The sequence below is a fragment of the Thermobia domestica genome, chromosome 11 (assembly GCF_964235325.1).
Source record: "Thermobia domestica chromosome 11, izTheDome1.hap1.1, whole genome shotgun sequence".
NCBI lineage: Eukaryota > Metazoa > Arthropoda > Insecta > Zygentoma > Lepismatidae > Thermobia > Thermobia domestica.
The window spans coordinates 153,228,225-153,372,403 of record NC_137464.1 but is presented as its reverse complement, the minus strand read 5'-3'; the positions used below and the strand labels follow the sequence as shown (position 1 = coordinate 153,372,403).

Here is a 144,179-nt window from a genome sequence, read left to right as displayed (position 1 = left end):
CTCACTCACCACTATTGATGCTAATGATATTATGCTTTACGAGAGTATGATGTTATTTTTTTAAACTACGCCATTGCCGGTCCCAAGCCCTGGATGAGAAAGGAGGAGGGTTTGGGGTTCCTACCCCCGTAAAAGAAATTAATCTCTGCTATGTTCACTTAGGGGTGGAAAAAGTGGTCATCAATGAGAACGAGTACACCCCTGCTTATGTTAAATAGTTGTATGTTCACACCCCCTTTGCTATGTTACATAGGTATTCATTGTCTGGGTTGAAACGAATACACCCTTGCTCTGCTATGTGTTTGTAGTCTCTGGTATGGTAAAATGTTCAAATAGGGGTTGAAACGAATACACCCCTGCTATGTTAAATAGTTGTGTGTTCACACCCCCTTTGCTATGTTGCATAAGTATTCATTGTCTGCTATGGGGTTGAAAAAGTGATCATAAAAGAGAACGAATCCATCCCTGCTATGTTACATAGTCTTATGTATTATCTGCTATGTTCAAATAGGGGTTGAAAAATAAATCATACTCTTGTATTAGCTCTGCTATGTTACATAGTCTTATGTAATATGTGCTATGTTAAATAGGCCGTTGGAAGATGTGTTATCGATCTGCTATGTTAAAATAGGGGTTGAAAAAGGTGCTCATAAAAGAGAACGAATACACACCTAAAAAATGTTCATAAAAGGAAATGAATACATCCCTGCTATGTTACGTAGTCTTATGTGTTTGTATTCTCTGCTATGGTAAAATAAGGGGTTGAAAAAGAAAACGAACACATCCCTGCTATGTTACGTAGTCTTATGTTCTGCTATGTGTTCGGTATTCTCTGCTATGGTAAAATAAGGGGTGGAAAAATGTATTATCTGCTATGTTCAAATAGGGCTGGAAAAAGTGAACATAAAAGGGAACGAGTCCACCCTTAAAAGATTATCTGTTCTACTATGTTACGTAGTCTTATGTATTATCTGCTCTGCTGTCTGTTCGTAGTCTCCATGTATTCTATACTATGTTCAAATAGGGGTTGAAAATTGATCATAAAAGGGAACGAGTCCACCCCCTAAAAAGTGCTCATAAAAGAGAACGAGTACACCCCCTAAAAAGTGCTCATAAAAGGGAACAAATACACCCCTAAAATGGAAGTCGTAAAAGACCGTGTGTGGACGGTTCAGGGTACTCGATTTCCCAGGGGCTCCTGAGTTGTTCTATTATGTTCCAGGTCTGGCCCAGATCGATCCATTTTCTACTACTGACTTTGTTGCACATCACGGGCTTGGGGTTAGTTGGCGTATAGCATTTCGGGTTGCTTGGCAAGTGCGCCAAACAACCCCGTATGGAATTTTATTTCATTTTACTTTTATTGTCATTTTACTCCATTTGAATTTCAGATCCTTGTCGTTCCAGCAATACAGGTAAATGCAAATTGTAACTGAAATGAAATTAAACCTGCCATATTTTTGTCATGAGAATACGGGACACCTTCGATCGCCTCCCTAAACCCGAAAAAAAAAACTTCTCAACACATTTTTTGAAACATTTTCTCTGCATTATTTGCATTATTTGAAGTGAATACAAAGAAGTAACGATTAATCTGTAGTGGAATCTACACCGTATTGTCAAGAAATTTTATGCTTCTGGAGAACTCGAGTTTTTTTTTTTTTTTTTTTTGCATTTACATGAGATTTTTGTACCTGAAAATGCTACGAAAAGAATATACTTAAGAATCTGGCAAACAAAGGAAAGTCCTGAACCTACAATGTCCTACATAGACACAATAGTGCGCATTCTAAAATGACTCAAGAAAATAAATTATCATTATATTTATAATTGTTCTTGTAATAATAATAATAATAATAATAATAATAATAATAATAATAATAATAATAATAATAATAATAATAATAATAATAATAATAATGGGGTTATTCCCCCAAAAAAATAACACACGAAATTTTAGTCATATATTGTCCGAAATATAATTTTCTTTTCTTAAAATACTCAAATTTACTTCTTGCTGATTTTGATATCGATAAGCTGATATTGAGATGAAAAATGGAACGGGACTAAAATACGGGGCATTTGATTGTCCCGACTAAATTTACGGGGACGCGGGACACTCGGGTCCAAAATCAGGACTATCCTGTTTTTTACGGGATGTATGGAAGACTTAAATGAAATCAACTGATAACTTTTCAGTAACACTAGTTGTTCCCTTTCAGCCTTAGACCTGGAGTACACTTTAGACTAAAACCGTGCTTAATTAAAAGATTTAAATTACACCCTAATTACATTTCACCCTAATTACACCGACCTCCTCAAACTCGAATCATATCATATAGCTATGTGCAATTATTCAAGGACCTACACTTAGTAATACACTTTGTGTTGATTTTTGTTTTGTTTGGTTTTAGTTTTTCGTCCCACGATATGCTAGGGCGGCTAAACAAAACACTTAGCCACTGATTATAGTGGAATCCGAATCACTTCGGTCGTTCAATTGTATCCCCGCCGAGAATCGAACTCGGAACCACACGAACCGAAGTCAAGCGTGCTAGCCGCTAGACCAAATGGATGTGGTTCTCAGGTTGTGTTGCTTTAAATCATTGAGACAATATACTATAGCCAGATCCGAAGATCAAAATATGCATGTCTGTGCTCCATAAGTAGCGGATCTGAACTATTTGTGGCTCAAATATACCTAGCAAGGGATTAATTTTGCAATTAATGACTGGTATTAGTGAAGTAATTTTAACATGGGCTGGGAAATGTGCTGGAAATATTGCAAAAAGTAATTATGATTGATGGACAAAAAAAATCAAGACTGGATACCACGAGACAAAAACAACCTAGGTAAGGTCCACATACAAGGTGTGACGAAATCAAAAACCACTGAAAAGGAAACTGTAAAAGAATTGCTCAAAATAGCTAGTTGTGGAGAAGACTTGGAAAGACGTTCATCCAGAAGTGGATAGATAATGGTTGATTATGATGATGGTGATGATTTTATCATATCTTGACCTCAGAGGTATACTAAACTGTCATAATTTCGTAATTTTACAGAAGCGAAAATGTGGTTCCTTAAGTAAGACCTATAGTATCGTTTTTCAAAATATACTAAGTAGTTACAAAGTTGTAGGATGCTTTTAGATTTACGTTATTATACCACTAGAAAGAACATAGTCCATTAAAAAGTATTCTTAGCTCAATTTCGACCAAAAAGTGACAGCATAGTCTATATATATATAAAATTTAACGAAAGGCGTACAGAGAAAAAATGTGATTATTCAATCCTTCATGTTGCAGTAAAACTACGTAAGTAAACAAAACAAAACTAGAAAGTTAAGAATTACATGGTTTGGCCAAAGAGAGAGAAAATAGATACAGATAACTCGAATTACCTATATACTTATATAATATGTATGTTCATATTCCGCAAGTAATTTTCAATCAATATAAAATTTCAACGTAATGAACGCATAATTAGTTTTCTCGAATAAAGATCACATGCAACGCTGAGAGCTCAGGAGTAAGCTTAATCTATGTTACGGCACTGAATATATGCTCATGTAATGTATTACGACCTCATGAACTTGTATAAGAAACAGAATGTACTTAAGTGAGACGCGAACTATATGAAATATCGGACTTTGAATTTAATTTGTATTGTGCTCCAACCCGAGATCACTTATATCAGAGATGAGTGAAGTAGCTGCCACCACTAGGATCAGGAATTTCGTGTTATAAAGTGTCAATTAAACACGGAGATCTGAAACAGTAATAAGCATCTGATCAATTTGAAACAAAATATATTGTAGTAATAATTTACCCTATTTGTTAAGATAATGAAAGTTGTATTCTATTTTTAAAATGACAGTTAAAGCAGAATGAATTGGATAATAAATGAAAAAAAAAAATGTAAAATTTCAATTTCGGTACGATTAAATACATTCGTGCTGCTATGTGTTGTGTTGTCCGTTGGGAGGTATTAAACAATTATGATTCAAAGGAAGGAAATAAACTACTGTATAGTACTGGAGTTAATTTAATAGTTTAGTTTTATATGCAGTACTGAGGCTATATGAGACAAAGTCTACTGCTGAGGGATTTATGCCAAGTATGATATACCCACTCATTGAACCTGGAACACACACATGGAAAGAATTATCATTAGTAAATAAGCTATGAAGAGGTACACCATACATATAATTCTAAGTCAAGAATGAAGGCAAAAAATAAGCGGAAACGAAAGACTGCACTATAATAATACTTTCACAGTTTTAATTTCACACTATTTATTTCGAGACTTTCGAGACAAGACCGAGACGAGACCAAGACTTGGCCATCGAGACCGAGACGGAGATCGAGACAAGCATCTGTTGACCGAGACGATACGGAGATAAAGACCGCTATTTATCAACCAAGACGAGACCGAGACCGTACAAAGTCTCGTCTCGTCTCGATATCATCCTAGAGATAATGATCCTCACGCTTCGTTGTTGCACGTTGACGATCTCCATCATATTGCCTTTCAATGCTTCGCTAGCCAGGAAACGATTCCACAGCCCCGATACAACACTGCGAGAAACATTAAAGTCCCCAACCACACTCTGCTGACTTCGCCCATTTCTAAACTATATCGAAACCCAACAGCGCATTATACCATTCACATGTGTTCTCTAGGTCATCATGTGTTCCTGAGATAGGTCACCATGACCAATATACACCACACAGTACGAAAACCATAACTTAACGATTACGTGTTTGTTCTGCTAGGAACTTTCTACGGGTTCTCGCAGTCGTACAGGACACCTGTGTCGCCGAACGTAATATCACCTACATCATTTCAAGTCAAGCGTTCACATGGTCAACATGACATAAGGATTATTTTTCAAAATTAACATTCCGTTTTAAACATAAAAGTGTAGGGTATATAGTTGTTTCCAAAGCTAAACCAAGTTTTCTTATCAGCAGTAAAACTGCCAAATTGTTAAAACCAGCCACGCGCTGTTTGTCAAAGTAGTAGGGACCCCCGTATGGCTCGCTGAGTCAGCAAAATTTTTAGTGACGTCATAGGTCAAAAGTAAATGACCTTGGCCCGGGGTCAATGACCTATGGGTACATAGGACCACCCCCTATAAATTTTGGCAGGGGTACATAGGACCACCCCCCTTAAATTTTGGAAATTGCCAAATTTAAAAATTTGGTATGGTAGCCTAGGACCATAGTATGTACCTCTATTAGTATTGGGGGTCTATGTCGTTCCCTTTCATGGGTAAAAAATTGCCAAAAAGTCAAATTTCGGGGTTTTTGACCTAATTTATCGCCTTTGATGAGGTGTTATTACCCTATATGGTTATATGGGCGTATACAGGGGTCCATTACCTTTTATAAGACATGGGTATATTAATGCACCCCTTGAAAAATTTGGGAGGGGTACCTTGGCCCACCCCTTAAATTTTGGAAATTGCCCAATTTAAACATTTGGTATTATAGTATAGGACCCTAATATGTATTATGATAAATTTGGATGGTCCACCTCGTTCCCTTTTAGGGGTACCAAATTGCCAAAATATAAACGTAAGCAATACGTAGTACCACGTGTTTGGTTTTGACCTAAGTTATCCCCTTGGATGAGGTCCTATTACCTTATATCGTTATATGGTCACGTATGGGGATTCATAAGACATAGGTACATTTGTGCACCCGTTTAAACTTTTGGGAGGGGTACTTTGGCCCACCCCTTTAATTTTGGAAATTGCCCCTTTTACATGTTTGGTATTATAGTATAGGACCCTAATATAGATTAGTATAAATTTGGGTGGTTCACCTCGTTTTCTTTCATGGGTACGAAATTGCCAAATTTTAGTACAACCACGTGTTTGGTTTTGGCTCAATTTATCCCCTTGGATGAGGTCCTATTACTTTATACGGTTATATGCTCATGTATATATTGGTCCATTTCCTATTATAAGACATGGGTACATTGATGCACCCCGGGAGGGGATTCGGTATCATAGTACATGCCTCAACATGTATCATGATAAATGTGGGTGGTCCATCTTGTTCCCTTTCATGGGTAAATATTGCTAAAATATAAAAATAAGCAATATGTTGTACCATGTGTTTGGTTTTTGGCCCAATTTCTCCCCTTTGATGAGGTTCTATTACCTTATATGGTTATATGGTCATGTATATGGGTTCATTTCCTATCATAAGACATGGGTTCATTGACGCACCCTTTAAAAATTTGGGAGGGGTATCTTGGCTCATCCACTCGGTTTTAGAAATTGTTTAATATTTAACTTTTGGTATCTTCGTACAGGTCTTCAATATGTACCACTATAAATTTGGATGGTCCACATCGTTCCCTTTCATGGGTAAAGAACTACCAAAAATCAAATTTCGGAGGTTATTGACACCTATTTAGCACGTTATATGGGTATGTACAGAGATTTATTACCTTCATGTTCCCTTTTAAATTTGGGAATTATCAAATAACAAATTTCGGTAAACGTTTTCTAGGACCCATTGTAGATGTTGGTGTTCCTCTTATGACCAAATATTCATACTTTAAAGGTTATTGACCGGCTTTATTATTGAATAACTACAGGATTTATTACTTTTTCATAAGACACAGGTGTATTTGTGTACCAATCTTAAATTTTGGGAGGGGTACATTTCTTACTGTCATATCAATAATTGGTAATTGTTCTTAAAATTGGATAGTATCTCATTCATTGGGTAAATCATTATGATCACGTGATCAGTTATTGACCTATGATGGAATTAGGAGTCCAGGACATTGGTACATTGAAACTTTGTAGGATAATTTCAGAATGCGTCATTGGTTTTGATTATTCCCGCCAAATATAAACGTAAGCAAGACGTTGTACCACGTGATTGACCTTGATGAGGTAGTGTACAGGGATACATAGCTAACCTTATTGAATCTTATGACTCATAGTCTTAAGGGAATACATGCTACAACACTGGCAAAGTTATTGTTGATGTAATTTGATTGGTTGATCACTATCTTTCGTGCAATCTGATTGGCTGATCACTATCTTTCGTGCAATCTGATTGGTTGCTGATTTTCAAATCTTTGCTGCATTCAGTTTTGTTTTAACATTTGAAAAGTTTTTGAATTTTTTTGTTTGCAACTTTGGTTTGACATTTTTTCGTTTGATATTTTTAGTTTAAAAATTTTTGTTTCGAAATTTTTGTTTGAAAACTTTGTTTCAAAATTTTGTTTGAAACTTTTCGTTTGAAATTTTTGTTTGAAAAATTTTTGTTTGAAATTTTTGTTTCAAAATTTTTTGTTTGTAAATTTTTGTTTCAATTTTTTTGTTTAAAATTTTTTCGTTTGAAATTTTTCGTTTCCAAAATTTTTTTTTCTGTTTAAAAATTTTTGTTTGAACAGTTTTGTTTGGAAAATTTTGTTTCAAATTTTTTTGTTTGAAAGTTTTTGTTTGAAAATTTTTTGTTTGAAATTTTTGTTTGACATTTTTAAAAGTTTGTGCACTCATTAGTAAAGTACCGGAACTGTTTAGAACTAAAACCTCTGGCAACATTGTGGTGCAATAGTACACGTCAGAACATGATGCAACGTCATCAGTTTTGCATCATATATAAGTATCGTTCGAGTTAGTATTCATGATAACATCATCATGGCTACTTGTCTGCAGTTTCTAAACACACGTGATGTGATGAAATCATTTACCAAGATTACTGATTTACAACAGAATGTACCTTATAGAATCTTAGCTAGCCAAACGATCCCTACAGTTTGGATTAAGAATCGTAGTGAAGCTTGAAAATGATAAGAATATAATTTTACCAGCAAGATATTTTCCCATGGAAGCATCAAAACAAGAAGAACTGCTGCGTTTCTTAAATACTGGATCTGTATCTTTATGTTACAAAGGATTCTTGGGTCGAAGTCATCAATTTGAATTTAGTACACAGCCAGATTCGTCAGCAATTGTGATGAAATCATGAATTCAAACGTCAGCACATTCCTTTGACGTCAGACATAGTTGTATGAATTTGGTTGGTCAGCATGACGTCAGCAACTGTGATGAAACCATGAATTCAAACGTCAGCACATTCCTTTCCAATGACGTCAGCCGTAGTTCTATAAATCAACCAATACACTGTCATCCCACGAAATCATTTGAGCAAGTGCTTTTCAGGAGGAAAGATGTGTACTTCTAACGATAAAGAGTTCATCTTCGCAAGCTATTATCCAATAAATATATTTCAAACAAAACATGTGATGATTGGTATCAGTGCTAGAACATTTGAACCAGTAATTCGATTGGGCAAAGCAGAACAATTTGGTGTACAACTGACCTGTGAAGAATGGCAAATATTATGTTCACGAATCGACCAAATGAACGATTATTTTCATGATGAGCTAAATGTGACCATAGTCAAATCATTAGGCTCAAATCATGAAGTGGTGCTGCGTACAGTCCTCGAAGAGAAGATGGTGCTGTTACGTAAAAAGAGTACATTCCATGTCCCTCGCAACATGGTGTATCTAACACAAACGGAATGGACCAAATTCATCAGCGTATTTCAGTGTGTGAAACATGCAGTGGAAGTGTGCAACAAAACAAGTATATTCCTGAAAAAGTATTATTTTGAAAAATGTGTTATGCATATTGTACAACATGTATCTAGATATTGTGATGGTTGTCAACATCGTTCGTGGGTGCATACCTGTATTGATAAACAGTTTATTTGTGATCAAATGGACATTGAGTTTCCACCAATTGATATTGCAATAGACCTTAAAAGACTTCAATTGGAATTAAAATTATACGCTAAAGACAAACTAGTGCAAGAAGTTCAAAATACATTGTATCGACAATATCCAGATCATATATCTGGTATGGATGTATGTGGAGTGTAATAAAATGATCCATTTCAATGATTTGTGTTTTTTCATTTCAAGTACAACCCCATATTCTGATGTGTACTATTGCACCACAATGTTGCCAGAGGTTTTAGTTCTAAACAGTTCCGGTTCTTTACTAATGAGTGCACAAACTTTTAAAATGTCAAACCAAACTTTGAAACAAAAATTTCTAACAAAAATTTCGAAACAAATTTTAAAACGAAAAAAATTTTCAAACAAAATTTTGAAAAAACAAAATTCGAAACAAAAAAATTTGGAAACGAAAAATTTCAAACGAAAATTTTAAACAAAATTTTGCAACAAAAAATTAAAAATTTTCAAACAAAAAAATTTTCAAACAAAAAATTTTGAAACAAATTTCAAACAAAATTCTGAAACAAACATTTTTAACTAAAAATATCAAACGAAAAATGTCAAACCAAAGTTTCAAACTTTTAAATGTTAAACAAAACTTAAAACTGAATGCAGCAAAGATTTGAAAATCAGCAACCAATCAGATTGCACGAAAGATAGTGATCAGCCAATCAGATTGCACGAAAGATAGTGATCAACCAATCAAATTACATCAACAATAACTTTGCCAGTGTTGTAGCATGTATTCCCTTAAGACTATGAGTCATAAGATTCAATAAGGTTAGCTATGTATCCCTGTACACTACCTCATCAAGGTCAATCACGTGGTACATCGTATTGCTTACGTTTATATTTGGCTGTAATAATCAATACCAATGACGCATTCTGAAATTATCCTACAAAGTTTCAATGTACCAATGTCCTGGACTCCTAATCCCATCATAGGTCAATAACTGATCACGTGATCATAATGATTTACCCAATGAATGAGATACTATCCAATTTTAAGAACAATTACCAATTATTGATATGACAGTAAGAAATGTACCCCTCCCAAAATTAAAGATTGGTACACAAATACACCTGTGTCTTATGAAAAAGTAATAAATCCTGTACTTATTCAATAATAAAGCCGGTCAATAACATTTAAATTTTGAATATTTGGCCATAAGAGGAACACCAATGGGTCCTAGAAAACGTTTACCGAATTTTGTTATTTGATAATTCCCAAATTTAAAAGGGAACATAAACATATAAAGGTAATAAACCATATAACGTGCTAAATAGGTGTCAGTAACCTCCGATTTTGATTTTTGGTAGTTCTTTACCCATGAAAGGGAACGATGTGGACCATCCAAATTTATAGTGGTACATATTGAAGACCTGTGCCAAGATACCAAATGCTTATATTAAACAATTTCTAAAACTGAGTGGATGAGTCAAGATACCCCTCCCAAATTTTTAAAGGGTGCATCAATGTATTCATGTCTTATGATAGGGAATGAACCTATATACATGACCATATGACCATATACGGTAATAAGACCGCATCAAACGGGATAAATTGGGCCAAAAACCAAACACGTGATACAACATATTGCTTATGTTTATATTTTGGCATTTTTTTTACTCATGAAAGGGAACAAGGTGGACCACCCAAATTTATCATGATACATATTGAGGTCATGTACTATGATAGCGAATGCTTAAATTGAAAAATTTCCAAAATTTAAGGGATTGGCTATGGTACCCCTCCCGGGGTGCATCAATGTACCTATGTCTTATGATAGAAAATGGACCCCTATACCTGACCATATAATCATATTAGGTAATAGGACCTCATCCAAGTGAATAAATTAGGTGAAAAACGAAACACGTGGTTGTACTAAAATTTGGCAATTTCGTACCCATGAAAGGGAACGAGATGGACCACCCAAATTTATAGTAATATATATATATATTAGGGTCTTATACTATTATACCAAATGTTTAAATTGGGCAATTTCCAAAATAAAGAGGTGGGCCAAGGTACACCTCCCAAATTTTTAAAGGGTGCATCAATATACCCATGTCTTATAATAGGGAATGGACCAATATACATAACCATATAATCATATAAGGTAATAGGACCTCATCCAAGGGGATAAATTGAGCCAAAACTAACACGTGGTACAACGTATTGCTGACGTTTATATTTTGACAATTTTGTACCCCTAAAAGGGAACGAGGTGGACCACCCAAATTTATCATAATAGATGTTAGGGTCCAGTACTATAATACCAAATATATAAAATGAGCAATTTTTAAAATTTAAGGGGTGGGCCAAGGTACCCCTCACAAATTTTTAAAGGAGTGCACAATGTACCTATGTCTTATGATAGAGAATAGACCCCTATACATAACCATATAACCATATAAGGTAATAGGACCTCATCCAAGGGGATAACTTAGGTCAAAACCAAACACGTGGTACAACGTATTGCTTACGTTCATATTTTGGCAATTTTGTACGCCTAAAAGGGAACGAGGTGGACCACCCAAATTTATCATAATACATGTTAGGGTCCAGTACTATAATACCACATATATAAAATGAGCAATTTCTAAAATTTAAGGGGTGGGCCAAAGTACCCCTCCCAAATTTTTAAAGGAGTGCACAAATGTACCTATGTCTTATGATAGGGAATAGACCCCTATACATAACCATATAAGGTAATAGAACCTCATCCAAGAGGATAAATTGGGTCAAAAGAACAAACACGTGGTACAACGTATTGCTTACGTTTATATTTTGGTAATTTTGTACCCCTAAAAGGGAACGAGATTATAGTAATATATATTAGGGTCCTATACTATTATACCAAATGTTTAAATTGGGCAATTTCCAAAATTTAAGGGGTGGGCCAAGGTACCTCCTCCCAAATTTTTCAAGGGGTGTATTAATATACCCATGTTTTATGAAAGGTAATGAACCCCTGTATACGCCCATATAACCATATAGGATAATAACACCTCATCAAAGGCGATAAATTAGGTCAAAAGACCAAACACGTGGTTGTACTGAAATTTGGTAATTTTGTACCCATGAAAGGGAACGAGGTGGACCACCCAAATTTATAGTGATACATACTAGGGTTCTATACTATTATACGAAATGTTTAAATTGGGCAATTTCTAAAAATGAAGGGATGGGCCAAGGTACCCCTCCAAAATATTTAAAGGGGTGCACCAATATACCCATGTCTTATGAAAGGTAATAGACTCCTGTATACGCTCATATAAACATATAAGGTAATAGGACCTCATCCAAGGGGATAACTTAGGTCAAAACCAAACACGTGGTACTACGTATTGCTTACGTTTATATTTTGGCAATTTGGTACCCCTAAAAGAGAACGAGGTGGACCATCCAAATTTATCATAATACATATTAGGGTTCTATACTATAATACCAAATGTTTAAATTGGGCAATTTCCAAAATTTAAGGGGTGGGCCAAGGTAACCCTCCCAAATTTTTCAATGGGTGCATTAATATACCCATGTCTTATAAAAGGTAATGGACCCCTGTATACGCCCATATAACCATATAGGGTAATAACACCTCATCAAAGGCGATAAATTAGGTCAAAAACCCCGAAATTTGACTTTTTGGCAATTTTTTACCCATGAAAGGGAACGACATAGACCCCCAATACTAATAGAGGTACATACTATGGTCCTAGGCTACCATACCAAATTTTTAAATTTGGCAATTTCCAAAATTTAAGGGGGGTGGTCCTATGTACCCCTGCCAAAATTTAGAGGGTGGGCCATGGTACCCCTGCCAAAATTTATAGGGGGTGGTCCTATGTAACCATAGGTCATTGACCCCGGGCCAAGGTCATTTACTTTTGACCTATGACGTCACTAAAAATTTTGCTGACTCAGGGAGCCATACGGGGGTCCCTACTACTGTCAACCAGTTGGATGTTACGGTGTTACGAAAGCTTAGGCGCTCTTCCTGTCGCCAGGGTAAACAATGAAGGCTGAAACTATTTTCCGTGCTTACTGTTGCAAACCAATATGCAGATAATAAAACGAGAATAACTATTCAAAATAGGAATAAAATACGTGCAGGTCATTCAACGAAGTAATTTTCTCTCCTATTAATATAATAATAATAATAATAATAATAATAATAATAATAATAATAATAATAATAATAATAATAATAATAATATGTAAGATACCTTGTTTGTTACAGACAAGTTAATAGGCTCAATGTGAATATTGGATTATATTACTCATATTATTATCGTAATTTTATAATAGGGCAATTTAAAGTATTCTTATGTTTATTATTCTTTCGCAAACATTGCGTTGAAATGCAGATTTTGTTGTGTTTGGACGGTGGTTCTCGTAGTAAACTGCTCTTGAGTTATTTTGCCAATGTTCTTCTTCTTCTTTTGAGTCGCACAGAGTAGGAGAATATACAGGCATAGGAGCATTACGGAATGAGGCCAGTCTTTAATGTTGATTTATAGTTCGAATTAAGGTTGTAGTGTTCTTTCTTTTCTATATATTTTGTTCATTAATGTCTGTATTTTATGTAAATTATCTTTATTTCATTTAATAAAGCGTTGGTAAAAATGTCACCGAAATTTCCGAGAAGTGACGCGTTGAAACGACTGTTTTTATATATACTGTGTACTCTATCCCCGCCGGACAAAACTGGTGTTTTGTGCTTCCTTTCTTTGTTAAAAGAAATTTAATTTGTGACGCATTGAAAGTGATTTCGTCGTTCTATTCCATATAATAAGATTCTCAAAGGAGTAAAGCTACAGAAGGAAATATTATTCCTCCTGAGTTGTGGACGAAAGTGGATAATTTTGATATGAAGAGGGGAGGCTAGCTAAGCACATGGTGATTCCTTTGTAAGCGGAGTTATGCCGTGATAATAGTCATTTTTTTTCTTGTAGCAGCATTCCAGGTAATATGACTAACTTTAAGTCATACTACAATGAATGTCTGCATGGGAACATCGAAGTGAAGTGAACTTAACTTTCCTTTATTGGAAATTTTTTAATCTTAAAACTAGAACCGTGGGAAGTTAATGGATATATTTAGTTCAGTTGAATTATTCTGGAACAAGATCTTACTAAATGAAACTATTCTTTCTTCTTAAGAGCTATAGTTGTTTATCAGAGTGGAAATAAAGATCTATAGTTGTTTATTAGAGTTGAGATGACGAAATTAAAGCACTGGTGTTCTCCAGAAGTTCAAAATAATATTTGTGAGTATTAAAATGTATAGCTTACGAGTGTATCTTACACACGACACGATGTCCGAGTAAAGAGTTCCTATGGGGGAAACCTTCTCCCAAAGGGGCCCAGCCTGTGCGCGGCCTCGAATAGTCTTAGCCAGCCCTCTCATCATGTAAGTCATACGTAGTGTTAATCTCTCTCTCTCTCTCTCTCCCTCTCTCTGCTGCGACGTTTATTAAGTCTTGGGTTAACCGTATTATTAGTTTACTTGTTTATTATCTACAGTTAAAGCTCCAGTTTAAGTGAAGTTTCGTATATCATATATTGACGGTATTTACCAGTGCTCCTCACTATTTATTATAGGTTCAGATGATTACATTGGTAAGGTTGCCACGTTACAGAGGTTGTTTTAAATAGTGTCTACACGTTTCCAGAAGTTTTGACATTCCTAGCTATGTTATGTCCACTCGCTATCTGTCAGTTAACTGTCTGTCTATAGATTTTCTCGTCCATTTGTTCAAAGTTTATCTAGTTAATACATAAATATCTCGTCCAATCGCCGTCTACTAAGTGTGCTACATACCATATGGTTCATGGTTTGCTAAATTCAGATTGTCCATCTACTGTCTACTGTTTATACTGTCCGTCTAACTTGTCCGCCCGTAAGGGATTATTATTATTAAACGTCCAAGTCACTAGTTGCTGTGTCGGCCCAGGGAACATTCGGCTGTATACGTTATTATTTAAGCTGTTACGGCATATTGAGTCATGTGAAGTGTATGAACAGGAGTTTGTTCCTGCTGAAGCAGTGATTGAGATTTCAGGTGTATCACATTTGACTTAGTTAATGTTATGACATTATGATTGGTAGTAAAGTGCGCCCATGGTTGGAGCTGCCGAACGGGAATGTTCCGTAAATATTACCTCCGTTCCTTCGTTGATTGTTGACTTCGGCACCTGAACTGAACCGGAATCGGTAACACTTCTTTCAGCTGGCGTTCTCTCAGGCGAGAATCACTCTGTTCCTGTTATTGTGCCGTGCATATGATGAGTGATGTGAAATTTTTAAATGTTTATTCAGTTTCCTGTGACTACAATACAATTGTTTCTCTTAAATGGGTGTGACGAAGTTTCAGGTAACGGTTCCTACCACATACTGTATAATCTACTTCAACTATTGGTTTACTGACAGTTCCGTTATGGAAGATGAATAATAGAAATCTGATAATGGTTTGTATTGTGAACAAATTTGACATGAGATTGACAGACAGAATTCTAAATGTATTCTCTTTATTTTTTTCTCTGATGTTATGAGGTTATAGTACATGTCAAGGCACCTTACGCTAATTGTAATATTGTGGTTAACTACCACGACAGTCAGAACTGAAGTATTGTTAATAAATCATATCTGGAAATGAATTTTTTTCCAAAGCACTTAATATAACTAAGGTAAAATATTCGTATATATATATATTTAAGTTAAGCTTTATTAAAAAGGGAGTTGAATGGAGCTAATACTCTCTCCTCTGATCTGCATCCGCCGGAGGTAAGTTTCTGGTTCTTCATTTTCTTCCCGTTTTCTTCTTTGTTTTCCGTTGCACGAATAATCCCTTCTCGGTTCCTTTCGAGGTTGCTAGGACCTCGAATCAGGGATCAAGAAGGTGAGTGCAAGGGAGGCGGTCGTTACGTATTGGCAATAATCAGGCGTTCCCTTGAACTAGGCTTTAGATTGTAGTAGTGGTTACAATTTTTGGCGAACCAGCCAAGGATTTTTCCGACGGTAGGATTGTGGATGGAGAAAGAATAAAAAAAACACAGAGAGAGGAGAGAAAGAAAATGAGAGTGAGGCAGACTGTTCGGTGACGTGTACTAGTAGGGTTACTGGTGTTGGTTTCTCCCAAGGGAAGTATTGTATTGTATTGATATATTTCTATATATATAGTGTGATATATATTTTGTGATAGTGCTATTGTGTAACTAATAATATGTCAACGTCTGAGCGAACTTCAGTTGGGGGCAGTGTTGCCAGCTCCGACTCTGATAGAGAATACGCGTGCTGTAATCCAAAGTTTTAAGTCTGTAATATCAGAAACTGCGGAACGGGAAGATTCAGTAATGTGTGAAAAGTGTACCCGATGGTATCACTTCCGTTGTGTCGGGATAAAAGAATCCGATAGCATGTTTGAATTAATAAGTCGGGATTCGTACCAATGGATTTGTCAGGGTTGCCAATCCCCAAATGGAAATGGGAAAATCGAAAGATCTTTTGAAAATGGTGGCTTGGTCAAATCAAACCAAAATGGAAAACCAGAGGTTCTAAAATCCCCTGTAGTTCCTTCGTCCCCTATTGGTGGATCCGAGAGTTCAATGGAAACGCGTTTGTTTGCATTTTTGCAAGAAAGGTTTGATACGCAGAATGAGAAACTGGGCAACCAACGCGAAGAGTTGCAAAAACAAAACGAAAAGCTTGATAAAAAGCTTGATAGGCAGACTCGACTGCAAATTGTCGAGAGTGACCTCTTGAGAGTAAATCAAAAGGCAGAAGAATTGCAAGGTGAATTGCGAAATTTACCTGAATTAGTTGATACTAATAGCAAGGAGATAACTTCGATTAAAGAAGGTTATGAAACTACTGCTACTATTCTCGAATCGGTTTGTGATGAAGGAGAAGCTTAACTAAAAGAGTCTCTGTCTTGCAACAAAAACTCGAGCTTCGTTATGAGCAGCTTCAGAAGGAAATTAAAGAAGCTAGAGCGAAGTTTCCGGTTTCGAAAGAAATAAATGTTGAGACCGAAGGGGGAGACGACAGTGTTGCTCCTAAGAGAGTTTGTTTCACAGATGTCAGAAAAGATAGGACGTCTGCTGAAAAGAGTAAGTATGAGTATAGTGATCAGCCGACTTCAAATTCGGATGGAATGTTATTTAATGGCGCTACTACAGCAACTAATATTTCTTGGTTTTCTAAACCTATCCCTAGTGTTCCGTCGATGAAGTCCCCGTTTAATTTAGATACTTTTCCAAGTATTGGTAGAAATACCGTGCCTATCTTTGGTAATAGTAGTTCTTCGGTCTATACTATGTCTAATTGGAATTCGAGTCACTCGACTCCGAAATACTCATCATTCAGTCAACCCAGTTGGGGTAGTTCCATTAGTAATCCGATCAACCCTTTGAGTCAGTGTTCTACACCTTTCTATAACGTGTCTAACTTAAGTCCTTTTGACAATGGTCCTATATGGTCTAGGATCCCTGGTCAGCAATATAATTATGAATTTAAACAGATCTCATTAAAGGATCTTAGCTATTTTCCTACTTTTGGTGGAGAAATTCGTCCTGGTGCATCCAGAGCTTTCCTTAGAAATTTCAAACGTTGTATAGATAGATATTCCGTTTCGGATTTCGAAAAGATGAGAGCTTTTCAAGTTGCTTGCGAGATGGAGCTGAAGTCTGGATTCAGTCTGTCCTACATGAAATCCGTTCATTTGATGATTGTATCCGGTTATTCAAAAGTCAGTATTGTAATGAGAAAACCGAGCTAATGCAGAAAAGATATCTCCAATCTTTAAAGTATGATAAAAATAAATATTCCTCGTTACTGGAATTTTCGTGGTTCTTGGTCGAAATGTATTATAACGTTACCGAAAATCCTAACTTTCAGGAACTTTCCGGTCTAATTTTGGGAAGTTTACCTTACGATGACTTAAGATTATTATCTGTTAATCCAAGTCAGAACTTAGACGATCTGATGATTCAGATTGGGAACTTGTCTTCGATTACCGGTCCGCGTACCGAGTTTGAACCTCCTTCTCGGAAGAGATCATTTATTAAACAGGCGAAGGTTATTAAATCGAATCAAAACTTCAATCAAAATAAAACGGTTGATAGCAGTTGTCAGACTGAAAAGAGGAACTCGGAGTATTCTCAGAACTTTAATAATTATAATAATAATTACAATCAGAACTCATTTCGAGGCAATAATCGAAACCGACGATTTAGAGGAAGAGGAAATCGATATCGAAATAATGGAAATCGATACTATAACAACAATAATAGTTATAATAACGATCGAGTAGAAGAAAATGATGGACCTAGACAGATGTCTAGTGGTAACAGTGAAGGCTCTCCGAATTCGATAGAGCAGGTAACCAGTTCGGGAAACCTGACTCGCAGCTGCCAATGAGAAAGGGGCAGGCAAGCTGCGAAGGACAAGACCCCTTTCGAAGTATTTGTACAGTGACCTCGTCAAACTCTTCTAGTACTACAAATCCTTTTCTATAATTCCATGTTAATTTTGTAGTTGAAGACGATTGTCTGTTCTTCGTCCGAGTATTATTTTTCTCCTTCACCCATGATAAAAGGAAACATTGCTGGCATAGATCTGCAGTGTACGGTGGATAGCGGCGCTGAACTGAATTTGATGGATTGGGAAGTATGGAAACGTCTAAAATTAACCTTCCCAGCCGCCAAGCTACATCCATATACTAGACTCACTTTGGGAGCCTTTGCAGGAAAAGAAAAATTCCAAGTACAGAGATTACCAACTTTCAATTTAAGTTTTCAAGGTCACCTTTTTGAAACTCCTATATTTGTGATGAAATACTTACTAACTGATATCATCTTAGGATGTCCGTTCTTAGATAAATTTAATGGTATCATTGATCGAGGTAAAAATGAAGTTAGTACCCAAACTTCGTCTGGGACTCAGATTTCCTTACAGACCATAAGGCCTGAAGTCTTATTCGTTGGAATTTCTTCGAATCGTGTAGAAGTCTCTTCACCTACATGGCCAGTTCGAGCTATCGAACAGACGGATAAGAACACTTCTTTAGTGACTTCAACCATTGAGGAACCTCAACAGTCAGTGAAGCAGCCTACGAATTTTCCGATGAATCCTGTTGAACACTACTCGTCAGTGGATCCAGAGCCTAATGTCTCTGAGGTTGAGATTCAGGATTATGTTAAGTCGAGAATCGACTTAGATGAATATTCGAAACAACGTCTAGCCAGTATTCTTTTAAAGTACCGATATTTATTTTCGGAGTATCCTAGACGAGTGCGTGTACCGCTCTATAAAATTCAATTAATAGATGAAAACCCGATTGTAGGACCGTACTATCCTGTTCCCCAAGCACTTCAACCTGCTTTTGAGAAAGAACTCCAAACTTGGATCAAACTTGGGTTAGCTAGGGAACAACCCTCTCCGTATCGTAATCCGATACACTGCGTACGCAAAGCGTCCGGAGGAGTACGTCCAGTTTTAGACCTCCGAGCTCTAAATCAGAAAGTTTTGGCGCCGAAAATTCAGGTGAAACCTATAGACGAAATTTTGAACCGCATAACCAAGGCGAAATATTTTAGTTCTTTCGACTGTTCTTCTGGATACTATGGAATTGGGTTAGATCCCACATCATATCCATGTACTAGTTTTGTATATGCAGGTCATCAGTATGTAATGTGCGTATTACCGATGGGTATTAAGAGTGCGCCTTCAATTTTCCAGAATATCATGTACTCTTTCTTTGATCAGACTACGAAATCTTTTGCCACTGTCTATCTTGACGTCATTTTAATTTCTAATTTTTCTCTTGAGGACCACTTCCAACATTTAGAAAAGGCCTTTGAAATCTTTGCTCGTGCCAATTTTTCATTAAATTTTCGAAAGTGCCAGTTTATCTAAACCTGAAATACATTTTCTAGAACACATTATCAGTGGAAATAATATCAAGGTCGATCCTAGACATAATGAGCCCATTCGTTGTTTCCCGATTCCGAAAACCAAACGACAGTTAAGAGCATTTTTGGGTTTAGTAAATTGGAAAAGAAAATTCATAGCTAATTTCTCTGCTTTAACATCTCCTCTATACGACTTGTTGAAAAAGGATAGGAAGTTTGTGTTCACTCCTGATTTATTAAAGTCATTTTACAAACTAAGAGAACTCGTGGGTCAACCACCGGCTTTAAGCCAGCCTGATTTTTCACTTCCATTCCATATTTTCTCAGATGCCAGTAGAGAAACTTTGCACAATATCTTGAGGGTGAATCTTCCCCAGTAATTATTAGTTATACAAGTAGAAGAGTAAAGCCGCATGAGCTATCCTTGTCTATTTTTCAACTAGAAGTATTAGCTATTCTCTTTCTTTGCGACCATTTCTCGCAATATATTCTAGGTCGTCCGACGGTTGTACATTGCGATAACGCAGCAACTACGCATGCATTTACCATGAAAAGTTTAGATCCTAGGACTACTCGTATTCTTCTAAAACTCCAAAGATACGACCTACAATTCCAACATGTGTCATCAGAAGACAATTTCATTGCTGATATACTTAGCAGATATCCTCCGGAACTTCCTGGAGATAGTACCCATCTCTCGGTTAATCTGTTGTCTAATCTTGATTTTTCCTTTCTTAATCCTGAGGAATTTCTTCAAGGTCACTCCGAAGATCTATTTTGTCCAGGCAAATTCTACTGGCAGATCATGGATATAAATACATCCAAACCTTGGAATATCATACACAACTGGACAAGACATCAAGTTATCCTGTTTTATCGACTATTCTTTAATACAGCACTAACACCTCATAAATTATACAAAATAAATAAGCTTGAAACTAATCTATGTTGGTGCAAAAAAAGATATTGGATCTATTGACCATATAATTTTTCCTTGTGATAATAAGAAAAAAGGAAGGAAACTTACAATGGATACAATTTTTAGGAATCTTGGATATGGACCATACTGTTTACAAAATCTTCTGGCATCAAATAATTGGAAAATCATTTACACCATTATAGAATTTCTACAACTAAATAAAATTCAAATATAAAATAAATAAATAAATAAATAAGAATGGTCAAATCTGACAAAGCAATTTAGCGAAAATTCATAATTAGAAGATTATAATTAAAATTTATTTTTAAGACCAGTCCGTATAGTCAAATGGAAAAAAAATAATTTTTATATCCAAGTCTGATAAATTTTTAAAAATTTAATTTTATGTATATCAACAGAGATCAACAATTTCAGAGAAGACCTAATAATTTGGTTGCAAGGATTATACGGAACCGCACTGACAAGGAATTTTAACTTAAATTTTGGACTATTAAGACAGAATATATAACTTATACCAAGCTAACCAATAAAGTGTAATAGGGAATACAGTTTGAAGCTGCCTAAATAAAACATAAACCCTACTTCTGGGTTAAAGAAAGAAAGAAAAAAATTAGTTAAATAAAATCTTTTCAAATCTAAAACGCACGTAAATAAAAATCGGCCCGAGTGTTAAAACCATATTACCAAAACATCAGCAATTTAAGTTATATAAAAAAAACCTTTATTTTATTCACTAAAATTCATTTCCTTCAAAAACCATTCATTAAAAAGTCATTCTTAAAAATCAATCATTCATTAATATATTCATTCATTAAAACTACAAGCATTAATTTAATCATTCAATTATTCATCAAAATTAAATATCATTAAAATTATTATTCAAAAAATCATCAAAAAAATATCAACAACAGATTATCAAGCTTAGGCGTGTTGGCAGTAGAGACAGAACTTGTCAAGTGTACCAACCTGAATGCTATCATTGATGAATTCGCCCTGAAAAAGGCCAGAAACGGAATTTTGTTGTAACTATACGTAGAGGAGGTTACATTGTAACTGTAACAGTTGTCTAGTAGTAATACATATAACAAATTTCTCCTACAGACAATTATTATTAATATCACATTATTAATCACACTATAATTAATTTGAGCAATAGTTCATTGAAATAACTAAATTAGGCCTAATGTCTCATGTCTCTAGTTAAGGAATAACTGCATAGCTTATAGATAGATTATTTAGATTATTTATAGCAACAATTTGTGCAAAGATATTCATAGTACAGGATAGGTTGGATGGTTGAGAACATTTACTTTCTCAACTTTTATTAACTATTTAATACTTTCTTTTTGTATTTCCTTCACAAATTATTTTGTTTTGAGCATTTGATTGAGCATTGGGGGAGAACTTTTGCTATTACAAATAGATAAGTTACTGTTTTCTGTATTTTGATACAATTGTATTAAATATATTATTTTTTATTAAATTTAGTTTTGAAGCCTTCAAAAATCTTAGAACCGACAAGTATAGGGTCTAAACAAAATCATAAATGGTGAATTGAGTTTTTTTCGGGGAACAGTGAACATAGGCTAGGTTCAGAGTTCTTATTATTCACTTATTTGGAGATGTAGCAATACTGTTTAACATGTAAATTAAACGCATTAATGGTCTAATAAAGAGTTCAAAATAAGCCTTAATGTTCATTTTAGTTTACCTCCGTCCTAAGTGGTAAGTATTAGAAAGTCATAAGGGAACATGTAAGGGGCCCGGGATTGCTCAACCGGGGCCCGCAACCGCTCTCGCCAGCCCTGGTAGCCGCTCCAACTCTCATCCCACAAGAATGAGTGCCATTAAGTTTAGGAGTCCTAAGAGCTGTTGCACCAGGAATTTAGTTCTTATTATTATTGCTAATAATAATATTAGTAATATGCTTAATAAAGATTCTGCCTGTTTGCTCTGCTCGTACCTAAGTACATTATTTCTAACTTTATGATATAGTTAGATATGTCAGTAATTGGTCAGCTTCTAATGATTCATCACGTGTACGAAAACTGGACAAACTACAAATTAGGATACTACATAGAAGAAATTAACAATGATAGCTTTCTTATTTAGATATTGACTTGCATATATTAATAAATATTAGGATCTAAATACTTAATAGAAAGCTTTTTAACCATTTCCTTTCTTAAAGAAAAAAGTTTTAAATTATCATTATACAGAGATGGCCTGTCGAATAATAATAATAATAATAATAATAATAATAATAATAATAATAATAATAATAATAATAATAATAATAACTTGCCCCAGAACATTGAACAAAGTTATCGTGTTTTGCAAAATGTTTTTGATGGAGACAAGGATCATGTTGTCATCGGGATAGATCAATCGCCCTCAGAAAATGAGGAAAACGAAAACTAGAACATGTTTTAAACTCTTGAAGTGGTAAATTCCAATTGTTTATTTTATCTATTTATGTGAGAATTTTCAAAATAATATTCAATCAGGTCTGATATAGAGTTTTATATGAGGTTGATTCTAAGTTGCATAAAGGGCATAAACAAGAAATAATAATAATAATAATAATAATAATAATGTTATTTATAAAAGACTAACATTATTGCATCACGATAACTCCTAACAGTAAATCACGTTCATGCTCATTGAAATAATATAATGCAATAATTTAAGTCTGAGCATTTATATTTATGTAACCGCATTCGTTGGTCGGCGAATTAAAAAAGAAAGTGTATGCAAACAATTAGAGCTCTTAATTAAGAATGATTTTAACCTATAATTAGTGCATGAACTTTTCGGTAAATAGGTACCCGTTCGATACCCGTTGCATTTGGTTTACTCGATCCTTATACCTGATAAACCCGTTTGGCCTGTTTGAACCGTTTGTCCCGATAGACTCGCTACGAGCTTGTACATGATAACTAGAACGATTTGTGTTACGATAATGTGAAACAACACACCATTTACAATAATGACAAACTAAGCTTGTTTTCATAAAAATCGGGTTATCAGCCCAACCCTATTCATACGGGTCAATCGGGCAAACTCGATTTATACGGGTAAAAATACAATATCGGTCCAATGGGCGGTCCAGGATCGATTCTATTTTCCGAGCATTACCGAAAATGCACAGTAGCCCGGCACAAAATATGAGCACATAATCATATTATTATTATTATTATTATTATTATTATTATTATTATTATTATATTAATAGGAGAGAAAATTACTTCGTTGAATGACCTGCACGTATTTTATTCCTATTTTGAATAGTTATTCTTGTTTTATTTATCTGCTTATTGGTTTGCAACACTCAGCACGGAAAATAGTTTCAGCCTTCATTGTTCACCCTGGCGACAGGAAGAGTGCCGAAGCTTTCGTAACACCGTAACATCCAACTTGTTGACAAACCGCACGTGGCTGGTAGCCTAATAACAATTTGACAGTTTTACTGCTGATAAGAAAACTTGGTTTAGCTTTGGAAACAACTATATACCGTACACTTATGTCTAAAACGGAATGTTAATTTTGAAAAATAATCCTTATAGTACAGGAAAAATTGTCTAAAAAAGTGTTATTCTAAAAAAAATTATTCCCAATATGAAATTTTGGTCAGGGGTCACATTTGGTATTGGATTTAAGAATCTAATGAGTCCATAAAAATTCAAGGGGGGGAAGTCGTTTTATTGGGGGGAGGGGAAAATCGTGAAAAAATGAAAAAAATTATTCCCAACATGGAAGTTTGGTCAAGGGTCACATTTGGTATTGGATTTAAGAATCTAATGAGTCCATAAAAATTCGAGGGGGGATTCGTTTTTTGGGGGGAAATTCGTTTTATGGGGGAGGGGGAACTCGAGGAATAGTAAAAACTTAAAAAGTATGTCATATAGGGTGTCTGCTAATAGGTTTTGAGGTACGCTGAATCGATTAAAGCTAGTATCAAATTGATAAAACAAGTAGTTTTTAATATAAAAATGTTTAGTATATAAATACGTGGAGTTGTTTTTTGTGATGGAGAATAGTTTAATATCAGCATAACGCTTTTTGGACAATCTTGCAATTCTAATGAAAACTGCGACCTGTTCTTTTAACATTTTGAGAAAATCATTCTTAGTTGCTGTCTGTAGATGAAACTGTAATGTAATTCAAGATATAGGTTTAGATCAGATTTAACTTTAAGTTGGTATGAAGATTACCAGAATGAGAGATCAAAAGATGTGAAACTGTTTTGTTTACATTGTTGGAGTCGATATCTGTTTAAGAAAAGTTAACGAATGTCGATCATTAAAGAAATTTAAGATTTCGTGTTTACGGAACGTTTGTTGTGAAGAAATTGTGTTTCATATTTTTTAAATGTGTAGTCTTGTAACTTCTGCTGGTACTCGTTTCATGCGTGAGTTTACGTTCCCTGATTTAGGTAGTTGGGTATTCTTTTAAGGGTAGTAGCACTTCTGTGAATAACTATTTTACTAATGATGTCATCAGCACGACTTGGTTCTTAATTTGAATCTCATTCTTAGATTATTAAAGAATAGTTTAATACAGCATTATTTACTTCATTTACTGAAGGCGTTGATACATTATATGTTATTTTGTTGTTTTGCAAGAGTTTTTGAAAATCACGAATCGATATTTAATGAAGTATGCAATATAAATAACCACTGCATTGACTAATAAATGCGTTGTTTTCTTTTTTACTTTCAGGGTATTTGTGAGCTGGATGATGAATCCACATCGTAAAGGAAGCTTTTGGATACCGTAGAAGCTGGGCAAAAATCTAATAACTTGCGAACTGAAAATGTGTGACACTGATTGCGAAGGTGATGACGGGGAAACCTACGACCTGTGTTTTATTTGTGATGAACTAGTGGAGAGTGAAAAAGTAGTTCCAAGTCCTGCAGCTATACAGACTATTATAAAGTGTAGCAAAGAAAGAGGAGATGGGAAGTACAAGTTGGTAAAGGAAGATAGCAGGATAGTAGTCCATCGATCCTGCAGGAAGAAGTATACAAAATCATTTTATGTCCATAAGGCTAAAAAGTCAGGAGAAACAGAAGATGCATTTGCCTACTCACCACAGAAACGGTTAAGATCAACAGGTAGTTTTGATTTTGTTGGTGTCTGTTTTTCCTGCTGTGAGAAAGTTGCTGCTGATCTAAGTAAGAAAAATGTGAACAGAAAAATTCGTGTTGCTAGGTCTGATAGTTTCAAGAAATCAGTGGAAACAATTGCCCTTAAACGGAGAGACAAATGGGGACGGGAAGTTTACGGAAGAATCTGGACAGTGAAGATTGAGGTCGTGCAACCGAAATATCACTATGCTTGTTGGAAAAACTTCCAAAATATAGGTGCTTCTACATCAACGCCAGGACGTCCTTAAAGTGATGAAATCACCCAAGGTACGCAGGTTATATACTCATTTCTTGAAGAAAGTGATGATTGCCAATTCTCAATGAATGAACTGAGCGAAGTAGCGTCAGATTACTCGATCAGCATACCAACAATAAAGATGAAGTTGCGTGAGCGCTATGGGGATGAAATAGTAATAACGAGCGATGAAAGAAATCGAACAGTTGTATGTTTCCGTAATACAGGTGAACAAAATCATAAGTGATCGCTGGCATGAAGAGAGAAAGAAAAACCAGGAGGATAAAGAAATGAGAATCATGATGAAGGCAGGGGAAATAGCTAGAAAATGTATTGAGAACACAATATATGAACAAAGATCATACAGTAACACACGTAATTACGTAAAAGATATATTTGAGAATGTTCCAAAACCTCTACAAGTTTTTTTGACACTGTTACCCACAAAAAAAGATCACATAAGTCAGAATCACTGAAAAAAAATGTGCTGTTTTAAGCCACTGCTTGATTTCGCTTGTGAAACCAAACTCGTTTTTGTCTCCTATTCTGCTTGGTATAGCATCTTTCATACATCAAAAAGTTGGATCAGGGTTACTCATTCAAGTGCTCTCAAACTTGGGTGTCTGTGCAAGTTACCATGATTTAAAGGTACAAGTTACCACGATTTAAAGGTATTGGAATCATCTATTATCCAAGCTCCATCCCTGACAGTTGATCCTGGCACATTCGCTCAATTTGTTTTCGATAACTGTGACGTAAATGTGAATACCATAGATGGTTCTAGGACATTTCACAATATGGCTGGTATTATGTGCGTCACCCCAGCCGAAGCTGTTTAGCACTCTGGCGATCAAATAACCAAGCAAACAAAATTAACACACTCTTGTATAGCTGCAAAGAAAGGGCTAGCTGCAGTCATGAAATGCCCAATCACAAATGGAGTTGGGCTGAGTAAATTCACTTTTGAAGATCTAGATAAATTAATGCCTGAGATTAATACGTATGATGATTTCCCAACACCTGTAGATGTTTTATGGATGTTTGGTAAAATGTGGAACAAACATGGGATACCTGGCTGGCAGGGCTTTTTGGAAAAAGTGAGATCAAGTGAATATAGTGATGTTTCCAAAATAATACAGTTGCCGTTCATCATGGCTCCACCATCTGATCCTGATACTGTTTATACGACTCTTATGATGGCGATCGAAGAGGGAAACAAAATAGATCTGAAAACCGTTTTTGTCACTTTTGATTTACCTCTGTTTATGAAGCAGTAGACATTGTGCTCTCAGCGCCTCCTGATTCTCCATTAAACAGAGTTGTAGTAAGATTGGGTGGATTTAATCTTCTTATGTCCTTTTTGGGCACGATTGGATTTATCATGGCAGATAGTGGGTTACAAGAGTTACTAAGTATTGTGTACGCTGAGAACACGGTTAAGCACATACTCAGTGGGCATGCTTACGCACGTGCTATCCGTGCTCACATGTTGCTGTGTACAGCTCTTGGAAAACACATACTACAAGACGTAACTGTTTCTCCTGAAGAAGAGATACAAATGAAGTATTTACTTAAGGATTTTGAAGACCTACCGACAACCAAAACCCACATTGAGGAGGACATATTAGTAAAAAGTGTATGTGAACAACTGAAAGAAACATATCACAGAAATAGAAGATCGAGGACCCACGGCAAAGCTTTGGTTGCAATACTTTAAAATGGATACTTTAGTAAAGCGGTTTATCGAAGCGGAAAGAACAGGAAACTAGGAACTCCACTTGTACACAGTAAAGTTGATGGTACCTTATTTCATCGCAAGGGGACATATACACTATGCAAAAGCATGCTGTATATACTTGCAGCTTATGTCCACGTTACCTACAAAAATGAATCCAGATGAATACCGTAAATTTGCTGCAGGTTATTCTACCATCAGACGCACAAACAAATACTGTTCAGGAACATCACCAGACATGGTGATAGAGCAAACTACCAATCGGGAGTTCAAAGTGATGGGAGGAGTAATTAGAATACGTTACACAGATAACGTGTTAAATGCATATGTTGTGACGAAACCAGCTTTTTCTGATATTGTTAATGCACTGGAAGATTTCTGTGGAATTAGCTTTTGTACGTCGGAGCAGCATGTTGATGCTCGAGAAAGTCGCGTACAAAGAGACGAATTAGATGTACACAAATTGTATTCATGGTTAGAGTTGCATGATCCTTTTTCAAATTCTTCTTCCGTTCTTGTATCCCTTGGGACTGGCGTGACAGGGAATGATTTGTTCAATTGCCATTTATCAAAAGAAGTTGTAACTCGAAGGATGAAGGAATTAGTAGGACAGCAACTCCAGGACGTAAAGTTAAGGAGATGTGATAATATCAGGCCCCTAACAGCAGTTCACTCGTCGCTAAAAGTGCATGACCGAGTCATCAATGTTGATCCATTAATTTTGTATCAACGAATGCTTCTCAAAAGAGACAAAGATCTGTCAACTTTCTTCAAGTATGAAATAGCTCCTTATCCCTTATCGCTATTTGTGAGCTCAGGCATGCGGAAAAATGTAAAATCTGCTTTGTACGATGAGTTTATAAGTTGTGAGCCAGACAGTGAGAATATTTTGTTGCAAAATGTGGCAAGGTACGTCATTGATGGCGGCCACTTGCTATATGCACTGAAGTGGGACACCAAAGAGAAAAATCAAACATACAAGGACTTGTGCAGCTCCTACGTTAATTATGTTCAAAAGAACTTCGTCACGGCATCAATCACAAATTCTCAACATATCAGTCAGGCCCTAAAACAGGTTGTAGTAGTGTTTGATGGATATGATGATCCAAACAGCACAAAATCAGATGAACATGCGCGCAGGTACAAATTGTCCTGTCCCCGTGTTAATGTCGAAGAGCACTTGCCTGTGTTTGGAAACCAGATAAGGTTCTTGTCTAATGAGGAAAACAAAAAGCAGTTGATAGTTTTACTGACAAAAGCTTTCCAAACCAGTGGGATTGAAGTTCGACAGTCGACTGGAGATGCTGACAGACTAATCGTGCAGACTGCCATTGTCAATTAAGATACAGACATTCTAGTCATAACAACAGCTCTTGCTCCAGTCGATCAGGAAACTTATGTGCTTAAGCCAAAGATTGGGCGACGCAAACGGAAATTATATTCTTCTCGAAGCCTCCAAGAGCAACATGTCGGTGTGAGAGACTATATTCTCCTGGCTCACGCGCTCAGCGCCTGTGATACCACCAGCGCTATTTATGGTAAAGGCAAGGCGCAGATCCTAAAGTTGCTTGAGACAGACAACCGTTTAAAAACCAGTATCCATATATTTAATAAAAGGGATTCAACGCACGAGGAGGTCATGAACGCTGGAGAAACTATTTTTCTGTGTTTGTATGGTTCTAATGATAGGACACACACACTGGATGCTTTTAGATATATTATGTTCCAGAAGTCTTTAAGGAAAATTACAGCAAAGCTAGAATCACTTCCACCAACGTCCGCAAGTGCAGCACAACATTCCTATCGTACGTACTATCAAGTACAACTTTGGATGGGAAATAAGTTGAGTCCGGAAAACTGGGGTTGGACTCGACAAAAAAATGGAATTTTGCAAGCCACCAGGACCACACTCGAGCCTGCTCCAGAAGCTGTACTCAACTTGGTATTTTGCTCTTGCAAAGGAACTTGCTCGACTTCGCAGTATACTTGCATGAAAAGTGGCGTCAAGTGTTCACCGCTATGTAAAGTCTGTGAAGGAGGAGAATGTCTCAACATGGAAACAGAAGAGGATACTGCAACTACCCATATCGAAGATGAGGTCGAACTTGTGTGTGGTGTTGATGAAGCTATTGTTGATGATGATGAGAATTATTTACTATGTTAATACGATTGTTACCTATGATATAATATGCTTCATACAAATTAATTCAACACAGTCTAATTGTAGCACATTTTTACTTTTTCTAATCACTTATTATATACATTCCCCTTACTTGTCTATTCACATTATTTCAGTAGAAAAATCATTTTTATATTAAAAACTACTTGTTTTATCAATTTTATACTAGTTTTAATCGATTCAATGTACCTCAAAACCTATTAGCAGATACCCTATATGACATACGATTTAAGCTTTTACTATTCCTCGAGTTCCCCCTCTCCCCCAAAAAACGAATTTCCCCCCAAAAAACGAATCCCCCCCTCGAATTTTTATGGACTCATTAGATTCTTAAATCCAAAGTAGTAGGGGTCCGCGTATATTGCGTCGAGTCAGCAAAAATTTTTGTGACGTCATAGGTCAAAGGTCAATGACCTTGGCCCCGGGGTCAATGACCTAGGGGTACCTAGGACCACCCCCTCTAAATTTTGGCAGGGGTACCTTGGCCCACCCCCTAAATTTTGGCAGGGGTACATAGGACCACCCCGCTTAAATTTTGGAAATTGTCAAATCTAAAAATTTGGTATGGTAGCCTAGGACCATAGTATGTACCTCTATCAGTATTGGGTGTCTATGTCGTTCCCTTTCATGGGTAAAAAATTGCCAAAAATTCAAATTTCGGGGTTTTTTGACCTAATTTATCCCCTTGGATGAGGTGTTATTACCCTATATAGTTATATGGGCGTATACAGGGGTCCATTACCTTTCATAAGACATGTGAATATTAATGCACCCCTTTAAAAATTTGGGAGGGGTACCTTGGCCCACCCCTTCATTTTTAGAAATTGCCCAATTTAAACATTTGGTATTATAGTATAGGACGCTAATATGGATCACTATAAATTTGGGTGGTCCACCTCGTTCCCTTTTAGGGGTACAAAATTGCCAAAATATAAACGTAAGCAATACGTTGTACCACGTGTTTGGTTTTCGACCTAATTTATCTCCTTGGATGAGGTCCTATTACCTTATATGATTATATGGTCATGTATAGGGGTCCATTCCTTTCATAAGACATAGGTACATTAATGCACCCCTTGAAAATTTTGGCAGGGGTACATAGGACCCCCCCCTTAAATTTTGGAAATTGCCAAATCTAAAAATTTGGTATGGTAGCCTAGGACCTTAGTATGTACCTCTATCAGTATTGGGTGTCTATGTCGTTCCCTTTCATGGGTAAAAAATTGCCAAAAATTCAAATTTCGGGGGTTTTTGACCTAATTTATCCCCTTGGATGAGGTGTTATTACCCTATATAGTTATATGGGCGTATACAGGGGTCCATTACCTTTCATAAGATATGGGTATATTAATGCAACTCTTGAAAATTTTGGGAGGGGTACCTTGGCCCACCCCTTAAATTTTGGAAATTGACCAATTTAAACATTGGGTATTATAGCACAGGACCCTAATATGTATCGTGATAAATTTGGGCGGTCCACCTCATTCCCTTCTAGGGGTACAAAATTGCCAAAATATAAACGTAAGCAATACGTTATACCACGTGTTTGGTTTTTGGTCGATTTTATCCCCTTTGATGAGGTGTTATTATCCTATATAGTTATATGGTCATGTATAGGGGTCCATTACCTTTCATAAGATATGGGTATATTTGTGCACTCCTTTAAAAATTTGGGAGGGGTACTTTGGCCCACCCCTTAAATTTTGGAAATTGACCAATTTAAACATTGGGTATTATAGCACAGGACCCTAATATGTATCTTGATAAATTTGGGCGGTCCACCTCATTCCCTTCTAGGGGTACAAAATTGCCAAAATATAAACGTAAGCAATACGTTATACCACGTGTTTGGTTTTTGGTCGATTTTATTCCCTTTGATGATGTGTTATTATCCTATATAGTTATATGGTCATGTATAGGGGTCCATTACCTTTCATAAGATATGGGTATATTCGTGCACTCCTTTAAAAATTTGGGAGGGGTACTTTGGCCCACCCCTTAAATTTTGGAAATTGCCCAATTTAAACATTTGGTATTATAGTACCGGATCCTAACATGTATTATGATAAATTTGGATGGTCCACCTCGTTTCCTTCTAGGGGTACAAAATTGTCAAAATATAAACGTAAGCAATACGTTGTACCACGTGTTTGGTCTTTTGGCCCAATTTATCCTCTTGGATGAGGTTCTATTACCTTATATGGTTATATGGTTATGTATAGGGGTCTATTCCCTATCATAAGACATAGGTACATTTGTGCACTCCTTTAAAAATTTGGGAGGGGTACTTTGGCCCACCCCTTAAATTTTAGAAATTGCTCATTTTATATATTTGGTATTATAGTACTGGACCCTAACATGTATTATGATAAATTTGGGTGGTCCACCTCGTTCCCTTTTAGGAGTACAAATTGCCAAATTTTAGTACAACCACGTGTTTGGTTTGACCTAAGTTATCCCCTTGGATGAGGTTCTATTACCTTATATGGTTATATGGTTATGTATAGGGGTCTATTCCCTATCATAAGACATAGGTACATTTGTGCACTCCTTTAAAAATTTGGGAGGGGTACTTTGGCCCACCCCTTTAATTTTGGAAATTGCCCCTTTTTACATGTTTGGTATTATAGTATAGAACCCTAATATATATTACTATAAATTTGGGTGGTTTACCACGTTTCCTTTGATGGGTACGAAATTGCCAAATTTTAGTACAACCACGTGTTTGGTTTTGGCTCAATTTATCCCCTTGGATGAGGTCCTATTACCTTATATGGTTATATGATCATGTATAGGGGTCCATTCCATATCCCCTTAAATTTTGGAAATTTTCCAATTTAAGCATTCGGTATCATAGTACATGACCTCAACATGTATCATGATAAATTTGGGTGGTCCATCTTGTTCCCTTTCATGGGTAAAAATTACTAAAATATAAACATAAGCAATATGTTGTACCATGCGTTTGGTTTTTGGCCCAATTTCTTCCCTTTGATGGGGTTCTATTACCTTATATGGTTATATGGTCATGTATATGGGTTCATTTCCTATCATAAGACATGGGTACATTGACGCACCCCTTGAAAAATTTGGGAGGGGTATCTTGGCTCATCCACTCGGTTTTAGAAATTGTTTTAATATAAGCATTTGGTATCATAGTACAGGACTTCAATATGTACCACTATAAATTTGGATGGTCCACATCGTTCCCTTTCATGGGTAAAGAACTACCAAAAATCGAATTTCGGAGGTTATTGACACCTATTTAGCACGTTATATGGTTTATTACCTTTATATGTTTATGTTCCCTTTTAAATTTGGGAATTATCAAATAACAAAATTCGGTAAACGTTTTCTAGGACCCATTGGTGTTCCTCTTATGGCCAAATATTCAAAATTTAAATGTTATTGACCGGCTTTATTATTGAATAAGTACAGGATTTATTACTTTTTCATAAGACACAGGTGTATTTGTGTACCAATCTTTAATTTTGGGAGGGGTACATTTCTTATTGTCATATCAATAATTGGTAATTGTTCTTTGGGTAAATCATTATGATCACGTGATCAGTTATTGACCTATGATGGGATTAGGAGTCCAGGACATTGGTACATTGAAACTTTGTAGGATAATTTGAGAATGCGTCATTGGTATTGATTATTACAGCCAAATATAAACGTAAGCAATACGATGTACCACGTGATTGACCTTGATGAGGTAGTGTACAGGGATACATAGCTAACCTTATTGAATCTTATGACTCATAGTCTTAAGGGAATACATGCTACAACACTGGCAAAGTTATTGTTGATGCAATTTGATTGGTTGATCACTATCTTTCGTTCTATCTGATTGGCTGATCACTATCTTTCGTGCAATCTGATTGGTTGCTGATTTTCAAATCTTTGCTGCATTCAGTTTTTAAGTTTTGTTTAACATTTAAAAATCTTGGTTTCGTTCAACATTTTGGACTCACTGATAAATATAATCAAAACCGTTTATTTGTTAATCGAATAGTTAAAAACCGGATAAAGTTTGACGGTTAACCGTGAAACGTAAAATTTTTTTAGTTTGAAATTTTTTGTTTTAATTTTTTTGTTTCAGAATTTTGTTTGAAATTTGTTTCAAAATTTTTTGTTTGAAAATTTTTGTTTGAAATTTTTTGTTGCAAAATTTTTTGAAATTTTTTTGTTTAAAATTTTTTGTTCGAAATTTTTGTTTTGAAATTTTTCGTTTCAGAATTTTGTTTGAAATTTTTTTTTGTAAATTTTTTGTTTAAAATTTTTTTGTTTGAAATTTTTTTCGTTTCAAATTTTTGTTTAAAATTTTTGTTTGAAATTTTTCGTTTCCAAATTTTGTTTGAAATTTTTTGTTTCAAAATTTTGTTTGAAATTTTTTTTTGTTTCAAAATTTTGTTTGAATTTCTTTCGTTTGAAATTTTTTTGTTTGAATGTTTTTCGTTTCAAAATTTTGTTTCAAAGATTTTTGTTTGAAATTTTTTGTTTCAAAGTTTGGTTTGACATTTTTAAAGTTTGTGCACTCATTAGTAAAGAACCGGAACTGTTTAGAACTAAAACCTCTGGCAACATTGTGGTGCAATAGTACACGTTAGAACATGATGCAATAGTACACGTCAGAATATGGGGTTGTACTTGAAATGAAAAAAACACAATTCATTGAAATGGATCATTTTATTACACTCCACATACATCCATACCAGATAGTGGTTCTGGATATTGTCGATACAATGTATTTTGAACTTCTTGCACTAGTTTGTCTTTAGCGTATAATTTTAATTCCAATTGAAGTCTTTTAAGGTCTATTGCAATATCAATTGGTGGAAACTCAATGTTCATTTGATCACAAATAAACTGTTTATCAATACAGGTATGCACCCACGAACGATGTTGACAACCATCACAATATCTAGATACATGTTGTACAATATGCATAAATAGTACTTTTTCAGGAATATACTTGTTTTGTTGCACACTTCTCTGCATGTTTCGCACACTGAAATACGCTGATGAATTTGTTCCATTCTGTTTGTGTTAGATACACCATGTTGCGAGGGACATGGAATGTACTCTTTTTACGTAACAGCACCATCTTCTCTTCGAGGACTGTACGCATCACCACTTCATGATTTGAGCCTAATGATTTGACTATGGTCACATTTAGCTCATCATGAAAATAATCGTTCATTTGGTCGATTCGTACCATTCTTCACAGGTCAGTTGTACACCAAATTGTTCTGCTTTGCCCAATCGAATCACTGGTTCAAATGTTCTAGCACTGATACCAATCATCACATGTTTTGTTTATTGGATAATAGCTTGCGAAGATGAATTCTTTATCGTTAGAAGTACACATCTTTCCTCCTGAAAAGCACTTGCTCAAATGATTTCACGGTATTGGTTGATTTATAGAACTACGGCTGACGTCATGTGCTGACGTTTGAATTCATGGTTTCATCACAGTTGCTGACGTCATGCTGACCAACCACATTCATACAACTATGTCTGATGTGCTGACGTTTGAATTCATGATTTTGCTGACGAATCTGGCTGTGTACTAAATTCAAACTGATGACTTCGACCCAAGAGTCTTTTATAGCATAAAGATACAGATCCAGTATTTAAGAAACGTAACAGTTCTTCTTGTTTTGATGCTTCCATGGGTAAATATCTTGCTGGTAAAATTATATTCTTATCATTTTCAAGCTTCATTACGATTCTTAATCCAAACTCTGTAGGGATCATTTGGCTAGCTAAGATTCTATAAGGTACATTCTGTTGTAAATCAGTAATCTTGGTAAATGATTTCATCACATCACGCGTGTTTAGAAACTGCAGACAAGTAGCCATGATGATGTTATCATGAATACTAACGCGAACGATACTTATATATGATGCAAAACTGATGACGTTTCATTATCATGTTCTGACGTGTACTATTGCATCATGTTCTAACGTGTACTATTGCACCACAATGTTGCCAGAGGTTTTAGTTCTAAACAGTTCCGGTTCTTTACTAATGAGTGCACAAACTTTAAAAATGTCAAACCAAACTTTGAAACAAAAAATTTCAAACAAAAATCTTTGAAACAAAATTTTGAAACGAAAAACATTCAAACAAAAAAATTTCAAACGAAAGAAATTCAAACAAAATTTTGAAACAAAAAAAATTTCAAACAAAATTTTGAAACAAAAAATTTCAAACAAAATTTGGAAACGAAAAATTTCAAACAAAAATTTTAAACAAAAATTTGAAACGAAAAAAATTTCAAACAAAAAAATTTTAAACAAAAAATTTACAAAAAAAAATTTCAAACAAAATTCTGAAACGAAAAATTTCAAAACAAAAATTTCGAACAAAAAATTTTAAACAAAAAAATTTCAAACAAAATTTTGCAACAAAAAATTTCAAACAAAAAAATTTTCAAACAAAAAATTTTGAAACAAATTTCAAACAAAATTCTGAAACAAAAAAATTAAAACAAAAAATTTCAAACTAAAAAAATTTTACGTTTCACGGTTAACCGTCAAACTTTATCCGGTTTTTAACTATTCGATTAACAAATAAACGGTTTTGATTATATTTATCAGTGAGTCCAAAATGTTGAACGAAACCAAGATTTTTAAATGTTAAACAAAACTTAAAAACTGAATGCAGCAAAGATTTGAAAATCAGCAACCAATCAGATTGCACGAAAGATAGTGATCAGCCAATCAGATAGAACGAAAGATAGTGATCAACCAATCAAATTGCATCAACAATAACTTTGCCAGTGTTGTAGCATGTATTCCCTTAAGACTATGAGTCATAAGATTCAATAAGGTTAGCTATGTATCCCTGTACACTACCTCATCAAGGTCAATCACGTGGTACATCGTATTGCTTACGTTTATATTTGGCTGTAATAATCAATACCAATGACGCATTCTCAAATTATCCTACAAAGTTTCAATGTACCAATGTCCTGGACTCCTAATCCCATCATAGGTCAATAACTGATCACGTGATCATAATGATTTACCCAAAGAACAATTACCAATTATTGATATGACAATAAGAAATGTACCCCTCCCAAAATTAAAGATTGGTACACAAATACACCTGTGTCTTATGAAAAAGTAATAAATCCTGTACTTATTCAATAATAAAGCCGGTCAATAACATTTAAATTTTGAATATTTGGCCATAAGAGGAACACCAATGGGTCCTAGAAAACGTTTACCGAATTTTGTTATTTGATAATTCCCAAATTTAAAAGGGAACATAAACATATAAAGGTAATAAACCATATAACGTGCTAAATAGGTGTCAATAACCTCCGAAATTCGATTTTTGGTAGTTCTTTACCCATGAAAGGGAACGATGTGGACCATCCAAATTTATAGTGGTACATATTGAAGTCCTGTACTATGATACCAAATGCTTATATTAAAACAATTTCTAAAACCGAGTGGATGAGCCAAGATACCCCTCCCAAATTTTTCAAGGGGTGCGTCAATGTACCCATGTCTTATGATAGGAAATGAACCCATATACATGACCATATAACCATATAAGGTAATAGAACCCCATCAAAGGGAAGAAATTGGGCCAAAATCCAAACGCATGGTACAACATATTGCTTATGTTTATATTTTAGTAATTTTTACCCATGAAAGGGAACAAGATGGACCACCCAAATTTATCATGATACATGTTGAGGTCATGTACTATGATACCGAATGCTTAAATTGGAAAATTTCCAAAATTTAAGGGGATATGGAATGGACCCCTATACATGATCATATAACCATATAAGGTAATAGGACCTCATCCAAGGGGATAAATTGAGCCAAAACCAAACACGTGGTTGTACTAAAATTTGGCAATTTCGTACCCATCAAAGGAAACGTGGTAAACCACCCAAATTTATAGTAATATATATTAGGGTTCTATACTATAATACCAAACATGTAAAAAGGGGCAATTTCCAAAATTAAAGGGGTGGGCCAAAGTACCCCTCCCAAATTTTTAAAGGAGTGCACAAATGTACCTATGTCTTATGATAGGGAATAGACCCCTATACATAACCATATAACCATATAAGGTAATAGAACCTCATCCAAGGGGATAACTTAGGTCAAACCAAACACGTGGTTGTACTAAAATTTGGCAATTTGTACTCCTAAAAGGGAACGAGGTGGACCACCCAAATTTATCATAATACATGTTAGGGTCCAGTACTATAATACCAAATATATAAAATGAGCAATTTCTAAAATTTAAGGGGTGGGCCAAAGTACCCCTCCCAAATTTTTAAAGGAGTGCACAAATGTACCTATGTCTTATGATAGGGAATAGACCCCTATACATAACCATATAACCATATAAGGTAATAGAACCTCATCCAAGAGGATAAATTGGGCCAAAAGACCAAACACGTGGTACAACGTATTGCTTACGTTTATATTTTGACAATTTTGTACCCCTAGAAGGAAACGAGGTGGACCATCCAAATTTATCATAATACATGTTAGGATCCGGTACTATAATACCAAATGTTTAAATTGGGCAATTTCCAAAATTTAAGGGGTGGGCCAAAGTACCCCTCCCAAATTTTTAAAGGAGTGCACGAATATACCCATATCTTATGAAAGGTAATGGACCCCTATACATGACCATATAACTATATAGGATAATAACACATCATCAAAGGGAATAAAATCGACCAAAAACCAAACACGTGGTATAACGTATTGCTTACGTTTATATTTTGGCAATTTTGTACCCCTAGAAGGGAATGAGGTGGACCGCCCAAATTTATCAAGATACATATTAGGGTCCTGTGCTATAATACCCAATGTTTAAATTGGTCAATTTCCAAAATTTAAGGGGTGGGCCAAAGTACCCCTCCCAAATTTTTAAAGGAGTGCACAAATATACCCATATCTTATGAAAGGTAATGGACCCCTATACATGACCATATAACTATATAGGATAATAACACCTCATCAAAGGGGATAAAATCGACCAAAAACCAAACACGTGGTATAACGTATTGCTTACGTTTATATTTTGGCAATTTTGTACCCCTAGAAGGGAATGAGGTGGACCGCCCAAATTTATCACGATACATATTAGGGTCCTGTGCTATAATACCCAATGTTTAAATTGGTCAATTTCCAAAATTTAAGGGGTGGGCCAAGGTACCCCTCCCAAAATTTTCAAGAGTTGCATTAATATACCCATATCTTATGAAAGGTAATGGACCCCTGTATACGCCCATATAACTATATAGGGTAATAACACCTCATCCAAGGGGATAAATTAGGTCAAAAACCCCCGAAATTTGAATTTTTGGCAATTTTTTACCCATGAAAGGGAACGACATAGACACCCAATACTGATAGAGGTACATACTAAGGTCCTAGGCTACCATACCAAATTTTTAGATTTGGCAATTTCCAAAATTTAAGGGGGGGTCCTATGTACCCCTGCCAAAATTTTCAAGGGGTGCATTAATGTACCTATGTCTTATGAAAGGAATGGACCCCTATACATGACCATATAATCATATAAGGTAATAGGACCTCATCCAAGGAGATAAATTAGGTCGAAAACCAAACACGTGGTACAACGTATTGCTTACGTTTATATTTTGGCAATTTTGTACCCCTAAAAGGGAACGAGGTGGTCCACCCAAATTTATAGTGATCCATATTAGCGTCCTATACTATAATACCAAATGTTTAAATTGGGCAATTTCTAAAAATGAAGGGGTGGGCCAAGGTACCCCTCCCAAATTTTTAAAGGGGTGCATTAATATTCACATGTCTTATGAAAGGTAATGGACCCCTGTATACGCCCATATAACTATATAGGGTAATAACACCTCATCCAAGGGGATAAATTAGGTCAAAAACCCCCGAAATTTGAATTTTTGGCAATTTTTTACCCATGAAAGGGAACGACATAGACACCCAATACTGATAGAGGTACATACTATGGTCCTAGGCTACCATACCAAATTTTTAGATTTGACAATTTCCAAAATTTAAGCGGGGTGGTCCTATGTACCCCTGCCAAAATTTAGGGGGTGGGCCAAGGTACCCCTGCCAAAATTTAGAGGGGGTGGTCCTAGGTACCCCTAGGTCATTGACCCCGGGGCCAAGGTCATTGACCTTTGACCTATGACGTCACAAAAATTTTTGCTGACTCGACGCAATATACGCGGACCCCTACTACTTCCAATACCAAATGTGACCCTTGACCAAACTTCCATGTTGGGAATAATTTTTTTTCATTTTTTCATGATTTCCCCCTCCCCCAATAAAACGACTTCCCCCCTCAAATTTTTATGGACTCGTTAGATTCTTAAATCCAATACCAAATGTGACCCCTGACCAAAATTTCATGTTGGGAATAATTTTTTTTCAGAACCAAACAATTTTTCTTGTACTATTATGTCATGTTGACCATGTGAACGCTTGACTTGAAATGATGTAGGTGACATTACGTTCGGCGACACAGGTGTCCTGTACGACAGCGATAACCCGAAGAAAGTTCGTAGCAGAACAAACACGTAATCACTAAGTTATGGATTTTGTACTGTGTGGTGTATATTGGTCATGGTGACCTATCTCAGGAACACATGATGACCTAGAGAACACATGTGAATGGTATAATGCGCTGTTGGGTTTCGATATAGTTTAGAAATGGGCGAAGTCAGCAGAGTGTGGTTGGGGACTTTAATGTTTCTCGCAGTGTTGTATCGGGACTGTGGAATCGTTTCCTGGCTAGCGAAGCATTGAAAGGCAATATGATGGAGATCGTCAACGTGCAACAACGAAGCGTGAGGATCATTATCTCTAGGATGATATCGAGACGAGACGAGACTTTGTACGGTCTCGGTCTCGTCTTGGTTGATAAATAGCGGTCTTTATCTCCGTATCGTCTCGGTCAACAGATGCTTGTCTCGATCTCCGTCTCGGTCTCGATGGCCAAGTCTTGGTCTCGTCTCGGTCTTGTCTCGAAAGTCTCGAAATAAATAGTGTGAAATTAAAACTGTGAAAGTATTATTATAGTGCAGTCTTTCGTTTCCGCTTATTTTTTGCCTTCATTCTTGACTTAGAATTATATGTATGGTGTACCTCTTCATAGCTTATTTACTAATGATAATTCTTTCCATGTGTGTGTTCCAGGTTCAATCAGTGGGTATATCATACTTGGCATAAATCCCTAGTAGTAACCCATATTTCACTTTCAGCAGTAGACTTTGTCTCATATAGCCTCAGTACTGCATATAAAACTAAACTATTGAATTAACTCCAGTACTATACAGTAGTTTATTTCCTTCCTTTGAATCATAATTGTTTATTACCTTCCGACGGACAACACAACACATAGCAGCACGAATGTATTTAATCGTACCGAAATTGAAATTTTACATTTTTTTTCATTTATTATCCAATTCATTCTGCTTTAACTGTCATTTTAAAAATAGAATACAACTTTCATTATCTTAACAAATAGGGTAAATTATTACTACAATATATTTTGTTTCAAATTGATCAGATGCTTATTACTGTTTCAGATCTCCGTGTTTAATTGACACTTTATAACACGAAATTCCTGATCCTAGTGGTGGCAGCTACTTCACTCATCTCTGATATAAGTGATCTCGGGTTGGAGCACGATACAAATTAAATTCAAAGTCCGATATTTCATATAGTTCGCGTCTCACTTAAGTACATTCTGTTTCTTATACAAGTTCATGAGGTCGTAATGCATTACATGAGCATATATTCAGTGCCGTAACATAGATTAAGCTTACTCCTGACCTCTCAGCGTTGCATGTGATCTTTATTCGAGAAAACTAATTATGCGTTCATTACGTTGAAATTTTATATTGATTGAAAATTACTTGCGGAATATGAACATACATATTATATAAGTATATAGGTAATTCGAGTTATCTGTATCTATTTTCTCTCTCTCTCTGGCCAACCCTGTAATTCTTAACTTTCTAGTATTCTTTTGTGTTTATTTCCGTAGTTTTACTGCAACATGAAGTATTGAATAATCATTTTTTTTCTCTGTACGCCTTTCGTTAAATTTTGTATAGAGGTAGACTATGCTAAGTCACTTTTTGGTCGAAATTGAGCTAAGAATACTTTTTTAATAAACTATGTTCTTTCTAGTGGTCACCTCCGGTGTTTGGGGTCCCTGGTTCGATCCCAGCTCGCGCCGTGTGGACTTTGTGGTGGACAAACACCGTGTTCATGGGTTTTCTCGGGGTTCTCCCGTTTCCTCCCACTTTCTTCATTCCACCATTTCACTCATCTCTCATCATCACCGTCTCCTTTAGCCTAACCGGCATAACCGTGGGACGTAAAACTTAAAGATTTCATTTCATTTTTTTTTCTTTCTAGTGGTGTAATAATGTAAATCTAAAAGCATCCTACAACTTTGTAACTACTTAGTATACTTTGAAAAACAATACTATAGGTCTTACTTAAGGAACCGGTTTTTCGCTTCTTCTGTGAAATTACGAATTTATGACAGTTTAATTTACCTCTGAGATCAAGATATGATAAAATCATCACCATCATCATAATCAACCATTATCTATCCACTTCTGGATGAACGTCTTTCCAAGTCTTCTCCACAACTAGCTATTTTGAGCAATTCTTTTACAGGTTAGTTTCCAGTGGTTCTTGATTTCGTCACACCTTCTTGTATGTGGACCTTTCCTAGGTTGTTTTTGTCTCGTGGTATCCAGTCTTGATTTTTTTCCCCATCAATCATAATTACTTTTTGCAATATGTCCAGCACATTTCCCAGCCCATGTTAAAAATTACTTCACTAATATCAGTCATTAATTGCCAAATAATTCGTTGCTATGTATATTTGGGCTACAAATAGTTCAAATCCGCTACTTATGGAGCACAGACATGCATATTTTGATCTTCGGATCTGGCAATAGTATATTGTCTCAATGATTTAAAGTAACACAACGTGAGAACCACATCCATTTAGTCTAGCGGCTAGCACGCTTGATTTCGGTTCGTGTGGTCCCGAGTTCGATTCCCGGTGGGGATACAATTGAACGACCGAAGTGATTCGGATTCCACTATAATCAGTAGCTAAGTGTTTTGTTTAGCTGCCCTAGCATATTCGTGGGACGTAAAACTAAAACAAAACAAAACAAAAATCAACACAAAGTGTATTACTTGTCCTTGAATAATTGCACATAGCTATATGATATGGATCGAGTTTGAGGTGGTCGGTGTCAAACTAAAACATGTGAAATGTAATTAGGGTATAATTTAAATCTTTTAATTAAGCACGGTTTTAGTCTAAAGTGTACTCCAGGTCTAAGTGTTTAAATAATGAGGTAGTTAGGGGATTTCTTTCCTGTCAGATTTCAATTAACAGATTAATAATTACCTTTTTCAACAAGCAAGACTTTATTTTACATGAATTAAAGATTAAAAATACAAATTTAGATTATGCTCTTTCGCAGGAGACCATTCGTCCAGCTTGGAACCTTATATAAATGACAGCGAGTTTATACAAATGAAAAATACAACTTACGTTATGAATGCTGATATTCCACCCATGTTATGCAGATTGTGGTTGGTTGCTGAGAGATCCTTGGACCTCTCCCTTACCTTTTTATATTGTATAAATTTCGTCAGCCAGACCCTGAGGTTCTCCATAACAGCCTTGTTTGTTCTCTTAATTACTTCTTGCGCTACGTGACTGCCGGAGAACCTCATTAGTCCACGATAAGTGTAACTGTTTATTCAAAATTCTTTTGGAATTTTAACTTAAATACACATACATTTTTTTAATCACTAGAACACAATGTTAAAAAAATCTTTTTTTGATATATTTCTTTTTGAAACCTGTTGAACTAACTTCTTTTTTTCTTTCACTCATGTCATAGTTTCATTACATAAGGCTGAGAGGAAACAACTAGTGTTACTGAAAAGTCATCAGTTGATTTCATTTAAGCCTGCCATACATCCCGTAAAAAGCGGGACAGTCCCGATTTTTGACCCGAGTGTCCCGCGTCCCCGTAAATTTAGTCGGGACAGTCAAATGCCCCGTATTTTAGTCCCGTTCCATTTTTCATCTCAATATCAGCTTATCGATATCAAAATCAGCAAGAAGTAAATTTGAGTATTTTAAGAAAAGAAAATTATATTTCGGACAATATATGTCTAAAATTTCGTGTGTTATTTTTTTGGGGGGAAAACCTCAATTATTATTATTATTATTATTATTATTATTATTATTATTATTATTATTATTATTATTATTATTATTATTATTACTATTATTATTATTATTATTATTATTATTATTATTATTATTATTATTACAAGAACAATTATAAATATAATGATGATTTATTTTCTTGAGTAATTTTAGAATGCGCACTATTGTGTCTATGTAGGACATTGTAGGTTCAGGATTTTCCTTTGTTTGCCAGATTCTTAAGTATATTCTTTTCGTAGCATTTTTCAGGTAAAAAAATCTCATGTAAATGAAAAAAAAAAAACTCGAGTTCTCCAGAAGCATAAAGTTTCTTGACAATAGATTCCACTACAGATTAATCGTTACTTCTTTGTATTCACTTCAAATAATGCAAATAATGCAGAGAAAATGTTTAAAAAAATGTGTTGAGAAGTTTTTTTTTCGGGTTTAGGGGGGCGATAGAAGGTGTCCCGTATTCTCATGACAAAAATATGGCAGGTTTAATTGCATTTCAGTTACAATTTGCATTTACATGTATTGCTTGTTCGACAACTTTGACATTAACATTATGGCTAGCCCAAGGACTATGAAAAACGTCGTCTTTTGAAAACATTCTTGCATCAGAAAACAAATTACGAGTAATTTAAAAATATTTTGCAGTTTAGCTACCTTATTTGCACTATATTTAGAATAATATTTAGCAATTTATTTAAGTTGGCAACACTGCTTGGAAGAATGTAACTCCTAAAATCACCATTGTTGTAATGTTATAGAAGCAAAGGAAAGTAACAATCATTATAAAAAATTAGCATAAATAGGGGAAGTGCGCACAGTACCGGACACCTATAGTCCAGTTGCTGGCAATGAAGCTGTATGCATTTCGATGTGTACGGCAACCTCACTGTAAAACGATTCTAGTAGGTCCCCTGATGGTAAAAAAAAATCAGTGTTCAGTTGGCACCATGGCAGTTTTTTTCTAATAGGCCTCATTTCAAAATGGCGGCCAATATAGCGTTCAGGTAATTGTTTTGACTTATTCACGTCTATTTATAGCCCTTCAGGCACCCCAAGATTTTAGGACATAGTTCTAAAACGTCCAAATATTGTCAACAATTGTTAATACAGTATATGTACTTGTCTAAGCCTGCCATATATTTTTCATGAGAATACGGAACACTTTCGATCCCCTCCCTGCCAAAAAAAGATCCCATTTGAATACATTTTGGAAACATTTTTACTGCATTATTTGAATTATATAGAAAGAAATAACGAACAATCTGTAGTACAATCTGTTTTCAGGAGATTTTATGCTTGTGGAGTACTCCTATGAGTGTTTTGCATTTGCATGATTTTTTTTTTTTTTTTTTTTTTTTTACATGTGAATATTTTACCCAAATAATATGTTATTTAAGAATCAAGCAGACGATAGAAAATTATGTACCTACCATGTCCTACATAGACACAATAGTACGCATTCTAAAATGACTCAAAATTAAGTTTCGTTATTAATAGTAATAATAATAATAATAATAATAATAAAATAAAAATAGGGTTTCACATAAAGAAAATTTGTACATGAAATTTTGCTCATATATTGTACGAAATATAATTTGCTTCTTTAAACACTGAACGTTACATCTAGTACCAAAGCATTACCATTTTATCTAAGGATAAATATTGCGTTGAGCATTACCATTTTATCTAAGTGTTACCATTTTAGTTGAGCACCTATCAAGTGTCTTATTTTAATTGAGCATTCAATAGTTTTATTCAACATTGAATATTTGCATTGAGCATACAATATTTTCTTTAAATACATAATATTTTTATTGTGTAGGCTTATGCAAGATTTAAAAATGTTTACTGAGTAAATCATAAGTAAGATTTTTAATACAAATATCATTTGTAATTTGTTTATAAATGCCATGTTTGTTTCAAACATTTTATTCTGTATTAACAATAAGTGAAGCTATTCGTGAATTGAATTAAAAGAAGTGTACTCATTTTTATTAGTTGTAGCACAACTGAAATTTACATTGAAGTAATTCACAATTGATTTAATAATATTTTATAAAAGTTGTGGAAATTTAAAGTCAAAAGATTATTCGAATGGACAAAAAAAAAAAAAAAAAAAAAAAAAGGACTTTCGCGTCATTCGACATGGCCCCTCGTGTCCATTATTGTACCGAATTTCGTGATTTCGTGTTTTCAAGTGAATTCACGAATTGCAATACTTCAGTATAAATAACTTAAAACAACTTTAACCCTTTGTGAACCACTAGCATATGCAACCCAATAGTACTATGAATGCGTTGTCATAAAAATAAAGTGTAAATCGTAAATAAATAAAGTGCTAGGATTCTTGTCCACTTTTTGGGCACCATCAGTGGACATTTCCGCCCAGCGCCAGATATAACGCTTTCGTTATATATCTTTTAATCAACCCTCGTATACGGAACAGGAGATCTTGGAATTATCGTGCACCGAGACAAAATTCTTGGAATTGGAATACTGCGAACGTTTTCGCTTAAAAGTTTCTATGTTTGTGTGTGGTTGCTTACCCATTTCTCTCTTCATACGGCCAAATATGGTAAAATAATTTGGTTCAGCTTAGTTTCTACGGAAGCTGAATTGCAGGGCTAAAGGCAGCAGCGGACTATATGCAATAATGTGCATATTTTGTATTAATTAAGGATTATTAATATTATCATATGTTTAAATTGGTTAATGTGCTTTCAATGGAAACTATCTTTTATTCCAATAATGTATTCATACGCATCCATTGTGCGAGAAAAAAAATTGCAATGACTGGGCGCGAAGAGTGAAACATCAACCACGAAAGTGAATAAAGTAATTACTCTCCACTCCAGATTTATTCATTTAAAAAATCTTCTAAAATAAAAATTCTCAATGCAACTCTTTGTTACTAATCCTGTAACTAAGATAATAGTTTAAGAAGAAGTTTTTAACATTAAAGTGCTTCAAAGTTATAATTATCTATAAAATCTAAAAAAAAATGAAATAATAAAGTAGCCTGTGTCAGCTAGGATGAAACCAGCATGGGAAAGAAGCGAACATTCCAGTTAATAGTGCATAAAATCTTCATCTCCAGTAAACAGAATAAATCGTGGAACCAGCATGCGGGAGGAGTGAAAATACTTTAACAAACAGTGCTTGAATTCTTCTTTTCCAGTGAACAGTGTTTATGCCAACTTCTTCGATGATTCGACTTTCGTTACCGTAAATACGTGCGCGGAGATATCAGTATTCGGTTGTCAGCGCTATTCGGAGCCACATTACTACAATCTGAAAAGTATTTTATTGTTTATAAAATGTGAAGTGTCACAAGAAAAGCTTGAAATATACGTATTTAATATATATTTTGTGTGTATTAATTGATACACAAGTGACGTAAAAGTGTGCATGCTGCATGATAATATTTTGTGTTAGAGGATAAGTACTGTGCATGTATTTGTTTCATTAAGTTTACAGTTTCAGCAGTACAACATGTTGGTATTATCTCTCACGGGATATATGGAGTAAGGATATGTATTTCGCACCCAACGTTCCCCAAACTTCTAACCGTGAACTGGGTAACCACAAATAAAACAATCAGCTGATTCAGCTGAGGTAAAACCAGGAAATAATCACAAACACGGTATATACCAAAAGTCCATGGTTCGAATCCCGAGTTTAACCAGTTTTGTTCTCCGTTGGTTGTTTACTTGTGGGTTGGTATTATTTAGTCCAAGAGTCTGTTTTCTTTCATAAAGCAGCACAAGGACGTTCAGGAATCAAACCCAGTACCATTAAATCTGTTTACACAAACAGTAACCCACAGGGAACGAACCTATACCCTCATAAATTGGCTTTTCCCAAACAGGGAGACACGGTAATCGAACGTAATCCTCTCATAAGAAAAATAATTCGATAACGAATTCGCCCGCTATTTCTTATAATGTTAGTATGTGTATAATCGCCAGACATGTATGTGGCAAATTTCATGTCATAAAAGCAGTAAATAAGAACAATAAAACGAAAATAAAACTTTCTAGTCCATTTTGCAACATTTTGTTTTACTCTTTCTAATTTTCGTATTTATAATTATTTTCCTATGGGATTTACAACTAATATAAATTTCCCGATTAGCCATATAGTATCAGCATTAAAATTACCCTGCAAAATTATTATCAAATTATATTCTTACAAGAAGACAGTTATAGATATGCGACGATCATTTTGATACCTCTTCTCATCAGTTTCAAGAGACTAGATTTTGATATGTCCGATCTTTCTTGAACAAACATCTACCTCACCACTGGATTGGTGGTGCTACTAACAATGATATGGGGGGGGGGCGGTGGCTCAGTGGTAGAGCGTTCACCTCCGGTGCTTGGGGTCCCTGGTTCGATCCCAGCTCGCGCCGTGTGGACCTTGTGGTGGACAAACACCGTGCTCGTGGGTCTTCTCGGGGTTCTCCCGTTTCCTCCCACTTTCTTCATTTCACCATTTCATTTATTTCTCATTATCACCGTCTCCTTTAGCCTAACCGGCATAACCGTGGGACGTTAAACTTAAAGATCTCATTTCATTTTTATAACAATGATACGTAAACCATTATCCCAAATCGCACCTAAAGTCACTAACCTTTATCTCATGTATCTTTTCTCTTTTTATGAAGGTATTTGCAGAGCGGTTGCCGAGGGTATATGGCGGAATAAGTCGCACAACCTGAGTATACCTTCTGCTTCATGTCGTACAATACCAAAGGCGCCCATGTTGTGGTTTCCAAGGGAGGGGCAAGTATAAGCGACATTTCAAATGCAGTCTCAAATTTTGCGGTAACTATTCTAAAATATGTATTGGGTTTTCGATCTTCCGAATTTCCTCTGAAGGGGGAACGGGCGAGCGCCCCCTTGCCCCCCTTTCCCCCTATGATGGGCGCCCTTGTACAGTACTTTTGCTGCATTTATATTTGTTCACATGTTTATTTAATCGGGTCATTACTCCAGCGACAAAATGACTAATAAGTAAGTCATTTTCTTCTCTATCCTATTTTTAGCCGCTGTTCAAGTATATCGATCATCAGGGGATTCTTTTTTTCACTACTCGGAGACCAAACAACGTCATATAGCTACTGGCATAAGCTAGTCCGCGTATGACAAGAATTTGACTATCGTCTTGTTTTACATCATGTAATACGAGGATTCTACAGTAATTATTGTGATTTCTCGTAGTGCATATAAGCCTTTCAGAGTTTTCTACGCACGCGCGTCTCGTGAATGTGTTTGTGTAGTAAAGCATTTTCCACTTCTCGGGCCGTTCGTTTGAAACCTTTCTTTACTTTTCTATTTAATTTATGTGTTAATTGCTTTTTCTATTGTCATTTAATTCACCTATTCCAGACGAATTAAATGACTGGCTGAGGCTGTAGCTTGATGTGAGATCTAAAAGTGAACTGCTACTAGACGGGGTAACACAGTGGTAAAGTACTCACTTATAGTGCATCGAGTGCCTGGTCGGATCCGAGCTCGCGTCGATGAGCTTTGTAGTAGACAAATATCGTGTGCTTGGATTTTCTCGGGGATTTTTCCGTTTCCTCCCACTTTATTCATTCCACGATTTCGTTTATCATCATCATCATCGTCTCCTTAGCCTCGGAGCATAAATGTCGGATGTTGACCTACAAGACAGAGCTATGGTAGTGGGAATGGAACCCGCGTCTTCTGCACCATAGGTGTAAATGCAGATCACTTAGCCACTAAAAGATCTTGTATAAAATGCCTTCAATCTTTCAATACGCCCCTATTTATAATTTGGGTGGCTTACCTATTTCCCTATTTTCTGTCTTTATTAAATAAACTATTAAGAACTGATCCATTTACAAGTTTCGCGTTGCAAGTTACAGATTCCCTTCCTACGTAGGATGAAAGTCGATCAATACATAAATCACGATGCTATAAGGCTCTACCTCTTCTTGGAAATATTACACACGCATAAGGTGAATGAACAGACAATTGTTCTAATTCTAAGTACGGAGATCAATACGTAAACATTAACTAGCTGATGCGGAAGAAGCAAATGTTAGTAAATATAAAAGAAAAATTCTAGATTCTGCTTTGAATTCGGCAGTTGCAAAATAATATTTGTTTTATTTAGCTATTAATGGGCAAGGACCACTATATTAATAAAACAACATAAATATGAACAAATGTTAAACCCTCAAAAATAGTAATTAAAAATAAAATGAAAACTCGTTAGGCCTATGTATTAAATGGTAATTTTCACATGTGTTGGTTTATTTTTATAGTTGGCTAATCTTTGCGAAATGAAATAGAACTGTAGCTAATATACATGTAATTGGATATTAATAATTTTGTTTCTGTATTTGAAGGAATGTTGGCATGAACAGATATTGTTTACTCTTCACTTTTATGATAATTTTTATGTTAGTGTAGTCAGCTGTTTCACAGCTGATACGTTTCCTGACGTGATCAACAGATGTCTCCAATGATACCCAGCATGCAATGCAAAGTTAGTGTTGAAAAGTGGTCTTTCCTTCTCGATGGATTGTGTAAAGTTGTAGAGTTGGAATTACGTGTAAGGCAGAAAAAAAACTATAGTTAATTATTACAGTGGTGCTTGTAGTGTAGTGCAGAATTGTACTAAAAACATTTCTTTATAAAATGAATGAAGACAGGGACCGAGATGACGACCCTTTAGTTGATTTTTGGATAACGAACTGGGAACAACAATGTATTCAACATCTTGAAAGTGAACCTGACTATGAAGGGCAACTTCAAAGTGAACGAGACTTAGCAAATCAAAAAGTGTGGTTTCTATTTCAGAATACTGCTACAGCAATCGCGCAATTATACAAAGGTAAATTTAAAGAAGAAAAAGTATTTGTAAATGGATATATTTTAAAACGTGAAAAAATGATACTATTAATAAGTTAGTGTGGGTTATATTGATCTCGTATTAAAGTCTTGTGTTTTGAAAATTTCCAGATCGCCAACAAGGAGTGTCACTCTGGGTTCCATTCCAAACAGCAGCAGGCACTGTGACTTCTTTGTACAAAGGTAAGAAATAAATGTTAGGTAAAGATAGATGTAAGACTTGACGTGAGGCGTGGTCTCTAATTATAGCTCTACTAAATCCTGGAGTAGGTATTAATTGTAGGTCCAGGATGCAAAGTGTTCTTGAATTTCAAACACGGGTCATTCGTTGGTAAAATATTTTTAAGATTACTTTTATAGCAAGTTTCCTGTGGTCAATTCAGTCAATGATTCGATTCCTGAGGAACACCTTCCGTATTAGAATATAAGCAAACTTAATGAAGACTAACATTAATCTCCAGATTCTTAAATTTATTCCTCCAGTATGACGATTAATGATTAAAAGCTGTAATTAACGAATAAATTGAGTAAAGTGGTGGGATATGTGCAATGTATGTTACAAGCGTTAGGTTGACAATGACTTACAGGATTACTAATAGAGAAAGATAGTTGGACAAGTCTTTACTTTAGGCAAGGCAGTGACAATAACTGATTCATCTGGATCGGTTCCCACAGTTACAGTTCCCAAGAACGAAAGACAGAAATCAACGTGCCCTGCGGGGCTCTATCCCCCGCCTTCACTCACTAACGCTCGCTCGGCAACACTATGTGTATCGGGAACGGTAATGGCATTAACGACGAATATCTATGTGAATAAGGAACAGCAATGAATCAGTGACAACCTGTGAATAATACTAACAGTGATAGCATATCACTGCCTTGCCCAAAGTAAAGAGTTACCGATAATTTTTTCCGAATGCGTATTATTACGTATTAGAATTTACTGTTGAGAAGTTTAAATAAGACATTATACGTGTTAATTGGCAAGTTTTGTTTTAGCCAACACTCTGTAAGTGGCGACGAGTGATCTGAAACTCATGGATAGGTATATTAAGTTACAAGAGTTACAGCTTGTATATTGACAGCACTGTTAACAAGAAATCAGTGGCTAATATCAGAGTTGCAAAAAGACATGTACTCATCAGTATTTTAGTGAAGGATGTATGTAATTTAAAGACGGTAAGACCATTGTGCTGCAGATTAAGTTTACTATTTTCACGGTTAAATACATTAAATTTTTGTCATTTATCATTGTTCATTCACTGTTATTACTTTAGAAAGTATTTCTTACGAATTCTTCGGTACACATTCACTTTAAGACGACTTTACCGTTTTGCGTGTAGATATTGCGTTCGGAGATATGCGATAATAAAAATAAATAAAAAAAAAAAAAAAAAGAAAAAAAGTGTAAAACCACAAACGGAGCTGTGATAGGTGACCACTAAAACCTATATGACCGAGTCGGAGCAGAGGCTCAGCACAAGGGGTTGGGGACAAGCAATAGCGGGGAATGCGTCCGAAAGCAACAGGCGCGTCTGTGATGGTGAATACATGCGTAAACTAGTATATTGCGTTCAACAGTAAGTGCCCTCGTAACACATTCATTGCAATTGCTTACTCTTCACGGTTTGTGTAATTCGGACAGTCCTTATTTTCAATGCCTCCCTACATTTGCCTCACTTTCTGCTCAATTTCAATAATCCGTGCCGCTCCATTAACACTTTTTCTTCAATATACCTTCTTAAACAATGAAAATCGAAATGTTGCATCCGTCACCTAGAACTTCTATCTTTCAATGCGGGGGAGCTAATGTCCTCATTCAGGGTGGATTGATTTAGATCATATTCCGAAATAATTTAGTGAAAATAAGTAGAATTCCGTTTCTGTTCTATTATTTCGATTATGGAAGATAATAATCATTATACAATGAAACTGAAATGTAAGTACAGTACAGTATGAAAAGAGTGTCATGCAAAGGATGATTAGGGAAAATCCCGTTTTGAAAAGGTAACGGGGGAATCCTGCTTTCCTCTCTTCGTAAGTAAGGTTTTTAAATTAACTATTCGACGGGGAAATCGCCATGGACATTTAGGAAATTCTGTGCGTGCGTCTGTTTGTTCTGAGATAATAGGGCGTATTTAGAGGGGTCCGATCCCCTCCTACTTTTTTTTTTCTTTTTTTAGATTTTATAACTTTCGGCGAAGTTTAGGTACTTGATATGTATTTCGTGCCGCAAACTAGTTCCGATTTTTTAAAAAATACGCTCCTGCCAAATACGAATAACTTTCGTTTAAAAAAAAAAAAAAAAAAAAAGAGTTGATAAACGTTGCTGTCAGAGGCGGCCCGCCATAAGGAGCCCAATGGGCCCGGCCTTTCATCGTTTTTGTATTGATATAGAAAAATGTATGTATCTTAAGTTATCCTGCTAGTATCGTTGCTATAATCTTCTTCTGAACCAAAAACGGTAGTTCTGACTTCTTCAAATAGTTTTTTTTTTTCATGTATTGCTTACGCTTATGGGCACGCTATTCACGTGGTCAGTATAAAATAAAGGGAAAAAAGGGCCTAGTAGTCTCAGTATGGACTTAGTATCGTCTTACATTGAGACTCGTGTGGCGAACAACGTGAAAACCCGGCTTGAATGTAGGTAACGTGGGCCAAGGATGGTAGTCCCTCATCCACACGATTGCACCCGACCCTTTCCGACGAAAAGGTTTAAAGCTTGCCTGTTGCCAAAATTCGCCTTGTCTGTAGAGGAGAGGTTATTCCGCACTTTCACTTATTTGTCCCTTGACCTTGCTCTCTTGTCTTACTTCTGCTGAAAGGATCCAAAATCAACCGCGTGTCCATTCCTCAGTTGAGATGTGTATCTTCTTAGTATCTTTTGTGTTATCCCCCTCCTGTGTTTTCGTGTGGTTGTGGAAAATAAAGTAAGCGTGTTGTTAGAAAGTATTACGCGCGTTTTCAATAGTGAATCCTCAGAACTTTTCCAAAACAGTCCTTGCAGGAAAATGACTTAACAGTTGTATCCTGTTCCTATCCGATGCTGAACAAAGAAAAGCTCAAATCCGAGCTATCGGCCGCTTACAACAATGATGTTCTTTGCGAAATTAATAACATAAGAGATTTATTACTATATCTGCGTGACAATGATTTAATTGAGATACATTTTCTGAGGTGTCAAAACTAGTGAGCATAGTGTTGACAGCGCCTGTTGTACAGCAGAATCATAACGTTTCAGTACATTAAAAAAGGGTGTAGACTTCTCTAAGGAATTCGATGAGCCAAGACAGACTCAATGCACTAACAATGTTGTCTACACACCAAGACTATACTACCACAATAAAGAAATTCAACACAAAAATGGTACAGAAATTCTCCAGCCTTAAGCATGGAAGAGCAGAGTGTATATATATATATATATAAGGCCCACCCTACCTTTTATTCCACGAGTCGCCACTGGTTGCTGTACTTGTTCCTTAATGCTTAAGAAACATTGTTTGGGATTGCAATAGGTTAACGAACAAAAAGATCGATTTAAATCAAAGAATCAACAAAAATGATTTTTTTAACTCTTTCCTCATTACACTCTAATGTCTTGGCATCAGCACGCCTTCACTCAAAATAGTACCAAGAGCACGCTGCTTTTCACATCTAAAAATGCAACTTTAAACTTGTTTAGTTAGCACGAAAAATGATCAATTCACAAATTTCTTTTTTGTAAATATTACGTACTTTCGATATTTCTGGACCTATTCTCCAACACTTAAGTCGAAGATGTTCTGGAATATAAACTGCAGCTTTACGAATGTTATCATTGCTACAGAAGATGTGTTTACTGAGAGATATTGATGCAACTTGTCCTGTAAGAAATTTAAAAAAAAAAAAAAAAGTTTTTAAGTGCAAATTTTCATAAGGAGATTTTGCATATGTATACCCATCAATTGGCCATGTATGACCATCGCCAAATAATTCAGCTAAGGTATTTCAAGGTAATCAGCCAAGGTAATGTCAGCGGGCAGATATATTAGGAAAACCAAGGATACAGAGCTATTTAAGTTCCAATAATGGTGTACAACCTGTGGAATGTAATATAACAAATCAGTTCGATCCAAACCATACTGGCAAGAGAATAGCCAGAATACCTGCAAGTAAGTTATATTACAGGGAACATGGTGGCTCAGTGGTAGAGCGTTTACCAGTGGTGTCCCTGGTTTGATCCCGGTCAACTGAGTTTGTGATTGACAACATTTCGTCGATGGGTTTTCTCTAGATATTACCGTTTCCTTTCACATTCTCATTTTACCTATTCTTCCGTCATCATTCACTTGCCCCAATCATCCATTCTCTTATCCTAAAGAGCATAATCCTGTGACGTTAAACTAATTTAATTTTTTACAAGTAAATTCTACTGCAGAAACCATTGAAAATAAATATGTTCCAATTCGGAAAATTCCACCGGTGATCTCAGAGAAGATACGAAGTGCATATTAAGAAATCATATCAGAAAGATAAATTTGAAACATCCTGGGAAAACTTTCAGGGTTCTGATTTTAGGCATTACTGCAATGGATGTAGGAAAACAACAAACTGCGGACACAAATGTTGCGATATAGTTATGCGAATCAATATCTTTACATTAGTAATTAGTCAGGTTTGGAATGGAATAAGGAAGTGGATAAAACAAAGTTTTAACCAATGCTAGGAATATATCGATATTCTCACCATATCGGATGTAGGAAAACAGGATTAAAAAAGAAGGGAAGGAAGAAATGTGGGGGAATGTTGTTAGATATTTGGAGTATATGTTACAAGCGTTGTGTTGGCAATACGTCTTGTAGTTCTGTTCCAGTTAGAATTATTAATTGAAGATGAAATGATGTGTATTCATGAAATGCGTGTTGATTACTTGGTGTATTTGAAAATAAACATAGAGTTGCGATTTTATTGATCGCTTCCATTAATATTGCAAATAAATAAGATAAGATTAGAAAGAAAACGGTTTGTGAATTCGTACTACTAGCTAATAGAGTATGCTAAAGACAAGTTTAGGTAAGAAGTTATACGTGCTGATTGGCAACAACTTTGTTTCATACTCTTCCTGAAATCTTTATACTTCTGTTCAGGGTGGATTGATTTAAATCAGTCTGATTTAAATCACGATTTTAATCAAGATTTAAATCACTTGATTTTTTTAATAAAAATCGTTGATTTAAATCAAATTCCGAAATGAATTAATTTAAAGTGAAAGTAAGTAAAATCCCGTTTCTCTTCAGTTATTTCGATTATGGAAGATAATAATCATAATACAATGAGACTCAAATGTATGTAAGCACAGTATGAAAACGAGTAACATGTAGGGAACGATCAGGGAAAATCCGTTTGAACGGGTTACGGGTGAACCCTGCTTTCTTTTCTTTGTAACACAGGGTTTTAAAATTTCTATTCCAACGGGGAAATCACCATGGACATTTAAGATGAAAACTCTTGCGTCCACGTCTATTTGTTTGTTTCCAGATAATAGGGGCGTATTTAGAGGGGCCCGATCCCCTCTCCGAACCCCCCAAAAAAATTGAAATTTTAAAATTTTGGGCGAAATGTATGTACTAAATACATAGATTTTCCTCGGAATCGAAATACGACAAATTTTGGATGCGTTAAAATATCGAATAATACTTTTGATAAAGTGGATACTTGACCCCATTGCAGAACATGCCGCGATCTGCGATGTGATCGCAGAAAATTTGCCGCGCCTGTGCAGGAAAAATTGTCAGAGGAAATAAAAATAGCAAACAGAAAAGTATAAAAACGTGCCTGCTATGTATAGATGTCTTAAATGCACGGACGACTCGCATTTGAACTGTTTTTCACGTCACTTAAAGCATATTTTTAACAATCACAAGTGTTTCTTCTGCTGGAACTGATCATCTTGATTTTTATATTTTGGAATTCCTGCAGAAAAGTTTTGACTTACAAAAGCTCATCGCATAAAGACAAAGAAAGTTCTGCCATCGGGTAATATATAGGATGAGAAAACTATATTCACGAAGAAATTAAATATTGACTAAAAGCAGGGAATTCCTGTTATTATTCAGTTCAAAATATCTTATCGTCGTGAATCCTGTCGAGGAATTTGAAGTTTTAAAATATATAAAACGATAATTATGCCTGTTGTGTTGTATGGTTGTGAAACATGGTCGCTTACGCTGAGGGAAGAACGCAGACTGAAAGTATTTGAGAATAAAATCCTGAAACGAATATTCGGAACCAAAAGGAACGGAAATGAGGAATGGCGAAAACTTCATGATGAGGAACTGCATAATTTATACCGTTCACCAAACACTTTTAGGGTCATCAAATCTTGGAGGCTCAGGTGGGCAGGACATGTAGCGAGAATGGAAGAAAGTAGGAACGCTTTCAAAGTTTTAACTGGAAGTCCAATCGGAAAACGACCATTAGAAAGACCTAGGCGCAGATGGGAGGACAATATTAAGATGGATCTCGCAGAAATAAGAATATAAAATAGAAACTGGATTCAGTTGACTAAGGATAGAAGTCAGGAGAGCTTTTGTGAACATGGCATTGAACCTTCGGGTTCCACAGGTCATAAAGTGAGTTAGTTAATTTTAGGCGAAATTTATGTACTTTATATGTATTTCGTGCCGCTAGCTAGTTCCAATTGTTTAAAAATATGGCCCTGCCAAATATCAGTAACTTTCGTGAAAAGAAAAGTGTCATGTTGATATACATTGCTGTACTTTTTCCTTAATGCTTAAGAAACATTGTTTGGGATTTTAATAGGTTATCGATTGGGAATTAATTCAAAATTAAGACCCAATACTTTCACTTAAATGGCATAATTAACATTTAATGCTAATTCCTAATGTTTTTTCTTCAGTTCGCGACTTGTATTATACGAAGAAAAAGATTTGATTTAAATCAAAAAAATCGATTTAAATCAAAAAAATCAACAAAAATGATTTTTTTGAAAAAAATCATGATTTTTTTCCACCCTGCTTCTGTTACTCGAAAAGTGTAGTACTTTAGTGATTCAGTGATGTAGGGCTAAGATAGATGTACATCCTTAATATGTGATCATGATGTCATTATCTTCAAAATTTGGGATATTGACAAAAATTATCGAGAGCTCTGTTAGATATCGTCTACAAAGTTCGGGGTTTACACCATGCGTTAAAACATACACCCAATGTTTTCTCGAGTTGGAACAAAAGTAATAAGCTTATATTTTTCCAACAAAATTCTTTCTTTTGATCCTAATGCATTATGATATGCGGCAGTACAAGATCGAATTGTCACTCAAAATTTGAGATACGCTTAAGATTGAAATTATAGCTCTGATCTTGGTAGTGTTTTAGAAGTAATACTTCGCCTATTCTGTAAAATTGCGTAGGGAAGTCTTAGATCACAGGACATTTCATATTCGTATTATTTGAATGAATATTAAGTAGTTTCGTATTATTTGTTAAAATGCTGTTCAAAACAATTTTACCCTGTTCGAATGTCTGTTGGATTTAACCATAGCGGAATAGAAGCCACGAAGTTTCTTAATAATCCTACCATTGGCTAGAAAATCGAACCAAGGGATATGTCAGAACTACAGGCTATTGCCTCATACTACATACAGTATAAATTATGATTGAAATGCGTAACAGAAAATTGTATGAAACGACAGATAAGGGAGTCTGGGAGCGAAAAGGGGCACAAGAGATGCTGTTACGTTACTAATGCAAAATCGATTAGTGAACTGTTTAGAGCAGGGTTTCTCAAACTATAGTACGCAAGCCGCTGTTGGTAGTGCATACAATTTGTGATATTGATAGTTGATATGCTTCTTGTTATATCACTGGAAAGGTTAAGAACTTCTGATCTATGCCCTTTTGAAGTGAGAAAGTTTGGGTTGAAATAGAGGAATTGAATATATCATCAGAAATTGAGTCGGATAAATAATTATTTTTCCATATTTGGTAATTTTACGCTGCAAATTTTTATTACTTCAAATTGTGCAAAAGGAAATGATTTCTATCGTCATTATACCTTCTACATAGCTGTACTTCTTGCTTATAAGTTGAAGACTACCAATAGCGCCCCCCCCCCCTCCACACACAAAAAAACTACCTGGTCTAATGTTTTTTTTTTTCATGGGGTGGGTTAATAGTTTTTTTTTTCGGGTTTGATTTTTTCGGATTATGTAAGATTGTTTGGAGCAAAAATATTAAAATATCATCTCAATATGAAGATAGTATTACTGTCGTGATTTGCAATAATTTTCTGCTCATGATAGGTAGAAGACTTCAAGATTTTTTTTTTTTTTTTGTAATTTTTCTGTGCTGGTGGTTGAATACTGTGCTTCTCTGGTGTTCATTTGTTTGATTATTGAAATTTAGCGTTCTTTTGAGCATTCAGGCTATACGAGACGTAGACCTTCAGTTTAAGGTGGATTCGAACCACTCTAATGCGTTCTCCTCGTGAATCAAACCCGTAACCATGTGCATGGCACGCGCCCTAGCCACAAGCCCAGCGGGAAAGCTATTTAAGTTTGAATATATGTGGAAATGACTATATTAGTGTGTATATAGTGAGTAGTGATGTTGAATAGTTGAATCACATGTTGAATAGTAATACTCACGATGCTATTTAAGTCTAAATTCATCCCCCTCGTCATGGGGGAGGGTTGATAGGGTGGGAAGTGGTGACATGTAAAAATAAGACTAATATTAGTGTCGTCAATCCATAGTTTCCGGAGTCGCTGAGATGGATTATAACCTCTTCATGCCGTCTAAATTCAAGCCCCATCAGTGTAGGGAGTGAGAAGGGGTGACATGTAAAGATAACAGAGAACTACCGATATTAGTGTCCAGTCCATAATTTTGTTGAGCGCTGAAATACAGTTTGTAAAAAAATAACTGCATCGCTTAAATTTATAGCAATAAATTTTCTTATTTGGGTCATATAAATTGTATGATACAGCATAACATATTTAAAATTTAACCAGCATGTTACTGGATGTTTATTGTAACTGTTAAATTAGTTCAAACACATTTCGTCTACAATTATTCACAAACTTATGTAAAATGAAGTGCCCCTAGAACACACATAACTATGTTACAAAATTATTTTGCAACAAACTAATTGAAAAAATTATCTTATAAGGTAACATTTAGCAAGAAAAAATATTTTTTTCTTGATTTCCAAGCGACTGAATAACACAATATCATCCTTTTTAATACTGTCCTTCATTTAGTATTTTGTATGACCTCCTTTAGCCTTGCTGACAGCTTGAATTCTTCTGGGCATACTGTAAACAAGATTACGGCATGTTAACATGTCTAAATCATGGTACCAAGTATGTACAATTGCTGCCATTAGCTGCTTCCTGTTTTCCAAACACCTTTTCCGCAGTTTCTTGTTCATAATATGCCACAGGTTTTCGATAGGATTTAAATCTAGTGAATTAGGAGGCCACCAGATTCTCTCTATATCCATCTCCTTAAACCAATTATTGACTGAAAGAGATCGATAGCATGAGGCATTGTCATCCTGAAAATAGAATTTGTTCAGATTTACCCCTGTAAAATAAGTCTTAGTTGTTTGAATTAATTTATGATCAAGAATTTGTATGTACTTTTCGCTGTTAACTGAACCATTACAAATTTCAATTTTTCAAATTCCTCTCGATATTAAGCAACCCCACAACATAACACTTGCCGAGAACTTCTGTGTCTCAGATATACAATTATCATTTAATTCCTCCCCCCTACGTATCCAAAGCTTCACTCCGGCATCGTTTCCAACGATATTAAACTTCTTTTCGTCCGAAAAAATCACATGATCGCAGTTTTCCTCTGTCCATTGCCCGTACCTTTGCACAAAAATGTTCCTTGCATCCTTATGTTTCTTTGTCAGTTGCGGTTTTCTTCACAGCTTTTTCTTGTCAAATCCAAAAGATTTCAGTCTAGATACTATTGTTGAATGGCTCACTCTAATACCTAACTCCATTTCCATTTGTGCAGCCAGTTGACGTGAACTCATGCTTCTTTTCTGCAACACTAGTGACTTCAATTTTCGGCCAACCCTCGCAGATGTTTTCGTCTTCCTTAAACAGCTATTGCTAAGCGAACAGTGTCCAAATTCTAGTTGTTTCTTAACGATTCTTGACACTGTAGACTGATGAACGTTAACTTTTCTACCAATTTCTCTTGGACTTACTCCTTCCTTGTGTAGGGACAATATTTGTCCTTGCTTGAGAGGTGATGTGTCTTTCAAGCTCATGATTCGTCAAATCGATAACAATCGATTGCTTATATATTTATAAAATTCAGAACACTATAAAAGCAAACACTGCAACACCAATCAGGCAAACAATCATGCGATAAGAACAATGTGCATTATTTTATCAATCTCCACCTGAGCTGTATATGCAGTTTTTTAACGACATTAGCCAACAACAGACCCACCTGGTGAAAAAAGGGGAAACAAGTAACAACAAAACAAAAGATTGTGTAAGAGAACCACACAAGATTTGTTTTTACGAAAATCTATGAATGCATATCACTACTAAAAGTAACTACTGTTATTCTTTAGATGTCTTGCCATACTTTTAGCAAGTGATGCAGTTATTTTTTTACAAACTGTATAATGAAATTTCGACTGCTTTTATATCTAAATTCATCTCCACACATACACTAAGGCGGAAAGGGGTTCAAATACTTCCGTACACCTCATCTCTTGCGACGAATCGGCACTTCACTTTATATATGAGTATAATATATTTCGCACCTTGTCACCCTGAGCCAAACACAGTATACCAGTAAACTTAAACTTGCATGGCTGAAGACGACCCAACTGTTCAGAAACTATAAAATCAGTCAAGTTGTTTTCTTTTGGTAACGTAATAACACATATCTATTCCAGCTAGCTTTGCAGAAACTAAGTATTTTGAAGCAATAACTATTGTAGATCATATACGTATTTATAATGCAATAACTACTTATTACTCGGGTACATCTTGTATCTTATAAATACTATATACCAGAATTAACACACTGAAAATTTTTTCTGCAATATGAAAACATTACATGTATTTTATTAACTATCTATGCTGCCATTCGCTCTTTGATTCAAATGTTCAATATGCTAATTATAGGTGTTCTCATTATCTACGGTTTCACTTCACACGTTTTGCTAGAATGCAGTTTAGGCAAGGAAAAGTGACTAAATTGAACAATACTTCTGCAGTCAGCCTGAAGGTTCAGGTTTCGTGTTACGCGATAACTTCTGGTATGAATTTATCGTGTAATACAAATGATAGATGTTCCTACTATACAAATGCTACAAATTCTTCATTCTTTACCCCTTCTATCTATGACAGAAACGCATATAATCTTTACAGTTCCTACTGGCACCAAGGAATAGGTATGTGTTTTTTTATTCTTTTTCTTCGATCGTCATTTCTGGCACGTTTTCCAGGGGGAAAGGACTTCGAAAACGTAACGAAAACATTTCAGTCGAGCCAGTTTTGTGTGACAGTGCTGCATTTGAATTTTATATCCCTTTGTTCTGTATTTACCCATTTGACTCCCGCCTTAACATGAATATATACAGTGTTTTACCCAGTCTTCTGAAGTTTGGAAGAAGGAACTATAGCTCTAGGGGGAGACCATGTTGGTCACCTACATTATACACATATAGTCAAAGTTTTGGTCGGGGGAAATTCTAGAACTTTGGAGGATTTTCTCCCTCTAACACCTCTGGATAAAATATTATATACTCGATGAACTTTCGCAAGCCGACAGTCTGTTCTTGCAACAAGAATGTTCAAAATCAATCGAACAATTTTTTGCATTATATTGTTGAATTTGGATTTTAAGCCTGCTCAGTGGCGTTTCTCGCGCCGAAATAGATACTCATGAATATCATATCGTATCAGAATTTTGTCACATAACATACATGTATTTATCACCCGCCCCCCAAAAATTGAGATTTAGAAGAAAATGTTAGAATGTGTTTCGTTTTAAGTTCGAATTTTGGGCGCCCTCTGTTTCGTATTCGACTGTGTTCATCGCATCAAAATAAAGAAATATTCCTAGGCCTAGCCGTATGCAAGAATGGTCTGATCGACATTTCCTACGTTTTAGACTGCATGTTCTCAAAATTTTAATATTGCCGTTTGCTTTACATTTTATGTAAAATTGCAAACATACTCCATATATTAACATTTCTCTAATTATCTGAAAGTACGGTGAAAGTTTTCATTCAGTTTCCTGATGGTCTTTGAATAGACTTAGCTTTTCTTAAATGTTGTACGAAGTATGTCTTAATATGTGAAAGTATCTAATAAAAGTCACCCAACAGATGTCCAAAATCTCTTTAAAAGATTATAAAGCCAACTAATATAAATCTCAAAGACCCAGGTGATTTTGCTAGATCCACTTGGGCAAATCTTGCTACAAAGTCATAATGGTAAGTGATAAAGAGTTAAGATTGTTTACATAAAGGTTGCGAGTTTGTTAGAAGTGAATTTATAATTACGATGTACGGTAGAATACGTAAATCATTAATATTACTGGAAAGCATTGTGTAATGTCATTCAAGTAAAATTGAATTTCCAGTGAATGGAACTTTCGCAGTATACTGTATGCATAATGTGCATAGTTGTTACCGTTTTTATCTATTATTTTGATGAATGACATTTCTAAAGTGAGCGAAGCCCGTATTTATAGTGTGAGAGGAGTCAAATGTATACAGGTTGGACCATTTTATATTTTGAAACACCCGTATAACTTTTAAACGAATAGGTAAAAAACTCTGAAATATTGTACCATACAAATATCAGTAGCGGGACGTTATTTGACACTCGATACTCCCAGATTAAAAGTTATCAACCAAACACAAAAATTCGAAGATTTAGTTTCTCAAATACCACTATGGTAGGCTATTACAGACTTCAGATCTACATATTAAACGAGATTATATATTACTAAAACTATTGTTCAGTGCTGCAAACTAAGCATGCTACAGTATCAAGCAGGGTTTGCAAAAACCCGGGCTTTTTTTTGAAAAAGCCCAACCCATATGGGTTTTTTCGGGTTTAATCGGCTTTTTTCTAAATATTTCAATGTGTTTGGGGTAAAAGTGTTAAAATATGATTTATATTTCAAGATTGTCGTTGTCACAACTTGCAATAATTTTCTACTTACTGCTGTTCTGAAAAAGATGGCCACCATTTTGAAATTTTACATTCGATCGCCAAGAAAATCTATACAGCAAATTTAGCATATCTCGTGCTCCCACCGTCAAAATTTCAACTTTAAAGACTGAAAATTGCGCTTCGTAGCGTGGATGCTCGCTGTTTTGAAAGAATGGCCGCCATTTTGATATTTTACGTTGGTATGCCGCCAAAATCTATACAGGAAATTTAGAGTGTCTCGTGCTTGTATTCGGAAAATTTTAACTTAAAAGGCCGAAAGTTGTACCCTGTAGTGTGTGTGGTAGAGGCAGACAAACGAGTTGAGTTGATTTTGTGTTTAACGTCCCTTTCAGCAGCGAGGCTATATGAGATGGGATCTACTGATTAACATGAAATCCGAACCACATGAGCTCCCTGGTGGAAGCAAACCCGGGTCCCACGCCGAAGACGCGTACACTAACCGCATAGCCATGAAGGAGCTCGGCAGACGAACGAACAAACGTAGATCAAGTCATCCAGAAGCATGACTGACGTTCGCCAAATATGAATACCAAAAGGGGTCTGTTAATTTAAAACAAAGATACAGTTCATGTTGTATGAGATAAATAAATGTTTTAAAATCTCTTATACGAAATTAACATCTTTCAGCGTAAATAAACCTGCCATATTTTCTCCATGAGAATACGGGGCACCTCAGACCCCCCCCCCCTTCCTCAACTTTCCAACACAATGCAATGAACTGCAGTCTGGTTATGAACAAAAGTATAATAGACCGCGGTGGCTCACTGGTAGAGCGTTTACCTCTAGTGCATGCGGTTCCTAGTTCAATCCCAGCTCGCGCCAAGTGAGTTTTGTGGTGGACAAACACCTTGTGCGTGGGTTTTCTCGGGATTCTCAAGTTTCCTCCCACTTTCTTCATTCCGTCATTACATTCATTTCTCATCATCACCGTCATCTTGAGCACAGCAAGCATAACCGTGAGACTAAATCTAAAAGATTTCATTTTATTTATTTTTTTTTTCAATAATATAATAGGCGAAAGTTCACTAAGCAGCAGCTGCTTTTCTCTCTTCGTACACTGCAATTAGTTGTACAGACTGAAGATGTCTAAAAACTTAAGATGTGCTATAAAAATGCTTTACAGGAAAACGATATGCAAATTATTTAAATCAGTGGTACAATCTGCTTTCAATATTTTTCGCGCGTTTAGCAATATTTATTTACATGGCTGTATCTGCCAAAATTACGTTCGTCAGTTTAATCTGATGAAAAGCTGATTTTTCTCCTTGTGTCGTGTGTAATTGTCAGGGCCAGATTTACATTTTTCTAAGATCTGGACCAAAGCATAATTCTGTGCCCCTAGCCTCTGAAAAAGATTATAATTCTTGTTAACTTATCTAATGTGTTGCTGAAGAAAAGTTTAATCATCTTCCCTGTGTTTGTAAATGTAGAAACACTAAAAGCCATCTTTTATATATATGTATGTTCCGGAGAATATCCGAGTTTCCATCAAGTGCAATGGAAAAATAGCATTGCAAATTTCGCTCGCTATCAAGTCGAACAAGGTGGTGTTATAACTTCCTAGAAACTGTTAATGCAACAGCGTATTGTTCATTCACTAATTACGGGATTCCCAGCCAATGTCAGACTTTTTTGTTTTTCACTCTTCGAATAAGCTGATATTGATAGCAGAAATGGAACCGAGTTAAAATACGGGACCCTCCCCTGTCCCGACTAAATTTACGGGGACTTGGGACACTCCCGTTTTTTACGGGACGTATGGCAGGCTTAAGCGTAAAATAAATAGTTTTATTGTTGAAGTATTCATTTCTGATCCTTCTGCGTTTAATTCGGGAATTTCCCGAGCACTTCTTTCACGGCGTGTAAATCAAAACTTCCACTAGTACGGAAATTTGAACTCAGCACTTGAAATAGTAAGCGTTACATAGTCTTCGGAACCCCGAGCATTAAGCTTCTTAAATTTGACAAGAATTTCTACGCTATTTTGCTGGTGCTGATTCTACAGAATGCTTATTTGAAGAGTAGCAACAAATGACTGAATTAAACTGTTATTGTTGGAAAACCAAATTTTAGTTGAAGAACCTTGTGTTTTACATAAAAGGTAAGAAATAATACTAATAGTTTTACTAATGTATTTACATATGTACTATTAGTACCGGCACTTATAACCTTAAACCCGTCAAACGTATGAGTGATAATGTCCCTCGGTGTCGCCAAGTCGACGAGCATACTATTCACGGAAAATATTTTCTAAAGTACAAAATTGTTTATTTTACTTCAAATAGGCTATAAGCATAATCCATACATTAATTTGCCGCTAAGGTAAGTTTTTTTTTTTTTTTTTTTAAATTCATTTAGTGCATTCAGAACTTTCTAAAGGTCTTACGTTGAACGTTGTTCTATACCTTGACGTGAAAGCCTCTAATTCGCCCAATTAAAGTCTAAAATCTTATAAAAATCACTTACAATGTGATCACCGTAGTTGTATCAATGATATACGAACAAATAGGTCAAAAACCCAGGTGGTTTTTTTCGGGCTGGGCCCGCTTGGGTAAACCCTGGTGTCATTAGACGTCCCAATTTTGGAGTCCCTACAACAGTAGCATAGCAAGTAAGATGGATGGTACAATATATGCCCACATTACTTTAGTGTCGAATACTACGATCATATGAGGTATTTTGAATTAGAAACAAAGATACAAGAGTTTAAAAATTGCTTCTTTTACATAAAGGTTTGTTTTCGAAAAAGTGCATAGATGAATACCACATCAAATCATGTGGATAGTTTTCAATGGACATAAATATCGTAATGTTTGCAGCAGTTTAATATTTTAAACCGTTCCATTTAAACATTGGTAAAGTTCCTAATACTGCTAAACATATGTAATTGGAAGGACTTGTAACTACAAGTATTAAAATCTTGCAGTAATATCCTCAAAGGAAAGCAAAAATCATTCTAATAGTTTCCTATAATTACGTCATTTTAAGCAATATAGCAGGTTTTTACTCATGTTTTTCATTTCTCCGGATGGTTTGAGATATCAAATTGCTGTAAACAGCATTATGATCTTTTGGGAACCACTATGTGAATAGATGTAATACGTACCTAAATACTTCTTCGAAATAAAGGTATTCAGAAACTTTGCAGTACTTTGAAATTGTCCATATGTAATTCTGTATAATGGTTTCACTTGTGCAACTGTTTATCTTTTTGTCCTTCTGAAATGACTCTTGACAGTTATGTTAACCTTTTGTCACTCGCACCAAATTTAATAACACAACTACTCGCGCGTTTGCTTTTTTCCAACATTGACATTTTGAGATACAATCAATATATTTAGTAACATTTATTTGAGGTAATACATGCAATTGTTGAATAAATTACTTAGAACATTTCGAATTGCTGCTATAGTGTTGTTAAAATGTCTTGATCCGTGGCAAATTGCGAACTAAAGCTCAAACCATAGACACACCCACGCGTTGAGCCAATAAGAGTTCAGCTGTTGCTAAACGACAGAGCATTGGCGAAAGGTAGTGGATTCCTTCTGCCGATAGCAGCGCCTGGAACAGAAGACTATGTGTCAAGTCAATGTGGTATATGTATAACTTGTCAATATCTCTTCTCTGAGGTCGGGTTTCGAAATCATCGAATCTAATGCCCTGAGTAGCAGTAAAAAGCTCGTGTAACTCATTGTTGCTCTTACGATTGGAATTCCTGTTCCGTCACATGCCCTCAGTGACCTTACATCATCACGTGCTCCCTTCTTTGTGGCAATCAAATAAAGACGTCGAAATAAAACCATTAATTCTGCTCTTGAAGTTGCTGTACAGTTGCAATGCGTTCTTCGTCGAAAATTGTTCGTTATTTGTCCAAATACTTGTTAATGCATTTTACAATTTCATCAATCACGGCTATATCGATAAATTAAAAAAAAAAGCATCAATTTTCTCAGTGATACCCTTAGCAGTAAGTTTCGGTCCTAGCATTTTTTCACAATGTTTTTACACTTTGTCTTTGCCGATGCTGCCAGTTACTTCTTCCATTTTGTTTTTCTATCTTTCACAATGAAACAATCTTCACTTTTTTCACTGCAACTGCAACTCACATCCATATCGTTTGCATCTTGAGTCTGCATCTATACTGTTCTTATCTGCTTCAATATCATGATCAATATCATCTTCATTCACTTTTTCATTACTTCAATCCGCATCACTTTCAGCAGCCACTAATTTTCGATAGTTAACATCAGACTCATCATTAATATTGTCAAGCCACTTCTGTATCTCACTTGTATTCAAGAAGCGAGACATTGCTTAGAAAAAACAAAACTTTACTCATAAACAGTGATTATCACATTAACGATCGCGCGTTGAAAATTTCAAACTCCATAATAATATATGTTTGCTACTTTCATTACGGAACTACTCGCGCGTTTGAAAATAGCAAACACAAACGAAACTATTTCCTCGACATGTGCTAGAAGCTACTACAATTGCAGCACGTCAGCGAGGTTTTAGGTGGAAGAGGAGAAGGAACCACTTGAGGAATAGCAGTGAGGGTGACCTGCGATAATGCGACCGTTCGTAAAAATCATTAGTTTTTATTCACCTGTTTGGTTTTTTCCAACAGCGCGAGTGACAAAAGGTTAAGAAGCATGTAAAGATCAGTACAACATATTTTTTATCAGGATTCCTTCGTGAGTGAGTCGGCAGACGTATCGCATTTGTGGCCAATTAGTCCTGGTTCCGAGTTCAAATGGAGGGCAATTTCTCTCGGATGTAACTCGAGAAGCAGCTTTTATTCCGCTTTAAGCTTATGTGACCCCTTCCAGCATAACCCGGTTGTTGCATAATAACATCACGGCGAAAGAAACTTATTTCTGCCCATATATGATATGAATATATGGAGCAAATTATTTAAACCAAATAAACCTGGTTTAAAAAAATAAATAAATAAAAAAAATGGTTTAAACCGAAAGAGCCTGGTTTAAACCAAAAAAACAGTTTTTTTTGTTTTTTTCAATAAAAACCATGGTTTTTGCCAACCCTGCTGTTGGTATTTGCTACTACATTGTACAGTTAAACCGCATTTACGTAATATAGACGGTTGACCGTTTATCTTGAAATAAAGTTCTAACTTTTAAACTAATACTTAGAAAACGCTAAAAATTTTGCAGCATGCTTATCCTACCGGAACATTGCTTATCATACTCTTCAATACAGTGTTTTAAGGTGTATTTTCTCAAATGGCAAATTCTCAAATGTATTTTCTCAAAGTTCTGTTATTACAAACATTTAAATCTACATACTGAATGAAAACATACAATATCACACTTATGGTGGTACCACATAGTATAATACCAGGCAGACGCTTTGGATTTGCCCCGTCCATCTTACACATGTTATTGCTGTTGTAGAGGTCTAAAAAATTTAGACATTTGTGGATGTTTGTGATACTTCAGCGTTTTTAGTTTGCATCACTGATCTATAGGCGTGATATTGGGTGATATCAATAAAACGGAGAAGTTACTCATTACGCCCAATTTTGAAGTAGTTACTCGCATTGGTATCAATAAAAAGAGAACTGAGCACTAGTCGTCTCGGCTGACCTCGGAGAAGCCCCGCCCTTTTGAAGTAACCACACCTCTATTCTCGAGCCGAGTAACTACTACGCGTTTGATATCAATAAAAATCAAAGACTCCTCTGTGATGCTAGTAACTTCTCCAAATTTGAGGAGCAAGCTAAATAGGTGACTCCGTGCGAAATATGGCATAGTATATGATTATTTTACTACGTAGAAAAATTTATAAACTGCATAGAAATGTTGGAAATGGAGATTACAAAAAGCATTATAAGTTTATGAAAGAAAATGTAGTGATTAGCACAACATTTTTTAAGGAGAATCAACCGAAATTCGGGGTGGTGGACTACGTAATGATGAAAAGATGCGGGTTTTCTTCAAGGGCGCCGATCCTGTGGGGGCCCGGGCCCCCCAAAGCTCATGTGGGCCCCCTATTGTATTTATGAATATACAATATTTGGCATAATTAGAGTGCAATTTGTCTTAAAATCCCGATATATATACCTTCTGCATCTGAATGCCCTCTCCCCCCAAATTTACAGAGAAATCGGTGCCCTTGGTTTTCTTGCGTTACGTGAGTGATCCGGGATTCCAGGTCGGAATGTCAGGGGATTCTGGTGTGGCTCAAAGTACTGTCTATGACTACCTGAAAATGGATTGTTTCCGGAAGTGTGCGTAATATGCAAACAGCAAAGGCAGAGTGGCAAGAACAATATACATTTCCGGGTGCTATCGGAGCACTTGACTACACACAAGTGGCATTAAAGAAACCTAGTATTTTGGAGAGTAATACGTTAATAGGAAGAGCTATTTCGTGGCTAAGCGGTTAGCGTACATGCCTTTGGCATAGGAGACCCGCGTTCGATTCCCGGCAGGAGCTCATGTGGTTCGGATTCCACGTTAATCAGTGGGTTCTGTCTCATATAGGCACACTACTGAAAAGGACGTTAAACTAATAATCAACTCAACTCAACGTTGATAGAAAAGGTGTATATATGAGAATGTATTTTGTTTATGTCAAGGCGAAAGGGGACACGTATGGTGTGGCAAACGCAATCAGATGGACGTGATTTATGACGTGGGTGGCTGGACTTTTTAAAAAAGAAAACAAAGGAGCCAAGTGTCTGATTTCGTTCTTAAAGCCAAACAATCTACAAAGACCTTGGACAACACGTGATATGCGCTTGTCGTGTTAATCTTGATATTGCTGGATTCCAATCAACATCCATCAGCTCAAATAGGTTCATTCCCATGGTTTCAGTATTACTTTCTTCTTTCCCGTTTTTTTTTTTTTTATTATTTTTTCTCCTTTTTATTTTTGTTTTATTCTCGCTCGAATATTAAAGATTCTCTTTTGAATTTGTGTCTCAGTCGTAGATGTATTTGATATTTCGTTCCATTTCACTGTAATTACTTTCAAAGTTTCGGCTTTCCTTCGTTTACTTTCTGGTAGCTGTGACTTTGAAAGTACCACTGGAAACTCTTTTACAATATCCATAAATGCACTTTGATTGAAGCTGTCGTTGCTACTTGCCAGTTTCATGGCTTTTAAGATACTACGCCATAGGTTAAAAACAACGAAATGACTGCGCGATGAATGGGAGAAAAGAGTATTCACTTCTTTTATTGATACGACTCAGTGCTACGTGCAGAGGAAGCGCGAGTAAGCGTTCATAAATCTGGAGCAGACTAGACCTGAGTAGTGGCTTGTTTTATTGATACGAAATTGAGGGAGGAGATTACTCCAGGTGTAGTTACTCCGATTCTCGAGCAGGACTTCTCAGGAGTAGTTACTTATTTTTATTGATATCACCCATTGTGTTTTCTTAGTATGTAAATTTGAAGTTTGTAATAACAGAAGTAGTGAAACTACAGCTTTATGTTGGGTTGTCAACACTGTTAATCTGGTGGTATTGAAGAGTATGATAAGCAATGTTCCACTGCCGATAATTGCATGCTGCAAAATTTCAGAATTTTCTATCTATCAGTTTAAAAATTAAAACAGTATTTCAGGATAAATGGGTCACTCTCCATATTATGCAAATATAGTCGAAGTGTACAATGTAGTTTGCAAATACCAAGAGTGAACATGAAGCTCACTCGAACACATTGAACATAATGGAGGAGCGTGAAAAAACACCACTAAACCGATGTAGATAAATGGATTTTATCAACTTTTAGATCCAGTAAATATTGAGGCAATAAGTTCTTACTCAGGGACAGGATATTGTGTTCCCCGACACACACACACACACACAAAAGACATAAAAGTAAGTGAAGAAAATCATGTGTAAGTGCAAGGTAAAATATTGTATATTGTATCAGTGATTCCAAATGCTCCGCTCTAATATTTCGGTTCACTGATTCTCAGTGCTGCTCATTTCTCTGTGCTTACTCAAGTTCTCTTATTCCCTGGTAGGTTACAAAACGAATCCCCTCGGGCAAATAAGTGAATAGTCGCTAATAGAATGAAAGAGTTTTTAAGACATTAACAGATCATCTTGTCTAAATGAGCTATATCAGGGTGTCTATCGGTCACGAATGTCACGAAATCAGAAAACGGTCATGAAAGTCACGAAAAAGTCACGAAATTTAGCTTTTGGGTCACGAATTTTTTTAATTGTGCAAATGTAAGTACAGATTGGAAAATTTTGTTCTATAAAACGTCAAAATTCACCATCAAAAATGTCTATGGCCGGCTTTAGACGCTACCAAATCCACGTTTCTATAGCATGGATGAAAATTCGGCCTAATTCGCACCCAAATTCGCTCTTGAAAATGTTAGGAAATCTTATGATTTGGTAAAGAAAAGGTCACGAAAAAGTTACGAAATTTCATTTTGGAATTTTAGTAGACACCCTGTATATTTATATATTATTGTGTGGCCCTGTAACATTTAATTTATAAATTTTTAAGTCGCAAGTGTGTAAAGACAAAAGGATTAAAGAGCAAAAAGTTATATAACAATGGATCGCTGTATTTGTTGAATATTTTCAACACCGTCACGGGGGTTACTAGCGCTTTATTTCTGGTTGCTAGTAAAGTGTTCGTGATCACGACCAGTGTGAGGATCGAGATATTGAACATTTTTTTTAACAAGTAAACAAGAAATACAGCACTACAAAGATATGAGTCAATTGTTCTATACAATGTACTCAATAGTGACTATTAGTAATTATATAGGAAAAACTGTAATTTTGTACCATTATCATCGTTCATCCTCTTTTCTAAATCGGTGCCCAAGTGGTTATCAAATGCAGAGTCGCTAATAGAATTAGCATTATATAAGTAGGAAATTATTTTCATCCAGAAGAAAAATGTTTATATCATATATATATTTTCTCAAACAGCTTGTTAATTTGCCACTAACTTGGGAACTTGAGTGAATTGACAAATGGGAATCGTAAAGCTTGTTACGTATGACCTACTGGTGTTTTAATCTTGTGTACATAGAAAGTTGACCTTAAAAATGTGTACAAACGTGTATATATATATATATATATATATATATATATATATATATATGGTCTAGGAATTAATTCGTGCGGGTGGACAAGAGATGGCGCAACGAACGGAGCGTCCCACAGTTCCGTGTATCCACACATGTGTTGCAAACCCCTGTCATCGCGTATCGTTCGTAGTATAGGGCAGTGGATTAAAGCGTCAACAACACCAGTTTGTAGTTAAGTGAACATGGCGCAATTTGTGCCTGATAAAGTGTTTTTGCGGGGTGTCCTGCTGCATTACTTTAACATGCAGAAAAGTGCGACTGAAAGTCATCGTATTTTGGTGGAAGTGTATGGTGACCATGCCCTAGCTGAGCGAACGTGTCAGAAGTGGTTTGCACGGTTTAGAAGTGGTGATTTCGGCTTGGCAGACCAAGAGCGAGCTGGACAGCCAAAAAAATTTCAAGACGAAGAATTGACAGCATTGCTCGAGCAGGATTCGTGTCAAACGCAGGAACAACTTGCAGCAGCATTAGGCGTTGATCAAACAACAGTCTCCAAACGCTTGAAAGCCATGAGAATGATTCAAAAGATGTCACATTGGGTTCCACATGAATTGAAAGACAGAGACGTTGAAAGACGAAAAACCATTTGCGAATTGCTGCTTCAACGACAGAGCAGAAAGGGGTTTCTGCATCGAATTATTACGGGTGATGAGAAGTGGATCCATTACGAGAACCCTAAACGAAAAAAGGCCTAAACGAGAAAAGGTGAACCAGGTCCATCACAACCAAAACGAGATATTCACTGTGCAAAGGTTATGCTGTGCATATGGTGGGATATGAAAGGTGTGGTGTACTATGAGCTGCTGTAACCGGGTGAAACTATGAATGGAGAACATTATCGACGACAATTAATGCGTTTGAAGCAAGCTCTGGCCAGAACACGACCAGAATGGGAGAACAGACATGATAAACTTATTGTTCAACATGATAACGCTCGCCCACATGTCGCAAAACCGGTCAAAACCTATTTAGAAAATGTCGGATGGGAAGTTTTACCCCACCCGCCGTATTCACCAGACGTTGCTCCTTCGGACTACTACTTGTTCGATTGCATGAACAACGATTTGATTGGACAGCGGTTTACTTCTTCAGAAGATATCGAAACATGGGTCTCTGACTGGATCGCTTCCAAGGATGAGGACTTCTTTCGCCACGGAATCCGTACATTGCCTGACAGATGGGCGAAAGTGGTGGCTAGCGATGGACAGTATTTTTCTTAAGGTATTTATGTATTTTGTGTTTGTACTACAGCTTCAATGTGTGCGTACCAACCGCACGAATTAATTCCTAGACCAAATATATATATATATATATATATATATATATATATATATATATATATATATATATATATACAAGCGATTTTGTATTGGTATTTACGACATTTTATTAAAATTGGAAATGTAGGTGTGTGTAGGGAATTGCTATGTATGCATTTATGAAATACAGTTTAATCATTCACGAATATTAACTCGTACAGGTGTAAAGATTGACCTTGACGGCCAAAATTTTGAAACAGCATGATGTCCTTTTTTTTTTTTCCTACTCCACTTCTTTCGATATGTCAGAAGACCAATCACTTCTGAAGGCTGTTTTCTAATTTTTTTTTTTTTCTGACTTCCTTTGGATGTTAAACTAAGCTTGAAGTTAGTGGGTGAGAACTTAAAACATTACTAAGGGGGATCGGTGAAAGCTGTATAGAGAAAGGGAAAGAGGTGTATATAGTGGGGTAGAACACAAATTATTTCACATTTGGCTACTAACATGCCATTTGGAATATGGTTAATGTATGAATACCTGAACATAAAAGCCCGAGATACGAATTTTTCTACTTCTCGTACCTGCTGTATGACGGCCTCAAAATGGCTGTCAAAAACAGTACAAAAAATTAATGAAGTGATTATTTTTAGAATATGAATTCCAGCGTATTTTCTTTTCATGTAACTCACAATGAGATGTTAACATAATTCCTTACGAAATGTGTGACAATGACACAGATTCTCACACAATCACCTATAAAATCCAGTATGGCGACCAATATAGCTACCTGATTATAAAAATATGAGCTCAAAACATAGCAAGCTCACGACCTAAGCAAATTACAATATGTGCTGCAGAACTAATTAGTTTTCTCAAATAGATCTAATAATTTTGTACGATTGTTACTTGAAGGACCAAATGTAAATAATGATGTATTACAAGAAGAAAAACCAGAAATTGCAGCACTTTCGACAGCTCAGCTTATTAGATTCAATAGTGTTAAGTGCATAACTCCTCTGCCATTATATCTTGGGCTTATGCTCCAGGAAAAAGAACACTGTTCAGATTTATGTAAACTAGGTTTGTCAGTATCATATGACACAATACATTGTTTCCGCAACTGTTACAAATAGTACATGTCAAAAATCTCTCGAAGCGCCCTTCTGTTTTCTGGAAAGGCGTTTTCGTCACTGCAGTAACAGTCCATCGTCAACAACTACATCGTCTTCTTTCCATGGATCCAGTATAACTATCATACAGCATCCAGTATTGAAAGATCAAGAGAACTGTTTCTTTCATGGTTGGGAGCTCTTGAATTATCACATAATAGAAATCAAGATACGATTGTAATGCTGTTTCATTTGCTTCGTTTCACGGGAAGAATAATTCCACTATCAAGAAAAGGTGTCACTCTACATTACTTCCACTTTTGAAAGAAAAAATAACATCTCCAGCAGTGATAAGTCACTTATTGGACATTGTTATTAAGGCAGCATATAAATTAAATGAAGATCAAACATTCGTTATCACTGCTGATCAACTTGTATATATGTAATAGGAAAACCACTGCAGTGGCGATATTCAGAAAAATAGGCGAACAGAAGGTTGTGATTATGATGGCATCTCTACACATTGAAATGATGGTACTCAAAAGTCTTCGAAAATTTTTGAGTAAAGTGGTTGGACTGAAGTACTGATAATGCAAGCTGTGGTGTTGCAAAGTCATCTGTCAGGAGGTCATGTTAAGAGACCAAGATATGCTCAAGAATTTACCCTTTGTGCCTTGTTTTGTTTTCAAAAGAAAGCATACCGGAATTATTGCGGTACAACTTCTGAAGATACAACAAAATACATTAAATCTTGGATCAAAGAAAGAGCTGCTGAGACGGAAATGTTTCGATATTAGAATATGGTTATGGAACTAGAATTACTTCTCTTACAACTCGTGTTCAGTATCCGTGAATCTAATTGTACAGTCAAACCTTTGAACAACTTGTCTCCGTGGATTTTTGCTCTAGGTGCAATTCATTATTCCAGATGGTTGCGTGTTTTCATGAATATATTACAAGAAATTCCAGTAAGACATGTAGATGTCCATAGTACGTTTCTACCTGGTCCCTTTACCAGTTCTAGGATGATTACCATTTTCAGCAATATCAGATTACCAATTTCATGAACAGTATAATAAGTTTGTAAAAGGATCTGGAGCTATTAATATTCTTGATGATGAAAGTACCTTACTGCAGTGAATGGTGGCAGGCCCTTACATAACTCAAATGATATTAGAATTTGAGGATATAGTTCGGTTGAGTACTTGAGTACACGCTTCACAGGATCAACATCATGAAGATACAATTTCATTCAACAAAAAATTCCATAATAATGTGAAGGAAGTGATATCAGTTTGAGACTAATGGGAATCCTTTTGATGAAGACGAACCAGTTACTGTAAGGGCTACAAAAGTGCTTAAGAGTGACGATGCAGTAAAACCTGTGAAGTTCATGAAGTAGGTATCAAACAGTATAATAATTATATTTTATACTGTCTTATACAATGTCAGGTTTCAATCCACGAAATTATACCTAGAAATAATATTTTCAGGTAATAATATGAAATAGAAAAAAACAATACATTTTTGGTATAGCATGGAAGGGAAAATCAAGAGGAAAGAGCAAAATCAAAAATTTACAGGCTGATTCAAGTTTATTTTGCAGAATGTATGTGGCTTGTCAAAACAGAAAAGGTGATGTAACTTCATTTTTCTCACACGAAAATCAAGCGTATCCACCATCCGTTTGAGAATGGAATACTTAGGAAGGCAAGAAACAAATCAGATATATTGAAATGTATCTTAGGTGAATGAGATTATTCCACGTCAATAGAAGGAACAGGCAATGACTTGGATACTACTGCATACATCATCGATGGGCCAGCTACGGTTCACACATTGAAACCAGATTTTACAGATTATGTTGAAAACGTTTTCAGGAAGCACTTCTATCATCTTTTTAGCAATGTTGATAGAGTTGATGTTGTGTTCGATCGGTATTTTAAGGTTAGTTTGAAAAATGATACACGAGAATTCCGTGGAAATGGAAATAATACTTACATTACGGTAACTATGTTCACAATCATTCCCAAAAAAGTTTCAACAAATTCCTGCTTCTTTTTCACCTGTTGGCAGAACTTGCGAAATGTGAATTTGAGGAAAAGCAGCTTCTGTGTAACCATGATGAATTTGTTAAAACAGGATCAAAAGACATTGATGTGATATAATTCACTGCTCTCATGAAGAAGCTGATACGCAACAACTTCACACAAAGCATGCTGCAAACAATGGGCATTCAAAAATAATTATAAGAACTATTTATACTCCGATGTAATTGCTTTATTCATTTCAGCTTTTGGAAAAAAATCAGAACATATCAGAACTCTAGACTGAGTATGGCATAGGAAAAAAAAAACAATTTCTTTCCATTCATGAGTTCTGTGACAAGTTGGCCACCGCTTTACAAATAATCCTGCCGGATTTCACTCATTTACAGGATGTGACACAGTACCAAGCTTTTGCGGCATTAGAAAACAAAAAGCCTGGGAGATGCATGGATGTGTTTTAGAGATGTTACCACTACATTTGATCAGTTGCGTATGAATGAAACATCCCTAGAGGATCGTATGTTACATTTGATAGTAAGGTTTGTTACTCTTACGTATGATCGCTGCTCTACTCTTACAAGTGTCAATGAGTGCAGATGAGTGTTATTCACTAAAAGGAATTGTGCAATTGAAAATATTCCTCCTACACAAGATGCTCTTAAACAACATTGTAAACGAGCAGCACTTCAATGTCAAATATGGAATAAATGTTTACTGTCACAACATCAGCTACAACAACCTGTAGAATGGAGGTGGAGAAGAAATTAAGACAATAGATACAAGCCAATATGTATATATCTCGTGATTCTTAAGAACTTGTTTCCTGCCACTGTCGTAAGCTATGTGTATCTTGTGAATGTAGTCAGAAACAATATTAAGTATACGTTTGAGGTATAAGAAATGACAGCTCCAACCTATACATAATATTGTTTCTGAGTGTAGAGGAACAATTTATCGTGCTCACTGCTGTGTTTCTCTGTAGGCCAGTGCTTAGATAATGACGTTTAATACCAAATGCTGATGTGGTAAATGTTTAGCCTCATGTTAGTATGATATCAAAGTTTCTTGGGGCCCCTGGTTCGATCCCAGCTCGCGCCGTGTGGAATTTGTGGTGGACAGACACCGTGCTCGTGGGTTTTCTCGGGGTTCTCCCGTTTCTTCCCACTTTCTTCATTCCACCATTTCACTCATCTCTCATCATCACCGTCTCCTTTAACCTAACCGGCATAACCGTGGGACGTAAAACTTAGATTTCATTTCATTTCATTTTCAGTATATATAAATATATACATGTTACATAATAGAATTGAGGATGATGCTTCATAAAATGAAAAGTAACTAATAGGATATTTCAAAGTATTTCAGAAGATTTTTTTTTAAAATTGTAGTATTAATATATTTCTATGTATACTTCTGTTGATTAGTCTCATATGCAGTAGTAGGAAATGTTTTGATGCAGCGTGGTCACCTCGTCATATTTTTCCAACCTCCATTGACTTCATAATATATCTATATGTACTAATGCATTGAATTTTGACATTAATGGGCCACATTGATGTGAAGGAAGGTTCTTGAGAAGGGCGGATTAGAGATTTTCTTGAGTTGGATGTAGGTCTGAAAAACAGATTACGGAACTTTTTTATATTTTCCCCCTAAACGTAGCCTACATTCTGAGAATCAATTTATCATATTTATCACACATTGCTAAATTTTATCAATGATTCATTAGATAATCATTCTAAAGATAAATAAATTTGTCCGGAAACAAGTCGAAGCTTCCTCTGAGATAAATAATATTGTAAAAAAAAGTATAAAATATTTTCCTTGGGAGTGCCTCACGAGCATAATTCCTGTATCCGCCACTGATTTAAATTAAACTTTATCTTTACACCGAATATATTTATACTTCATTATTTATTTGAAAACAAAAATGCTGATTTTCACGTCTTTAGTTATCGCTTTATTTATTATTAGAGATGCAAAAAAGCCGGCTTTTTTGAATCGATGCTTTTTTGCACATAAAAAGCCGGCTTTTTTGGGGGAAAACGAGAATTTTGGAAATTTTGGCTTTTTTCATTTTCATGATTTTTCTGTTTAAATAGCTTTCTTATGGTATACTCTAAAGTTAAATAAGATTCCATGACCTGAATGCCATATTTCGCTCTGGAATTCACTATCATGATGGATGGAGCACAGGGTTTATTAATTAAAGTAAACATAAAGTACGTAGTATTTGAGGGCAATTTTAGAAGATATTTAACTTTATTTTAACTTCTGAAATATCGACATTTTTCTTCTCCAGATCATTTCTTTTTAGTCATCCGTGTTTCACTTCTTAGAGCTTAGTACTCTAGCTTCTAGCACATAATTAAACTTATGTTTTTCAATATATCCATCAAAACGTACGTTTTTCAACATGTCTTGTCAGAGCGTACTTCCACATTTCCGTTATACTGTAGCTGTGCAATGATTTAACAATAATCTTCCGGACACAACCTTGAATACCATTTGATAGAAATAATCAGTATCGGATTTAGAAAAATATTTGGGAGGGGTTTTTCTGAATAATGTTTGTTTTTTCTAAAAAATCCCAACTTTTATTTAAGAGGAGCTTAAGTTTATCAGTACAGGCATAACAAATATTTCGTTTCGTTTGTATATTGAGCTATAATCTTCCAGATACAACCTTGAAGACCATTTTATACTGATAATCAGTGGCGGATGTAGAAAAGTATTTTGGAAGGGGCTTTTCTTATTAATGCTTAGTTTTTCTAAAAATTCCAATTTTTTGTTTTATTTGAGGACAGCATGAAGTTTATGATTAAAGGCAAAACTAATATTTAGTTTGTTGTAGAAATTCCCTAATTTCGGGGTAAAGGCTTCAATCCGAAAGACATCCCCACCCTAATCCTCTTCGCAAACCCATCACTGCTGGTAATTAATAACAAAGATTTAAAAACGATTAGAAAGTAAGTCGGCCAGGACTCACAGTACACGCACTATCTCTACATTCACAGATGGAATTAAGAAAAACTTTTGTCAAAATTGTCGAATGTGGGGTTGAATCCCGGACTTCACGATAGAAGCGCGAAAGCTACCCACTCATTCATGTTTGTTGTGCAGTTGTGCTTAACTTAAATGTATTCTCTCTCTCTCTTTCTCTGTGGCCACAAAAGCTCTCCATTGACTTCTGTCCTTATCCAATTCAATCCAGTTTCTACTCTGTATTCCTATTTCTGCTAGATCCATCTTAATATTCTCCTCCCATCTGGGCGTAGGTTTTTCTACTGGACGTTTCCCGATTGGATTTCCAGTTAAAACTTTAAAAGCGTTCCTACTTTCTTCCATCCTGGCTACATGACCTGCTTACCTGAGCCTCCTAGACTTGATGACTCTAACGATGTTTGGTAAACCGTATAAATTATGTAGTTCCTCCTTATAAAGTTTCCGCCATTCCCCATTCCCGTTCCTCTTGGGTCCAAATATTCGTCTCAGAATTTTATTCTCAAATAATTTCAGTCTGCATTCTTCCCTCAGCGTAAGCGACCATGTTTCACAACCATAAAGCATAACAGGTATGATTATCATTTCATATGTTTTAAGCTTTAAATTCCTTGACAGAATTCGCGACGACAAAATATTTTGAACCGAATAATAACAAGAATTTCCTTAAGTAGAAGCTTTGCTTTGTTATAATTAAATATAAACTAATTATTTGCTGAGCAAAACTATATATTTTCGTTAAAATTCAACACTTGTTACAGTTTCGCCAACTAACTCTTAGGCTTCATCAGACACTATCTTCCAAAGATCTTCCAAAGTCTGATGAAGCCAAAGAGTTAGTTGGCGAAACTGTAACAAGTGTTGAATTTTAACGAAAATATATAGTTTTGCTCAGCAAATAATTAGTTTATAATTAAGAATTTCCTGATTTTAGTCGACATTTAATTTCTTTGTGGGTATGATTTTGGTCTGGTAATACTGATCCAAGATATTTGAAAGTATCCACTGTGTCGAAAGTATTAATTGATATTTTAAAGCATTTATTATTTGCCGTAACTTCCTTGTAAACTTCCTTGTATTTAGATTTCTCTGCATTTACTCATGTCACTGCAAGCGTTTAATACGGCCTCTGCATTTCTTTCGATCGTTCTATCAGATTTACATCATCAGCATACACCATAACCTGGTGAATACCATTCAACTCTAGGCCCTGGTTCCTATCTTTGATTTTTCTTATAGCGTACTCCGGAACAAAGCTGAATAATAACGGCGATAACGCATATCCTTGTTTCAGGCCAATCTCGACATGGAAGCTCGCATTTTTCACCCGGACTTTACTCTGGACTTCATTTAAACACTTAATAAATCTAGCTTTTTCGGTATCCCAAATTCTGTAAGAATGTTGTACAATCCGCGGCAAAAAACCTGCAACATGCGCCTATAAGTTTATTGTGAAATGACCAAGTCTTTTGCTCGAAAATAAGTGTGTACGGGAGGAGGCCGAGGTTTATCCTGGCGTGATTCGTTCCACTTAGACGTTATGTTCATTCCCTGTGCTGTTAGGCGTAGTTTCACAATAAACTTACGTCCTCATGTTGCAGGTTTTTTGCCGCGGATTGTACAGTGTTTCCCTCCTTACCGAGTTGTAAGCCTTTCTAAAATCAATAAACAGTTGATGTACTGGATAATATATACCCATTTCTTTTCGAGTACTTGTCGAATGGTAAATATCTGGTCGATTTCGACTAAATTCACACTGATAATCTCCAATAATTTCATCTGCGTATGGGGTCAATCTTATTAATAGAATGTTAAGAGAAATGCCTCGATAATTATTACAATCAAATTTGTCGTCTTTCTTGTGAATTGGAATAGTGATTGATTCTTCCACTCTTTTTAAATGTATTCCATAGTTTTTTCTTTTTTATATAAAAAAGTGTCGTAACTATATGTTGAATTTTCTTGTTAAAAATTCAGAAACCTTCAGCATTGGGTAAACCGTGATGGTGGTTATATATTCTACAGCCTAGGAAACCATACGCTCAGATGAACCGTCTATTACGTATATGATCCATGAACAGAAAATTCGATACTTTCCCGATTCTGAACAAGCTTAAGGAGCAGTCAATGAATTACAGAATTTGGAGCTTTACCGATTTTTCAAATCCGAAGCACCTGATAGGTGGTAACATAATATTACGTATGTGACCAATCAGTGAAAAATTTGTTCGAAATATTCATACAATTTATATGAAAGTTAAAACTTAACTGAAAAATTTCAAGAATGTACAGAACCACCCGAAACGAAGCTCTTGATGTGCAGATTTCTCTCATGTTTTTCTTTATTTTGCTTCGAAAAGAGGGTGTGTGATATTTTGAAGTAAAAATACTACATACAATTTTGCTAGTTATTTGTGTATCATTTTTTAAAGTACTTATGGTATATAATAGGTTAAAATATTATTATATATATTGGTTAATCATTTGGAATTTATAATGTAAATATGTTAAGAATTTTAAAAAACTCTTTCTGAAATTCATGGTTTATTTTCGAGGTTTCATATTATGATCTGCATCAACCACTATTTAAATGTTTTTTATTTTGTTGTTGTTGTTGTAAAGCGAAACAAAGTCTGCTTTATCAGTTTAAAGCAAAATTTTCAAAAAAGCCCAAAATTTCCCAAGCAAAAAAGCGAAGCAGAAAAAACTGAGTTTTTTTCCAAAACAGCCGGTTTTTTTTCCAAGCCCTTGCATCTCTATTTATTATTTTACAGTTTTGTGATGTCATCACTTGATATATGGCCGGAAAAATTTGTGTACCGGATGTTTTAGGTTCCAAGATTCATATACTAACTGCATGTCAAATAGAATGTTGGCAGCCGCTCCTGAAATATTTTTTCATTTTCTTGACGGACGAATTCTACCCCACTAATATTGTATTTATTGATCTAGAAAAGGCTTTTGACCTTGTGAATTGAGAATTGCTGTTGGAAGTCCTAAAGAAGGGCTGGAATGGATAGATTGAAGACTCATAATAAACTTATATGAACCAACAAGTAAGTGTTAGAATAGGGGAGGAAATGATGAGGAGAGCGCAATAAAAAGGGGAGTTCGACAGAAATGCTGTCTCTCGCCAGCATTATTTAATATATACCTAGAAGAGATAGTGAAAAAGAGCCTACATAATCAAGACGACATTTCAGTAGGAGGTAGAATGCTTAAGTATATACAGTATAAAGATTTGGCATTTGTTGCGGAATCTGAAGAGAAAATCAATAGATGTTAGAAACCTTGGGGAAGGGCTGTGAAGAATATGGGATGTAAGTAATTGTTAGAAAACAAAGAAGTAGGAGGGGAGAAAGTAGAACAAGTGACTAGTTTTCGATACCTGGGTAGTATTATTAGTGATATGAAGGGCGAACGTGAAATTATAACAAGGATAGAAATGGCGAAAGAAGCGTGTAGGAGGAAGAAGAGTGTGTTGTGTGGAATCTTGAATAAAGAGCTGAGAAAAAGACTCATAAATTGCTGCATGGAGTACTGTAGTGAATGGGGGCGGGGGGATATCACGCAAAATAATTGAAAAACGAATTAAAAGATTTCGTTGGCTAGATCGAGCGGAAAACTAATGAGAGGGTGTTAGAAATGGCGGGTAAGAAAAGAATAATGTAATATATTATTGAGAAGAGGAATTTTTTGGGACATTACCTAAGAAGGAACTATATCATGAAGGATGAGCTAGAGGGTATGACGGAGGAAAGAAAGGGAGGGGCAAAGGAGGCTACAATTGAAATGAAAACACACAAATTGTACGTGAAGACGAAGAGGTTATCGGAAGACCATGGAGCATGGCAGCTTCTCGGTTGCGGCAAGTGACCTGCCAATAATAGCAGAATACCTATTATGATGATGACGAAAACCCGGGTGATTAAAAAAATCTGATAAATATTTTTTGTATCGCTTCATTGGTAGAGCCAAACCTGTAAATTTTATTTGAATTGCTTCACATGAATTTAAAAAGTGAATTTAGAAACTATGGAGAAACAGTTTTTTACTATCGATTTAGCGTCCCAAGAATAGGTTCCACATCCTCTGTTAACCGTTTATTCAAACCGAAAGTGGTAGAAATTAACCACTTCCGGTTTGTATATCGCCATCGAAAAAAAGCTGTAATAGGTATTATAGCTAGAAGCAGTTTTTTGCAGTCGGTTTCGACTTTGAGAGAACATGTCATTACCATAAGCCAGGATTGGCTGGTTTAGACCAGCTGGTTAAAAAAAAAAAAAAAAAAAAAAAAAGAACGTTTAAACCTGAAAAATGTTCATAAAAGTGTTACTATTCGTAAAATCTTGATGAACACACATTTGTGGGTTATCACGTTTCACTCCCGTATTTTATTCGTATTATATTTAGACCTAAATTCCCCATTCATTACTCAAAAAGATTATATTACAAAAGCAACATTTTTTTTTTTAAGTTTATGAATGTTTCTTTTGTGATTTTTTTAATAGTTTGTTGTTATTATTATGCAATTGCAAAGGAAAATTCTAAATATTTTTTCGTTTCAATAATGTTTACTATTGATAAAATACATTGAAATGTAATACTTTTTTGAGAGAGGGTTCATACAAACCCCAGGAGAGGCATTTATTGAAATCAGAAGTATCTTTGGTATCTATGTATAAATGGGTCAGAGCCAAAGTGGACGGAAATAATTTGTATCTTTATTCACTTTTCTTACTAATATGCAAAGTAAGTCGTTGTATTTCTTTAACTTGGACTAAATTAGTTCTTCTGTACTCTGCAGTACTTTGAAATGGTCCATATGTAATTCTATATCCTGACGCCCAGACGGAATCGCAACATGAAGCACGAGAAATCTTAAATGCTGTCCAATTGCATAACATAAGGCAATTCTGCTATTGTTCGTCTGATGGAAGCAAAATTTGAACTGTAGAAATTATCTTACAAAAGGTTTCAACTCAGCAAAGCTCGAGATGTCCGCAGGAACGAACGGGCAAATGTAATTTTTTGTAGAGCCGGCTCTACGCGGGGTGTCAGAAGGGTATAATGGTTTCACCTGTGCAATTGTTTTATCTTTTTATCCTTCTAAAATTATATTAACAAGTATGTAAAGATCTGTACAACGTATTTTTATCAGGAGTCCTTCGTGAGTGAGTCAGCAGACGTATCGCATTTGTGACAAATTAGTCCCGGTTTCGAGTTGAAATGATGGACAATTTCTCTTGGATGCAAGCCGAGAAGTGGTTTGGATTCCGCTTTAAGCTTATGTGACTCCTTCTAGCATAACCCGGTTGTTGCATAATAACACCAAGGCGAAACAAACTTATTTCTGTCCTATGTGATATAGATACATAGAGGAAATTATTTAAACAAACAAACAAAAAAGATTTAAACCAAAAACCGGGCTTTTTGGTTTTTTCAATAAAAACTATGGTTTTTGCCAACCCAGCCATAAGCAATACTTTATTATCAAAACCGGAAGTGATTGATTTAGTAGTACTTTGTTTCAATACTGATTTCCATTGTGCAAAAAGGGAAAAAGATATCCAGAAACGGTATTTTTGCAATCGATTCAGCATCCCAACAACAGGTTTCATATCCTCCGTTAACCTTCTGTTCAAACCAAAAATGGTAAAAATCAACCGTTTCTAGCTTCAGCGTTGGTCGCCATAGAACAAAAACGGTAATAACGAAAGCGGTTTTTTGCAATCGATTCAACGTCTCAAGAGATCATACCACGACCACTCGCAATATTCTAAAGAAATAGCCTCGACTTTTATCTATCTGTTAAAACCAGAAATAGTCAAAATTCACAATTTCCAGTTACAACACTGATCGCATAATGGATAAAACGGAAATAGATAGCAACTAAGTAATTGGCTTTTTGATATGGGTTCAATGTCCAAAGAACAGACTCTGTCTTTGATCTTATTCCTCTATTCAAGTAGTTATAGATGTACTACTTCAAGTTACAGTGCTAAATTCTCATAGTTTGGATGATCACCATAGTTTCACACTGTGGAACTAACCTCACTTGTTTATTCGTCATACTACGCATGGACAGATGCAAATAGTACAAAAGACAGTTCTTCACGAATTAAAGTACTAGAGCACAAGTTGCTTACATGTCACATGTAAGTAATCTCTTTGTTTCAAAATCGCTACACGTTACCACCTGAAAATGTTTTATTGCGCATACTTTTTGGGCATATGAAAATGTTTTCCAGATCTTATTTCGTCGCGGCTGCTGACAATGAATCATTTTAGTTCTTTTGCTAAAGGTCTACTGTTTCTGTTTACAATGTGTAAGTTTAGTGATATCCTTTTATATTTATATATATTGTAGCTTTATAAATATTTTTATTTTCGCGAAAGTCTAGCGGTACATATCAACTCATATTTAAAATGTGATACAAAAATTGGTATTAAATATCTGTTGTATTATAGTATCACCGTAGCCTTGACAGATTATTATTCTTTCCTTAAGGTTCATTCTAGGTCTGTGTTAGGTGTGTTATTTTTATTATGCACTGATACAGTCGCTCAGGTTGCTGAAATGTACATTTAGTTTTTCTTTAGAACTAATTTTTCACTAATGTGTATGTAGTTTCTGTACTCAGAAGCAAACTCTACATTTATTGTCATGGACGTTAAATGAGATGAGGTTCAGTGATCGTTCCTGTAATTTGATATCTTCCACATCATCACTAGTTTTATATATATATATATATATATATATATATATATATATATATATATATTGCGAAGTTTAGCCATATAGAAAGAAAAAAGTTACATTTAATTCTAAGCGTAAGTTTCTTTAATAATTATTTCGATACCTATACTTCGAATTTTGCTTTATTATAAAATTGCTCCTTGTACTTACAGTATGTTACGTTAGGTTTGGTAAGTGATAATCAATAAGACGTTCAAATACGGAACAGGACGTTTGGACGCAGAGGTTTAGGCGCGGCCCTGTAAGCGCGAGACACGGGTGCAAGGCCATATACCTGAATAGGTTAATCTACTTAAATGGGTTTTAATGTATTTCGTAACTAGAACCCGGACGTCTACACACTAAAAGCCTTGAATATAGGCATTAATATTGGAAACATAAACAAATAACTGCACAACCTAAATTTTTAAAAAAAGTCAAATTTGATCCCAATTTTCTTAAAAAAAAAAAAAAATCTTTAAAAACCAAATTTTCGTTGTTATGGTATGTCTTATGGTAAGCAGTCACAGAAAGTCTCAGGTACATTAAAGGCTTGGTTTAGTTCTAGTAATTTTTTTTATAACACAGACAGGAAAAAATATACGGGTCTATTTATTTTGTTTCTAGAATGATATATCCTAATTTCAGAAAAATCGAAGACCATGACTTGCAGTTTTTTTTTTTTTTTTTTTTTTTTTTTTTTAGCATGAATCTGTATTTGATTTAAATAAAATTTGTTGTAGCCATCCTGTGACACTCCAAAATAAAGTTCTGTGAGGTTACCTTTATATCATCTCTAACGTAAAGGAATAGGCATTTTGGATATTCATAACTTCATAGCTATTCCTAACATTGTATTACTGTTTATTACTATGTATTTGCAACAGAGACAATTGGAAAGGAAACAACAGTGAAATATAATATGATATTGAATAATTGGTTTTTGTCTTACGTTAAACTTACTATGACATTATCATTCCATGACGGAATTATGTAGCAAACTCCACAAGTATTCTACAGTGTCAACAGTTTCAAAAGTCTGTACAATACGGCGAATTGTTTCATCTGTTTGAATATATTTTCTTTTCTTGGAGACTCTTCTTCTCGGAAGCAGTGCCTCGTACACTGTCCCCCTTTCTTGTGTCATCCGTAGTGCATTATTAAAGCGTCAAATCGACGGATGGTGCATTTGAAGCTCCGATTGCATTCCGCGATGAGCTACTTCGGCGTGATGTTCATTCTTGACTATGGTCATTGAGAACTCTGCTATAGGGATTCCATATCCTTACCGGTATTGGAAATAATGCTGTTCTTCTTGTACCATGCGTTTTAATAATTTATTATAGAAGAAGAAAGTGCAAAAATGAAAATATGTATTGTACACATTTTAAGATAAATTCTATAATGTCTGACTTGAAAAATCAAGAAGGCTACACAGTGCAGTATGAATATATAGTCGCATCTTTAAAATAACTAAACATTAACGAAAAAGTACGTTTCTTTTACACAAATTACCTTTATTACGTATGTCTTATTTTATTGAAAAGAAATTTATTAAAAAGAAATTTATTAAAAAGGACTAAGCCACGTAGTGCGGAGTACGGATATCGCAACCCGGGTAGTCTAGAGTCTACTGCATTTCCTTCTTATTTGTTTTCAACTGATAGAGGCAAGTTGTGGGCGATGTCCAGAAACTTTGTTGTGGTCAAGATGTTATTTTTTAGTTTTTGCAAAATTATTTGTGAAAGTGTTTCGAAATTTCCAGTGTCTAAACGTCTGGACTCTAGTTATAAAATACACTATAACATATATAGGTAGGTAAACCTATTTGGATAAAAGGTTTTGCGCCCAAATGTCATGGAGCCGTCAAATATCTGGCAAACTTACCTGCTATTCAAAATTGAAAGTCAGATTAGTTTTTATAACGTAGTTACATTCAGTGTTGATCTTTTAGGGTGATACTGTTTATGTAATTTCTTGGATGATAACCTGAGGAACATATTGGATATTGCAAAAGGACGAATGTCGATTTAGAATTACAGACATGAAATTGCGAGGGTTGTTCACGCAATTTGCGACAAAACGAAATTACATATTTTCCTTTGCATTAGTGGGCAAGCTTTGTTCTCTGACGCTCGTACTTTGATAGCAAAGAAAGTGTGACAGCGGAGTTAGCGACTATTTTCGTCAGTAAAAGGATCTGAAGAGTTTTTTCTTAGGTTTTGAAGCAAATTGCATGTCGTGGGTATTATTGCTTTTGGATTGGACTGGAGACAGTTATCTCAAGTTTTTGGTTTATTCGTTAACAGTTTCTTCCTACTTCCCGTTGACATATTTTTAAAAATGTTATATCTATTGAATAATTGTGTTCAGCGTCATTGTTGTAACTCTTCCGTCTTTGAAGTGGTTTGCCCATTCGAAATAGCTTGTTTGGAGTTTCGGAAAATAACTGATAAGATAATGTAACAAAAATCGTGGTGACTGCATGTTGTTTACAGTTGGTAAACTTTCATAGCAGTGTATGGTTGAACCTAAATTTTTTAAATTCCTTTCTTACGAGTGCGTAGAAATGACAACGAACCAGTTTGATATGTAATGTTGGAATTACGTCCAACATTGTCTAGAGTTGGTATATAAGTTCTATGAATTAGTATCTTGTGTTTAAATTGTAATGTGGCGACCTTGCTCTTGGTGAAATTTTCCTTTACAAATAGAGAGTCGTTAAACGAGCATCGCTGCTTTTTAAATATTCATGGTATTTATGTATTCCGCAATTGAAATTTCTGCTCTTTTTATGTACCTGGCTTTTCTTTTTTCCTTTACATGTCATTGAAGTCCAGTTTTGTCACATTTTATTAAATAATAGTTTTTAAATTTTTAGGGAGATATTTTAATAAGCTTCATTGTTTTACTCAACAGTAAGTAATGAACAAGTAAATTAATTTACAAACGGCATTTTAAAAACAATTATTAATGATATCATAAAGTTAAGTTCATTAAATGTGTTGTTTACCAACAGCTTAGAGAAAGAAAAAATCTAGCAATGAAGGCAGTTCCGTTCTTCATTATAGAGTGGTGATAGTGTAACTACAGTAAATACTGGCGCGATCTGGAGATAATTATTAAAACTCCTGTTGTTTGGAGGTTCCTTTTAGTTTTGTAGATTATACTATTTAATTAGTATGGATCTCCAATTGAAAAGTTTATCGACTTGATCATAGATGTAATATAGAGAAGCTTCATAATACTACAGCAAAAGACAGCCAGCTCAATAGTAGGATAGCTGCTGGAAAGGGCATAGTTTGTTCGATAACGAGTCTTCTTTTCTCAGTTGGTATCTAATGAACTCGTGTCATTTCTGGTCCTCTTTGTAATCCTGGCTCCTAACAGCGGCAACGTAGACTTGTTTGAAATTAATATCCCAAAGGAAGTAAATTATAACTACATACACAAAAAAATATGTACCTGTATTATTCGTTTCAACTTCTAAATATTAAGGGGAAAATTGACATTCTGATAGAAATGGATCTGTTTAATTATGTATTGTGTGTGTCGTGAAAACATTACTAACACCAAAAAATAAAGTATAAATGAATTAAATAAAATTCTGAATTTAGATGTAACTGTCTTTCAATATACGAGGGTGGTAAATAAGGTACTGTGAGTACTGTAGACGAGAAGAGTCTAGAAATTTGTAGTTCGAAGTATTGTTGAGGTGTGAAGTACCAAAAGCAGCAGTTAAAGTAAAAGGTCTGTATGAGGTACCCCAAAGCATTTTTGTGAAATTCTTAACAGCGTTCCTGGATAAAAGTATCATAAAGATTACAGGAATCGTGTGGCAATGCCGTGCTTCCGTATTGGATGGCTGCACGATGAATCAAAGCGTTTCATTCAGGCTGGGAGGAGTGAGCATATGTCTCGAAATGGTTGTCCATCTTTTATTGGAGGTAATGCGAGAATTGTCACTGGACTGTAAGGAAAGTATTGGAAAAGGTTAAAGTTGTCTTTAGTCATCAAATTGTGTGCCACATCCTGAAGGAGAATGTACAACGCTCGTTACGTCCAGCTACGGTGGCCAAATTAAGATCCTAGGATATATACAATACTTGCCAGGCGTGAGCTCGTGTGATTTTGATTTGTTTTCCCTGGTTAAAGATATTCCACTCTTGTTACACGTTATAGGACAGTTCATCTCCGAAACGAGCAAAAACAATGTCATCAGTGTTATACGTCAGCTACCACGGATTTGGTAAACATTGTAGAACAACGCAAGAGATCATTTCGAAGACCTGTACACTCAATAACGTATCTATACTATGTTGCCAGTATTTTATTTACATTCAAAATTATTTCAGAAAATTTCAGTAAGAAACTTAATAGGATCTTTCTTTAATTTCTGATCATGATATTGCTGATACGAATAGTGACATTCTTGATGCCATTTAAATCTATGTTCAACTCCCATCTGCATGTCGGTGAGAAGGAGTGAAAAATAAAATATCTAAAATGATCGAAAATTGTGTCGAATCTACAGTTTTTAGGGCTGGCTTCTTAGAAATATAGTCGCAATCTCAAACTGGGTTTTTATCAGTCACATTGATTAAAGTTCGCATTCTATTGGGGTAGAGTGTTTCAAAATTTGTGCCAGAAGTAAAATATTTTAGGGATTATTATTATTACAGTTTCATTGAAATGCGTGTACTAAAGGGAAAGGGAATAAAAATATTTTCAATAAACCTAATCTCCCCATTACGAAAAACGGGCATTTTAGCTAGTAAATACATATAAAGAAATATTCTTAGGCCTAGCCTTGTGGCAGGAGTGGTCCAAATCGTTAATTACCCCACTAGCTAGGCCGCTATGTTCTCGAAATTTTATTCGGAGCCAAGGTAACTCAGTGATAAGGCGCTTACTTCAGGTGCGTGAGATTCCCGGTCAAGTAAGTTTGTAGTGGACAACCTCGTGTCCGTGAGTTTTCTTTGAGTACTTTCATTTCCTCCCACTTTCTCATTTCACCAGTTCTTCCATCATTCACTTGCCTTAATAATCTCTCGCTTAGCTTAAAGGGCATAGTCGTGGAACGTTAAACTGAAAGATTTCATTTCATTTTCAAAATTTTATTACTGCGTTTTGCTTTACATTTTTTATGTAAAATTGTGCATGCCAAATATAAACAGTTAATACATTAATTTGTTCTTTAATTATCTGAAACTAAAGTGAGATTTTTTTTAACTTAGTATATCCAAAATTTCTCGAGGATCGTAAAGTAGTTTTTGTTAAATGTTGTATGTAGTATATTTATAATGTGAAAGTATATAGTTCATACAACCCAAGTCCAAAATCTCATTTAGAAAAAAAAAGTAGTGTGATACAGCTTTATGGTACTAGTAATAGATTGTACTAATAAAAAAACTCAAAAATCTAGGTAGGTTTTCAGGTGAGGTTTTTCTTGTGGGGCCCATCCCGAAAAAAGGGGTTTTTCGGGCTAGATTTTCTTGGGCAAACCCTATTAATGTTTTCCTTGTGGACACTTGTGTAATGTAGAGTGTTAATTGTAATTTCTGTGCATGCTATATTTCGAGATTGTTTATTATTCTTTAGCGTTTTGGTTTAAAAAGTAAAGTGGGAAATATTTACTCAATTTTTCTTTGTTATAATTCATACATTCAATCGTATTGTAGAGTCGTCTGATTCTCTACGTCGTATGGGGGAAGCAGGTGTACAATGTGGTTACCAGAAAAGAACTCGTGAGATCCTTAACTGGGCTCAGAAGAAGAGGCGGCACATTCGGCGAGAAGATTTAATTTCATATTTGGCTGGAAAACCACCACCACCTCGACCTCACCATCATAGGTAAGATATATGTATTATATTGAGCACTAAGTTTATATAATGTGGCAATTTGCTCTTGTTACATAACGTTACTAGTTTCGTTGTACAAAGTGAAGTGGACCTACTTGAAAGAATTCTGCTGAAACTACGATTCATATAGTTAAGATAAAATTGATTTTTACGTAAGGTATACTAGTTTCAATTGATGGATAGATGAATTTGTACTTTAACATACCTTTTCACCATCGATATTAAATGAGACCTGGACCTTCAGCTTGATGTATGATCCGAGCCACTTGAGCTAAATGCACATAAGCTAACTGTATACTTACGAGAAAGATCTCATTTGATTTAATTTTCAGTACGTTATGTTAGCTTACCATTTCAAGTTTCTCTATGAAACACAGCGTTCCGAATCCATATGTGGTTCATCCTCAGGGTTAAAAGAAATGGCAAAAAGAGGGAGGAGCAACAACTATAGGAAGATTGAGGATTAATCGAGTCTTACCAGCATGGGCGGCGATTAGGGGGAGCAAAAGGGGCAGTTTGAAGTGATCCATTAATGTATATAGTTTAATTTGGAAATGTAAAGTTATTGTATGTATTACTGGTTCATAGAAAAAAATGATGCCATATAATTTGCCGTTGCGTGAGTACGTATTGGTTGTCTTCCTTTGGAGTTAAGAAAGCTGCAGGAATTGCATTTTAATTGCCATAGAAAATGGCCCAAAAATTAACCTATTGGAGTTCAACAATTTCAGCTTACTTTCATTTCTTCTTACAAGGGCTCGATGTGTTAGTTAGCAACTTTGAAACCAATTGAGAGAACATTTCGAAAAAAAAAGAAGTCTTTTACAAATTGTTCTTTAGTTGCAGAAAAATGACAGTTTCTAAAATGTCTTTTTTTCTTTCTAATAGTAAGGAATGTTGATTAAAAAGAGAGTAATAAAAAACAGTTTCTACGTGTTTCATTGTTTTGTAGTGTAATATACGAGTGAAGTGGTGTGTGTTTAAAAGTGCACGAGTGTATGTACAATTAAATTTAATAAATTCAAAAAAATTCTAGGTTGTAGGATTATTTTGTATAACTGCAGTGTGGAGTGATTCTAAGTATTGTTGAGTTTTGATGTATTCCAAGAAAGCGAAAACTGCACCTAATAGCAACGAACATGTATCAGTCGTAACATATGCTTGTATTATTTACTGTCTTTCTGAGCAATACCGTACATTTAAAAACATCTGTGGAATTAAAAATATAAGCTCTTCATTAATCCCTACTTTCAATGTAATTTTTGTAAACAAGCCTCATTATTCATTTCTGTGGTTAATATTATCATTTCTATTTATTTGTTGGGGGGCGCGGTGGCTCAGTGGTAGAGCGTTCACCTCTGGTGCTTGGGGTCCCGGGTTCGATCCCAGCCCCCGCCAAGTGAACTTTGTGGTGGACAAACACCGTGCTCGTGGGTTTTCTCGGGGTTCTCCCGTTTCCTCCCACTTTCTTCATTCCACCATTTCACTCATCTCTCATCATCACCGTCTCCTTTAGCCTAACCGGTATAACCGTGGGACGTAAAACTTAAAGATTTCATTTCATTTTTTCTATTTATTTGTTTTGCAAATTTGTTGTTAAATAATTTGATCACACAATATTTTCCAGACAGAATTTTAAAATATTCAGGAGCAAGGAATCAAATCTCTTACACCTTTTTTTTTTTTTTAAATTTTAAACTTATTTCGGAAAAAACAACACGCAAATGCCTAATTACAGTTTTCCATCATTTGTAATACACTTTAAAATACATATATAATAAAATAATAATATAAAAGCAAAATATACGTTAAAATACACATAGCACAGTATGTAGGATACAGCAAATTTATATAGAATGAAACTTTTGTTTATAACTAAAAATATCTATATCTGGATGTCCTTGTGACATCTTATTATACAATATACACATTATCCTGACAAGCGATACATTCAGTGCATTAGTCCTTTGCGCTGAGAGATGAAATATGACAGCTCGTCACGTCGCTCTATGTGAGACGTGAATTTTGATTTTTCATAACAAATATTGTGAATCTATTGCACAATGAATTATTTTATGTAAAAAAGATAAAATGAAATGAGTTCTGCTTTCAAGAGATTGTAATGAATATTTGTTTCGAAAACCTTCGTAGTTCTAAAATTTTAGATATATCCTTGTTTCTTTATATGCCAAAAAGCGCACAAATTTATTTTGAATATTTTCGATTTTGTTTATATATTTCTTACAATTAGAAGAACCTCATATTATCGATGCATATTCCACCTTAGACCGTACATAGGCAGTGTATGTTTTGAGGGCATTAGTGTTAGAAAAATCATTTCCTAATCTCATCACAAAGCCAAGGTTCCTAAAGGCCTCACCAACTACTCTGTTGACATGAATATCGAAAGATAGGTTTGACTGCAGAGTGACTTCAAGATCAATAACATTATCCACTCTCTCAATTGGCGTTTGATTAATAGTATACACATTGCGTACACAGTTCATTTTCCTGGTGCATGATACTACTTTGCATTTTCTAATATTTAGTAGCAATTTATTTGATTCACACCATTAGGAAATAGCATTAATGTCACTTTGCAAAGAAATAGCGTCGAATTCCGTGAAGATACTGCGATAGACTTTTAGACCGTCAGTAAACAATTGCCCTTCAGTTCTTGACTGTTTAAGAGTACAAAGGGCTAGTATCTACTTGTGTTGCTCTTGTCAGTTTACTTAATAATATATGAAATACGATATATGGTATTTTAACTCAAAAAAGGTAGTATCCTATTATACAACCTTTTATCAAACAAAGTGTTAGCATCAAGCAGGGAAACTAACATTAATATACAAATATTTAGATCATGTCTTTCCCTCCCCCCCATTTTTAACGTCCAAACGCCGCCACTGCATACCAGAATACTATTTTTAGGAGGAAGCCTGGTCAAAATTAACTAATATTATTCCATGGCGTTCGTGTTGTCTGGCATCTAACTTGCAAAGTTCTGAATCAGTAGCGTTCCTTCTCCATTTACTTTGTTTTTAATTGCGGGTTAGGTTTTGCCCAATTGACCTTTACAAATTGTGTGCCGGACTCTTAATTTTAGTAGGAATAGTTTCATCACTGACTTGTTTATGTTGCTTTTGTTTTGAATAAAACTGATTTCATTAATGTCAGGAGAGTTATTATACATAAATGTTAGAACAAGCCAAAGCTCGTATATTCGGTTTTTGTATCTCCAATATATATCTTCCTTAATATTTTGCTCTTGGTTATAAGTTTCTTCGCAGGTGCAGATGACTTGACAGAATCCATTATTCTGTAAGTTATTCGTAAAGTAACTTTTATAATCAAACAGGTATTTTTCTTCATTCTTATCTGGTTTAGCGACTAGATTTCAAACAAATCTTTACATTGTCTTTGTTATGTACAGGTTGAAAATCCGGTAAAATGTAGCAATTTGCAATTTGTGCCTGGGGGAGGGAAGGGGTAAAGATTTCCATTTCGTAAGGAAATGTATCGTGTAAATTCTTCCTGAGTTTTAATGTCCCCATTTTGTATTAATTTTTTCAGAGCACAAGTACAGAGTCCTTCCCAAAAAAGATCCAGATTTTTGACATTATTCCGTAAAAGGGAAAGGAAACACACGGAGAAATTTATTTTAAATACTGTCTCTTCCAACTGGGTGCTTTTTTTTTTTTTTAATTTTTCTCTTGTTTTTTCTACTCTCTCCGTATAGCGCTTTGTGAAAATACGTATAGTTTACTTTTTTAGTGTTTTTGTTTTAATTATTATAGTTAATTTGTTTTGTAGTTTCTTTCCTGTCCTTTACTTGTTACTGTTGTCAAATGTAAACACCTAAAAAAAAAAGTTTGATGTTTGTCAAGTAGAATCCCTCTCCCCTTTGGCGTGGGAATCAGGGTTCGGATCCCACGTTAACCTGTAGGTCCACTCTCATGTAGCGTCGCTGCTGAAAGGGACACTAAACTCAAAATCAGATCAAAGAATACTCCCGCCCCCGAATAATTCAGTACTTTCGTCAGGTAGTCGGGAAGCGTCTCCAGATATTCTTTGAATGGAAGAAGTTTGATGAATTTAGTATGTCCATTAAACTTCGAGTAGAGATGTTTTATTAATATTGGTTTCGAAATCTAGCTGGTGAAAGTATTTCTTGATTTATCTGTTCTAATGCATCATGTACATTCAATTCGTTTTTCAGATATTATAATGGTGTGTTTAATTTCGTTTCAGGGGTTCACCTCGACCGAGAATGATGGTAGAGCGTTCTCAATTTTGTCACACTGCTCCGAATCAAAGTCAAGATCTTAATCAGTCACATACATTAGATAGCAATCCTGATGACAATTTGCATACTTTCAGGGAAGCTCTTGCCTTGTCTAGTAAGTAGTTTCATCAATATATTTATGTTTGTACAAAATGAATGGAATTTCGTAAAATTTGAAGGAACTTTGCTTTCCCAAATAAAATTAGACCTAAGTATACTAGATTATTTTTAGTTTGTTAAAATTTCGTTCAACAGAAATTTAGACTCAGTGAAACATACGGAGATGCGCGTGAAATTTCACGAATCCGAGGAACTTCAATTTGATCTGATATAGACTTTCCAAGTTGAATGTAGCCAACGTTATTATTTCCACGTGCTCATTATTTTTTCATCTAGAAATTCGCAGTGTACTCAGATGTCGCGATTGCATTATTGCCGTTATACATGTGATTCTGGATTCTCCAGATTTTCCTGAGGCTTAAATCGGGATTTTGCCTGCCAAACCAAAAAGTTTTTTACCATATCATATAGTTCGTCCTGTGAACATACAAACTGTATTTTCATGTGTTCCTTTGCGAGGTGAAATACATGAAGACATTATCATTCAGCTCTTAATTCAGTTTTGATTCAAATACGGCATTCACCTTTATCAGACTACTAGGTATGTGCGCATTTTAACACCCCAAAACGATAAAAATCTTGATTATTTTAACAAGAACTTGCACACAAATCCTTCACTGGATTCTACAATCATCCGCATACAAACAGAAGCAAGGCTTGTCTTACCAGTTGTCAGCGATCCTCGTAAGTTACTCCACGCATGTAACCATGCAGCTTTATGAAGATGAGGGGTGTTCAGAAATGCCTTATCTGAGGGGAAGAAATTATACGAGACGCATGTCAAATAATAATAATAATAATAATAATAATAATAATAATAATAATAATAATAATTATAAAAATCTGCCGTCTGAGAGTGCAGCCAGTCTAGTACTGATACCTTAAATACTTCACTGTCGTTGAAACGCTTCGATGCAAGCCTTTTTTTAGAGAAAAAGAAAGAAATCTCTGGATGCAATGTCGGATGATTGTTGAATTGTCTCAACATCAAGTTGTTGGAATTTTTCTCAGCGCAATTTATTTATTTATTTATTTTTAAGCAACAATAAAACACAAAATAGGTTTCAAAACTTAAATTGAAATAATAAGCGTAATGTGATTGTAGTTACTTTCTTCAATTGTGTTTCTTAGTACACGCATAGATTCAGAAGTGGCTTGAAATTTGTATTTATCAAGAGATAATCGAATCACCAGCACAGAATGCCATTGAAAAAAAAATAATAATAATAAGTTTGCGGATCATGTATCTTGAATTTAGTTTGCTCTCGATCAAAATCGCTGCAACAGTGTTGAAATGTAATTTGTTGTATAAAAACGAAAAGGATTTTGCTTGTGATCGCATCACGGGGAAACGACTCGGCCATTTGAAATGAATTTTTGAAAGTACGTAGTTATCTGGTACCTCGAACTGGGTTTTTATCATGTTACATTGATTAAAATACATGTACATGGGGAAGTTTTATAACTTCTTTCTTCACATTGAAAGCATTGTTGCCTGTTTGTGATCGCATCGTGGGAAACAGTTGAACACTTTGAAATGGACTTTGATCATAGTTAGTATCTACCTTGAGCTGGGGTTTTATTATGTTACTTTGTTTAAAGGAGTTCTTAATGGAAGAAGAGGGATTTAAAAATTTATCCAAAAGTACATTATCTAATAAGCCCATCAAGTTATGAAGATGAAACTCGGTATATAAACTCTTTATTAAAAATAAGGGGACACGTCTCTCCCCGTTTTTCAAAATTATTCTTTTTAAGGGGAAGATAGCATTTTCTGTAATTTCGTTTTTTCGTATTTAAGTTGTTGCCTGTTCTTTCTTTTCACGTTATGGGAAACGGCTGAACAGTTTGAAATGATTTTTTGAACATGGTACCTACCTCAAGCTGGAATTTTATCATGTAACTTTGCTTATAGGGCGTGACCTAAGGGGAAGATTCAAAATTCATGCCAAAAGTAGAATATTTTAAATTACACTTTCATTGACATGCGTATCCTAAGTAAGAGAGGAGATGCAAATACTTTCCATGAATCTAATCCTCCTCGTGCAAAGAACGGGCATTTCAGCTAATCTGTAATAAAAAGTAATGCGACTAAGTTCCTTTTGTTTTTATAGCTGTACTCCATTAGTACAGATAAATAATAAAGTGTCTTTCTCACAAGTGGGGACACGGTAGCACAGTGGTAAAGGGCTTACCTGTGGGACGGGGTACTCCAGTTTCCTCTCACATTCTCATTTTACCAATTCTTCCATTATCATTCTCTTACCTTACTCTTTTTCCCGTAGCCTAAGGACATAATCGTTGAATGTTAAACTGAAAGATTTAATTTCATGTATTTTTAAAAAAAAACTAACGGCAATCAAATCGTGAAACCCTTCAATACTGAGGGGATTATATATATATATATATATAATCTTGCAATCACCTACAAGAAGTCCACTCTGGAAAACTCTGACATCATGATGATATTAATCCTTCTCTACGTAGTCACCGTGTTTAGCGACTCATTTTTGCCAGTGGTTCTTCACTTACCGTAAGCCCGTTTTGTAAAAGTCTGCAGTTTGGCTTTGAAAACACATTTCAGGCATAGAAATGACGTCATCCGTACTGTCAAAATGGCGTCCTCTGAGTGGACACTTCATTTCTGGGAAGAGAAATAAGCCACTTGGTGCTAGGTCCGGTGAGTGTGGGAGGTGGGTCAATATTTCATATCCTAAGGGTTGTATCGAAAAGTAACTGTGAACATGTATAATGAACATGAATAAAAAATGAAGATGCACGGGAAAAAATGTACAATTTGTTACACTACAATACTTGTTGGATACACAGAGAAGAAAAATATACATTTACAGTTCGTATCTGATGAATAAACGAAGCTTTCGTCGAACATCACATAAGCAACTACAGAGTATCGGCAGTGCATTTGTTCGATGCAACAGGCCAATACGTTTTGAATTCAGCCATGTTCCTGGCAGCTTTACTACCCTGTTTGACAGTTTTCTTCAAGTGGTCAATACCGTTCAATAGGTCGGAGCTGAGGACAGTTGGATAGGTTCAGATGTTTTGCAACAAAATCCACTTTGTGTTTAATGTACCAGTTTACCGTAGATTTAGCGTAGTGGGCCGTCGCCAAATCCGGCCAAAACAATGGGGGAACACTGTGCTTTTTATACACAGGGAGCAATCTTTTCATGTATTTCGGCATTAATAGTTCCCTGTGTATAGAAAATACAAGTTTGATCGAGTCATCCACATCTTCATCCTTGACTTTTGTATAATATTGAGGGCCACGAAGTGTTGTAAAGTCCTCCTCCACGTCAGTTTCATCGTCCATCAAAACACATTGTCCTTCCTTGCTCACAATTCGTTCATATAATTTGCGAGCTCGTGATTGTGCTCTTAGTTTGTGATTAGACGACTGTTAGCTATGTTTTTGCTTTCTGTAGGCTTTCAAATTATTTCTAGTTTTAATTCTTTGAACCATTGCGATCGTAGTACCTGCCAAATCTCGAACAGATAATGATGGATTTTGTTTAACCTCACCACCTTCTGGTCCAGTTTTGTGTTACAATGCACCCTTTTTCCGCCCCGATCTCGGCAAATCTGTAAAAGTATAATGTTCACCAAATTTTTCAATAATAGCTTTCACACTTGCTTGATGCACTTTCAGCTGTTTTGCTATCTGATTGTATGTTACTCCTTTTTTTGGAACACCATATGTGTACAATTTTACACTTTCTGTGGAATTCGCCCAATAGCCTCTGCAACTCCTCAGACTGCATTCAACACGCTGCAGCAGCTAAATACAACTTGCAACTGACCCGCAGACTGCGTGGACTCCGCTGCCTAGTTGATAATTAGCTTTTCATACAGTCCTTAATTCCACTGTCATCTGAACTTTTGGTACTATCCTAATATTTGGCTGGTGCTAGGAAAAAAAAATAAATAAAATAAACGGCTGGTTCACTGATTTGAATTCTGAGAGTAATTTAATTCCTATTCTTTATTATGTAGAAGTACCCAACTTTTTGTTATTCAACAAAATTATTTACTTCATTCTTTCTAGAAATGGAAATATAAACTAGTGTCAATTTTGCAATGTGTCAGAAAATGTGGATGGGGCTTTACGATTCCTTTGTGCGATTTTTAAATTTTTTTCTTTTTAAGTTCAATATCTTGCGATTATGCACCGAGGCTAAGAAAAATGGTGATAATGAGGTAGATGATGTGAGGACATCACGAAAGTGGGATCAAATGGGAGAACTCATTGGCGGCAGCTGGGATCGAACTGGGAACCCGCGCCAGTGTTGAGCCACCACGGCCCCACAAGGAAATTCCATAGTTTCCTGAGCTACAATAGAACATGAATACTTAAAATGGCTTTAAATATACGTATAAAATTTGGTGAAACCCACTGGGATTTTTTAAAAATATAATCCTGGGTTTTTAACAACCATGCTCAACAGTACGTGCAGCTGTGTGTAAGCAGGCGTTGTCATAGGTCAGAATTTCAGAGCGTAACATTCCTCTCCACCGATTTTGGATCGCACGTCGCAATTATTCAATATTTGGCAATACACATCTACTGTAATTATTCGTCCTTGTTCGTAGAATTCCAAAAGAATCACACCCTTTTGGTTCCAAAACATGGTTGCCACGATTTTGTGAACTGATGGTGTTTGAATTTCTTCGCTTTAGGAGAGCTAGAGTGCTCCGTTGCATTGACTGCTGCTTCCGACTCCTCAGTGGCGTACGATATCTAGATTTCATCTCTCGTCATTGTGTGAGAAAAGAGATCATCTCCGTCCTCCCCTCAGCGGACTAAAAAATAATGTGCTGCTTTAATTTTTTCCTCTTTGTAAGCGGCTTTCGTCATTTTTGGCATCCAGCCCATAAACATTCTGTGATACTCTAGTTTGTCAATCAGAATTCTCTGGTGATTGCATCATTCTTACTTTGTCGTTAAAGCGTTTCAGCAGATCATCCGTTTGAACACTAGGCCTTCCACTGCGCTCAACATGAACATTTGAACACCCTTCCCGAAATTCTCTGCCCTATTCCGTGACCTTCACTCATTGCTGTCGGTTCGTAAATAATTCCGGTCGATGGATGTCAGTTGCATTCTGTCCTTTGGCGTTCAGAAATCGAGTGACGGAACTGTTTACGTTTGACAGGATTTTGTATTATGGTAACCATTTCACCTTACTGCTATTCGCACGTAATGTAGTTCCATTCGGACGATTTTATCTCTGTTGGAAGCACAGATACTAGGACATGCTCAGCTTCATCGGTTTTGCCAACTTCGCTGTTGGCCTTTCTTTTTCTTTTGACATGCGCCTCGTAACACACTAGGAAAAAATAAAAAAAGGTAAACATCTTGAATTTCTTTGAAACGATGAATGTATACCAGTAAAACTTAGAGCATTTGAAAATGTCTTTAATATTGTTCATATTTTATCACTCTGCGTAACTGATTGTATACTATTGAGAAAGCGGATATCATTATAACGGATTATGACGAGAAAGGAAAATTTCAATGTAAGTATTTTGAGTATAATAGACTTGAAGTTTGCAGGATGCAGTTTCATGACAAAAATAACAGTAAAAGATAAACTTATTAGTTTCAATACGATATTGAGGAAAGATAAGAAAGCGCAATATTGTGGGCAGCGGAGCACAGAAAGAAAGTATAAAAATTGTAAATATATAGAAGCGTAAACCATGAGTGGGTCCAGATGTCAGGGTTAATGGATAAAGAAAGTGACGGGATTAGAATTAATTCACAATCCTACCACTAAAATATATATATATATATATATATATATATATATATATATATATATATATATATATATATATATATATATATATATATATATATATATATATTTAAAAAAAAAGTATGAGAGTAATAAACGCGAAGCTATCAGTAGATTTAGGCGCAAAACAGCAAAACATACTGGGAGGATATAGGAATATCAGTCCAGATTGAATTGGAACTGTTCAGCCAAAAAATATTTGATCTTGGGAGCGTGTTAGTTCATTTTTTTCTTTTTTTTTGAATATACGTGTAAAATGTACAAAAGCGTATTGTATTTTTATATGTATATTTTGAATATGCACCTTATCAAACTGCTGGAAGATCTTGTCTTAACATTTTTCTGACTCGATTTATTCCATATGTAGATGACGTAATCGAAGTTGATCACTATGGCTTCAGACGTAAAAGATTTATGTCAAACGATATTAGAGAGATATGACTGTGTAGTTCAGCAGAAATCCTTAGATTTTTTTTATGATAGGAGAGAGAGAGAGAGAATGAGTGAGCGAGTGAGTTTCAAACAAAGTAGGATGAACCAATGTCTCGGAGGAATTCGAAATCTTCGGAAGATCGTAAGTTGCGAGTTGTATAATTAGTAAGATATTTTGTCACCATTACTTTGTAATTTACTTTAGAACATGATACTCGTATTGTGAATATTACGCACTGAACCAGCTACTGTGTATAGAAAGGATAAGGATGTAGACCTCATTGACGATCTAAGATCAGCGTAAGGAAACGATGATGTTCTTGTGTTAAAGTATAAACTAATCCTTTTGTAATGTGCATACGACGAGGAACATTACTACAAACTAGTGTTGTAAAAGAACGTTTTTTTTTTTCTGTGAAGTTTTTTTCAATAAAAAACATTGTTCTTTTTCATGTTTTTTTCAAATGTCTGTTTTTTTTTGTGACAACTATTATTTATTGATTTATGTTGCAGATTATTGAAATAATCAACAGAACTTGAGTCGAAGCCCTCGTAACTTACAAATCGTTTGTTTCTTTGTACCTATACGAGCAAAATTGTGTGATTATTCCTTTCGGACCCAGGTCATTTTGGCGTTTTCCTACATTTTCAGTTAGTGACTTATTGCTCAAAAACCATTCATTCGATTGATATGGTTAAAACCTTGTCTTTTAGAAAATGGATGTGGCTATTGTTTGGTGTAAATTTTATTGCACTGATGCCAAAGGTGGGAAATTGTTGAGGTAAATGTAGGGGTGAAAATTTACCAAAAAAAAAAAAAAAAAAAAAATCCCTAACCGAATTTCATTTTTTTGGTATCTAGTACCACTGGTGCTATATGAGTTCAAGACACCTAAAAAAAAAATTCTTTGGTGTGTTGACAAGGTACAGTGAAATCCTGAAGTCGCTGGCTTCCATTCAAACAGGGAAAGAAAAAGTTCTCTGTCATCATACACATGAAATTTTGACACTTTTTACGCCTCAGAAGCTAAAATCAACAGATATGTCGGGGCTATAGCTTCTCTAATTATCCTATTGAAACTTTTTGTGGTGCGTTGTGTAGGGCAAAGAGGAAGCTTTGAGGTAGTGGTACGTTTGTTTCAATGTAGCCAGCAAGAGGGTAATAATAGAGGGGAAAAGGGAAATTTTCCGAATTTATCACCTAAAATCGGGAATTAATTGTTTTGGCTGAAAACACTGCCATCAAACAAACGAAAACTATCTGAAAATAAACCTTAGTACTCCAAGAATATATCCTACAAGTATCATGGCGATATCTAACAAAGTAAGCACGAAATTTTTAAAAAATATCTCATTCTACCTCAGAAATTCACCATTTTCTTACCATTTCCAAAACATGGTTTATTATAAACCTCAGCTGTACTTTTCCTAATTATTCTAGTGAAACTTTTTATGGTGCGCTATGTAGGCTAAAGACGAAGCTTTTAGACACTGGTACGTTTGTTCGAGTGTAGCCAACAAGAGGGAAATAATATAAACCAAAAAGGGAATTTTTTCCAAAATTTGCCCCTAAAACTTGGAATTAAAATTTTCTGTAGCTGGCAACACTGCTATCAGACACACACACACACACACACAAACCATCTTAAAATAAGCTTTGGTATCCCTCTAATATATCCTACAAGTATTGTGACAATATCTAATAAAGTAAGCATGTCAATAAAAAATCTCATTCTACCTTAAAAAAAATCACAATAATCTTTCCAATTAGAGAACAAGGTCTACTGTAAACCTCAACTGTACTTCCCCTAATTATCCTATTGAAACTTTCTATAGTGCGTTGTGTAGGACAAAGACGAGACTTCCAGATACTGGTACGTTTGTTCCGATGTAACCAACAAGTAGGAAATAAGAGATAAAAAACAGATAATTTTCCCAAAATTTCCCCCTAAAATCTGGAATTAAAATTTTCTGTAGCTGGCAGCACTGCTACCAGACAGACACAAAATATCTTAAATTAAACATTGGTACACCACTAATATATCGTACAAGTATTATGGCGGTATTTAAGGAACAAAGCTTCTAATTACCAAAAATATATTACGGTAAACATAAAAGGAAAAAACTAGAAAAATCAAGGGTTAGAACCTAAATACGAATTTTTTGTGCGCCTCCTAATTACCCCATTGTAACGATCTGTACTTGCGTTTGTTAAGTAAGGACAAATGTTCGATTGGCGTAAGTTGACTTGCACTCGGACGTATAGATACGGATTTATAAACAAAAATCTTGAATTTTTTGCCCAAATGTAGGGAAGTTTTAATTTCCCTAATTGGCAACACTACGTGCAGGCCCGTCCAATTGATGTCAACAGTTAGGTATCTATCCGAGGTATCTATCTGGAAAGTCTTAAGGAGGTCTTTCTACAACGAAGGAAGCTACAGGGAAAAAAGAAGTAAAGGAAATTCGAAATTAGAAAATTCTCGAATTTTTGACGGGTGAACTTTGAGAAGGAAATTCGACACCAGAAGAAAAAGAAATTAATATGATAAACTATGGTCCAACCATATTTGGCAAGCATAATATCCAGATATCTTAATTAATGTCCACACAGGAGCGGAAGTGACACACCCGTGTGTGCCACTTTGGCCACCTAGTGTACATTTGATTACATTTTTTTTTTTTTTTTTTACTACTAACCCGTGTCGTTATTGTTCTTATAGTCTCGACTAATAATAATATCGTTGTTGTAAACAATAACTTTATAAGGAAAATTTTCTCTCCTTTTTACATCTTAGTTCCAACACTGTTGGTGAGAAATGCAGGGTGTTTCAAAATGAATATTGGAGTTTTAAGTCTTTGCACATGCGTGCGTACAAAACTGTTTGAGTTACTCTTTCATTTGATATAATATTTATAATTGTAAGCTAATTGTAATAGATACTACAAAGTTTCAAAACGCTAATATTAATTTTGAAACACCCTTCATTACTTCAAATTGAGTCATCCTATATTCATGTCTTGTATATACATATACAAGAATTGCCATTATTATCAACTACTAACTTTCATCTTCATACATACGGCAGGCCCTAGGCAATTTGTCGCCCCGTGCAATGGCCGCCTCCCCCCTTCTCCAGAAAGAACAAATCTTAAAAGTCATGATTTTAAGTATGCTACTCCAGCATGAACAACGAAGGGGAGGGTAAGTGTAGTCGCATTCAGAAAGGCTTAAATACTTACTAAAAATGCAATCCCGATGTGTCTCTTTTTCTTTCTTTAAATATTAATCTATTACGTTAGTGAAAGATAAAGCAAACACACCTGCAGAAGGAAGATGGTCTTTATTATTATTATTATTATTATTATTATTATTATTATTATTATTATTATTATTATTATTATTATTATTATTATTATTATTATTATTATTATAGAATTTAATTTCGAGCTTCAATCTCAATGTATCGGTTTGCAATTCCAGTGTAACTAGTTCTTTTATCTTTATTTCTTGATTTTTCTTCTACATCTGTTAATATATATATATATATATATATAACGTTTCTATCTTCAATGATAAGGAACTTGTTTCTGGCAAAACAAGACTAGTTGTCATATCAAAACTGTGATAACTTACTAAATGGAACAGATATTCACTACTATTCGAGAATTGAATTCTTGCATTTGAAAACAATCAAGCAATTTGTGCTCGGATTTATTTGACCATGTGCTTTAGCATTGTCCATGTAACCTTAAACTAATGCAACCTAAACAAATTATGAATGTAGTACTCAAATAGGTCAGCTTAGTAAATGTAACTACTATCATCTTGAAGGCTGTTTCCAACAACAAATACTGTATTTAATTTAAATAATATACTTATAACTAGAGACCGGATGTTAGGCAAAATACCTATTCTTTAATGCTAAAGATATGATCAAAAATAACAAAGTTTATATAGGGGGTTATAGTTTCGATTTAAGCCAACTTTATTTTGCCTATTTCGCCCCTCACTGCCTAAATAATTGCTTTAGTGCCTAATCTTGCGTATTCTATGCATTTTCTTTGAAATAAGATTTAATTGGGAAATATATATAATTTATATACTGTAAATAGCCAAGCACATGGTACATTACAATCTCTCTCTCTCTCTCTCTATATATATATATATATATATATATATCTATATATATAAAAGAGAACGTACAAATCCTTTGTTAGCTCATCACGCTAATACGGCTGAACCAATTTCTTTCATTTTTGGGGGGTTATTAAGATTTGGACCCTAGATGGTTTTTATCATATCACTTTAATTTTCAATTACCAGTGTCTTGAGATAATTGACCATTCAAGTGTCCATAACGTACAAATCCTTTGTTAGCTCATCATAGCTAAATCTAACCGTATTTATATGCAACCCACATGACCGTGTCACTCGGCGGGTTAACATAAATGACAGGCGATATAATGTTAACATTTACTTCAATCTTCTATGGTTTTTATCATATCACTTGAAAGCGAAAAAGTAAAAATTATCTAAGTAACAAAGTTTATTGCGTTCCGGGGTGACCCCAGCGAAGCGGGGTGAACGCTGCCAGTATATATATATATATAAATATCTATCATTTCCTCCTCCTTCTTCTTATTATTTACGTGTTTTTTCTAGTCAGGTTTCCCCATTTTGATCCTCTTTGTGGTTGATTATTTTTAAGATAACACATGTAACTCTGTAGTTGAGCTTTTGTTGAAGAAAAAAAAAAACTGTCAAAGGAAGTTATGTCTACTAATATATTCCATTAATTTTAGTACAGGAGGTTTCTCATGTATTGGACTTGTTTTGTCGGTTCCTTGCAGTCATTAACCAACCCTGAGGAAATTAAGAATAAAATTTTCCGGCTCTAGAGACTTCTTCGTGAGACTTTTCAGTTAACTGGAGAAGGCGGCTACATTGTTTAAAGAGCTGAGTAAAATTCGTAGTAGTACTAGGTTGTTCAGTACGTTTTGACGTTCGAACAAAACATACTAGTGTATGGGGGTGACATACCTGTGATTATTAGATGTACTCTCCCTGAACTGCAATACACTTGTTCTAGTGCTCTTCCAATTTATGGATGCCCTCCCTGAAATGCGACTCCGGAAGACTGTCGAAATACGCGTCCACGGCTGCTATGACCAGCATTCGATGCAAATCGTTTCCCACGCAGGAATTTTTTGAAACGTGAGAACAGCCAGAAATTTGAGGGAGCTAAATCCGGCGAATAGGATAGGTGTTACATCAATTCGTACTTTAATCCACTGATTTTGGCGATGGGTTTTCTGAGCTGTGTAATAGGGTACGTTGTCGGGATGGTAAAGGATTTTCTTCTGTAAACCAGGACTTCTCACGACGTTTGACATCCAGCTGGTTCTAAAGGTTAAAGTTATAATAGGTTAATAATATGAGTTAATTGTTTTACCTGTTTGCAGATAATCCACGAACAAAACCCCTTTTGCATCCCAAAACAATGATGACAAGACCCTTTTGGCCCATTTCTGGACCCTCACTCGCTTCGGAGTCGAAGTACCGGGCTCACACCACTCCTTAGCCTCTGATTTTGATGAGCGATCATGGTAATAGACCTATGTCTGATCCATTGTGATGAAACGACGTACAAAATATTTTATCCTTTCGAAAACGCTTTAAATATTGCTGGGAAAGGCGCATTCGCATGTGCTTTTGTTCCATTGTTAGCGAATGCGGCATACATTTGCACAGTTTTTTAAAACCCAAAACCTCAGCCAAAATATGGCTCACACTGCCTAATGAGATGTCTAGGGCTTCTATATATCTCGGTAACTCGACGATCTTTCAAAACCATATCCTGTATTTTTGCTACCATCTCTGGTGTTGATACACTTTTTAGACGTCGGGCACATACATCGTCTTCAAGACTTGTCCGACCACATTTAAATTAAGCAATCCATCTTTCTACTGTTCTCAGTTACGGTGAAGAGTCTTTATACACGTTTACTAATCGTTTATGGACTTGTTTTGGAGCTACACCTTCCAAAATTAGGAATTTTATCATTGCAGGATGTTCAATTTTGTTCATTGTATATATATATATATATATATATATATATATTTGGTCTAGGAATTAATTCGTGCGGTTGGTACGCACACATTGAAACTGTAGTACAAACACAAAATACATAAATACCTTAAGAAAAATATTGTCCATCGCTAGCCACCACTTTCGCCCATCTGTCAGGCAATGTACGGATTCTGTGGCGAAAGAAGTCCTCATCCTTGGAAGCGATCCAGTCAGAGACCCATGTTTCGATATCTTCTGAAGAAGTAAACCGCTGTCCAATCAAATCGTTGTTCATGCAATCGAACAAGTAGTAGTCCGAAGGAGCAACGTCTGGTGAATACGGCGGGTGGGGTAAAACTTCCCATCCGACATTTTCTAAACAGGTTTTGACCGGTTTTGCGACATGTGGGCGAGCGTTATCATGTTGAACAATAAGTTTATCATGTCTGTTCTCCCATTCTGGTCGTGTTCTGGCCAGAGCTTGCTTCAAACGCATTAATTGTCGTCGATAACGTTCTCCATTCATAGTTTCACCCGGTTGCAGCAGCTCATAGTACACCACACCTTTCATATCCCACCATATATACAGCATAACCTTTGCACAGTGAATATCTCGTTTTGGTTGTGATGGACCTGGTTCACCTGGTTTCACCCAGGCCTTTTTTCGTTTAGGGTTCTCGTAATGGATCCACTTCTCATCACCCGTAATAATTCGATGCAGAAACCCCTTTCTGCTCTGTCGTTGAAGCAGCAGTTCGCAAATGGTTTTTCGTCTTTCAACGTCTCTGTCTTTCAATTCATGTGGAACCCAATGTGACATCTTTTGAATCATTCCCATGGCTTTCAAGCGTTTGGAGACTGTTGTTTGATCAACGCCTAATGCTGCTGCAAGTTGTTCCTGCGTTTGACACGAATCCTGCTCGAGCAATGCTGTCAATTCTTCGTCTTGAAATTTTTTTGGCTGTCCAGCTCGCTCTTGGTCTGCCAAGCCGAAATCACCACTTCTAAACCGTGCAAACCACTTCTGACACGTTCGCTCAGCTAGAGCATGGTCACCATTCACTTCCACCAAAATACGATGACTTTCAGTCGCACTTTTCTGCATGTTAAAGTAATGCAGCAGGACACCCCGCAAAAACACTTTATCAGGCACAAATTGCGCCATGTTCACTTAACTACAAACTGGTGGTGTTGACGCTTTAATCCACTGCCCTATACTACGAACTATACGCGATGACAGGGGTTTGCAACACGTGTGGATACACGGAACTGTGGGACGCTCCGTTCGTTGCGCCATCTCTTGTCCACCCGCACGAATTAATTCCTAGACCAAATATATATATATATATATAATATATTACTGTTACACACCCACTTTGCCAGCTGTTACGATACGAATGAGCTGGCGGATCTGTATGAAACTTCACGCAAGTTTATCGCAAAGTCGTGCCATCTGCAGGAACATACAACGACGAACCTACTAGCACCATCTCGTATCGCACGCCAAAATTTATTGAACAACCTGATATAACACAACTCCGGAACTTAATAGGTTGAAAATATTATGCCATTGGTAAGCGCATCATATTATAGATGGAAGAAATTTCGCCATAGAAAAGCGCACACTCTGAGCAAAGCACAGCTGTTATGCATCAGTATTTTTATTCCCCCCCCCAAAAAAAATAATTGTGCTTTGCTCAAAGATTTCTTTAATATATTGAATTACCAAAGCAAACATGAAGGTAGTTACAGGATTGACTCTGGTGCTGAAAACAAATTTCGGTTCGAGGTATATACCTCTCCATCTGTCAGTCTAAAAGTCCATAGATTTCTTTAGAAGGTATATAGAGTATCGTATAGTAAGTATGGTCAGCATCAATGATTTGCTATGCACAGTTCAGTGTGTTTTTAGAACAGTCTTAAATAATACCTTGAATCTCTGTTTCCGTGGTGTACTTCCACGTTTTTATGCTTTCCGTTAAGTGAAGTGCTACTCAATTAACTTCTTAGTATCAAAAACTAAATAATAATAATAATAATAATAATAATATAAAGCTCTTATCACAGTATGTTTTACGACAAATGTAGAGATATAATAAGTGAGCTCCGTTTCAGTGTGTGAAACTATGATAGATTTCCATTACTCAAATTTGAAGTAGTACAGAGGTAGAGCGTTCACCACTGGTGCTTGGGGTCCCGGATTCGATCCCAGCTCCCGCCAAGTGAACTTTGTGGTTGAGAAACACCGTGCGCGTGGGTTTCCTCGGGGTTCTCCCGTTTCCTCCCACTTTCTTCATTTTACCATTTCATTCATTACTCATCATCACCGTCTCCTTTAGCCTAGCCGGCATAACCGTGGGATGTAAAACTCAAATATTTCATACCGTTTTTGCTCTACGGAAATCATTATTGAAACTGAGACTAGTAGTACATTACAACCACTGTCGGTTTTTGTAATGTTGCAAGTTGTCTATTCTCTTGACACCTTGTAACGATTGCAGAAAAGCGCTTATCGCTATATATTACCATTTTTGTTCTACGGCGACAAATGTTGAAACAGGAAATCGTTAATTTGAACCATGTCCAGCTTGAATATAGGGTTAATGGAAAAGACAGAACCTATTTTTGGGAAGCTGAATCAATTATAAAAAACCGCGTCTTGATATGTCTTCCCGTTTTTGCTCTGTGGAAATCAGTATTGAAACCGGAAGAAATATCAGATTTGAACCACTTCCTGTTTTAGAGTGAACGGAGGAGATGAAACCTATCGTTAGAACTGAATCGATTGCAAAAAATCGAATCTCAATATCTCTTACCGTTTTTGCTCTGATACCTGTCGACAGACGGACGGACGAATAAAACCGTTCTGCAAGACTTCCGATAGTTACGCATAGCATTGTTTGGAAGTCTGAAAAGGTTGAGCCAGTTGTTTGTTGATTCATTGATATTTCTAAATTGTATTATCTATTCGTATGTTATTACTTTAGACCTACCCTGTTGTAGGATGATATTCAGCAACCGTCCAGATTATTTTAACCTTTTCCATAAACTTAACATTATTATGAGCAACAATTGTCTTTGTTATATATACAATATTATAGAGGTATGTTACTATTTCGTTATTTTATTTTTTTCAGATCCATCAGTGGGCATTGCTCGTCGCAGGTCAAGCCCCCACCATGTGTCGGAATTAAGTGCTTTCATTAGTAATGAGATTGCCCGTCATTGTAAGCGCCCAGCTTCTTCAAGCCCGACTCACGATGTGAACATGGACTCCCCAACGCATAAACGTAGTCGCCTTATGTGAAGCAATCCAGGGGCCAGGGAGGGAGGGCTCACAGTGCAGTGACATCTAATAAAGCAAAAATAAATTGTTCTGTTGGGATGGTTAATTTAAAACAAGGGTGCAATGGGGGAAGTGAAAAATTACTATTGCACCAATGTTGCCTTGTGTCGCCAATCATAGCCTTCAGTCCTTATATACCTTTGTCTTCTCACAAATGTTCGTTCCGTCTGATCCTGTGGAATGAATCTACATAACATCAGTGAAAGCAATGAAAATGTCCTTGGATGTACGAGCCTGTAAATTAAACTGATAATTTTTTAAAGTATAAAAATGCAAAGAACCTTCTTCTTCCCTTGGGTGTATGTGCATACATGTGTGAGTATGTGTGTGTGCGAATGAATGTATATTTGACCATCGTAATAGAAGAACCAGTTTTGGAAGTTTTATGGAGTGGAATGCAGTGTTAACTACGCTGTATTTTTTTGGAGGAAGAGTGATCTTGTTGGATTAAGTTTTCAAAAAGAAAGAAGAAAAATGTGCCAGTTTTCTAATTTTTTTAAACCTCTCAGGATTATATAAACGTGGCAGTTTGTGTAGTAAACTGAAATAAGAAAACAGTCATGCTGTTGATTTTTCCAGTGGTAAAAATAAAAACAAACAAATTGTGATATAAATTATTCGTAATTTTTTCCTGTATAGGAATTATTGAGTTAATGATTTGTCTATGTTGTGAACATGGACGCCGACGCTCAAGACTATACATGTATTAGTTTTTTCTTTTCTTTTCAAAATAATTTGTACATATAGTTTTGTTTGTGCATATTATGTACGACAATCTAGATTCCTGTATATTTATAAGAAATACAATAGTAATAATTTAAGGAACAAAGCAACAATTGGGTATGTTGCATTTGACAGAATGTATTTCAGTTCTGCTTATCATGTAAACCAAGTTTTGTTGCATATTGTAGCGAAATTAAACTTATTGGAAATGGTTAGAAAAATTTTTGAATTGGAGTAGCAAAAAATGAACAGGAAGTGTTTGTATTATAAATAAACTTTCAATAAATAATGAAACAGTATTAGTTTCTCTCAGCTATTTTTATGCTTTTCCCGTCTACTTTATAAAAGTAATGAAAATTCTGAACGAGTTTGAATAGTGTCTGAGTCTGATATGTAGAGTTCATGTTGTAGGCAACGAGTATCTCTAAATTAAGGTGTCATTTTAACAGGAAAACTTTCATTCGCGCATTTTCATTCTTGTAGCGTTGGCGTTAAGAACCCTGGATTGTTACACGAACATATCGCGTTATTAGTAGGAAAACTTATTACGAATTTGAGGAACGTTTTACGAAAATAATTGCTTATCTGCAAGAAATGTCTATCGAGAACATACGAGCTTTGACAGGGATTCTGTAAACTGGAATGTCAGACAACATAATTATGGTAAGAGAAACAGTGATTCAGTGGTAGCTAACTTCTGGTACCAAAGCTCCTCAATTTGATTCGGAGGCTATGTGAGTTTATATGGATAGCATCGTGTCCATGTGTTTTCTCGAAGTTCTTTTGTCTCCCATGTTTCATTCATAATCATTCACTTTTGCACTAATCATAGTCGTCTTAAACTAAAGAACATAATTATAGGATGGTGTACTAAATGATTCATTTCCAACATGTGAAACAAGTTGTCAAGGAAGATCGTTAAAAAACGCACAGATTTCAAAGCCAAAGTCTAGAAACTCTGAGGATGTCAGTAAGTTTTCCTTTATGTAGTGCAAACTGGCTTTCTGCAAGATAACTTTTGAATAATAACCTTTCTTCCAAATTCTAAATTTCAAGATCACCAGCCCCTTATTTATTTGATGCTGTAGGAAAATTACTACGAGACCTCATGATTTAATGTCTGTGAAACCAAATCTGCGAGAGAATACAGATCTAAGTATCGATGTACAAAACCGGAAGTGCTCATTGCTAACAAGTGTCTTGGCATTGGGTTTGTAGGCAGACGTGATCTGGGACAACCAAAAATGCAGGTCAACAGACAACGAAAACGTGAGTGTGATTACATTGTAACTCACATTACTTTGTTAGATTCTCATGTGATTCATCACTCGTCAGATAAATAAATCTCCATTGTAGACCTTCCAAAACTTAAAGAAGTCTTCCATAGTTGTGATTAAAAAAGACTTGATTAGCCGACATTCATGGTCAAGCAGTCTAAATCGTATGCTGTGAATGCGAGCACTCTTATCACGGGATGAGCCTGTTCCATCGGTTCAGTGGCTAGCACGTGGTCCCAGGTTCGGTTCCCGGTGGTACCGAACATTTGAACGCATTACGATAGTTCGAATTCCACCTTAAACTGTAGGTCCACGTCTCATATAGCCTCGATACTGAAAAGTGTAATTCGCAGAGTGAACACTTCATTTCATTTGCCTATTTACGTTTTAATTAACGTGTGTTTACGTATCAATATGTAAATTAAGCTGTATTTACCTATCAAAATGCTAACGCATTTTGGTTGTACGTTTATCATCATTGGAGTTACTTTCGTATTGTAATTTTGAATTGCTGTGTCACATATGATTGATATCTGAATGTATTCAAATTGTGTTGAATTTATATTATGTAACTTATTCGCGTACCAGGAAGTAGTAGAGCTAGTATACATAAATAAATCTTTGACAGTGGTAAAATACATATGAATTTATTTAATGTAAGATTTCAGTTAATATTGGTATTTCTTCAGCTGAAGAAATTGTCTCGAGAGAAGTACTGCGGAACAGTTCTTTGTTTTACTTTGTTTTGGAGAAGCACTGCAAAGTTTGCACACGGGCTGTTTTCGTGAATCATTTCTATAATTAAGATTTTTTTTTGGAAGGAAAGAAGAAATAAGTTTGATCACGTTTTAGTAGATAGAAGAAGGCAATCTAGCATAATTGATGTCCGGTCGTTTAGAAGGGCTGATTGTGACAGCAGCGATAATACGAGAGGGATTATCGTTGGATAAAGGTAATATTCAATGTCCGAAAACGGAGATATTTAATTTAAAGAAATTAAAAGCGAGCCAGGTAAGAGAGGAATACCAGATTGAAGTTTCGAATAGATTCTCGGTTTTAGAAGATACGGAGTGCACTAGTATTGAGGATACTTGGATTGAAATTAGAGATAGCATTAAAAGTTCAGCAAAAGAAAAATTGGGACACGCGGAAATACGTAGGAACAAACCATGGTTCGACCAGGAATACATTAAACTAGCAGAGAAAAGAAAACAGGCAAAATTAGGCTGGCTACAAAATCCGAATGAAATAACTACACAGAATTTCGCAGATATCAGGCGGGAAACTTGCAAAACTTTTAGAACAAAGAAACGCGATTTTCTGAAAACTAAAATTAAGGAAATTGAAGATGATAGTAAAAATAAAAATACTCGGGACATGTATAAGGGGATCAGCGAATTTAAGAAAGGCTATCAACCTCGTGCTTATATGTTAAAGAAAGCTGACGGAACAGTTCTCACTGATGCGAATAGAATCTTAAATAGATGGAAAGATTTCTTTGACGATTTGCTTAACACGCAGCCAAAAACTAATGTGTGTGTGGAGAAAAGGAGATACACACAGCAGAACCGTATATTCCAGAACCCAACCGAATAGAAGTAGAAACCGCTATAAAGAAATTAAAGAAACCCAAATCTCCGGGTGTAGATGAAATTCCGGCTGAGTTAATTTTAGCTGGAGGCGAAAAATTGTGGAACAAAATATACAAACTCATTCTCCTTATGTGGAACAAGGAAGAATTGCCACAAGAGTGGAAAGAATCAATCATTGTTCCAATTCACAAGAAAGTCGACAAAACTGACTATAATAATTATCGAGGCATTTCTCTTCTGTCAACATCCTGTAAAATGCTTTCAAATATTCTATTAGCAAGATTGACCCCATACGCAGATGAAATTATTGGAGATTATTAGTGCGGATTTAGACGAAATCGATCAAGTATCGACCAAATATTTACCATTCGCCAAATACTCGAAAAAAAAAAAAAAAAAAGTGGGAATACAATACCCCGATACATTAACTATTTATTGATTTTAGAAAGGCTTATGACTCGGTTAGGAGAGAAACATTATACAACGTTCTTACAAAACATGGAATACCGAGAAAGCTAATTAGATTAATTAAGATGTTTAAATGAATCCCAAAGTTAAGTCCGGGTAGGAAAATTTTTGTCCACGGGCTTTTACGTCGAAACTGGCCTGAAACAAGGAGATGCATTGTCGCCATTATTATTTAACTTTGTGCTGGAATACGCTATAAGGAAAATCAAAGATAGCAACCAGGGCCTAGAGTTGAACGGTATTCACCAGGTTATGGCATATGCTGATAATGTAAATTTAATGGGGGATGATAGAAGAACAATAGAAATAAATGCAGACGTCTTATTAAACGCTTGCAGGGACACGGGTTTAGAAGTAAATGCAGAGAAAACTAAATACATGGAAGTGCGTCGGGACCGTAATAGAGCAAATTATGGATGCGTTAAAATATTAAATAATACTTTTGATAAAGTGGATACTTTCAAATATTTAGCATCGATATTAACAGACGAAAATCATATTCACGAAGAAATTAAATGTCGACTAAAAGCAGGGAATTCGTGTTACTATTCGGTTCAAAATCTTGTTGTCGCGAATTCTGTCGAGGAATTTGAAGCTTAAAATATATAAAACGATAATTATGTCTGTTGTTCTGTATGGTTTCGAAACATGGTTGCTTACTCTGAGGGAAGAACATAGACTGAAAGTATTTGAGAACAAGATCCTGAGACGAATATTCGGACCCAAGAGGAACGGGAATGGGGAATGGCGGAAACTTCATAACGAGGAACTACATAATTTATTAGGTTTACCCAACATTGTTAGGGTCGTCACGTCTAGGAGGCTTTGGTGGGCAGGTCATGTAGCTAGAATGGAAGAAAGTAGAAATGCTTTCAATGTCTTCTGGAAAGCCAATCGGAAAACGACCATTAGGAAGACCTAGGTGCAGATGGGAGGACAATATTAAGATGGATCTCGCAGAAATAGGAATACAAAGTAGAAACTGGATCCAATTGGCTGAGGATAGAGGTCAGTGGAGAGCTTTTGTGAACGCGGCAGTGAACCTCCGGGTTCCATAGACCATAGAGTGAGTGAGTTAGTTATTTAGTAATATTTGGTTTATACATACAGAAGGAGAGAACACTTTGAGGGTTATACAGCTGTGTGTTAGAGACAGCAAGTCGCGAGGATCTATTGTTCAAAATGCTGCGTCTTTATATCTCACATTAGCTCTAAAAGCCTAAGAAGGGAAAAATGCATTTGCAACTTTTGAAACAATTTCTCACCTTTTTCTGGCTTGGCTTGTAACCGTTGTTGGAAGCTAGTGCAGCTAGCATTTTTCCTGTCTCTTTTACCAGTTTCAAATTATTCTTTTGTTTTAGTGACAGCCAACAACAAAATTATTAGTCATATGTAACATAATTATACGTGGAAAACCACCGATAACTTTATTCTAACAATTAACGCGTTTCTCATCGTCCAAATCTCCTCATTTAGTTTTAAATAGAGGTACATCATCATACATTGTGTATGAGAGGGGAAGGTTCCCGGCACGAATGGTCGATCAGTTGTTTCTGCTTGCCTGACAGGGAACAGGAGATTGTTTTGTAAATATTTGTTTTTTGTGAGTTGTCATTTTTTTTTTTGTCATCCACATATATTTTCCTTGACATCTTAACTAAGCATTAAAAAGTAGTTTCCTATGTTATTATAATTTGTAAACTTTTATTTTATAAATTATTATGTATACTGCTGGTTGTATTCGGGGGAAGATACGGGAATGTCAAATGTCCGGCTTCGTCTCTTGCTTGGCTGATGGCAGCAACAGTTTCGGGCTTTTGTCATATCCTTTCTGAGGATTGATGAAAGGAATTCCTTTCTTTTCATTTAATTTAATAGGTTTTCCATTTGATATCATTTGTTATACACGTGTATGCAAAGCCTGGAGTATACATATTACTTTGCCATACCTCAGTACTGTCCTTCGTCCTCGCCAAGAGAGTAATTTGCAATTTTTCCGAATGTAATCGGTGTATCAACAAAGGTTAGTAGTTCTTCAGACCTACCACATCAAGTGGGAAATATAGAACGAGGCATTCGGAAAACCGACATACTCAGGGCGAACCTAGACTTTTGTGGTTTGGAGGGCTGCAAGAAAATCATCCGTGGTGAGTTTTTTCTGGACATTTTGGTTTTGCAGTGTGCTGCTGATTGATGTAAAGCACCATGGGCAGTAGTCAATGGTGCGCAATATTCCGCGCGGTGTTGCCGGATTGCGGAACCCCCTTTCCCTTCTCGCTCTCCCTCTAGTTGAGATTATGACACATACATTGGCAACATTGTTCACAATGTAAATGTACTATTCCAGCAAACTCAAGAATTTTGACTGTGCATCCTAGAAGTGTATATATAGTAACTAAATTACTTACCTGTTAACTTTTCCAGTGGAAATGCCAAACACCCATCTTCAACACTACTTTCACTATCATCTATGTGAATTAATATTTCGTCATTATCTGAATCTGTGTCTTGTAAATTTATTATTATGGGTTCCCAAAACTGTAAACACAAAAAATAATTCTTCGAGCTTGACTTCGTATCGCTTTATAATAATAATAATAATTGCTGTTTCATGGCAAATATTACTATGTCGGAAACTAATTTACAGTTATCGGGAAACACTGTGCATACCTGTCCTTCATGTTTAAAAACGTTTCCAACAAGAAAAGGATTAAATATTCACAACACGCGTAAACATGCTGAACTAGAAATTCGTAGTGTTTGTGAAGCAGAGGAATTTGCGGCAGAAGTGGGAAAGTTAAAATCTAATCTTTTCATTTTGAAAAGAATTCCCCGAGGAGCTCGATATGCTGTTGCGAAGAAGTTAGCTTCTATCATCGCAGATTGTGTAAACCAAAATGACACCTCTGCCTGGAAAAAAATATTAAGTTTCCCTTATTATGGACTCCATATACCAACTGAAAGAAAGAACAAATCTCTCACAAACCTCGTGAAAGAAAACCTAAATTTGTCTTCTCCACCAACAAATCGCTTCAAAAAGAAGAAAAAATCAGAGCTTGACACAAAAGGTGCAATTCGATTGTTAAGTTCAGAAGACACATTGGCCCCAGTGAACGAGGAGACATAAGCTTCTCACCAATAAACATCCCATGCCATCTAGGGAACTCTCGTTTCCAGATCCTCCTTCGGAAAGTGACCCTGTATTAACGGTGGATGCTAAGATGGTTTCGAGAGCTATCTACAGTTTTCCCAGTGGTTCAGCTCCAGGCATTGATGGCTTATCTCCACAACATTTAAAGGATCTGTTATCCAAATCGGCAGGGGAAGCAGCTGAAATATTATTGGATAACCTAACGAGGTTAATTAATCTTATTTTGTGTGGAAGAGTGCCTCAAGATATAAGAAAATATTTCTTTGGAGCCACACTTTGTGCACTCCGTAAGAAAGAAGGCGGAATTCGTCCCATAGCTGTAGGTTGCACCTTAAGAAGATTGGCTTCTAAGCTCGCATGCTCCAGTGTTTACCAGCAATGCTCTTCCTATTTTCAGCCCACCCAGTTAGGGTTCGCAACGAAAAGAGGATGTGAAGCAATTATTCATTCAAATCGAACTTTTATCAAGAACCATGACAATTTACAGCACGTCATTCTCAAAATAGATTATAAAAATGCCTTTAATACGGTGGAACGTGATATCATGTTAAGTGAAATAAAGCAACAGCTCCCTGCCACCTACCCCTTTTTCTGGCAAAGCTATGCTTGTCCATCAATGCTGTTTTTTGGAGAGAAAACAATACTGTCCCAGGTCGGTTGCCAACAAGGAGATCCCGCTGGCCCAATGCTTTTCAGCTTATCAATCCATCCTATAGTTCGCAAATTATCATCTGAACTAAACTTATTTTATCTGGATGATTCTACTTTGGGAGGTTCCCCACAATCCGTCTTTCAGGATGTGAATATTTTATTAGCAGAGTCTAAACGCATTGGTTTAGAAGTTAATCCTTCTAAATGTGAACTGTTTTTCACATCTGGAGAAGTGGACACCACTATTGTATCAAAATTTCAACAGCTTCTTCCTGGACTTCGAACAGTTAATGCGAACCAGTTATTTCTTCTAGGTGCTCCACTGCATGAAACAGGTTACGAAATAGCTTTTAATGAGCACCTAAATCAGCTTAAAACTGTAATTGAAAGGTTAAAAATTTTACCATCTCACTTGGCATATTTCCTTCTAAAAAATTGCATGGATATACCAAAGTTACAATATTTTCTTCGAACTACTCCAACATGGTATATGCCATCTCTACTTCTCCAAATGGATGCCTGCCTGAAAAGAGCATTAGAATCTATCGTAAATATATCTATGAATCAGATACAATGGACACAAGCTAGTCTTCCAATTCGTTTCGGAGGTTTGAATATCCGCAGTCTCCGATCTCAGCCTTCCAGCTTTTATTTCGTCGTGTTATGGGGTGAGACCTCTCATCTCCAACATTCTTAACATTTCCGTTGATGATGTGGTCATTCATCACTTGATAGAGGCAATGATGTATGGAAGTTCTTATTTGGACAAGATATACCATCCACATTGGAAGTACAGAAAAGCTGGGACAAAATAATCTTAAAATCAATTATTGAACAAGAGCTATTCTTGGATAATGTATTTGATATAGCTCGCTTTAAGGCCTTACAAGAAAAAGAATCTGGCGCATGGTTGCAATCAATTCCATCGAGGAATATTGAAACTTTCATAGATAACAATTCTTTTCGTCTTTGTGTTGCTCTACGCCTTGGCATGAACATGTGTAAAAAAATTTACATGCATTTGTCGGGAGCAAGTCAATGAAAAGTGTTTGCATCCATTGAGCTGTCCCAAAAGCGCAGGCAGAGTGTCCCGTCACGCTGAATTAAATGATATCCTAAAGCGTGCTTTGGCCAGCATAGACGTGCCTTCAATTTTAGAACCATCAGGTTTATCAAGGGATGATGGGAAAAGACCAGATGGAATCCCGTTAATCCCCTGGGAAAATGGGCAATGTCTAGTATGGGATGTCACTTGTGTTGATACTTTTGCAGCTTCTCATATCGTATCAACATCTAAGGAAGCTGGAAGTGCGGCAGAAACAGCGTGCAGACGAAAACATTTAAAATATAAATGCTTAAAAGAAGACCATTTTTTCATTCCCTTTGCTGTTGAAACAATGGGTGTTTTCAGCAAAGAGGCAAAGAACCTAGTGAAACAAATAGGTTCACAGCTGGTTGTGAAAACAGGAGATCCGCGGAGCAAAGAATTTTTAATACAGAGACTCAGTTTAGAAATTCAGCGGGGAAACGCAGCTTGCATTTTTAAATCATTCCCCTCTGCTCCTATTATGGAAGAAGTTTTTTATCTTAAATAGTTAATCCGTTCCACGCTAGCCACATCTACCATCAAGTACTGTTATATGAAGGTTCAATTATATCACATTGCACACCACAGTGTTGCCTGGAATTTCGTATATTATGTAATGCATTGATTCTTTGTACATCATTTTGTATATTTCGGTTAACTTTTTATCTATGACAGGTTGAGGACATTTCTTTTAACGTTTTGCATGTCTAATTTATTTTATGTTCTTTGGTTTGTCATTTAATTTACAATTTTATATTATGTATGTCCGTTTTTAACTTAATGCACCAAATAGTTGTTGATATAGGTTGATATTCATGAAATTGTAGTGGTTATAACTAGAAAAAACAATGCAATTGGGTACTAGAAATTAGCGATGTTCGATCGTCATTTGTCTACTTCCGTCTTCTCTTCAGTAATCAGTACGTATTACGAAGTTTCGCTGTGTCGTATTCATTTGTTTATGTTGACATTTTTTCTGAATATAATGTAAAATATTTTAAAAATAAATTTGTTTCGATAAAAAAAAAAAACTCCGCACGTCTACTTGGTTTACTTAAAGACATTATTAACTATAATTTTGGAGAACAAACGAACTACTGTAGTACCTCGAAAGAAAGCAGGGACATTCCATGTGAAATCAACCAATGAATAGGAATGCGCACGAGACGAGTCGAGACAGGATTTTCCTGACAAAATTCGAGTCGAGACACGGCTCTTCCAATAGAAAAATATACATTTTTCGAGTCGAGACATCACTTTTACAGCACCCACAAATCTTGTCTCGTGCGCATCCCTACCAATGAAATGGCAAAATCTGAGCTGACGATCTTAGATTTTTGTAAAAATTGATGCTCAGCTTTATTACAGTGGGAGATGAAAAACTCCCAAATATTACCTCTCTCCTCCTGAAAGTGTCCCCATACGGGGTGTTCAAAAATGTCAAAAAACGGCACTTTTTTCAGTTACAGTGATTATTAAAACTTGTCATAAAATGGTTAATATGTGCACTAGAGACGTGGAACAAACACCATTGGAAAGCTTAAAGATTGCTCTACAAGTTGTACTATATTGAAAAACCTTGTAAAATAATAATAAAAAAAAACACTTCAAAAATTCAAATTAAGATTTGAATTTTGAATTTGGCATAGAAATGTCCCTCTGAATTAATTCAAAATTGTTCAGATTGTAGTCTCATATGTGTACTAAAACACCACAAAGTTGCATTTTGGGCACTCAATGGGATCCGATTCAAAATTCAACATAAACCAAGCATTGCACGATATTGAGCATGTGAATATCTGGGTTCAGATCGATAACCATTTGCCTGGAGTTATTTACTTGCAGCATCAAAGAAATTTATATTCAATTTCATGTGTTTCTTGATGTATTCATTTGAATTTACACAATTATCCACCTTTCGAGTTATTTAGAGAGGTACGGTATTACGTTTCCGAACAGTACTCAATACAAGTCATTATTCTTGTTAGCCAGTATGGATGTTTCTAAATTTATACTGGCTACATTGATACATGTTATTTTCATTCCTTTGTTTCAGGATTGCTATTATATTTTATAGGCCTATATATAATAGGTATAATTTTCCTCCCGTTTACAATATATCAAATGTGTTATGAAACACAGTGATACTGCCCACAATCACTTCACACACTTTCAGCACAAACGATTAGTCAATAATTTTTTTTCCTATTTCAATTATCCACTTCCTAGGGTGTAGTGCCCTTAGTAATTGTTATTTTATAATGGTAATATTTTTAAGTAGTATTGTTAACTCTCTTTTGTAAGATCTGGCAACATTGATACTTCCGCTTCTGTGGAGGGAAGACGAGCGGGTGATTTCCGCAGGACTACGAAGAAAGAGATTGTGTACCGCATGGCTTCTCGATATCTGTAAAAATGAAGCCCAAAATTATAGTTAATCTAGGTCTCTAGTAGCCATCCTCCTTTTATTAGTAATCAACAGTTTTGACAGAGCAACATTGAGTGTAAGTGAAGCTTTACGGTTGCTTTTTCATCATAATTTTGGTGTGCAATTTCCAAGAGGAATTTACAAAGAAGAGCAAGTGGTCTCCCACGTGTTTTGTTACAGCTACAAGTTTTTGTCTGTCAGTGTGTGCCTCTCCATTAATTATATTTTAAGTTTCTGTGTTCGTCCTAGTGACATTCTCCATTTAATACGATAATGGCAATTTTCGTGAAGTTTTTCTTAGTTGTGATAATGTATGAAATCATAATAAAGCACTAAAAACTTCTGTGGGAACCCGCCCCATGCACGCTCTGTCCGGTATCATATCAGTGAAGGAAGCAATGTATTCAACCTCTAGCACAGAATCATCAAGAGTCCAGATCTTTACAAGGATTGTAACGAATCAGCAATGTACCTTCCCAGGAAGTAACTTGTTTTTCACGTACAAACGACTTAAATGCTGATACCCATTCATATATTTGTTACACCACTACTTCCTTGAACTTAAACATGTACTTCAACAAAATGTGGCTTCTTTACATTCTAGTGTATTTGTTACTGTACCAAGTATTGGTTTCTATAGCTACTTATGGCATTTTAGTAGCAAGTAGCATGTTAATTCCAAACTATTCCTTTCATATGTGTTGTTGTGAACTAGTGCAGTTTCTTAAGTGAGCAGTATTAGTCTATTAACAAGCAGCTTGTAGAGTGGTGCAGGATTTATGCCAAACGCATATTCAGTTGGAATAATTTAGAGGCCTTTTAGTGGCCCATAGCCCAGGTGAATGAGCAGCATGAAGAATCCACCCGTTATTTTCGCCGCCGCTCGCTCAGTGTTTAGTCGAGCGACAATGCAGTTCTGGGGCATGTTATTTTACACCACAATACATTTCTCTGGAGTTTTTCATACTTTTTTCATTATTAAGGAGTCACCTTGGAGCCCCCTTTGGTTTAGCTCCGCCCAGCCTTGGCTCAGGATCAACTGGTAGTGAGATGAGATGCTGTTGTGTTAGTGTTTCTTATATGAAGATGGGCAGTTTAAAGGTGTTTTCCCGATAAAGGTTGCCTTCGTAGCAACCACATTCGTCATTTTTGATGAGTATGTTGTTTTTAGTTATGTTCAATTATGTTTGAGCATGTTTGTGCGTATTAAAGCTCATCTTGATATAGCCTGTTAATTTATCAGGCCCAGTTAAGCTCTTTGAAAGCTTACTTTTTCTAAGCCCTCTTTAGTGTTTATAATGTTCAGTGCTCTCTGAGTTGAGTGAAAGTGGCATATTAGCCAGTGCTTTCTCATAATAATAGTGAATCCTCCAGCTATCTCTCCAAGCTCATTTCAATGGTGTTCTTTGAAGAACTGTGTTTACAAGTGTGGTGCACTACTTAATGATCCTGTTTTTATGTTGCTTCATAGCTGCAGTAAGCTGTATCCTCTACTATTTGTCAGTGCTACTTCACGAATAGCTGTTTTGTGTTCTCACTGGTGCTAGGTGTCCCTAATAATCTCCATATAATGTTGGCCACTCGCATTTTAGTGCAGCTGTGTTGTTTACACAAAAGTGTCTTTATCTTATCTTATTGAGCATCAATCCTGAATACATGCATCATTCATTAGTAAGTATGCTTTGTGCATATTCTCAGGTAAGAATCACAATGTTGAATAAACAAGTTTAACGTTGCATGTGTTCATGGCAGCTTCACTCTCACCGGGGTGGAGCATAATGTTGCCAGTTCAATCAAGAAAAGGGCACAGAATGCCCATATGTGGAATGTAAAACTCATAGTAACAGGTAATCAGTCTCAATGGGTTATTAGATGAATGTGTATAATTTTATTGCATACCTTTTCTTAGTGGTAACAATTTTAATACTGAGTTTTGCACTTATGTTTGGGTAGTGCACATGTAGGCGCGCACCCGATGGTGGGTATACGCTGGCTAGTACCTTATAGCTATATTATTATCCTTGAAGTCTAGTTGCAGTGTACAACAATTAGCAATTATGATACGATATTATCTTTTGCATAATAAATTTAAACTATTTCTTTCATCATCTTCGGAAGTGACAATTCTTCTGGAATTTGGTAAGAATCTAACTTGCATATTATTATGAAGTGTGTTAATGTTTCAATCATTATACAAGGGAGGTGAAGATGGTTGTCCCTCCTCAATTGTTTATAGCTGCAAGAATTTTGATGTAATCATGCATCAGTAACTGAATATTTTCACGCATGACTTTTTTTTTATTGTTTTTATAAATATACGAATATATGTTCTTGTGCATGATAGTTTATGTACCTGTTATAAAGTACATAAACTATCAAGCTTCCATGCCCTAATACCAACTTTTGATCAAATAATAAATAATCTTTTCCATTTTAAGTGTGGTTGTTCAAGTGCAAGTCCCCAGTAGCTAGACAAGTTTAATTTAAGGTTAGCTATTTCTAAATTATGGTATACGCAGGAGCAAGAAGAGGAAGGGGGGTTTGTTCATGCCTTCTCGTAGAGCTGGTGTGTGCAAGCCTCGTGTTGTCGGACGTTGTCTGTGCGCCCTATACTTCATTGCCATTTCATCTTTCACAGACTGGCGACCCCTTGATACTCAGTTTTCTGGATTTTCTTTAGTCTGCGTTCTAAGTACGTTGGACGCCTTCCGTTCTGTAGCACTCAGAAGTTCCGGGCCATCCTCTGGGGCGCTACAGGGTGTGTAGGTTTTTGGCGACCTTCACCCAGGATTTCAGCTGAAATCTTCTGATCCCTTTCTCATACCATTGCTCTGGTTCCCCTTAGCTAGGTTCTTTGCTGGATCGTTCTTTTTCATTGGTATTGACTATTTCGGTTCTTGTTAGTCATAGCTTACGTTAAGGTGCCTGGAAGTCTTGATTCTTTTCTTGTGTTTATGAGTCAATCATCACGTGTTATTAGTTGGTTTATTTAGTTGTGTTGGCCATGGAAAGCAGGTAAGTCAGCGCGTCATACTTTATAGTTAATTATTCTTTGAGATTCTTTTGAATATCACTTCTGGTTTGATGTAGTAATGTGATTCCTAAAAAAAAAAAAGCAAGGCTGCTAAATCGCTGTTGAGACGGAACAGGAGTGCAAGGGTTACGGGTTCCCCATTTTCATGAATTGGTGTTCATATATATATATATATATATATATATATATATATATATATATATATAACAGTATTGTGTAGTGCTAATATAGTGAACTTTATTTCTTTCTTTTATTGTGTTGAACTATTAGTGTCACAATGAACAAGAATAAAAAGAAACGCGACAATGTGGCCATGCCGGCACATTGTTAGAGTGTACCTCCTGTAACACTTGGTACTGTAGACATTGCACCGAGTTAACAGAAGAGGAATTTAGTGAGAGAAGTAAACCTGAAGTCCTCTGGGATTGTAATAAATGTGTAGCACAACCCAGTAGGTCAATAAATGATTCCACTGAGAATGGAGATTCAAATGTTATAGTCGTAGTTACTAGGAATCAGGATGATACCATTAGTGAAAAAGGTAGTGATACCTCCAACTTTGCTGAATTGATGTCTCAGCTTTCCAGTCAAATAGACTCAATAAAGGTGGCCGTAACTGAAGAAGTCTCAGTGATGAAAGCCACCGTGACTGAAGAAGTCTCGCAGGTAAAAACAGTGGTCATTGGTGAAATGTCTGAGGTGGTAAATAAAGAGGTTTCCCAAGTAAAGGTAGCTATAAATAAAGAAGTGTCTAGTTTAAAAGAAACTGTTGATCGTCATCTCAAGGAACAGGATGACAGAATTACTTCTCTAAGTAATCGTTTGGAGAATAATACTGTAGAACTTACCCATCAAATTGAAGTTGTTAATGAAAATCTAGCCTCTCAAGAAGAAGCATTACTAAATGTCTTGAAGGACAACAGTGTTAGTAAGCGTCAATTAGATAGTTTGGCTAATCAGATGCAGGAAATCCAGCGTAATACTAATTCATGTCTTAATATGAGGGAAGACCTTGAGGTGTTGAAACAGAGATTGGATAGTTTATTTGAACAAGGTGAAGATGAAGAAGAAGAAAGTGGTGAACAGACTGGTTCAGTTATAAATGTGGAACCTAGGCATTTTGAAGATGTGGACCGTTTTTTGGGAATTTCTCATACTAGAAGTAACTCCTATGACACCATTCCGAAGGTCCCGGTGGTTGTTTCCACTCCATTAATGGGAACCACTTCATTTGTTACTACATCTTGTTTTCCATCCTCTTGTTTAGATGTCGTTACTGATACGTACAGGATTAATAGTGGTAATAATACTCACACTTCATTCTCTCATGCTCCAAGCCACGCTTGTTGTACTCATTCATGCTTTTCGAAGAATAGAGGTCAGTTAGACAGTAGGGATAGGAACTTCTCTGGAGTTAGCAGTCGCATTTCTATAAATCCTGTAGTCTCCTCGTGCACAGTAGGTGTGAATAAGGTTCCTGGTGTGTCACTTGCTAATGCGAATAATGTTAATCCTGGTTGTTGTGGAATGTTGAGAGAGAACATGCCCAGTTCCTCTCTAGGGGCTGATAATTGTCCCATACTGGCTGTTTCCGATTCGTCCAATAAATGTCAAAAGTCATTAAAATTATCCGATCTTAGTCACTTTCCCGAGTTTACAGGAAATGTGTTAGAAATTTCGCCTTTAGATTTCCTTCAGCAATTAGAGCAAAACTTTAAGTTAGCCAATTTGTCCCCTGAGTACCAGATTTTGGTTGCAGTTAGGTCTATGAAAGAGTCAGCTGCTTGCTGGATTTCTCAGGTTAAAGATCAAATCTTTTCATACGATGATTTCAAACGTTTGTTTCTTGCACAGTACCTTAATCCTAAGGTGTGTAGGGCCCAGTTGCGATATCTACTGTCTACAAAGTACAATCCTAATGTTCACGGTAAGGCTTGAGTTCGTGTGGAAGCTGTCCAAAGGTATTAGAATGCTTAAAGGGAATATTCCTCAAGAAGAGTTGGTAGACTACCTTATTGATACCTTACCTCAGGAATATCAGTTTACTCTGAGTCAAGTGGATATTTCCTCTGTGTCAGAACTAGCTGCACGGTTAATGAGACTTGAAATTCCTGACAAGTCCAAGTTATTGAATTGTCCATTGATTTCACTAGAATCTGTAGGTACCAAGCGTAAGGTTGGATTAGACTCAGATAATTATCCTAGCAAAAACAAGAAACGTAATGTTCATTTTGACGTAAACTTGGCTACAGTCGTAGACAAGGAACCGGTTGATGATCAGGTTAGTTCAGTTCAAGTTAATGATAAGCAAGGCAAGGCGCAAACCAAGGACAAATGGGTTCAAACTAGTTACCCTAGTGTTAAAGATTATATTGATAATAAGCAACCTAATGCCTATTACAATAGTAATAAGAAAAAGTTTTGGTTTAAAAAACGAAGCAATAATAGTAATTTTAGGCCAAATACCAATAATTTTGCTAATAATAATAACAATCGCCCTAGGGGTAGGCCGAATAATGGTAATGTAAGACGAGCAAATGTAAGAAATCAGAATCAGAACAATGTTCACTCTGACCATACTGATAGCTCTGTGGCTCAATGTTTAGTTAATTCATGTGATCAATTTGAATCCAGAGTAGCACCTTGTGCTTGCGCTCATTGTCCTAACCTTAGAAGCAGCTATACTGAGGTTGGTGCAACCACTTCCACCTCTTCCGAGCCTTATGCTCAATGCAGCACTGCGTTAAACCAGTGAGGCAGGCTCCCGAATGGTCGCCTGGAGTCCGCCAAACTGAAACTCAGCGGCCAGAAGGTAATTTTTCCAATAGATGTAATGGCACTTGGTATACCCAAAAGCCCATGAATGTGTTTTTTATTTTGAAAGAGAGTGAACCTTTAGATAATGATGATGTTGGTTCTTTTATCAAATCCCCATTCTTATCAGGTAAAATAGCCGGTATCTTTCTTTCATGTATAATAGATAGTGGTTGTGAAGCTAATTTATTAAACTTTGGTGTTTGGAAAAGAATTGTAGAAACGTTGCCTAATGCTAAGTTATCTCCGGCTAGAAATGTAACATTGCAATCTTTTGTAGGTGATGAAAAGTATAATGTCAAAGGACAGAAAATACTGTATTTAGAATTCTCAGATCATGTTTTAGAAATTCCTTTCTTTATTGTAGAAGGAATGAAGTCGGACGTCTTGTTAGGTACTCCTTTCCTAACCAAATATAATTGTGTAGTTGATTTTTCAAAGCAAATCTTAACGTTGGATGATTTGGATGGTAAACCTGTTAAATTAAATTTAAATTCTCTCTGGGTTAGTTCGGTAGAATCTGAACCTCTGATACAGGAAGTTAGTAAAGAGGAAGACTACTTAGTATCTGAAAGTGAAATTCGAAATACAATTTTCCAAAGAACAGATTTAACATCTGAAGTTAAGAGTAAATTAGTGGAACTACTTCTTCGCTATAGATCATTGTTTTCTGAACGCCCTAGGCCTGCTAAGGTTAAGCCTTTAAAGATAGAATTAACAGACAACGAACCTGTTGTATGTAAACCGTACCCCATACCATATGCTATGCGGGAATCTTTCAGAAAGCTCATTCAAAAATGGCTTGAGTGGGGAGTGATCGAAGAAAGGTTATCTCCTTATCTCAATCCAATTCATTGTGTTTATAAAGCTGACAATCAGTAAGACCCACCTTAGATTTAAGACATCTAAATACTAAAGTGGTATCTTTTAATGTTAAGGTAGAGCCAATTCAAGACATATTAGCACGTCTCAAAGGTTCAGTAGTTTTCTCTTCTTTTGATTGCCGAGACGGTTATTACTGTTTGCCTTTAGAGGAAGATTCATATGAAAAAACAGCATTTTTATTCGAAGGTAGGCAATATTGTTTCAAATATTTAGTCATGGGACTTAAATCTGCCACTAGTCTATTTCAATTTGTAATGAATAGCATTTTCGATTTAAGCACTAAGCATTTTGTTTCTTGTTATCTAGATGACTTACTTTGTTTTTCCGATTCTATCAGTAAGCATTTTGAGCATCTGGAATACATGTTGCATACCTTGAATAACTTAAACTTTTCCTTAAATTTTCAGAAATGTAAGTTCATGTTTTCCGAATTGTCGTTCTTAGGTCACATTATATCAGGTAAAGAAGTTAAAGTTAATCCTAAACTTAATGAAACCATACAGAGATTTCCAATTCCCAAGAATCGTAAGCAATTGAGACAATTTTTAGGTCTAGCAAATTGGAGAAGGAAATTTATTCACAATTACGCAGACCTCACCGAAAGTTTGGTATCTTTATTGCGTAAGGGCGTAAAGTTTCACTTTGGTCCTGAACAGATGCATTCATTTGAACTGTTAAAGAAAGCGTTGGTTTCTCCGCCAGCTTTAGTGCTCCCAGACATGAATAAGGCATTTCATTTGTTCTCAGATTCCTCCATAATTGCCATTGGAGGCTATATAGGGCAGTATGAAGGAGATGATTTTCAGGTTATCTCGTATGCCAGCAGGCGCATTAAACCTACGGAAAGATCTCTGTCCATCTTTCAAACTGAACTATTAGCAGTAGTGTTTTTATGCGAGCGTTTTGCTGATTACATTCTAGGAAAAGAGGTAATTGTGCACACAGATAACAAAGCTATTACTCATCTGAAAACTATTAGAAATTTGGATGTTAGAACAACCAGACTATTATTAAAGTTGCAAGATTTTAACCTTAAGTTTGAACATCTCTCCTCAGCAGAGAACCGTATTGCAGACATTATTTCACGCAATCCTCCTGACGAGGAGAATAAGATTAATTCTACTTTCATGGTAAACGCTGTATTTCGAAATTTAAGTCAATCTTCTTTTGTTAAGCTGTTATTGGAAGAACAAACCTCTGATGAGTTTGTAGCTAGATGTTCTGCTAAACTGGAAAAGGGTAATCCTAACTTTTGTAAGCATTTAGATTTAGTGTATATTAAGCAAGATGATACTTGGAAATTAATAATTCCTAAGAGTCTAGTAAACATTGTTATAGATGAAATTCACAAGGAAGCTCATTTCGGCTCACGCAAATGTTATCTACATTGTAAAAAGTTATTTCACTGGCCGAACATGAAACGAGATATAGCTAGGTTCATTAATGATTGTGAAACTTGTGCTAGAACTAAAAGTAAATCTCAAATCTTTGTACATCAAATTTGCCATGTGGATGCTGACAGCCCACATGCCAAGCTGAGTGTGGACCTCGTTGGCAGGTTACCAAAAAGTAATGGTTATTATTATATATTATCTATCTTAGATGTTTACAGTAAATTTCTTGTATTATACCCTGTTAGGAATGCTAGCACCAAGGAAATCACTTCTATAATCTCTAGGAGATACTTTTATCATTTTCCAATCCCTCAGGAAATCATAACTGACAGAGGCGCCCAGTTCCTCTCGTCCCTCTGGCGACGTTTTTGTCGCAGGAATGGTATACATCACTTACTTTTGAGTCCGTACAACCCCAAAGCTAATCCGGTGGAACGTTATCATTTAGAGATATCTAGGTTACTAAGGGTATTTATAAGTCATGATCACACTCAATGGAGTCAACACTTATCTGAGGTGCAAACGCTGTTGAACAACTCTGTGTCACTTACCACAGGGTACGCACCTTCAGAACTTTTTCTAAATCATTCAGCTTTGGAAAATTTTAAAAAGGAGCTAAATTGGCCTCCTGAATTTGGTAATGTAGACCATGCCTTTCGGCATCAACATGTGTTATTGAATACTAAGAAAAGTCATAAGAAGAATGAAACCAAGGTTAAACAAACAGGCACTGAGATTAAAATCGGTGACCTCGTATTTGTTAAAAATCGTAAACATAGCTCATTGTTAGATAAAACCATCAGTAAGTTTTTTGTTAAATATCTTGGACCTTTTTTGGTAATTGGTGTGGAAAGCAATACCGTAGATTTAGTAAATTTAAATAATGAATGGGTTGGTACTCAAAACTTAGATAATGTAAAATTATTTAACTGTTCTTTACAGAAAAGACAGGAATTGCTGGTAAACACTTACCTGTAAAAAAAAAAACTTTGACAGCAAAGTTTCTTTTTTTTATTCAACTAGGGCGAGGATGTAGTGCCCTTAGTAATTGTGTTATTTTATAATGGTAATATTTTTAAGTAGTATTGTTAACTCTCTTTTGTAAGATCTGGCAACATTGATACTTCCGCTTCTGTGGAGGGAAGACGAGCGGGTGATTTCCGCAGGACTACGAAGAAAGAGATTGTGTACCGCATGGCTTCTCGATATCTGTAAAAATGAAGCCCAAAATTATAGTTAATCTAGGTCTCTAGTAGCCATCCTCCTTTTATTAGTAATCAACAGTTTTGACAGAGCAACATTGAGTGTAAGTGAAGCTTTACGGTTGCTTTTTCATCATAATTTTGGTGTGCAATTTCCAAGAGGAATTTACAAAGAAGAGCAAGTGGTCTCCCACGTGTTTTGTTACAGCTACAAGTTTTTGTCTGTCAGTGTGTGCCTCTCCATTAATTATATTTTAAGTTTCTGTGTTCGTCCTAGTGACATTCTCCATTTAATACGATAATGGCAATTTTCGTGAAGTTTTTCTTAGTTGTGATAATGTATGAAATCATAATGAAGCACTAAAAACTTCTGTGGGAACCCGCCCCATGCACGCTCTGTCCGGTATCATATCAGTGAAGGAAGCAATGTATTCAACCTCTAGCACAGAATCATCAAGAGTCCAGATCTTTACAAGGATTGTAACAAATCAGCAATGTACCTTCCCAGGAAGTAACTTGTTTTTCACGTACAAACGACTTAAATGCTGATACCCATTCATATATTTGTTACACCACTACTTCCTTGAACTTAAACATGTACTTCAACAAAATGTGGCTTCTTTACATTCTAGTGTATTTGTTACTGTACCAAGTATTGGTTTTTATAGCTACTTATGGCATTTTAGTAGCAAGTAGCATGTTAATTCCAAACTATTCCTTTCATATGTGTTGTTGTGAACTAGTGCAGTTTCTTAAGTGAACAGTATTAGTCTATTAACAAGCAGCTTGTAGAGTGGTGCAGGATTTATGCCAAACGCATATTCAGTTGGAATAATTTAGAGGCCTTTTAGTGGCCCATAGCCCAGGTGAATGAGCAGCATGAAGAATCCACCCGTTATTTTAGCCGCCGCTCGCTCAGTGTTTAGTCGAGCGACAATGCAGTTCTGGGGCATGTTATTTTACACCACAATACATTTCTCTGGAGTTTTTCATACTTTTTTCATTATTAAGGAGTCACCTTGGAGCCCCCTTTGGTTTAGCTCCGCCCAGCCTTGGCTCAGGATCAACTGGTAGTGAGATGAGATGCTGTTGTGTTAGTGTTTCTTATATGAAGATGGGCAGTTTAAAGGTGTTTTCCCGATAAAGGTTGCCTTCGTAGCAACCACATTCGTCATTTTTGATGAGTATGTTGTTTTTAGTTATGTTCAATTATGTTTGAGCATGTTTGTGCGTATTAAAGCTCATCTTGATATAGCGTGTTAATTTATCAGGCCCAGTTAAGCTCTTTGAAAGCTTACTTTTTCTAAGCCCTCTTTAGTGTTTATAATGTTCAGTGCTCTCTGAGTTGAGTGAAAGTGGCATATTAGCCAGTGGTTTCTCATAATAATAGTGAATCCTCCAGCTATCTCTCCAAGCTCATTTCAATGGTGTTCTTTGAAGAACTGTGTTTACAAGTGTGGTGCACTACTTAATGATCCTGTTTTTATGTTGCTTCATAGCTGCAGTAAGCTGTATCCTCTACTATTTGTCAGTGCTACTTCACGAATAGCTGTTTTGTGTTCTCACTGGTGCTAGGTGTCCCTAATAATCTCCATATAATGTTGGCCACTCGCATTTTAGTGCAGTTGTGTTGTTTACACAAAAGTGTCTTTATCTTATCTTATTGAGCATCAATCCTGAATACATGCATCATTCATTAGTAAGTATGCTTTGTGCATATTCTCAGGTAAGAATCACAATGTTGAATAAACAAGTTTAACGTTGCATGTGTTCATGGCAGCTTCACTCTCACCGGGGTGGAGCATAATGTTGCCAGTTCAATCAAGAAAAGGGCACAGAATGCCCATATGTGGAATGTAAAACTCATAGTAACAGGTAATCAGTCTCAATGGGTTATTAGATGAATGTGTATAATTTTATTGCATACCTTTTCTTAGTGGTAACAATTTTAATACTGAGTTTTGCACTTAAGCCTATTATACATCGTCAAACTTTTCCATCAAATATTGTATCAAACTTTTCTTTGACGGTAATCTGGCAAATAAATTGGGTAAAACTTTTGCACCCATTATAAACGATCAAATATAAAGGTGAATATCATTGCTCAATTGTTAATATTTCTTGATTCATTTGTTAGGTTACATGAACGTATATGTGAGATTTATGGTGGCACCTGCAGGTGTAACTATAATGAATAAGGTTGTAGAAATGAATGGAATGACTATTCACAGTTACTTCTGACTCATTTCCCTCCTTTATTGCTATTCCCAAATAAATCTTATTTTCACGGTTCCTTTCTTGTTTAGTAAATACGTATAAATCTATATTCTATTTATTGGTCCGATGCATAAATTTCGTCTAATTCTGTTAATTTTCGAGTAACTTTTGTAACTTTGGGGCACTGATTAAGAATAAATAGTCCGTCATAAAAATGTTAGGCTATTGTTTAGCTTTGGGGCCAGGTTTTTAATTGACTTTTTTGCGATTTTCTATTGACATTCGGTTAGATTAGGTTAATACCATTTAATTCACACAGTATTGCGGAGCGAGTGAAGGCGGGTTAGAGTCTCGCACGTTGTTTTCTGTCTTCGTTAGTGTTGGCCCCCCATTACTAAACAGTTACCAAATGGTAGGTTTTACAGTTAGAATGAGAGAGTACATATTAAAGAGGGTTTTGTAGGATATTAAATTCCGGAGGAATTTTTCAATGTAGAAAACTACTAATTTATATTTAGAAATGCGAAAATAATACGCCCTCTAACCTATTTTGATTTTATGCAACACCAAGTGTTTTTCGCACTATTCTCATTTTGGCTCTCACCTTCAGTCATTGATGCCTCTGCCTCTTGCGAACAAAACCCTGTGCTAACTTGTGGGTCCCTTGCTGTGCTCCTGCCCTGAATCGGTTAAACATCATCCTCGCTTTTAATGGCCACCTATCATAAGTTGCTTTTCCTGCAGTCTCTTTTTAAATGATATTCGGTCGATGCGTATTTATACCTTAAAGGTCTTCACTACTGCGTAAGTAAACTACCGCTAATTTTAGAGTTTTCCTGTAATATCCTCAAAACAAATAAAAATATCCAAAAAGCAGAAACGTAGTGAACTAAACAATACGATTTTGCGTGTTATACCGTTATCACAACTCATCTATCTGCTTTCGATTTGCAGCTGTAGATAGATTTAACAGATTTTGCTGGTTCTGTAAATAGCGGAATACCAAAAGCAGATAGGTGAATTGTAGTAAAAGTATCACATGCAGAATTGTATTGTCTAGTTCACTACGTTTCTGCTTTTTGAATATTTTTATTAGTTTTGAAGATATTACAGAAAAACTAAAATTAGCGGTAGTTTAATTTCGCTGAAGTGAAGACCCTTAAAGGAAGACCTCGTAAAGTGAATCTGAACTCATGAATGCTACTCGTACCCTGTGAAACAATTTTTAAGGCATTACAAATTAATTTCGTGAAGAAATAACTACATATAATAAGATAGCACATGATCATTCCAGACACATCATATAGAGGCACATTGTCAATCTGTACGCAATAATCTGAGCATGCGCCAAAGTAATAACATGCCAGAACGTCTTAAGAAATCATTTAGATCAAGGAAAGTGAAAGAAAATATTTGCTTTTTTTTTTAAAAAAAAATCACGGAATATTCTCAATCTACGCCAATTTTGGGAAGTCGCCTGTGGTACTTAGCCCTAATATTCTTTAATTTTATAGTTATACAAAACAGATTACTGCTAGTATGCACCAAAAGAATGTCAACTGCATTCCGTGTCCACATACTCGATTTTAGTACCACCGCATATCGATTTTCGTTTGTTTTCTTTGATACAATGTTGGATAGAAATAGGACAAGTTGTAATTTAGAGCAGTTGTATCAAATGTTGTAACCAACGCAAAAGTTGCATACAACTTGGTATCATACATGTTCAAATTCCACTTTGATGAAATATTTGATACAATATATGATGGAATATTTGTTCGTCTATAACGGGCTTTATGTTTGGGTAGTGCACATGTAGGCGCGCACCCGATGGTGGGTATACGCTGGCTAGTACCTTATAGCTATATTATTATCCTTGAAGTCTAGTTGCAGTGTACAACAATTAGCAATTATGATACGATATTATCTTTTGCATAATAAATTTAAACTATTTCTTTCATTATCTTCGGAAGTGACAATTCTTCTGGAATTTGGTAAGAATCTAACTTGCATATTATTATGAAGTGTGTTAATGTTTCAATCATTATACAAGGGAGGTGAAGATGGTTGTCCCTCCTCAATTGTTTATAGCTGCAAGAATTTTGATGTAATCATGCATCAGTAACTGAATATTTTCACGCATGACTTTTTTTTTATTGTTTTTATAAATATACGAATATATGTTCTTGTGCATGATAGTTTATGTACCTGTTATAAAGTACCTGTTCTATATCAAGCTTCCATGGCCCTAATACCAACTTTTGATCAAATAATAAATAATCTTTTCCATTTTAAGTGTGGTTGTTCAAGTGCAAGTCCCCAGTAGCTAGACAAGTTTAATTTAAGGTTAGCTATTTCTAAATTATGGTATACGCAGGAGCAAGAAGAGGAAGGGGGGTTTGTTCATGCCTTCTCGTAGAGCTGGTGTGTGCAAGCCTCGTGTTGTCGGACGTTGTCTGTGCGCCCTATACTTCATTGCCATTTCATCTTTCACAGACTGGCGACCCCTTGATACTCAGTTTTCTGGATTTTCTTTAGTCTGCGTTCTAAGTACGTTGGACGCCTCCCGTTCTGTAGCACTCAGAAGTTCCGGGCCATACTCTGGGGCGCTACAAGGGGAGCGCGGTGGCTCAGTGGTAGAGCGTTCACCTCCGGTGCTTGGGGTCCCTGGTTCGATCCCAGCTCGCGCCGTGTGGACTTTGTGGTGGACAAACACCGTGCTCGTGGGTTTTCTCGGGGTTCTCCCGTTTCCTCCCACTTTCTTCATTTCACTCATCTCTCATCATCACCGTCTCCTTTAGCCTAACCGGCATAACTGTGGGACGTAAAACTTAATGATTTCATTTTATCCACTTCCACATATCTGTGACAGCAATCCTCAGTGCAATATTTTTGACATTTTTGAACACCCTGTATGGAGACACTTTCAGGGGGGAGGTGATATTTGGGATTTTTTCATCTCCCACTGTAATAAAGCTGTACACCAATTTTTACACAAATCAAATGGTCAAGTCTGATGACTTATTGATTTGACATGGAATGGCCAGCAACCCAGACACTGATGAATTCTCTTTATGCTAGAAGAGAAGTTATTCCTACACAACTAGCCTCTTTGTTTTCTTATCAGTTTTCACAACAAATAACACTCTTGGGCTTGGTATGTCACAAAAGCAATCCGTCTGATTCCTAAGCAACTCGATATGCTCGAGTTTGTTTTGGGTTACGATCAGTGATGAAAATTTTCCGGAAAATTTTGAAACGGAAAATTTTCCAGAAAATTTTCCGATTCATAAAAACATACTCCATTTATTCCTACATCGTTATTTAGCCGTGATGTGAGGTGGAAAATTTTCCGCTATATTTTTCCGGAAAATGTTCTGTTCTTACCAAATATCAGTGATCAAGTAACAATTCCTCAGTATTCATAAAATTAATTCAATTCATGTATAGAAATGATAAAAAGTGAAACATCGTTTAAGGAATCTGAAAATTTTCATGGCTCAGACAATTTTCAGTGCTATGTAGGAATAAGTGAAACAATTTTTCATGAATCAAAAATTGTCTATTCTGTACAGTGATGAAAATTTTCCGGAAAATCTTGAAACGGAAAATTTTCCGATTCATAAAAACATACTCCACTTATTTCTACATCGTTGTATAGCCGTGATGTGAGGTGAAAAATTTTCTTCTATATTTTTCCGGAAAATTTTCCGTTCTTACCAAATATCAGTGATGAAGTAACAGTTCCTCAGTATTCATAAAATTGATTGAAATCTTGTATAGAACTGTTAAAAAGTGAAAGATCGTTTAAAGAATCTGAAAATTTTCATGGCTCAGACAATTTTCAGTACTATGTAGGAACAAGTGAAACAGTTTTTCATGAATCGAAATATTTTCTGTCTTGTATGGAAAAATTGAACTTTTTATGAGTCGGAAAATTTTAATCATTTTGAAGCAAAAAGTAAAACAACTTTTTGTAAATAGGAAAGTTTTATTGTTCTTTAGAAACAAGTGTAAGGAATTTTCATGAATCGGAAAATTTTCATCAGGATGTAGAAATAAGTGAATAAACTTTTCATAATCCGGAGAATTTTGGATATTATGTATAGTGATGTTTGGTGGAAAATTTTCCACTATATTTAACTGTTCATTCAGCTATAAAATTCAACTCCTGTAGAGGAAAGTTAGACAGCAACAAATTATCATTTTCCAATTAGCTTTCGGAAACCAGAAAATTTTCTATTTCAAGTTGGGAAGTAAAAATATAGTGTTTCTCTCTTTTTCTGTTTTCTTTCTCTCTCTCTCTCTCTCTGTATATATATATGTAAAGTGCAGGGAATATACATCGAGTTCGTAGAGAAGAAATATCCCATTCCAATATTTAAAATGTAACAAGAAATTGAAAAGAAACCTTTGTGAATTTATCAATTTCAGAAACAAAAACTTACACTATATCTTCGAGTGTAGGCCTGCCTATGTAATGAAATAACTACATAAAAGTTCCTTATGAAGATCATCTTTGTAACAGAAAATAAGAAAAAAATGATTTACAAAATTTTCCACCTAACCTCACTATACATAATATCCAAAATTCTCCGGCTTATAAAAAGTATTTTCCACTTGTTTCTACATCGAGATGAAAATTTTCCGATCTATGAAAATTCCTTTCACTTGTTTCTACAGAGCAATAAAACTTTCCGATTCACAAAAAGTTGTTTCACTTTTTGCTTCAAAATGATCAAAATTTTCCCTCATAAAAAGTTCAATTTTTTCATTTAAGAGAAAATATTTCGATTCATGAAAAATTGTTTCATTTGTTCCTACATAGTACTGAAAATTGTCTGAGCCATGGAAATTTTCAGATTATTTAAACGATCTTTCACTTTTTAACATTTATATACATGAATTCAACCAATTTTATGATTGCTGAGGAATTGTTACTTGATTATCGATATTTGTCAAGAACGGAAAATTTTCCGGAAAAATATAGCGGAAAATTTTCCGAAATGGAAAATTTTCCGCCTCACATCACTAGTTACGATAATTTACGACACCATTCAGACACCTGATGCTTTTGAATCCCTTATAGAGGAGAAAAGAGGGTGTTAAAAGTCGCACATAAAAAGGCAGTGGAACGTGAAAGAAAAAAGAAAAACAGAAAACATACTGCGTTTCTTCTGTCGAATAAGAAAGAATCTGTCTTGAAGTGAATTTCGAAACAAATTACAAACTTCCCATACTTTGTTCTTACGATATTAGGCGTGTATATATAGGCCTATGATATATACACGCCTAATATCGTATATATATATATATATATATATATATATATATATATATATATATATATATATATATGATTATAATATATGAATCCGATTGCAAAGGTGTGTAGCCACGAAGGAAAAGGGGTGCCTTGTCTTTCCAACTATTTCTAGCCCCGAATGAGGTTCGTCTGGTATATGTTTCATAAACTTATTTAACAGTTAATGCAAATGAGGGACGTTTATAATAAAATATGGAAATTAAAAAAAAAAAATCAAACATCATCAATACGGTTTCTGTAGCTAATTAAAACAACTAAAATTAATCATATGCTTTATATTCTCATTTCCCTAACTGGGCGCACTGTGAACTCTCTACTATATTATTGCATAATAATATCTGAGTTGATATTTTTTTGAGTTTTTTCCCTTTACTATTTTAACCCGTATAAACACGAAGTTAGATAAACAGACTGCTATGAACAGCATTTGTTTTCTTATGAATACCTTATTGATTCATCTCTTACAATCCGGTTTTCAACTTCAGTACTGTCAAGATTCATCTTTTGATAAGATAGCATCATGAAAACATTATGGGCTTTATGCAGAATCGTTCTGACGAATGTTTAGTGCCATACTATAGAGTTCGATTAACATATGTTTCCTGCAGTAGTCAGGCCTTTAGTATGACGCTAATCATACGTCAAAACGACTCTGCATAAGGCCAAGTATGTGTATAGTATGTATGGTGAGTTAAAATGCTTTCATATTCTGAAAGAGGTCATTTGCTCTGTTTTTAATGTGTGAAAAGCTTTCCTCCCCATGAAAGTAATGTTCCCCTAAAACAACCTGATGATTACAGCCCTGATTAGCCTGTAATAAAAGTTTAGTTCTATTTCCAAATCGAAGAAAAATTCACTGAAAGTTAGACGCGGGATTCAATGCTCGTTTTACTAATTGTTTATATGGATACCTTTAAAAGTGTGTATCATGACAACCAGTTGTCATAAAAAGATGTAGTTTTTACGTACGTGTTCGTAATTCTTTTCTCTACTTTGTAAAGTGAGCAGTTAATGTGCTAATCCATATTTCTAACAAGCGCCTCTGATATTGTCAAGATTCGCAGTAGCGCGAGAAGTCAGCGTGCAGAACTGCTTGTCGCGAATTGTCAACACCGCTCAAAGCCAATTGGACGCCAGCCAACTCAAAGTCATGCCGCTTGTCATCTGAAACACACAGTACGTCTAATCACGTATAAACTCAGGAGTGAGGTGTTATTATTTGTTCGACTTAGTAGATATGAACTGTTCGTGATAACCGTGTTATGTGGTGTTAGCTCGCATGTACCTCTGTTATGTCCCAGGTGGAGCGCGTTAGGATGTTGATTATAATATCAAACTTAATAGTGACATCTCAAGAAACTATGTTCTTGTCATGCACGAACAAGTACTTCCGAGCGACTATTACAACGCCCATTATTGTACTGTATGTGCGGAACATCATGCGAAGGAAACTGGTTTCGGAAAGACTTCTGTGTTACGAAACTGTGAAGTTTCGCATTAATTTAAAACTTACAGTGACTGGTGAACGTTTTGAAATATTAAAAATTTAAATACGTTTATTTACAGAAGATTCGTCTGTAAGTAAATGTACATCTATATAAATTTTAAATGTGTAAATTGTAAGTTCTCACGAGTGAAGTACGCATTCATAAGTTAATGTGAAGTGCACTTCAATGCGACCAGTGTATTCTCCTAAACTTTTTTTCTTTTTTTTGTTCGTCTAATTTCCCTTCATTTAAAGAAAATTTCATCGGAATGAATACTTCGGGTTTATCTCTCAAGCTGTTTCTTGATTCCAGCTTGGTAATTGTGAATGGCATGTTGATTATTCTGTGTTTGTGTGCTTCCTTTTAGGATGCTGTGAATAGTGTCCTAAGTGTAAGATATATTGAAATACCACTTAGGATCTTCAATCCATTATATCAGTGGCGGTTGAGTGTAATCCTCTCCTATGTAAAGAAGATAAATCGTACCTGCGAAATTTGAGTGATGTGGAAATTATAATACAGCAAGGGAGAGCTTTATATTTAACTAAATTCCGAGTAGTGCCATTTGAGCTATTTAAGTTCATGGGCAGAGAGAGAGAGAGAGAGAGAGAGAGAGAGAGAGATTTGTTTGTTGAATATTTTAATTCAGTCTCCTTTGCATACTCTATGCCTTCTGCATCTCATTATCTTCACCTTTTCACAGCCTATTACAGGCTACTCTACAAAAGGGATTTTAAACTTCAACAAGCAAGCAGTCGTGTAAGGTTTAAATTCCGTCCAAGGTATGGGCGATTGTGTTGTCTTTTTACCACTAATTTCATTATTGTGTCCTTAGCCTAACTGGCAGGACTTCGCACTGCTCTCAACTCTTATTGGCAACATGTCACTAAAACCGGTATTTGTCGAATGTATGCTTAAACGCATT

The 144,179-nt window shown here is 35.7% G+C and overlaps 1 protein-coding gene across 1 annotated transcript; it reads left to right on the top strand.

The window, feature by feature from the left end:
* The first annotated feature begins 50,720 nt into the window (after window positions 1-50,720).
* Window positions 50,721-114,540, top strand: LOC145664497 (HUWE1-associated protein modifying stress responses). The gene is made up of 5 exons (XM_081731218.1): window positions 50,721-51,080; window positions 51,209-51,280; window positions 93,259-93,430; window positions 97,694-97,842; window positions 113,310-114,540. Exons 1-5 carry the CDS (start codon window positions 50,885-50,887, stop codon window positions 113,477-113,479), a joined length of 759 nt encoding a protein of 252 aa, XP_081587344.1. The 5' UTR covers window positions 50,721-50,884; the 3' UTR covers window positions 113,480-114,540.
* Window positions 114,541-144,179: the final 29,639 nt, after the last annotated feature.

Coding starts and splice junctions, on each gene's coding strand:
- LOC145664497 (XM_081731218.1), top strand. CDS start 50,885: ATGAATGAAGACAGGGACCGAGATGACGACCCTTTAGTTGATTTTTGG. Junction 93,431..97,693: donor CCTCGACCTCACCATCATAG/GTAAGATATATG, acceptor ATTTCGTTTCAG/GGGTTCACCTCGACCGAGAA. Junction 97,843..113,309: donor GGAAGCTCTTGCCTTGTCTA/GTAAGTAGTTTC, acceptor TATTTTTTTCAG/ATCCATCAGTGGGCATTGCT.